Here is a 144179-nt window from a genome sequence, read left to right on the forward strand (position 1 = left end):
GACAGAAGGTAGGCAGGGGCCTGGGCTGGGTTGCCTCTAAGTCCCATGCAATCACATTCACATTACTGCCAGCGAGTGTCATTGCCTCACACAGAAGCCATTGGTAACCCCCCGACCCTCCTAGCTCTGTTTTCCTTACTTTACCTGCAGAGAACACCAGACAGTTCAGTATTCCCCTCACTTTGCATCATGGCCCTGGTGCATCTTTCTTACTTGAAAACTGAAGATTGCTTTCTTTATTCAGACACACCAGCCCCTTATCTTCCCCTGCCAGCTGGAGCCAGGTCCTTAGATGTCCTAGCACACCTTCAAACTCATTGTGTCTTAGCGCAAGCTCTTGGGTTCTTGCCCGACAACAGTCCATATCTCTATACATCCTTTCCCTAGAAACTTTGTGTTTTATTTGACTCCTTCTTTGCTCTTTATTCCCAAAGAAGTATTCACATCACCTTTCTTATTCAAAGAAAGTTCCCGCTGTCATAATGTCAGGAACATAATCACAGTGTCCTGCTTTCCTGTCCCTCCTCCAGCTTCTCTGTCCACCCTACCCACCCTAAACCTCTAGTTTATCTGATGCTTCCTGGAACCCTAACCATTCCCCCGCAACACACCCCAGTGAGTTCCTGCAACAAGTGTTGAATTGTTGAGACCCTTCTGAGTGTTAGGTCCAATGGATCTACAAAAGGAAGTCCAGTGAACTTAATCCGAGCTATAGGAGGATTTCCGGCAGTTAGATAAAAAGCCAGCACCCTTCAGGAACACGGAAAACTGCTACCCTCTACCGAAAGGAGCCATTTCCCTTACCTCTGGCAGGAGAGAAAAATGGGATGTCAGGCTCTGTCCTTTCACAGGTACTTGCTATACACTTCAAGGTCCATGCTAGCACCTTCTCTGGCCCTCTTCCCCTCCTCCCTTACACTAACCCTCCTTCAGCTCATGGGCTTCCCTTCCACTATGTACTCACTCTCCTTATAACCCTCCTATTCTCAATATGTTTCATCCCCTCCCCCTCCTCTCCCCCCTCTCCTTCTGCTTGTCTTGTTCTTTATTGTCTGTCTCTTGCTGTTCTCATATTTCTTATAGATAGCCCTAGCCAAATCCAGTCTGCTGGTCATAATTCAGTTTACTTCTTTGTCTCTCTGGTATAAAGTCTTCCACGTGCCTATGGCTATTGTCTCTGTCTGTGTCTCTCTGTCTGTGTCTCTCTCTATATATATCTCTTTCTATATCTCTCTCTGTCTCTCTCTGTGTGTCTCTGTGTCTGTGTTTGTGTCTGTCTCTGTCTCTCTGTCTGTCTCTGTCTCTCTCTCGTTCTCTCTGTCTCTCTCTCTCGATATATATATATATAATCCAGAATAAACACACCCTCCCCCTTAACCAAACTATGGATCAGTCATGCCATCAGTTTATACACAGAGAATGTCCACGTGATGGGTCTCTCTTCTTTTTACTCTAAAATGCAAACTTTTGATTTTGGTGAATGTCCAAACATCACAAAAAAATCTAAATGTTTCAACTCACATTTTTTCAGTATTTGACAGTTGCATAAATAGATGGCTTTTGGGGAAGGGTTTAGATCATGTTCACTGTTTGCTAACTGTGCCTTGTACAGTTTTAGACAAAATAGACAATCTTGCGACTGTTTAACAACTCACTGGCTAGTGAGGGGAGTGTCTTGCAGTATCAACAACCCACTGAAGCTGAGGCATCCCACTGTGAGAGGCTGGGAGGCAGCATGATGGGCTCTCTCCTCAGGCAGAAGCACAGAGCTGGGTAAGCCAGCAGTGCAGTCCGAAGGGACAAAGTTCAGCTCTCTCTGGGTGTTGTGTGATTATTCTGGTATAAAAGGAAATGTGATGTTTTCACCAGGAAAGGTTTTGGGACAACCATCAACCAACTTAATGGACACTTTATCTTTGCAAAATTAAAGTCTGCTCCAGAAGGAAAAAAGAAGAAAGAAAGAAAGAAAGAAAGAAAGAAAGAAAGAAAGAAAGAAAGAAAGAAAGAAATACACTCATCTCAATACTGGAAAAAAAATGAAACACAGCATTTAAGTTTGTTTCACATTAAACTTATTAAATGTTCCTGAGCTCTGGCTTGAAAACAAGGCCTTAATAGAAGAGAAAGTTGAGATACCCCAACAGCAGTCCCCCAATGCAGGCTGACCACTGGGATTGGCCATGGAAAGGGTTATATTTTAAAATACTGATATAAGCACTCCGGTTGCAGAGGGAGGGCACCCTGCACAACTTTTTCAAGTATTCAGGGAATTCTAGTGAGACACTGTATTAGCATATTTGCTTAAAATGCCATCATTTTGACCTCAGTATGTGGAGGATGGAAACCTATGTACATTTATCATGGTAAGGGTCTGATTTGAATGGGGATACCAAGTTTTATGGCAAAGAATGTGTTCCTGGGATAGTTATACATTGGATGAAGATCAGGGTCTGTAACCACTGTGATGGATTTTGAGTCCCTGACACAGAAGGCTACAGTACCATCATGTATTTAAGCTCTCATTGGCTTAGAATTCTGAGTGGTCACAATTTACAATAGCCATTGACCTCTCTTCTAAGAGCTAAGAAGTACCTTTAAGTCTAATTAAAAGCATTCTCAATCTTTTTAAGGGGATAAAGTTCAACACTAAATCAACAAGCAGGACAGTTCAAGTAGAAACTTTTCACCATGAACAAACTCAAGTGACAGCCACTTAGTGAAAATCAACACACTGAGAATGAAGAAAAGAGTAATGCATACTTTAACAAAATAGTTTTGAGGGGGAAGACTCTTAGTGTGCCTCTAACTTCTGAAAGGGCAGCCATTTTCCAGTGTGTGTGTGCCCTTCCTTCCTCCTGTCCAAAGAAGTTTGCATTCTCACAAGAACTGTCTGGTTGTGTGACTAGTCTACTCATGAGCTCATTGGGAGTACTTCATGTCTTCTTCCTCCTCCTCCTCCTCCTCCTCACTGTGTATTCAATATGAGACGTCATAGAATGAACACACGACATCATTCTTAAAAACAGGAGAAGGTTCTGGTTTCAGGTCTTCACTGCTTAACATTAGTACAGCATCAGTGCCGCTGGGGTATACTCTTTTTCTTTCCCTTCATTTTTTAAAATTATTACTTCCTTTGATATTATAATTACATCATTTCTTCCCTTGCTATACCTCTGTCCAAACCCTCACATAGGGCCCCTTGTTCTCTCTTTCAAACTCATGGCCTATATTTTAATAATTATTACATGCATATATGTATATTCTTAAATATAATCTGCTTAATCTGTATAATGCTACTTGTTTCTATATTTTCAGAGCTGTCTAGTTAGTATTGGATACCAAGTTGTGTGTGCACTTAGGGAAACTATTTTTCCCACTGTCGACATTTCTTAGGCACCAGTATTCCTTCCTGTAGGGTTGATGACTAGTGCTCTTTCCCTCCTTCAGTTCAGCATGTCCAATACTGTTGTCCTTCTCCCGCTTATGCTTAGGCAGTTGTGTTGATGAGACGCTAATGGATGCAGCTCCTAATATTACTAGGATACAGAATTTCACAGATAACTCCATGATCCCCTGGCTCTTCTAAACTTCTTTGTCCCCTCTTCCACAATGATCCTGAGAGTGTTTTCTAGATGTATCTATCCATTAAGACTGACCTTCACAACTCTTGTTATGTAATTGGTTGCATGATTTTTGTAATGATCTCCATCAGCTGCAAAGAGAAGTTTCCTCATTGAAGGATGAGGACGATGTTTATCTGTGGATACAGAACAAAGGTTTAGAATGTAGTTGGGGCTCTGCTGGTTTAGTAAAGTGGTTGTTGTAGCTTCTCCTCCAAGGTCCAGGCCTTCATTATTGTGGGGTAGGTGGATAGGCTTCCAGGACCAGACATGAATCCTCTCCTGTTGGGAAGGTCCTAGGTCTGAATGAAGAGCTTTTTTGTCACCACCAACATATGTGCAGCACTCCTGTTTTCTTGGGTTTATCATGTCATGGTAGTCATTGTTGTACTTAACAGACATTGTAGCTGGGTAGGGCTGTTGGTTGACTCCTCTTTTGAAAGTTTCCATGGTATTATGAAAGTTATTCTTCAGCAGGGAGGTATTTGGGTCAGTTAAGGCTGTGCATGCAAAGTGGATGTTTTCTTCAGCAATAGAGACTTACTTCTGTGGGACAAACAAAGGCAATAACAGTAGTCCATAGTTGGGGGGTCTTTTGGGCAACTTTGACCAACAACTCAAAGGAAGGTTTCTCATGCCTCGTGCTGGTAGTTTTTTCATATGGTCTTTGTCTCTTGGAGGGAGCATTGTTAGTCACGATGTGTGTGTGTGTGTGTGTGTGTGTGTGTGTGTGTATTTATACACATACTTATCTTTAGTAGATAGTTAGTCATAATTGCTTATGACTTTTTCAGACAACTCTTTTGTTATTTTACCCTCCTTCTTCATATTTATCTGCTTCTACCTCCCTAAACAGAGCTTCCCTTTTCCATTTTCTGGGTCATTTCCCTTATTATTCACTCTCATCCAATCAGTGGAGCTTTAGAGTCTCTTTGCCTGTCTATTTAGAATGCCCCCCAGGGAGGAAAAGATTTACACACACACACACACACACACACACACACACACACACACACACACACATTCAAATTAATTTCCTAAGATCTGAGACTCACAAGCTATTTCTGGCTTTAGTTAGATAATCTGTGCCTAGTCGTTTCACTTAAAAAAAAAAATAATAAGAGCTAGCTGTCTTTAGCAATGGGAACTTACCTCTGTGGGGCATCTAAGGCAATAACAATAGTGCATAAATTGAGGGGAGTCTCTTGGACAACCTTGACCAATAACTCAAAGGAAAGGTTCCCATGCCTGGTGTTGAGCCACCTGAGGCTAAGGAAATTGTTTTCCCAGGAATATTGAGAAATGATCTAAGACGCAGACATTTGCTTGGCCTATAAGGTTCTTACCTCACTTAAATACTAACTAAAAGCAAGGATGGCTGATCATTTCTGGACTCCACAGCCTCTTCCTGGGTTCCTGGAATTCTCTGGGTAAATTTTCAAAGTGTCATTTTTCTTGTGTTTGAGTTTCCTATAAAGAGTTTTCAACTGTGAAATATCATTAAGTATGGAGAATAGGGCATAAATCGGCTTTTCTTTAGTTAGCTTGCCATCTTTACAGCCTTCACAAGGACAAAGAATTCAACATGTGAACTCTTCCCCAAGTCTGACTTGTCACCTGGCCTATAACAACTTCTTTCCTGCTGATTCCTAGAAACCCAGTCTGCTTCCATAAATTCTCATCCACAACACAAGCAGTAAGATGCTCCAAAGGTGTAAACTTCCCTAAAACTTTTCAAAGATTTTCCTTGATCCCTAGTGCCAATCATCCGGTATTTTGTTCTTGTTGTTGTTCACCCAGATAGAAGTCACTGATGTGCAAGGAGAAGCTCTTCAAGTGTCTTACAACTTCGGTTTTGTTTAGTGTTTAACGACAGCTGCAGGTAGCCTCCTCTAATATTCATTCCTCATAAATACCTCGGCTATTGGCATGCTTCGGTCTACACATGGCCCAGCTCTTGTGTGGGCCTACATATAGAGATGCCCCACCTTCTAGCCACAGCCAGAGTCACAGCTCTTGTCCTGGGGTGTCTGGGATCCTTGGTTCTTCTGGCTTGGTAGCTCTTTCCCTCTTTCTGGTCACAGGGACTTGCATTCTCATCTCTGGGTCATTACTGTCTTTCAGCCTCAGCCCTCTGTCCTCTCCTGGTTTTCCTCTAATCTGCTGTCCTTCCTCCTGCCATAGACACCCAAGAACTCTTTGGCTGCTTTTTGGAGCTTTTAAGCAGCCAGTTGCCATGCTGCTTTCACAGTTTGGCCATTTGGCTACTCAGCGTAGCCACCACTGGTACTCCACTGCTAACACTGCGCACTGTCATCTGAGTTCTTTAGACCACACGACTGAAAAGAGTTGAAAAAAGACCATGTCCCTAAAGATCTTCACTGACACCAATCTTGTGATACCAAGGGAGGCAACACGGAGAACACCTGCCTGCCCATGTACCAAGGAAGCCAGCTAGCTGACTTATACAGCCAGACAAAGGAATGGTCAGAACATCTCCTGTGTAAATAAAGGTTCCTGTTTACCCTAATCATAGCCTTAACCACTTAGTACTCTATGTAGCAATCCCTCTTTTAGACCACCAGGCACTTCTCCTTTCTTGCCCTAGATGGAGCTGGTTGCTGGGTTGTCCATTTCTTGAATATTTCTGATAGAAAGATGACCAAGACAAAGTAACTAATCATGGCTGGGCATCCATTTTAGGAACTGGAATTCCTGAAGTCTTCTGGAGTTTTCTTATGGTAGTGTACATGGTGGCTGCTGCTGACACAGAGTGTTCTCTGGTTGTTTGACCAATAGTCATTTTGCTCATGACAGTGAGCCAGGAAAATAAGACCTATATCATAAGTCCAATTGCCCATTCCAAATTGCTTTGGCTTATTTATAGGCAAAAAAACCACCAAAATGAACGTTTACAATAGAGCCTTGAGAATCTTGCCATTAATGTTGAATAATTTTTAAAGGATTAACACCTGCCCAATGTCCCAGAGTGAGGTGCCCCCCACGTCTCAATTGCAAGAGAATCTTTCAAATGGTGGGACCCTCCCTGCTGGGAACCCCAAGGATGCTATGAGATGTTCACAGCCACTATGCCACTTCCTGTCATGCTACAACAGCTGCATGCTTCCAGATCTCTCTCCATTCTTCAAGGTAAAGAGCTCACAGTGGGCTTATTCAACACCACATCCCTGAAACCTAATCATTCCCACCATTAGCCAATGGCAGCTACCTCAGTTCAGAACCTGCAGCAGGCAAAATATCAAGTTAGAGTTTATTAAGGTGGTTTGTTTTTAGCCTATTTGTTTCATTATCTTACATTTATGCCAGATAATAAGAGTTATTTTTTACAATAGTAAGAATTCCTTATAAAGTAAGTTTATTGATTAAACAAATGGTGAGTCAATTCAAAGAAGACATTAAGATAGTGCAAGGAGGCGTGACAGCACATTGCTGCAATCTTTGCTACTAGGGAGACTGAAGTAGGAGTATTGCAAATTTGAGGCCAGCTTTGGTGACTAAGACAGTGTCTCAAAATTAATTAAGGAAGAGCTGGGGATGTCTCTCTAAGGTAGAGCATGTGTCAAGCATGTGAGTGGCATTGGATCCTCCCCAGCATCACATTATCCGCTTTGGCAAGAACTATGAAGCTGATTCTGCCAGAGTCCTGTTTGGAACCTCTGCCCTGAGGCAACAGTTCACATTATGCACATGGGACTTCAGGCTTCAAATGTGCCACCACCCACTCTCTTCTCTGGTGGCACTGATGAATGCTCTGGTCGCTCTGCAGCTTGTGTCTTTGCAGATATGCAGGACCCCAATCTTTTCTTTCTGACAATCAGTTCTGAATTCCTTGTATTTCCTCCTCCAGAAAGTTAGCCTGGCATTCCTGCTCCTTATATCAGTTGCCTGAGATCAGTGGCTAGCTTTTCTGTATTTATTTATTCTTTATCTGCCACAGCAGTGGTTCCCAACCTTCTCAATGCTGCAACACTTTAATATGGTTCCTCATGTTGTGGTGACCCCCAACCATAAACTATTTTAGTTGCTACTTCATAACTATACTTTTGTTAGTGTTATAAATCATAATATAAATACTTGGGTTTTTTCCCCCTGTGGTCTTAGGCAACTCCTGTGAAAGGGTTGTTCAGCACTGCCCAAGGGTCATAACCCACCATGTGAGAACTGCTGTCCTACCGTGAGGGGTATCTTATAAAAACACAACCTGAATGCATGAGGAACAGCCTTAAGGGTCCATGAGGCTCAAGAAAGAGAGGCAGATAGACCTGGGATTTCACAGAGGTCTGATGGGGTACTTGCAATTTGGGTCTAAAAAAGGCGCATGCTTACTGGTTGGAAGAAGAGTGATGTCATCCAGGCTGTTATGTGCCTAGCTCATCTTCAGCTGATATCATTGTCAACTATGTCCAAGAAGCCAGGCTTCACACACCACTGCAATGACTTATCTATTTATAGTTTGCTGGAAACCTACGTGGAAAAACTGGCAGGAGTTACTTTGGGGCAATCTTGGTGATGATGACTCAAGGCAGCTCTAGTCACATCAAGGTGAACTCTCACTCAGGTCATCTCCTCCCCTTTCTCTCTAGACTATTCAATCTAGTGGAGATGACCCCCATGTAAGAGAATGATTGCAATATGGCACAGCAATCGCAATGCCAAAGGCAGCGAGACTTTACTGAGCATCTACTATGCTCTTTCTTACATCTAATGTTGATGTTTTATCTTCATCGTAGCAATACTATTTGAGAGGCTTCAGTCAGGATCACGTCTTTGAGAATACCAAGTTATGGTGATTCTATCACTGTCTCAAGGCCACTGAACTAGCCATGAGTCACTAAAGAGGGGAACAGTAAAGATGGCTATTTTTATAGCCGTATATTGGTTCAAGGCATATTTAAATAGAAATGCACTGGAGAGTCACCATGTTGAATATTTGACAACACGCTGAGAGCAAGAGTGGTGGCCAGAGACCTTCCCTGAAACAACTCCCCAGCACCCAAGGTTTCTTTTTTCCACTGCCAGGCTGAGGCTGCAGTGTTGGAACCCTGGGGGTGGGGGGTGGTTCTTGCTCCATGAAGCAACTGTTGTACTTGTAGGGACTTGATAGCTTAGGATACAGACCAGTGCCTGGGAGCACCGTGCTGGTTGCCCTGGGCAGCGTGCTAGTAGACGCAAATTGCATTCCGCTCATATTAGAAAATGACTTTCATTATCTCTTCCACAGCCCAAATGCTCACTGCTGTGGAATAGCATTGAGTTTCATTCGCATTATCTCATTTCTGCATATATCCACCCTGGGAGGGCTGGCCTCTCCTTATAAAGTAAGGTATGTGTTCTTAGCCCTATTTTATAATTAAGGAAACTAGTGTTTGCAATGTCCGATGTCACACGACTGCCTTCGGCGTTGACTGGGGACTTGAATCTGAACATTTGGCTCCAGGGCCAATGCTTGTTTCCAGGAGGCTGTGCATCTTTAGTATTGCTTGGTATACGGTATCCTCCATGAGGAGACACCAGTGTTTGTTGTTCGTGGATCATATTATCTATGAAAATATAGCCAGCTGAGGAGGGCATGGGGGAAAGGTTAAGATCACTAACACCAGGTCCTAAATTGGGCTTCTTTGTGAAGCACCTTGTAGCCATACACTGGTCTCCAGGATGGTCATGTTGGGACTGTCTTTAGGGAGACATCTTTAGTGTTACGACAGAAGCAGGACTGATGCTGCTCCCCTAGCTGACTCTTTCTGCACCTGGTGACCCATCAGGCAGATGGCTAACAGCTGGCTCCTTCCTGGTATCTCCGTGCTGCTCGTTTTTACTCAATAGATCTAGGCTAAGCAGCTGGATGCTCAAAATCTCCAGTGTCCCAGAAATGTGGCTCAGTTGCGCTGTCCTCAGACACTGACGCAGAAACTGTCCAACAGAGGCACAAGCCAAAAAGATTACAATGCTGTCTTCCTGTGATGCACTGTGGTATTTGGCCCCACTCCCTAAAATGGGCCTATGCTCCTAGCTATAGAGGGGTCAGATGACCTTCCATGAATGTCCTTGAATTTATCTCTGTCCCTTTTGACACCTGTATGTTTTGACTTCCCACGTGTTCTTATATTTTCACCACTGTTGCAATGTCTTGGTCTCCAGGGTCCCGCTCATATTTGGTCTTTACCCTCTTTCTACACTTACCATTCAGCTCCCTTGCTGCTCTGGGAAGCCTTCCATTCCTTTAGCTCCTGAAGCAGGACACTGCCTAGTGCAGAAGCCCCACACTATGACAGAGGACATGCCTTAGAGTCAGCAGGTCCAGCCTCAAACTCTTATTTCTCTAGTTTTGATAACAACCTGGAGAGCTTTTCACTGCTCTGAACATCTCTGATGAGGCAGGATCCGATTAACATGGAATAGTGATGTGCACTCTACATCGTGCCACAGTGGAGGTGGGGTATTTCACATATTTTGCCATAAATGGAATTTACCTCTATAAACTTCAAGACAATCCCTTGAGTACCTGTCATGTGTTCAGTGCAGCTTCAGTTTCTCTGGTGAGTTCTGACTTTTGACCTCCCAAAGGGAGTGACTGGGAAATGGAAGGAGGAAGAAAGATGCAAAGACTGGAGCCAGTACAGACAGGTTTTCCTTACAATTTCCTTACAATTACAATTCCTTACAATTCCACCCTTGTTTCTTTCTCCTTATATTGACCTGGGTCCACTTCAGACTGGATTCTCACAGGTTGTGGGCCTTGGAAGACAGACCCTGCTTCTAGGAGCTGTTACCACAGCAGTATCTTACACAATGTGTGGGCATTTGGCGCATGCATGGATTAACTTGGAGACCATGTTGGTCTACTGAATCTGTGGGAAGCAAGGTATACTGTCACATTTCTGCAGAACATAGCCTGCACTCTGTGTAATTTTGTTTGTTTGTTTTTGTTTGTTTGTTTGTTTGTTTGTTTTTGTGTTTTTTTTTTGAGACAGGGTTTCTCTGTGTAGCCCTGGCTGTCCTGGACTCACTTTGTAGACCAGGCTGGCCTCGAATTCACAGAGATCCACCTGCCTCTGCCTCCCAAGTGCTGGGGTTACAGGCGTGCGCCACCATGGCCGGCTCACTCTGTATTTTTATAGCTCCTCCCAGATGCTAATGATAAAGGTTTTATATGTGCTACTTGGATAAATGAATGAATAAATGAGACTTTGCTGGAACTTCCGGAAAAGTGTCTGCTCTTTTCTTTTGTTGAGCCTCCATGGCTAGTGCTCCAGCCCCTAGATACCCCATCGGGATAGCTTATTCATGTTTGAAAATGAAGATGACACTTTTGTCTTAGAAATACTCCAGTCTCCCACTGATATTTTTAAAAGGGTCAAGTGCAATTGTGGGTACAGATCTATGTGAGGAACAGCAGGACTTTATTATTTGTTGTCCTGTGGAATGACTCCAATATCCATGGTTCATTACTTCCCCTCTCTTCATCAGGTTTTCTGTGCCCAAGCAACATAATGCCCCCCTCTCTCTCTCTTTCTCTCTTTCATCTATCTATCTTTCTTTCTTTCTTTCTTTCTTTCTTTCTTTCTCTCTGTTTCTCTATTGAGGAGTATATCCTGACCCTAATTATATCCATTCAAAATTGTGCAAAGTACTTGGAAGGATGCAAGCAGAATTAATTTTATGTAGTCCTCTTTTCCTTTCCATGGTTGCAGTGTTAGGAAAAGTAAAGGATAAGGAAAGGATCTGTCCTCTCTCTACATTCGGAATGCAAGTACGTCACAGTAGGAAGACCTTGGCCAGGGCAGCTGTGAGAATCCCTTTAAAGCAGTAGCTCTGGACTCCAGTCTGTAACTGTCTTGGCCTCTGTCTCTCTATCTCTCTCTGTCTATATCCCTCCCTCCCCACTTTCCCACTCCTACATTTCTCTCTCTTGTTCCTTTTCCTTATTCTCTCTACTGAAGCCACCTTTTTACTGTTAACAGGGGTAGCTGGTGTGAGGCAGAGCTTCCTGAAGTTCCACACATGGGCACTGGTCTTCTCCAGTGGTGCTCCATGCCATCTCCAGCTCCAACAACATGTTTGTACACCGTCAAGAGTCCCTGTTAGGACCACCCATCAGAATTATTCTGGTGGAGTTTCTGAGAGAGGTCGTCAGCACATCAATTTAATCTGTTAAGAGTTAGGACAACTTGTTATGCCACAGTAGTTAACTAACACGGTAAGTGCTTAGAGCAAGGCAGAAGCAAACAGACCAGAGGAATGGTCTTTTTTCAACCATGACCACAGCATACTGGACACATTCCTTACATTTCTGAGCCCCAAGTCCCTCCAAAAATACAAACTTCATCTCCCAATACTCATCAGAGAAAAAGACAATTAAATCGGGAGAAATGCACTCAAATTTCCTCAGCACCAGGGCTCGTTCATTCAAAAATAATCTACAGAATGTCCAAGATTAATCTAAGCATTAACAAACTGCCTTCTATCTGCATCTAGTGCACAGGTAGGACTTAGGAACCTAGTGAGGAAAAGAAAGTTGTCATTTTTGAGTTCGCCGAGGTTGAGAGTAAATAAAAGTTCTAAGAGGAATGCTGAAGAGCTAAGCTTCACTGTACAGAGAGCACTGGTGGTGCCACCTCCATGCTGGTCTTGGGTATCAAGGTTTCCAAATGATCACATTCCTAATCAGAACTCATGATTGGGAGATGGTTGCTGGCTTTGCGGACCAGTTCTCTCAAGCTGTCAGCTTCAATGCAAACATTTTGGGCTACTCTCCCTGGTTTCTCGAACTGGGACTCCAGACAGGAGAGTTTGCTTAATTCTTAAGGGTTTGTGGCAGTTATTGTGGGCCCAAGCAGCAGGCTGCTTATTCCAAAAGGCCTCAGCCATGGGATCCAGGGAGGCTCTACAAAGTTGCGTTAGACCCTAGAGAGGTGCTCCTAACTGTAGGCTCTGCACTTTGGGATTTTCTCTCATGATATGCTCTTTGGTCTCTTCATCTATTTTCTCAGATCAGGTGGAAGTATTCTTGACAACATTGCAAGTATTTGTCATGATGTTCAAACACAGGATTCCCTTGTGCAATGATTTCCTTAGTCACGCTAAGTGCCCTGTCCATCAGTTCCTGTCATTAGCTTTCAGGATGAGAATGCTTAAGACCTACTCACTGGACACATGTATAGCAGAGAGTTCATTGTTGTTAACAGTGTGTTGTGCCAGGGATCCAGAGAACTTAGAACTGACTGTGTGTCCCCTACACAACAGTGGAGAACGAGCTATCCACTTGCTATACCCGGGCAGAGGACCTAGGTTCTCTTCTGCATGCATTGTCCTTACTTGGTGCATCAGTTTGGGCAGGCCCACTAGTTCCAGATACACCAGCTTTGTGACTCCTGATTCCTCCAGGTCCTTACATCCCTGTACTCTTCCATACAATTACTACTTCACCTAGATAGAGTCTAGCTGCAAGACCTAGCACCTATTCCAACCCCCCTCTGGGTAGAACCTTTCAGAGGACAACTATGTTGGGCTAATATCCACTCCTAAGTGAGTAGACACAATGTGTGTCTTTCTGGGTCTGGGTTACCTCAGTCAGGTTGATCTTTTCTAGTTCTATCCATTTGCCTACAAATTTCAAGATTACTTTGTTTTTAATAGCTGAGTAGTATTCCATTGTGTAAATGTACCACAATTTCTGTATCCATTCTTCAGTGGAGGGACATCTAGGTTGTTTCCAGATTCTGGCTATTACATATAAGGTTGCTATGAACATAGTTGAGCAAATGTCCTTGCTGTAGGTGGAACATCTTTCATGTCTATGGCCAGGAGTGGTATGGATAGTTTTTGAAGTAGCACTATTCCCTCTTTTCTGAGAAAGCACCTGATTGATTTCCAAAGTGGTTGTCCAAGTTTGTTGTTCAAGATTGCACTCCCACCAGCAATGGAGGAGTGTTCCTCTTTCTTTACATATGCTGTTACTTGAGGTTTTTATCTTAGCCATTCTGATGGGTGTAAAATGGAACCTAAGAGTCATTTTAATTTCCATTTCCCTCATAACTAAGGATGTTGAGCATTCCTTTTAAGTGTTTCTAGGTCATTCAATATTCCTTAGTTGAAAATTCTCTGTTTAGATCTGAAACCCATTTTTTTCATTGCATAATTTGTTTTGTTGGTGTTTAATTTCTTGAGTTCTTTATATATTTTGAATATTAACCCTCTGTTAGATGTAGGATTCGGTGAAGATCTTTTCCTAGTCTGTAGGCTATCATTTTGTTCTGTTGACTGTATCCTTTGCCTTACAGAAGCGTTTCAGTTTCATGAGGTCTCATTGATTAATTGTTGATCCTGTAACTTGAAATTTAGGTGTTCTGTACCAACTGCTCTGCTCCCCCTTTTTGTGGTTCAGCCTTTGTAGAGCCATCAGTTCTGTGAGGAGAGTGATCAGGATTTGTTTTTCTATTCCTGGCCTATTTCACTTAACATCATTTCCTCTCAGCTCATCCATGCTCCAAGAGTCAGAGTAGCCCTTCTTAACAGGGTTGGATAGTTCATGACATGTGTCTGCTTGTGCATGCATGGTGTAGCCATGTGCACATGTACATGTGTGTGAATTTTTCAATACGCATGTGGGTCATTTCCTTGTTTCTTCTGTGATAAAAAGATCTGCCGTGAACAGAGCAGTGTAGATGTCTTTTAGACATATTGACTTCTCCTTTTCACTGGTGTATGCTCAACAGTTGTATTGCATGGTGCATCTTATTTTTTAGCTTTCTAAAGGTATTGGAATTACTTTTCATAATGGTGGCCCTGATTTACATCCTCCCCACAGTGTGCACTGCCTCCTTTTCTCTGCATTCTCCTTAGTATTTCTTAGGCTTTAGCTCTTCTATTTTAGTCACCCTAGCAGATATGGGATGATAGGTCACCACAGCTCCAATCTGCACCTCCTTGACAGTTGAGCATGCTAAACATCTCTTTGTGCATGCTGCTCTTTTACATTTTGAGAGATTTTATTTGAGCCCTTTGTCTTTTAATCATATTTTTATTTTTGCTACTGATTTATACATTAATTATATGATTTTGATTTTAGCAGTTGTCCAATAAATGGTCTGTGAGTCTTTCCTCATATTCCTAAGGCTGCCCCTGTGGGTTGCTGCTTCTCCTACCGCTGTAGTGGTGTCTGTCTCTTCTTGCCTCTGTTGTTTGTGCTTTTTCCATCTCTTTCCTAGTCGTACTAGAGTCATCACATAAGTAAGTATCAGTATATTAGTTACTCCACCTGGTGCCTACACTACATCTTCCAGTTTGATCATGTGCTGACTGAATGTAGATAATATGTACATTGTCATCTTCAGGCACCACAGAACATGGTACTTCCTAGAAACACAGGAAATACCTGCTGAGTAAGACAGTCTACTCACCACTGAACTATATAATATGCATTGCTTTAAAATATTTTGCAATAGTGTGTGAACACCTTACCAATACCACAGGGCAGAAGTCACACATAAAATTCTTTAAAGAATTTTAAATATATCTGTCAATGGACAGATCAATATCGAGTATCATGGATTTGTGCGCTAAATGATGTAAACAATGGATCCCAGGAAGCAGAGAGAACAGGGAGAACAGCTGCATGTGATGATGGACAGGCAAGACCCACATCATAAGGTAGGGACTGGATTTGGCTAAAACATTAGGAATGAGTGAGGTTTAATTATAAAGAACCCTGTGCTGGATAGTTTTATGTCAACGTGACACAAGCTAAACTCATCTGAGAGGAGGGAGTCTCAGTGGAGAAAATACTTCAATAAGATCAGCTTATAGGCAGGCCTGTAAGGCATTTTCTTAATTAGTGGTTGATGGAGGAGGAGGGCCCAGCCCTTTATGTGGGTGCCATTCCTAGGCTGGTGGTATTAGTGTCATAAGAAAGCAGGCTGAGAAAGCCTTGAGGAGCAAGCCAATAGCAGCACCCCTCCATGGCCACTGCATCATCTCTAGGTTTCTTCCTAGGTAGAGTTCCTGTCTTAGCTTCCCTTAATGGACTGCGACTCAGGATGTAAGCCAAGTAAACCCTTTCCTCCCCAAGTTGCTTCAGTCATGGTTTTCATCACAGCTATAGAAACCCTAAATAAGACAAACTCAATAAAGGAAAAAAAAACACATTAACTTCTAAAAGATTCATCATCCCAGAGCAAAGCCTGAACTCATTTCTCTGGTTGAGGGTCTTTCCTATCCAATTGTACAGCTTGCACCTTCCAAGCAGCACATCCCTGGAGCCAGCGCTGCTTGATGTGTCTCTCACAGGCCTCATCTTGTATGCTGTAGATGCAGCAATGATCCAGACTTACAGTGTAGGCAGATGGCAATGAAATGAGTCAACAGGAGGAGTGAAGTGCAAAGATTAACCAGGGTGGGATACAGCAGAGAGGGGACTTGAAGGATTTCTTTAAAGAGACATTGGTGTTCTGAATAACCACTTCTCATTTGATAAGAATATATTCATCCCAGAATGGAAGACCTATGGGAAATGATAAACAAGGGTGAACTTTGTCCTCTCATGGGATGCAAGTCAGCCATTGTGGCAGAGGTGAGGGGGCTGGTGAATGCAACCCTAGCATCCAAGATGGTGCCATACCCTGAATGCCTAAGATGGAGTTAAGGAAGGACATTTATGCTCATAACCCAACTTGATTTTTATTTTAGCCAATGTTTGGAAAATTTTTGAACTGGGATTAGAAGCAAAGTGGGACCAGAAAGAAACTCTGGGAAGCCTTTGTACCCAACAGTGGACTGTTCTGAGTCATCATGTATTAGTGACAATAAGGATAATAGATGGATTCAGAATAAACAAGACACCCCCATGCAAACCTAGAGCACTCGTAATACATGTTTTACCTCCCTCCCGTTTTGGGTACCCATCAGATCTAGAGTCTCCAAAGACCTTAAGTCCTCTCACATATCCATTTGTATGACCCTAAGGTCCTAGGCAATAGACTGTGCATGAGCCTTCGTGGCTCCAAGCTTCTGAAGGACAGTGAAGCATGATTAAATGAGGAGAGTAAAGCTTGCTTCATAGCTGTCCTGTGAGGCTAGAATGTATAAGGGGCTCAGCACAGCCTCCAAGCTCCGTATTTAATAAATGGTAGCTGGGATCAATATCACTGTGATCATCATCAGGCTAGAAGAGCTTCTCCAAGCTGAACAACTAGGGCTCTTTACTCTTTATCTCCGTTACTTTAATTCAGGGAAAGTGACTCTTAACTCAGTGCCTTCTGCATCTAAAATAATAGCAAGAGAGACCTCAGCTGCATCCAGCTCCAGCCTGAGAGACAAGTGCGCATCAATAACTCCACTTCAATGCCAATTGTCGCAGTGGATAGAAGTGTAGAACAGAGAGGACTGACAGGAATTGGAATAAATTTGAATGGATGCTTAGGATAACTGAACTTGGTCAAGCTATATATAGCAGTGAGATCTCTGATTCCTTTAGCTTCTCAACCCAGGACAGTTTAACTTCCAGTGCCTATTTGGTGCCCCTCCGGGGCACAGATCATCAGCATCTTCTGGGCAGAGGCCTGGGGTCCTGGCAAGTATGCTGCAATGCAGAGCACAGTCGAGAATGTTTTCAGCCTAAATGTGAATATGCTGAGGTTGGAAAATGCCGTGCAAGATCATGTTTCTTCAGAGACATAAATAAAAAATAAGTGAAAAAATATAAATGCAAATAAGGTTGCTGAGGGGCCTACTGAAATGGCTTCATTTAATTATTATTCAATGTAGGTAATAAAATGAACTCTTCTCATCTTTAGATCAGATGTTTTACCATCTTGCTTGAGCCCTCCACTGCTCCCTGAGACGTGTTAAAATGGCTCCTTGCGAAACACTCAGAGCATTTCAAGGAGAAGGTGCTATCAGGGATTGCCAAAGCTGCATACACATTGCTTTTCATTAGAAGAACTTCCTCAGAATGAACCCAGGATGCCAGCTATGATGCTGAAGGCCACTCCAGATAACCCGGTGCCAAGTAGCAACACTTTGAGAGAGTGCTTAGGGTATTAAAAAATGGCTACAACTATGATCCACAAGTCTTTGAGATTGGTACGCAGGAGAAAATACCATTTGTACCACACCCAAAACTCCCTCACCTGTGTGAGCACACCATCACCCCACTGCTTGTCAATAATGATAGCCACAGGCTCTGGTTATTGAAGAATTGTATGTAGACTAAGGGCTTATCACCTGTGAGGTCACGAGGCACTCACATCCTCCTCTGCTGAGCAGGCAAAAGCCAAGGCTGCCTCATTTCCCTTTAGAAGAACCATCTCGGCGCTACACCTCACATTCCAGATAAGACTGTATCTCTACTTGGATTCCTTCCCCTTCCTGATCTTGCTTCCTACATTTCCCCTTTGAGAGCCTCTCCGAACTAACCAGTTTCACAAAACTTCCCATGATGGACTCTGAGTCTATGGAAGATGATTAAAAAATGCATGGAGTCCATAGATACCAGTTGTGATATGTGTGTGTGTGTGTGTGTGTGTGTGTGTGTGTGTGTGTGTGTGTGTGTGCGCGTGCGTGCGTGCGTGTGTGTGTGTGTGTGTGTGTGCCCATTCAATGGTCCTTGCATCTAAGCTCCATCTCCAGGGTAGATGCAGAGAGTAAGAGGAAGAACAGGGATAATCAGAACTCAGGAAACTGTTGAAACAGGTGTCATCATGCTCTTCTTGATGACTGGAAGAAGTGTGGTGAGCCCTGATCTGTACATACTTCTCCCCAGGAAGAGAAATTTGTCTCATTGGCTTGAAGCCAGACCCTAGGCAAGTGCATTGCGGTCAGACTCCAAGCTTGCATCACAGCTAATGGGAAGCAATCCTCCCCCACCTCGTTTCACCATTCTTGTTCAGTTTACACATTTAATATCATAAGTACAAAATAGTCCATGAAATTGTTGTTCCTTAATTAGGCCATTAATTGTGTCATACACGAATAAAAATAATTGGAGATGCTTCCTTTTGTCCATGACTCAGAAAGCACCTGAGAAATATCTTGACTTATTGGTCATGCTCTCTCTACAAAGATAGATGTGAGTTCTTTTAGAGTATAATTTTGCAAACAGCCTTCAGTGAATTTAGGTTGTTTTCAGAAGCCAAGAAATTTTAAACGCATAGTCATCAAGTTAAAGGGAAAATTGGGTTTTCTCTGTGGTCTGAGAACACTGCACACTTCCAAACTTGAGACATTAAAGCTAGCCAATGTCTTCACCATGATGGGAACTGATCTTGGTACTAAATACAATGGAACAAATAAAAATCCTGTGCCCTCAACACTTCCATAAATATATTGTATCATGACATTAGGTATTCATATATAAGGGAGAAAAGCCAGCTTACTCCTGCCCCCTGATGAGGAGGACATAGTCACATTAAGACAGTGAATTGTTGCTGTTTCTTGGATGATATCTCTGAATGAGACTGAAATGAATGAGGGAGACTCAGATTTTCAGTGGAGAGTTTTCAAGCTTCAATCAACTAGCTCCATGTTCTAGAGTTGGAAACCAGTCCTTGCCACACAGGTCAGTGACTGGAACACAGAGAGCAAGCAGACTGGAAAGTACTTTCTGTGTCTTGACTCAAGGGATCAGAATAGCTTAGGCTAATCATCTTTACAATGTTTCAGCTGCAGACAAGTTGTCTTCCTGTCTCCTGATGCTCAGTGCCGGCAGCATCCTACTGCAAATCTGCCATCTGCCGCATACTTGTCCTTTGTGCATTGACATATGATATTAGTCCCACTGGACAACTAAGAAGGGACATAAGGTAACTGTGACTGCCGAGTGGGAAAGTAGACTGAAAGGGTGCTGAGGCGAAACAGAGAAGCCCAGAATGTAGCTTAGTTGGCGGTGTGCTCTCCTGTTAGGCACGAAGCCCTGACTTTGATCCCAAGCATCCCTTAAGCCAGAGATGTAGCACAAGATGCACAGTCCCCAAACTCAGGCTTGGAAGCAGGGGGATCAGAAGCCCAAGGTCACTGCCTGCTAGAGAGGGATGGTGGGACAAGCTTAAAATACAAAAGATCCTGAGAGAGGAATGGGAGTGGAGATGTTAGTGCAATGGTTTGCAGTAAGGAAGGACCAGGTTGTAAGAACTAAGTGGGCTACAAAGCAGCTTCTTTGGGGTCACAGGTTGAGGGTGCAGCTGTAAACACAATCTGATAGTGGAGATGAATTGTTGGGAGTGGAAATGAAAGGGAAAAGTAACAGAAAATTTCCAGACCTACTGTTGATATTACTGCTCTTGATTTTTTAAAAATAAAAAACATGTTAGATTGACATATGACCTATTTTATCTTTTCCTTGTGTACCTTGAGAGAGGGGTGTGTTGAGGAGAGAGACTGTGTGTATACGTGTGTAAGCTTTTGCACGTGAATGTGGCACTGCCAAGGTAGGTATCATTTTGTATATGGCGGACTTGATTGCACATGAGCTTCAACCTGACTGGTTCAGAGAGAGACCTCTCTTCACACTATAACAAGAAAAATGGCCTCTATTCATTATCTGGTGGTCTCTGGGAGGGTGGAGGGAGGACACTGTCATCAGTTGAGAATCATTGCTGTGAATCAAAGCAGTTACAGTGGAAATGTTGACTAGCTTTATGTCAACTTGACACAAGGTAAAGTCATCTGGGAAGAGGGACCTCAGTTAAGGACATGCCTCCATCCGATTTGCCTGCAGACAAGTTTGTAGTACATTTTCTTGATTAATGATTGATGTAGGAGGGCTCACCCACTGGGGACAGTGCCAACCCCTTGGCAGATGGTCCTGGGTGGTAGAAGAAAGCCTAAGTAAGCCATGGAGAACAAGCCAGTAAACAGCATTCCTCCATGGCTTCTTCTGTTCTGCTCTGGTAGTGCACTACTTGTGAGTTGTAAGATGAAATAAGCCTTTTCCTCCCCAAGGTAATATTGTGGAGTATTACCACAGCAAAAGAAGGCTCTGAAAAAAGAGTGGCCTTGGTGCTCCATGTAAGTATGTAAGCTTGGGGAAACTGCCAAACCTTTCAGGATTCCATGGTCCCTTGAGTGCTGGTCATGAGTATAAGATTCTGTTAACCCAAGCTGGAAAGTATAAATCAATTATCCAAGACTGTCATTATGGAAAATTCACTTCTACTAAGTTTAAAATGGCTAATGCTTAAAAAACCCTTATTGCTGGGCGTGGTGGTGCACACTTTTAATCCCAGCACTTGAGAGGCAGAGGCAGGCGGATCTTTATGAGTTCAAAGCCAGTCTGGTCTACACAGTGAGTCCAGGACAACCAAGGCTACACAAAGCAACCTTGTCTCGTAAAACCAATCCAGCAACCAACCAAACCCTTATTAATATGAAGTTAGTTTTTCTTCTGGGAATGAAACATAATAACTCTAAAGTTATAGGACTGATTTCTCCCAATCTTGACAATAATTTGAATAGATGCAATATGCTACCAGATTCTCGGAGCCTCCTGATGAGCTTTTGTGCTTTTCTGCTTTCAAAAGCATGTTGGGGTGCATGTTTTTTGATGTGGTACATGTCTGTTGTCCATGTCTGGTTCCTCTGAGGCAGAGTTAGGCCTTCATTTGATGTCATAAAGTTGTTAGCACTGCTGGGGATGGTGTTGCAGTGCCATGCCTGTTCCTCTTTACAATTAGAGCTGCACCCACATGGAGATCCACTTGCCACAACAGTGACTGGCATATCTGGCAGCCAGCTTCTCTAAATGTACTCACATAATATCCAAGAAGTCACTGAAGCCACTTCCTCTAGAAGCATACATGGTCTTCTTACTCACCCCTGACCTGAGGGTGAGGCTTTGTGGAGTCACATGCTCTGAGGCTGGCATGAGGTCGCCTCACACCTCCCAGCAGAATGGAGTCTGGCCTGAAGCCTGTGCTCTTCTCTAAGGTCAAGCATTAACACCACAGAAGTCTGGTCATCAGATATGGATGGTGTGTGCCAGTACACTATTACAGGCAAGTTATTATGCTGTATTTAGAAAATTGTGGAAAAAAATAGTGAGCCAAATGAAATTCCATATTTTGGTATATACCGTATAAGATAAATAAATTCTCTCTCTCTCTCTCTCTCTCTCTCTCTCTCTCTCTCTCTCTCTCTCTCTCTCTCTTTCTCTCTCTCTCTCTCTCTGTGTGTGTGTGTGTCTGTCTGTCTGTCTGTCTGCCTGCCTCTGTCTCTCTGTCTCTCTATTTTTCTGTGTCTATGTGTTGTGTGTCTTTTCTATTTAAATGACCTATATTGAATGCAGAGTTTCTACTTTAATAAATCTTTAGATGCTTTTTATTAAATAAAAAAGCAAAATCAATTTTCTATATTTATCTTTGCATTCTAGCTTCTGTAGGCTTGGCCCTGCCAGAGCCTTTTAAAGAAGGCAGAGTCAGCTAGAACAAGCCTTCCACTTTGGGGTTTTCCTGCATTCTATGAGACCGGGGATTTCCTTTCTGGTCTTATTCAGCAAACAGTGTTTGATACTAAATCCTGAATTGATTGGTGGCATTGATTGCTTTCAATTAAGCACTTAAATATACAGAACAGCCCCTAGGGGGCTGGGGCTGGTGGCTTTGACAGACACAACCTTGAAATGGCTTCCATTATTCCAGTGTCAACTAAGCAACTGAGCCTTAGGAGGAAAGCAGCGACGCGACATGGACCCCAAATTCATCAAGCATATTAGGCCAGGAAGAGCTCTCCCTGTAAAGAAGTTTCACAAGAAAATAGAATATTTGTGTTGTCTAAGGCATGCAAGGCACAGCACACTTCAGAATTCTTTGTACTTAGCTACTAAGAAGTTCGACATTTTTTATTGGCTAAAATAATAGCAAAATTTTTCATGTTTACTGTTTTAATCAACAAACATTTAAATGTTTAAGTTTTTAAGTTTTAAGTAATTTAAGTTTTATGGAGCTTAATGGTAGGTGAAAGGGGGGATGCAGATGTTAGACAGTCCATGCTGCCTTGAGAATTTCAGGCAGTTGTGAGGGCTAATGCCCTGGCTGGTTTCCACGGTGCCGTGTGTATACTGTATTATAAGAGACAACATTAAGTGTGGTTTGTGTTAGAGAGCATAGCCTGATACTGTGGAATAACAAAATAAAGTACAATTAATTTCACTTTAAAAGAGAGTAGTGCATCATAATAAGAGAGTGCTTCTGTTTGTAAGCAGTAGGACCTGCCAATTATAAATGGCATCAACTAGTGCTGGAGATCTGGTTAAAATGCATAACCTCATTTAGTGCTGTGGGATAACGCTCAAGATTCTAGGTTTAAGGGTTTCTAGGCCTTGACATACTTGCTCCACTGACTACATAGCAGGAATTTTAAAATGTCTCTGTATTATTTCACACACACACAAAGCCTGGCTGTAGGTCCTTTTCACACTGCTTGAATACCTCAAACAACACCCCAAAGGACTTTGGCTTTTTCTTTTCTTTTGGTGTTCTGTCCTTGACCTATTGACTTTTGTTTTCTGGATTTCACCTGCTGGTCTGCAAGTTGTTGCACTGGTTCCCGGCACCCAGAGATAGTCTTGGCAACACCATGACCAGAAAGTGTGCTGTTCCTTTACAATTCCTTTATGGGGAGAAAGACTTGTCTATAAACATCCTTATAAATGTCTGGGTGCACACTGACTGTTACCCTATCTGATGCTTGCTCTTCCAGTGCAAGGGCAAGGAGGAAAGTGGACTTTCAGCATACCTGAGATACAGGCTCTGTGCAAAGACTATCAGGGAAGGTGATGGCTACTGGATCTGCAACCAACATTGTCTGCTACAAGGAACTACGCTGACATGGGAGTCTTTCCCCCCCTGGAACAAGGTTTCTCTGTGTAGACTTGGCAGTTCTGGACTTGCTGTATAGACCAGTCTGGCCTAGAACTCACAGCTATCTGCCTCACTGGGTACTGGGATTACAGAGGTGTGCTACCACTCCAAGCCGACATGAGAATCTTAAAGGGTGAGAAATTACCCTTTTATTCAATACAAAGCCACATGGATAAAGTCAGACACCTTTCCTAACCTCAAAACCAGAGTACTTCCCAGCTTGCTTTTTCAATCTGGATAATATTTGTTATTACCCTATCTGCCAATTTTCTCATTGCTTTTATTATTCTTCCAGACTCATCTTGTAGACTATTCACTTTCATATCTTGTCATTTCTAATGTTAAAGCTTTAGTGAAAATTATAAGTACACAGACTAATACACTTTAGGTACTTCATAAATGTCCTTTTTATTTTCTTTTTTTAAAAAGGCATTTTTGAGCATCCATTATCTGGTTTTGTTATTGGGAGACGGAAATTCAACACTTGGTCATAGTATCAGGTATATTATGTTCAAGGTCACCATAAAATCTCTATCTAATCTCATGATTGCTATATTCAAGCGTGCAGCTGCAACATTGATTATATAGGCAATGCCATCTTTAGGATTGTGAAATTTAACTCAAGGTCAGGAACCTAACTCAAGAGGGTATTGGTTGGATGGCTAAAGAGTAAAGGAAAGGTGCCTTGTGTGAGGAGCCCCAACTGGGAAGGCATTCCACTGTGGGGGGAGGGGATGCACAGCTGTGAAGATCTGAATCTGGCTGGACCACCAGAGAAGGGAGAATGGCAGGGAATGAAGGCAGTGGAATAGGCAGGTCGCATTGTAATTCAACATGTTGGCTGTTTAATAAAGTTAAATTTTGATCATGAACCACTAAGCCATTTTGAGCAAGGCATGTCACAGTCACTTTGCATGCTTGAAGCACAGAGTGGGGGTGTGGCAGGCAAGAGAAGAGGGAGGGGAGGGGGAACCTCTCAGGGTGATGAAATAATGCTCATGTGAGAGATGATAATGGTCTCAATCAACATCAGTGTAGGAGAGGAGAAGAACAGTGTGATACGGTGCAAGAAAAAGTTCAACTAGGTTCTAGTTGAGGATTGAAGGGAAGGGTGTAAAATAGAAGCCGGCTCTGCTACTGCCCATCTCTTGAGAAGCCCCTTCTTTGCTACAGAGCTTCCTTAGCTCTGTGGGCCAGAGTGTGGGCCAGACCTGTTCACAGACGCCATGTCTCCCTCACTGAGTGAGCCCGGTGCTTCCTCCATTTAACCAGTGTGGAACCAAGGACTTGAACTTTATCAAACAACTGTCAGTAGACCATGCCACAGTACTAGCAAGACACTGCAAACAGAATGAGGGCAATTGCCTTGGAAATGATAAAACTGGACAGTAGGAATGCACTCACATAATACTCACCTTCCAAGTACTCAGACAGTCTTGGGGAGATCTCTCCATAGCCGTGTGGGTATCACATGGTATGGGTAGGTCCTGCTGGAGAGGGTGTTCTGTGGGAGTCTCCTGGAGAAGAGTAACACACAGGCCCATGTGGGAAGGGATGTCTGTGTTGGAGTCTTCAAATAGCATACTAGCAGGTCCACACTGGAGAGGTACCAGTGTGGGTGTCCTGACACAGCGCACCATTCAGGCCCTTGTTGGAGAGTTTGTCTGTGTAGGCGTCTTCTGACATAGCATACCATCCAAGCCTACACTGAGGTGGGCATCTGTGTGGGTACCCTGCCAGAACACCACTCAGGCCCACGCTGGAGGGAACGTCTGTGTGGGAGTGTCCTGGTAGAACATACCACCCAGGCAAGGATGGAGGTGGTATCTCTGTGGGTATCTGCAGCACATCATCAAGGTTCATGTTTTAGGTGGGGGGGGTCTCTCGCTGTAGCCCTCTGCTTATATGCTTGCTAACTCTCTTGGAGAAAGCTGAGCTCAGAGCACAAGGCTGCCTCAGGGCTGATATCCTAGCAAGAGGCTATGCAAAGGAGACTTCATTAGGCAACAAAACATCAGCACTCTGTTGTGTTTGTCAAATTCTGGTCTCCAAACCTGATGAAAGGATTGTTTGGGGGAACACCTACCCTAAAAGAAGCTTTGGAGACAATGAAAACTAATGCCTGCGAAGTTCCATGGCTTCCCTAGAGCTTTCTGTGTCCCTTAAGTGTAGAGGAAAGACTGCAACCTCAGCCCGTAATATGGGGAGGGCTTTTCCCTCATGCCCTTGGCTTCTTACAATGAAATGTGAGCGGCCAGAAAGCTTCCCTGTCAGATCCTTCAAACACCCCCAGTGGGTGGAGAAAACATTAGTACAAAAGAAGGAAATCAACCCCATAATTATATACTGAACCAACTCCAGACCAGCTAGCAGGAATATTGTGCTGGCTTCCCTAAGCATTTCAGAGGGAGGGAGGGGGAGCCTGCCTCAGCCAGTCAGGGCTCACACACAGGCTCAGAGCAGCAGTAGTATGTCTGCAATGCCTGATTGCAGATACAAACATCTTCGATGGGATGCAAAAGTAACAAGAATGAATAACTGCTGATGGAGGCCTCTGCAGCATCAGTTTTTTAAAAAATGTCACTGTGCTTTCTTTGTTGCTTTCCTTGAAAACCTCTGGCATTGAAATTGAGTTGGCACGCTCTGCTAAATGGTAAGAAGAAAGATATTAATTCATTGTTTAAACTCCCCAAAGACTTTGTAGGTCCAAATCTCCACCTGCGGAATAGCAAGGAGACATGCTAGATAAGGAAGACCTAAATGAGATGCTCATGACACTGAGGTGCTTCTAGCCTACACTTCTAGGTATCTATCTAGTTGGAGAGAGGGAAGACAAATAGAGAGAGACTATGAAGATAATTGAATCTAATGTTAGCTTTGCCATCACATGAGTGAAGCTGCCCACAGTAGCTTTGCTTAGATGGAACTTGTGTGCACATGTTTTTGTGACCTTTAACATGTGCACAGATCAGTTTTGCTGCTGCTTGAGGTGATCTTTAAAACACAGCCATCTCTTCAATGGGAATCTTACCCCAAATCCTGTCCCAAACATCCACAAATCTACTTGTGGCTATGAAGATCTCCGTATTGCAGTTCTTTTATATGATGGTGAAGTAGTTTCTTTCACAGACAGTAACGCAAGGTTTATCGATGGCTTCATCTTTTAAAAAATACATTTCTATTTTAATAGACACTTATATGTATTTTGGGGGTACGGTATGATAGAACACATCTACACAACAATCAGGGTAATCAGCACTCCTCTCAGCCTGGTGGTCATGTTTAATTTCTTGGTTTGGGATCATTGCTTTTGGCTGCCCCCAAATCTAAATGGTTAGATCCTATGGCAGAAGGCACTACACACCTTAGGTGTAGAATATAAAAAAGCCACATTGGAAGGGAACTGAAAGCTTCCTCCAGAGTTGGTATGCAGACAGGGGGTAAAGAAAAGGTTAGTGGTGCCCTTTCCCAGCTTTGGACTCCGCATGTGATGATAAAAACTTGCTAAGCAAGATGTGCCTCATGGTACAATAGTGACACAGCTGTTATGGGGGTAGCCAACTGATTTCTAATTGCATCTGAGACCTGATCTATGGGAGAAAGTTCATACAAGACATCATGGCTCTGGTCAAAAGCCCATAACTGGGAAGGTCAACAGCATTATGGGTAAGCCTACTACATAAATGTGTTAACAAAGTGCCTCTTAAGTATCTATGTTTATAACCATAGATTAGTCTTATCTGCAGCCTTAGTCATAGAAGCTTCTCTTTGTAGTGAATGAAGACTTGTGACTAGTCAAGGTGATGAGTACAGGTGAATAGTGGGTACTCAGACTAAAACACAGCACCAACATCACATTTCCAAAGTTCAGAGAACACCACAGAACAGTGGATAGAAAAAAATATAAGAACTGAGTGATAGAGAGGAAGATGGTGAAACACTGTGTTAAATGGATGTCATGACACTCATAAACTCACAATTGTTGGGTGAACATCTAATCATAGAGTGGATGGACTTATCAGGGTCCACCTCAGGCAGGATAGCTAATTGCAGTCGAAGGCTGTTGGGAGAAAGTTATCTGTAACCTCTTGAGAGCTACCACGCTACAGCAGATAGCATCACACTGATGCCCATGCAAGTAGCCCTGAAAAAGCCAGTGGGTCGCTAAGCAAAAACAAAACACAATGACATGGAGTAGATAAAGGCTTGTCAAAGACTTAGAGGCACACATAGATATAGATAGATAGATAGATACATAGATAGATACATAGATAGAAGATATAGGTAAAAAATCAGAGGCTTTAATTCATAGGAAACATGGCAAAAGGCAGAGGATGCTGGAAAAATAAAAGAGCCTAGATCACCCAGAGACTTATAAGTCAAAATGGAGCGGCCACTCTACAGTCAGATTCTAATTAAGTTGCCAGGGAATTAAGCAGCCAGGGGAAATCAGAGGCCTCTAAGCCTTTGTCTCCTCCTCTCCTGTTTAAGATTTTTATATGAATAGACCATTTACAAATATTTTATCTTTTAACTAATTAGCTATTTAACAATTTCTTACATGTATATAATACATTTCGATTACGCTCCCTCATAACACTATTATCCTCCTCTCACACCTACCAACCCTCCCCCAGCAGCTCACTATCTACTCCGTATATACAGTATATGGAGTATACACAAACGCTAATTAAAGTCTGGGGGAACTTTTTTTTTTTTTTTACCATGAATAAAATAGCAACACCTGCTTTTTCAAAAATCCTTTTTACAAGCCAATTTGAGATAGTAAATTAACTTCAGTTCCTCCTATGGCCAAGCAATATTCTACAGCACAGATATATTTGGTCTTTCTCACAGTTGGCCAATATTTGAGTGGTTCCCACATTTTTTCACAATTATAATTCACATGGACTAAATTTGGATAGAGATGAAAATATCTGTTCTGGTACAATTGAGCCTTATTAAAAAAACTGTGACCTGGGATCTTTGATGTAAGTTGGCTTGTCTGTTCAGTCACTATGAAATCCCCAGGAGGGAAGTCCAGCACATGGCGGAGGCTACTTGGAACCTTATATCCCATATACTAGCTATTTATTAAAGGGAGGAATCAAATTCGTGACCATTGGCCTCTGCTTTGAAAACACATGACAACCTGACCCTCTCCTTTGGGAATGGAGAGTAAGTAGGCCTGGGAGCTGCTCAGGTTATCCAAGAAACAGACTGTTGGGAGAAGGGCGGGGAATGAAGCAATTTGGTAAATGCTGAGAAGGTTAGAAAGACACGGAAAGGAAGAAAGCTAGTTAGTTTTGTGGATAATGAGGGCTTATTAGCCAGAACAGATTTCTGCCCTTTGGTGAAATACATTAAGGGGATTGTGGTACATAGAGAAAAAAAAACATTTGGAGACACTTAGGTTCAACTCATGATCACAGCCAGAAGAACAGGGGTGCCCGCGAGCAAATGATTCCATCTATGAGATCAAGTCCTCTCGGATTCATCGATGCCCTGCCCACACCCTAAGGGCTCCTAAGAAGCTGAGTGAAGCTTAGAGGAGCTTCAGTGCTAGAGCTGGTTTGTAGAATGAGTTAGCAAATTGTACCTTTCATTATTTCCAATGGGAATAAGGGGGAGGTACAAACAAACACATCCACTCACCAAATGAAAATGCATTAAACGTGCAAAATGCTCTTCCAGTCATCAGGGTATCGTGGTAAACCCAGGTCCCTGGCCTCAGGAAACCTCTGTTTACTCCAGTGCCTGTCCTGCTCTGGGATTTCACATTTGAGGTACAGTTCTTATCTCTAGAAGCTGAAGTTCCATTTCTATTGTTTGCTGAGCATTTGACTGGGAGAGAGAAAAGCCCCCCAACAGAGAGCTCATCAGTGCAGACACTCTCTTGAACCTTTAATCAACTTGCTCCGAGAGGCGTTTCATTTCTCAAGTTGTTCTTCAAGGCTGTATCATGGGGACTTTTTTGATCCTGGGTGACAGAATCCAAATTTGAACTACTTCAAGCACAAAGGTGAGTTAATTTAAACAAGAAGATGAATTTAAACAGCGGAGAGAAATGCAAAAAAAAAAAAAGTGGCTGTTAATGGCTGCAGACAGGGTGGAAGGCTACCCAGGGAGCCACTGTCTCTGACAGTATCCCAGTGTGACAACTTAGGACTCATCCTGCAAATGGTGGACAAACATGTATATGGCATGTAGGGTTCCCATGTGGTCGATTCAGCTGCCGTAGCTAATCCAATTCTCACAGTTAGCTCTTCAAATTTTTCCAGAAAATCCAGTCAGACAAGGATCTCTATCAGACTGTAGGTTGGTAGCAATGTGGCAGTTTGTGGCCAGAAAACATCTGTCACCCATAGGTGCACATACTGCCTAATAAGACAGAACCTCTGAAGTCTGATGTCATTTTCACCTTCCTGGCAAGAGATGCACATAAATGGAAGCTCTCAACACTAAAGAGGTGAACAAAAAACAGCCAGAAGAGATGACATCTTATTCAGTCCACACAAGGTGTCCCCAAGAGAAATGAGCCAACAATACATTAATGTGTATTGTGTAATGTGTTGAATATATTCAAAACAAACACATTAAAAGGGGATTACTCACCATTTCTATGTCAGGGAAGTAATAATACTGTCTTTATTGCACATATTAGTGTTCTTGAGTGCTTTTAAAGTACTATGGAACTTCAAAATATTTTCCAGTTTCAGAGAATTAATTAGCATCCCTGGGGAGTACCCCAGAAGTGATGTTGCTGTTTTGGAGATGGGAAAGGTAAAGGGGTTTGAATTATTCATCTTTTCAATAAGTTTGCAGCAAGCATATACTCTCTATGCATGGGCCTGATCTGCCAGTCATGGGTACATGAACTGATGGACTGAAAACAGGAGACATTTGTGGAGGCCACAGGTGCCAAGCTAAATCTCGGAAGCCCTTCAAACCATGGGAAGCAATTCAGCCTTTACTATATGAAATCATTATTAAATCAAGCGCTGTATTCTACTGTTAATATGTTTAACTTACTAGTTCTCCAATTCTCTACCTAATTGGAAAAGAAGTAGATTCACTTGTCAGTCATCCAAATCATTAGGCTGTTGTTCTTGTGCTGACACTTTCTGGATTAATATTTATGACTTTTTGTATACAGACTGGAGAAGCCTGTATCACGGGCATTCACGGACCATCAGGTGTTCATTACTAAGGGATGGCCTGATTGCATCTGGGCCTCCCTCTCCATGGGAATCAAACCATCAGCAATGAGAGACAAGAACTCCAGGAGAAACACATGTAGGGTGATCACCACCAGGCCCCAGCTCCCATGGAGCTCAAGGCTGCACACAGGCTAACCTTCCTTTGGTTGAGGATGAGCTCAGTGGTGAGTCGGCTCTGTATAGTGTCCTTGCCCAGATTCCAGCTTTAGGCTGCCTTGCCGTGGCTTACTATTACATGGAATACCTCTAGCAAAGGCTTTGTGGGAGCAACATCTTCATGCCTTGAGTTGTTTTTTTTTTTTTAAGTCTATAAATAACAGGGCTTCAGGCTCCCGTCTGAACTTAAGAAATTCACCCCACCCCCACCCCGAGAGGAAGGCATCGCACTTTTGTAGTGATGTTTCAGTTGGGAATGCAGTGCAGGATTGAAGGAATTTCTGCTCTATGCAAAGGTTTCTATAACATACTCACTGTGGAACAATGCACTCCACTCCTAAAGGAAGTTCACTAGAAAACATCACTAAATCCCATTTCCCTGCGTATGTTTGTAACATTTCTTGTGTGTGCAGACACCTTTTACAGATGACCCCCTCTGAAGTGGAAGACTCTTGAAGGTGAATCTGAAGGTCAGAGTCTCATGGCCCTGGCATGCTAAGTTCCTTCTCGGGTTCACTAATTAAGTTGTGGCCAGAGCTTCCCAGAAGCCTCCCTTCTCCTGTTACATTTTTTAATTGGATGTTGGCACAAGCAGAGGAAACAGCCAATGAGCTTCTCATATTAAAGGCCATATTTTGCTGAGCTGGATTTGATTCTTGGTTGCTACAAAACAAATCTGAGCTTATATCAGAGGTGACAAGCTCCGTGGCCTGTCATTTATCCTTTTTATGGCATGGGTGACACCAACAGTCAGCCAGTCATGTTGAGAACTTGATGAGGCAACTAAACCCAAAAGCCACATGAAGGTTATCCAAACCACAGTCAGAAATCTATCTATCTATCTATCTATCTATCTATCTTTCTTTCTTTCTTTCTTTCTTTCTTTTTCTTCTCTTCTCCTCTCTTCTTCTCTTCTCTTCTCTCTCTCTCTCTCTCTCTCTCTCTCTCTCTCTCTCTCTCTCTCTCTCATAGCTGGGGACCAAACCCAGGGCCTTGTGCTTTCTAGGTACACTATCACTGAACTAAATCCCTAACCCTGAAATTTTTATTTTTAAGGTTAACTAAATTACAGACATTAGTGAGTGCTCCCCAAATACCATTTTGTTTAAAACAGAGCATCAAGAAGATCACACATCAGAGAGACTGAGGATTCAGGCGTAAGATGGCACAGTCGAGAGTTGCGACGGCCTGGACATGAGCCAGCTCTGCGAGATCCGGATTCTGACCCCAGTTAGGTTCCTAGTCATCTTGTGCTTCTGAAACGCTTCAGCTGAAGTCGCACCCACTGCCCACAGCAATACTCACCTGTAACAGCTCAGCGTGCGACATGTTATCACAATTTCCTAGGAAACACTTCACTGTTCGTCGTGTAGCCTCTCTTAGCCTTCCCCTGCGTGTACAGCAGACTGGTGTTCACCTCTACGGATAGATTTTGTTGTATATTCTCAGTGAGAAATAGAATCCTTGGCACAGTATCACAAACAAATTTTATACTTCCAGTGAGAATGCCAAATTTCTCTGCAAATAATTACACCAAATTAAATACCTGCTATCCGTATCTATTTATTTCTACGTCCTGAAACTCAATTTAAAAGTGTTTAAAATTGATGATAATTCAAATCCAGATGAATCAAATCACATTGTAAAGTATTAGCAATAAAAGCCATAGAATATAAGGGTGTATAACATAAGGCATGCCTGCTCTGGGGTACCAGTAGTTTATATTTTTGCAGTGTGCCCCGACCCAGCATACTTTTTCACTGCTCAGCTTCTTCTAAATGCATCTGCTATAAGAAAGCATCATTGCAAATGGGAGGATGTTGCAGACATTCTGGTGGATCCCAATCTGGAATGGGTTTGCTCTTGGTGCTATCTGCGGGATGCCTGACTCTTGCCCTGTGCACGAGTTCAACAGCATGACTTTCTGGCCCATAGAAATTTAGCAGGGAAGTCAGATGGTCACTGGGAGCAGATGGACTAGAACAAGGAGAAAGGAAATAGCTGTGTACTCTCCGCAAAAGGGCTTGTGAAAATCACTGTGCGGGGTATTCCTCATAAACTAGAGGTTCCATCCCAAGGGTCTCCTTATTCTAGGGACTCTGGGCTTCACTGCTCTTGAAGGAGATTATCTTCTAATAGATATGTGTTCCTAGTATGCAACGGACTCGGTAGGAACAAGCACTGCTGAATGCTGCACCTGGGAGGGATCTCACCAGTGAATGAAAGGATAAAATTTATCTCCATGTCAGTCCTACAAGTGATGGGAGATTAAAGTCTGTGAGAGCATAGAGAAAAAGAAAAACTAATGTGACCTGGGGTAGAGGCAAGGAAGAAGGAGATTTGGAAAGATAGTGATGTTTGTTGAAACTGGAAAGGCAAGTTAATCAAGGTTTCTGGTGCTGTTCTTATAAATAAATGAATTAATGACGTAAGAATTTTACTGAAACAGGCAATTCTTTCTCTGTCTCTCTCTGTCTTTCTGTCTCTCTGTCTCTCCCTCCCTTCCTCTCTCTCTTACACACACACACACACACACACACACACACACACACACACACACACACAAACACACACTCCTCTTAAGGGACAATTTTTGCTGCACATTCGAAGGCATTTCCGGGAAGGACGGGGAATCCTGGGGAAGCAGGAGAAGCTGATGACCGAGGATTAAGGAGTACAAGTCTGTGCCTAAATGCTGGACATCCCGAATTCAGGGCATACTAATCTGGAAATCTGACATTGGAACCTTGGGTTGGAGGTATGAAGTTCTGTCTCCTGTCTCCCTCATCCTCCTTTAAAATACCCTAACAGAGTACTTGGCACCCAATAAGTCATTTGTTGAGTTAATTTTATTTCTTTATTATTTTAATTTTTGGTTTTTCAAGACAGGGTTAATCTGTGTAGCCTTGGCTATCCTGAGCTCCTGGTCTACAATGCGACTGACTTAATTTTGAATATTTGCTTTTTCCCTGTTGGCAATAATGGGCCTTTGCTAAACTGGTCTCAGTAGTCAGGAAACAGAAGGAAGAATGGGCCCCTAGCAACCTGTCCTGGAACTGTAGCAAAGGAGAAGGCTATGGTTTTCTATCTCAGCTTTGCTTCCTCTGCAAAGACTGAATGAAGCCCCTCCCCTCCCCATTCAAGACCTACAGCTACAAGGCAGAGAGAACAGTGCCAATGAGGTGATAGTCAGCTCTGCCCGTCACGTTCACTCGCTTCCAGCTCCTCAAGTCCTCAGAAGCCTTGCCCCTCCTCCTCCATCCACAGCCCAGGTTTGGAGCCCAGTCCCCTCTAGTGACCGAGCCTCCTGCTTGTTGGCGAGTGGCTTTCTGTCTCCTTCGCATCTTTGTCTCCTCCTCCAGCGAGGCTCCGGCGCCCCGCACAGGGTCTGCAGCGGCCGCAGCAGCAGCAAAAGCCAAGTCGTGCCCTAAACGGCAGCCCGGGGCCGCACCCTCACTCGGTGGCTGCGCGCAAAGACGCCAGCCGCGCCACGCACCGTCTGCGTCCTGCGCCCCGGCCACAGCGCATCCACGCCGCCAGGGCGGTCGCTCCGGAGCGGAGCCCGGCCGGCGGGCCGGGTCAGGGTGGGTAGCCCAGTTTGCAGCCTGCTGGAGGTTGCGGTCGCTGCAGCTCTGGCGGCGCGCACACCCCTAGGCTTACGCACCAAACGCCTCCTCCCTGCGCCACGAGGATGGAGCAGCCATCCCAACCCAGGACTGGCGCAAGGTAAGGTGCAGCCGCCTGTTGCTTTACGCAGAGCGCGGGATCGGCTCCCAGTCGGGGTGCCTAGGCCATCTCTCTGGGTAGCAAAGAGCCGGTCACCGCAGTTCTGAGCCGTGTCGGTCCAAACCTTCGGGTCCCTTTGACACAGATATTTGAAGAGACCCCGCCTGGCAAAGGGAAGTCGACCCTTTTCGGTTTCGTGCAGCCAGGTGCCTTGCAGCAGTCTGCAAACTTTTGTGACCCACCCTGCGTGGTTCTCACCTGGTGTGGTTCCTGTTCGGTTCTCTCTTGCGCCCTTCCCCCAGCCCCCCTTCCCTTAACGCATCTGCCCATTTCTCTCACTGTGTTCTTGCAGTTCGACTTTTTGCTCCCTGCAGCTCCGGTTCCAGAGGCGAGGGCTCGGGATCTAGTAGTGCCTCTCCTGCCTGTCGCAGTTGCGTAGGGGCAAAGAGGGCGAACCAGGATAGGTGGGACTTAAGAGAAGGCTGCTGCCACCCGAGGTCTTCATCCAGGGCGGTGGGTGTCAGACCGCTGGAGCCCGCCACCCTCAATTCGATAATAAAAATTACCCGAGTGGCTTTCGGTTATGGTTATGTGCCATGGGAAACACAAGTGTTGATCTGGGTGGGTGAAGTGGTTCTGGAAGGAAAAGATCCCCCTTGAGGATGCGGGAGGCAGTGGAGGATGAGCTCTGCCCAAGGGTGAGGGGAGCGGAAAGGCTCTGCTAATGTGGGCATCCCACCCTGGCTACTGAAGAGGATTTGGAAGAGAGATTCAAGTCCGGTCCGGGTGGAGGCCGCTGGCCCGGGTGTGTAAATACAGGGGGAGGGGCTAGGTACCTGGGAGGTCCGGAGGTGGGAGGCAGCCCTGGAATTCCTGCCTAAGGGTATTTAGGAAGGCTGGCTGCTTCTGCCTGGGGTAGATAGAGCTCCCTCCCCAGGAACAAACAAACCTCTGGGCTACAATCTGAATGCGTTGGCATCTTGGGCGGTGACTGAATGTTCAGATCATGGACCGCGGAAGCTGTCTCTGGCTTCAAGAGGACCGACCACAGCCCCTCTCCTCTCCGGCATCCGCTTTCTACACCTCTTCATCTCCGCAACCGGGTCGGTAGATCTACGCCCACCTCTGACAGCTCTGGGGCGTCAAGGATCTCTCCACGTCCCAGGATGGGAAGGGAACTCCTGGCCTGATCCTTAAGGTTATATGTATGAGAAAGAAGCGAAGGGAAGCCCCCAGCCAACTCTGTGCTGGGCTGGGGTCTCAACCCTCCAGAGGAGAGTGCAGGGTGGGAGCTGCTCTGGGAGCCACCTTCTCTGCGCCGCTTCAAGATTTGCACTTGGGCGGAGCAAAGAAGGGAGTGGGGGAGCCCTGAGCTGGCCTAGGAAAGATCTTTAGCTTAGAGCTCTGGTGTGCTATGGAGAGTCTCAGAGAAAGGGGGTGTGCGCAGCTCCTCCAGTGAAGGGAGACCCAGCTTCTTGACCTGATCTCGGGATCAGAGGTGGCTCTACCCACTTTGCAACCCCCAAATGTATCGCACTGCTTATTTCTGATGGTTTGGTGGATGCAGTGATCTTCCTTTGCACCCCAGCCACTTGGCCTTCAAGACCACTTGTGGGAAGGGGCCTAGGGGACCCATTGGAAAGAAAAAGTGCCCCTCCTCTCTTATCTCTAAGCCCCTCATCTCCACCCTGGTGAGGAACACATCACCATGTCTGGGAGAGGAGGTACATAGCTCGCTTCAACCCATCTCCAGGGACACTTTGGGTTAAGAGTCCTGCATGCCTCTGGTCCCTGCCAGGCTGGATGGGAAAGCTTATGGAGGCTGTACAGTGAGTGAGTGGACAGCTGCCAGGTGCTCCCTGCTTGAACTGCTCATATTCCGGCTTCTGGTAGAACAACCTTCCCTAGGTTGTCCTGTGATTGCCTCTCCCATCCTGTGCTAGCTGGGAAAAAGCATAATCGAAGTCAGTTTGCTTGGCTTTTCAGTCAGAGCCTTTCAGAAGAGGGGTGAACTATCAGGGCGCTAGGGCCATTTTGTGGATTCTATAGTGGTCCCTCCCATTCCCAGCAGCACTTGGTGCTACTAGCTGCCTGCTTCAAAACAGACAGTCCCAGAGCCCAGGACCAAGATGGGGATTCCCTCCAAAAAGCTTCGGATGTGTGGATGTGTTTCTGGGGCACAAAGACGGCCACACCCTCCCCAGTCAGACCTGGCTGGTGACAGCATGCAACTTCTGAATTACCTGGCTATCTGAGGTAGGACCACTCTGATAGGCTTCCTGATGCTTTTCACCTGGGTTTGTGCTCGCCCTCTGTTTGGAATGTCTCATCTCTTGGGAATTTGAGAGAAGGCTTCAAAGCCAACCTCTGAGGTGGCTTGGGCCAGAGGTTGAACTGTCTGAGGAGACTGGGGTGATCCATTGCAGTGCCTTTTAACATTTGTGGGGGTGGTTCTGCAGGGCCGGACACTTACCAGGATATTGTAGATGCCTGTGTTACTTTTAATTTACACAATAGCTAGGTGAAGTAATTTGATGTGATTATATAAGTGGGGAAATCAAGCCATAGAAAATCAGTTTCCTCTGTGTCACTGGTACATAGTAGGACTGGTTCACCTACTGGGCAAGCTGTGTTCCCCAAACACACAAGCAGACTTTGTAGTAAAAGCTGTCCCCAGGAGACGTGAATGACTGAGGCCCCTTCTGTTGTAGTCTAAGCCTAGGGGTATATGTGAGCACTTAGAATCTGGAGCATAAGGACTGACGTGCTATGTCTTTAGAGTCGAAGTCTCTTGAGGTGCACCAAAAGCCAGGCTAAGAAAGCGGCCATTGTTAAGTTTCTCCTAACATGTTAGTGGGTGTGAGAGGTGGAGCTGGAGACTTATGTGTAATGTACTTTGTACTCAAAAGTCAGAGGCAATTCAGGGTGGCAAAAATATTCCACAGGAGGGTGTCTTTCTGGGGCTTGAATGAGAATGTACTGTTGGGAACTTGGAGACCACTGTTCCAGAGGAGGAGGGCAGTGGTGCTGGCTAACATCCCTCTGTGAGTTTGCAGCATAAGTAATGTGGAAACCGTTGCCTTTAGACCCCTGGATCCTGTGAACCTTGTTTATTTCTGATGTTTTCTAGTATCTTAAAAGTACTTAGGGATGAAGCCGTTTCTCAGGCCCACCAGAATGGCGAGAATTACAAGTGAAAATGGAAACTTGGTGGCACTTATGTCACCCCCCAATTTGGTAACACACCAGCACAGAAGTCCTGGGTAGTGACAAGAGCAAAACTAAACAACTATGGGAGTAATCACAAGAAAAAAAAAAAGAAAGAAAGAAAACTTCTTTCAGAACACATTGACTGTATATGCCTTGCACAGTGTGATTATGCATTGTTTTCATTTTAGGTTAATATTTAAAAATAGATAACTAAAATACAGAGCATCCAACTTAGATTTTTAATAGCAAGAGAAGACAAAATAGATTCTAAAGCTGGGCAGTGGTGGTGTATTCCTTTAATCCCAGCACTCTGGAGCAGAAGCAGAGGCAGAGGATCTCTTGAGTTTAAGACCAGCCTGGTGAAAAAGGAAGTTCCAGGACAGCCAGGGCTACACGGAAATCTTGTGTTGAGCCCCCTACCCCCACCCCCGACCTGCCCCTGACCCGAAGAAAAGATTCTAAGGAAAGGGTTTGAGACAGTTCCATAAATGAAACAAACAAAACAAAATGAAAAGATCAAAATAGAACTAAAGAAACTTTATCCTCAGGAATTCTGCCTTAAACCATTATAATAATATCTTAGACCGCATCGGCATTTGAGTTTTCTACGTGACTTCAATTTGGCACTGTATTTTATCTGTATATTGTGACTCTGAACATTTTCTGACAATGCAGGATGGATCAGACTTTTAGATTAGAGATAGCCACCTACTTTTGTGTACTCTATACAAAATCATAGCTATTGATTTAGCTCAGCATATGACGTGGCCGTTTCCTGAGACAGTGAAGTCTGAAGTCTTTTCTTGAGCTATGGGACATGGTGAGTTCCTGTGACAGTGAAGTCTAGAGTCTTCTCTTGAGTCAGCGGTATTTCCCCAAAGTGGTAAAGTAATTGAAAGGCCCATACAATTCTTCATAAACGAATGAATAAGTCTGGAAAAGAGAACTAATGCCATAGGAATGAGTTTTGTCTCGAAGGGACATAAGCAGATTAGGAAAGGTTACAACATTTATCAATTCATTCTGTGCTTTATGTTGATACTTTCCCAGTGTAAATACCACCACACTCTTAGGCAGTTTGCTTTGTAAAATGTTTTAGTGCCTTTATGGAAAAATATTACTAAAATGTATTGCAAACTATTTCCAGTACAATGGAGAAAGCTTGCTAGTGCACTCTGTTTCCAAATACAGGCTAGTTTCCTGTTTTTCTTTCCTTCCCCTTTCATCTCTCTCTCTCTCCCTCCCTCCCTCCCTCTTTCCTGCCCAGCCATTCTTCCTTGGGTTATTGATAGTATTGGTAGTCTCTCCACTACCTTGCCAGGAGGAACTTTCCCAGGGAGTGTCTCTAGAGAAGGGCAGGGCTGCAGGAACAGTGTCCTGTGCTTACTTAAAGCTAAAGTGCTAGTTGGGAAGCTTTTTTCCAGCTCTCCCATGATCTTCAGTTCTACCCTCACTCTGACCTGGAGGAGCAGACATTCTCCAGGCCTGCCCTCCCCTGCTGCTCTTCTCCCTGCCCCACCTCCCCTGGTTCTGAGCTCACAGTGACTAAGCAATATGCTTGGCTAGGAACATGGGCAGGAGGAAGGTTCTGATCTGGCCTCTGGGATTCCCTACATGGGGGCCAATGAAACTCCCCACAGGATGCTTTCCACCCATCTCACAAGTCAAGCCTTCACCTTCCTGTGTCCAGTGTCCAGACACTTATTGGGATGGCCTGTCTGTTCTTCCATCTGTGTCTTAGAGATACCTCCCTTCAGTGCAATGGTTATTGTTCCTAATTGGGATGGTGGTCTGTCTTCAGCTGCAGACCCTCAGTAGGGGTGGAAGTGGGCAGCCAGCAGGTACTGGAGGGCCAGGTTAGAGGTTAGAGCAGCAGATAAGGCAGGTTGGAAAGGAAGACCACAAGGAACTGAACCAGGCAAAGAAAAGGAGTCTTAGCACAAGAGAGTGACGTCTAATATTATGCCCAGACCCAAGAGGAACAAAGACACCAAGGGAGTGTGAGGCATGTCACCTGAAATGGTGAGGAAAATTAAAGAAAAGGGAGCTAAGGAGCTCCTAATTCTCTGTATCTGCTCAGAAGTACACGTTTCTTTCTCACACACGAGAGTAACTCATTATTGTCTCTCCCATGTTCCTGGCCTCTTACTACCATTTGTGCCACAGTGCCCTTGGCAGATCAGGTGAAGCTGTGGGGCCCTGGAATAATACGTTTACATGTATTACACACATTCACTTCTAGCCACGGTTGCTCTCATCTCAGGCACCTATGGAATGCCAGTATTTACATAACCTCTGTGGATGACTTAGGTGCTACCATTTCAAAGTAGCAGTCAGTGGGAGGGCGGAGCTAAGCACACTACAGGATGAATGAACGCCTCACCTGTAGGGTGACAGATCCTTAGCTCTACTGCTTCCTATGAGGCCTGTGTTGGCATCAGGATGGAATGCTACATTGTGATGGAAAGTTAATGAATAAACGTTGTGACTTCTGTCCACTACGGTTCATGGCCTGGTGACTTGGGTTTTGTTCGTGGATGTCTTGCAAGTCCATGACCACCTAAGGACACTGGACCATGGTGACTACTGAACTGCCAGGGAGCCTTGGAAGATGAGAAGCATCAATCTTGCTTCTCCAAACTGCTGGGTGTACACTGATATGAATCTTGGTGGTGAGTTGTAAATACAGAAGGCTCATGGCTGCTTTTGCTGCCCAACCTTTCTCCTTAGGCAAATCTTCACTTCTCCACAGCAAGGAATTGCTTTTTCTTCCTTACTCATAGGCATTAGGACTGTTGAAAAATGAAGAAGATTGTTAGCTGAAAGAATATCCCATATCAGGACCACTGGCAGGCTATGGAACGCAGCTCTAAGGACTGGGCACAAGAGCTTCTGGGAGCAGCTGCCCCAGAAGCACCTGTGGTAATGCTGGGGTGAGCACTGGCTGCATTTCACCTTCCAGCAACAGCCCTTTTGGATAAGATTCCCCACAGCCTTGGCAGGTATGGCCTGCCATGAGACTATAGTGCCTCTCAGCAGTGTCCACTTCCTTGCCAGCACGTTTCCCTTTCAGCAGCACTGCCAGTGGTTTTGAGAATCTTACTTCCTTTCCCTGAGCACTCTTAAGGTAGGGAACGGACAGTGGACTGCAGTCATGATGTGTTCCTTAAACAGATGGCTCTCATCATCTTGCATTGGGGGCAATGACTGAGTGCCCCACTCCTGAGATAAACAGTTTGGTTTGTTATGATTAGTAAAACAGAACCTACTTTAGTAGAAAATCATGTTCTTCAAGGAAATCTCTGGCTTAGAGAGTAGAGACAACATCCCAGAAACCAAAATTGTCTTGATGCACTATCGGTTCATCCCTCTGATCATATGCTGGCATTGTGATGCATGAAATGTTCAGTGAGAGGACAAATGGGTACTCAGACCCCTCAAAAGCCCCAACAGCATGGACTGTAATGGCTAAGAGTATGTCTTTGGGATTATAATCCATGCACTAGCTTCCCCGTGTGAGCTGCTTCACACCCTCGTACGTGCTTAGGCACAAGTGCAACGATGAGAGGCAGACACCTTGTAATATTGAGGGCCAAGGATACCCGGGGCGTTTGCAACCCTAGAACTAACAGATGGGAGTGCATGCTGCAGACGTACACGATCTGGTTGGCAACGGAGCTGCGTGGATAAGAGAGTGATGGCGAGGGAGGGGATGACAGGCCAGCTTTCCTTGTACAGATCGTTAGGCGAGAGGTAGAGGGGATAGACAAGGATTTCCTGAAATTTCACTGTGGGAGGACACAATTTGTACCCAACTCTGTTACTCTCTATTAGAACATTAGGTTCAATCTGGTTGTTGTACACAGGAGGGTTTCATCTCTAGGACAGTGTCACGGTCCTTCACTGGCTCTTCTCTGTTTCTTTATCGTGTTCCTCGGCATCCTGTAAGCACGTCTGGGCTGGAGCTTGCTTGGTTTGTGGTCCTCGTACTGACAGTAGTTCCTGTTCTTCTCCCCAGTGCTCTATTGGCATTTTAAAGTCAGTCGGGTGAGTGTGTTTAGCCTACAAAGGAGGACACCTGCCAGGAAGTCTAGTTGTGAAATTTCCCTACAAACACCATAGCCCTGCTTTACTCTTACCATGCTGCTTGGAAAGAGTTGCTGCTCTTTCCGTTTCTCCATCCCTTCTTGTCACAACATGGAACTTTCATTAACTACACAAATCTATCCATCTAGAGCTAACAGACCAAGTCTCAATACCTTTTCTGCCATTTTCCAGCAAATTGAGAGACTGGGATATCTTCCTGTCTTTAGGATGCCTCAGTTTTTTTTTATGTGAAATGGATATAAAAAGGCAGTTGAGAGAATTATATGTATAGTGTGTTTTTTACAGTGTCTGGCACCTGCCAAATAACACTGAAAACATTGTTATTGACATCAAGCAAATCATAGTATTGGTAGCTGACTGTGTGCTTAGCACTGAACATGTACCTGTGAAAACAGACTGATGGGACTGGAGAGGTAGCTCCCTGGTTAGCAGCACTTGCTGCCCTTGACCTGAGTTCAGTTCTTAGCACTCACAACAAGGCAGCTCAAGCTATCCATAACTCCAGTCCTAGAGGATCCAAAATCTCTTGAGTCCCTATGGGTACTGCAGGCATGTAATACCCAGATAGAAATGCAGACTACATACCTGTACTCATCAAATAAAAATAAAGACAAAATAAACACATAAAAACAGCATGAGAAAATGTTCCAGAGCTCTGAACAAAGCTTGTTGTCTAGGCCAAGTTTATCAAAATTGACTTCCTGGAGCCTGAGGCAGTTAGACTGACTTCAAAAGATGATCATAGGTTCCCATCCAGCGGTGAAGACAGACAAGGAGGCAACACATTAGCAGAGGCAGAGATGGGGACCAAATGAAAGCCCATTAGGATTTTGTACTAGAGGAGGATGATTTTATTTGCTTGGGGCTTTGATGCTCCGGGAAGTAAGCTACTGTCTCTTGTTATCTGTTGACTGTACCTGAGCAGGCCCCAGCTTCCGCTCTCCCAGGCTGTGTGTGACACCCTCAATGCAGTGGTTGCACTCAATCAGTTAAAGTGGACATGAAAGCCTGCATGGCAATATGTGATTGTAATGTCAACACTTAGGAAGCTGAGACAGGAAGATTTTAAGAGTGGCTTGGGCTAAGCAGTGAGGCTTTTTATTAACACAGACAATAAAAAAGCAAGAGAGAGCACACAGTCAGGTTATATTTAGGTGCCCACCACAGAGGGGAGTCTAAGTTCCAAGCCTGTTTAAATGTGTTAAGATATGCAACTGAAATTCCTTCTGTTGGATGTGATTCTGCCTGTCAGTATCTGTGAGCATAGGTGAGTCCCATAAGCTCTGAGCATCACTTTTCTGCCAAACGCTTACTATATTTCTTGCCCTCCGTACGTTACTGCCAGAAGTCTTTGGATGATGGAAGTCAAGTTTGTGCAAATCAGACAAGCGTTGGTATAATCCACAGGTCCCTGTGTGCTGTGACAGAAGCAGACCCAGAACAGACTCAGAATAGCTCAGTCATTCGAGGATTCCCAAGTGCCTGCACATGCCTCCTAAATTCCAATGGTGGGTGGGGGAAGGGAGTCCATGGGCATGTTTCCTGCTTCCTTCTGTGCACAACACTCGGCAAAGTTGGACTTTGCACACTAGAAGTCTATGCCAGAGATCCAGCCAGGAGTCTCTGATTGTGCAGCAGGAGTGCAAGGTGACAGGTGCCACCTAGGCCCTTTGAGTGTTCACCTAGCTCCTTCCAGGAGATGAGGGAGGAACTTCTTTCTGTGCAGGCAGGGGCTCATTTACATCAACTGTCCATCAGGGAGATATCAGACTGAACTTGGCTTTGTCATTCTTCTCTCTTGATCCCTTTCTATCCCAGTCTAGTTTTGATCATGCAAGATTCCAATGAGATGATCAAACCTTCCGAGAGAGCCTGCTTATTTCTAGTTGAGGGAATTGTGCTCAGTGCAGACTGGTTTTGACATTGTCAGGAGACAGACACGCACTCCCAACACACACACACACATCACTTGACCCACATCAAATCACTGGATTAAAAGAAATCTGATGCTGTGGCTTTATGGAAACTTTGGGGTTTATTATCCATCACCCAAGCTGGTGTCTGATTGATGCTATCCTTATTTGTTCAAGTGTTGCCCAAGTCAACACGGTCACAGGCAGTTTCAAAAAGGCAGGCAAGCCTTGAAATGTAGATACCTGACTAATGGAGAGAGCTCAATTGTTGAATGTTTAAACCCGTTGCTTCAGGAGCAGACCTGAACTTGGGAGTTCTGCTCACCTGGAGACACCCAAAGCCTGACCCATCTGAGTCCTAAGGACTGACACATCTCTTGCCTTTGTAGTTCTTCCTCAGCTGTCCCTCTGATCTCTGTAAGTGCTGATCCCCAAAGGAGGTCTCCATCTCCTGAGTAGGTACATGCCATATGTGACATAGAACCTATTCTGTACTGGCAATGTTGAATGTTTTGGGCGCAGAGATGGAACAACCCACTTTGTATTAAGTAGGCATCCCAATTCAAGGTGCATTGCTATTTGGAGACAGAGCCTTGGCAACATGGTTTGGGTGAGAGGGGGGTTCTTTCAAATGGCCTTGCTTCTCCAGAAGAAGAGACACCAAAAACTTGCCTCCTCTCTCACATGCAAGGAAAACCATGCAAAGACACAATGAGAAGATATTTACTGCTATCCAAGTGAATACAATGCCACACTTGACCCTGCTGCACCTCCTCCAGAAAGGTAAGAGAACATTTCCTGTTGTGGAAGCCACCCTGCTCAATATCATCCTGAGAGGAAGTCACTGAGAGCCAACTTGGGTACTCAGCCTCTAGCTGAGTGAGAAAGAAGCTGTTCATCTGGGGTAAACCACAGTCTGATGGATACTAGGCCTTCAATAGCTATGTACTGATTGAATGTGTGAGCTCCAGCCAAGAGAATAACTTATGTTCCACCTGGATAGTTGGGAAACAGTTCATTCCATGTTAAAATATCCCTGTGATGCTAATTTGAAATAAGAGTAAATTAGATTTTCTTAGGGAAGTACACATACCACCACCATCACCACCACCAGCACCACACCCCAAGATGTTAATGAGTTCACCTTTCCTTACTGGCTCACCCCATGGAGACATAAGGATAGTAAAACAAATGCAGTCAGCATGCTTCCCTGTTTACCCAGCATGAAGCACGCAACTGCGTCTAGGCATTAGCGATTCCATCAAGGTCTCCTGGAACTAACTCTTCTCTATAGAGAGCTTTCAAGTTTGGATGCTGACTTGCTCAGATCCTCCTTTCCTTGAGATTACAGAAAGAGAATCAGCTGACCCTTCCTTTTTCAAAGGCTTAGAACCCTGGCATCAGCAGGGCCTGTCCAGATCCAGTGATCTGCCTGCCACAGCAAGCAGGATTTTCTGACAAAATGGTGCCTGTACGATTCTCTCTTGCTATAAGAAATGACTCAGAAACTATAAGGAATTCACTCCATGGGGCTTGCTCCTTGTCAGCAGAGCTGTGGTTTCCTCAAGGTACTCTTCCTCTTTAATCACATCGGGTGCAGCTGAGTTCAGAACCTGTGGGTGTGGGGTTTGAAATCTGAGGTGCTTAGGTAACAGCATTCCAATTGTATAATGGGGAAAACATTGACAATATTATATAGTAGGCTGAATCTCTCTCTGTCTCTCTGTCTCTCTGTCTCTCTGTCTCTCTCTCTCTCTCTCTCTCTCTCTCTCTCTCTCTCTCTCTCTCTCTCTCTCTCTCTCTCTGTCTCTCTCTCTCCCTCTCCCTCTCTCCCTCTCTCCCTCTCATGTTAAAACATGAAAAAAAAAATGCTAAGGTCAACAGTGCTAGTTTTAGCCAGGGCTGTTTCTATCTACTGGGCGATAGTGTCATGATATGCAGGCCTCCAACATGAGTTTCTTTCCTTGAATCCATATTTTCTGTGCAAGGCTCACTTTGCTGTCTGTGGGGAGGGCACTGCAGAGCTGGGTAGCTGAGGGAAGTCATTTAGGGATATAACAGGGAAGATGAATTCACTTTTCTTGCTGAAGGTGCAAATGGCAAATGCCACCGTTTTGCTGATTTATTGGGCTACTAGGAAATTGGTGCTAGTGTCCCACCCTTTAAGACATCCCCAACCCCCGGCCCCCCCAGTCCACATCAGCTCCAGGACTTCCTCTTGCGAGCCTTTCTTCTCTTCAAGGAAGGAAATCCAGTTTCTTCTTTCTCTTTCCTTGGTGCAGATCTTCAGGAGGGCCTTCTTCCCACAGGGAGCAGGCTACAAAGCATCAGAAGGACCCTGAAAGGACCAGGTGGTTGAGTGAACGGTACAGATGGCAGATGCTTCCAGGCACAAGTTGCCTACAGTACAGATCTTTCCTGTGTTTCTTGCAGAGGACTCCATTCACAGTCTCCTTGAACCTGTGCAAATCTCTTTCGTGCATATATGGAGATAAAGAGAGAGGGGGAGGAAAGAAGGAGAGGGGGAGGAAAGAAGGAGAGAGAGAGAGAGAGAGAGAGAGAGAGAGAGAGAGAGAGAGAGAGAGAGAGAGAGCGAGAGCGAGAGAGCCTAGTGTAGCCCAAACTGGTCTCTAACTCACAATCCTCCCACCTCAGCCTCGCAAGTGCCAAGACTCCAGACCCAAAGCACCCCAAGCAGACTATGCTATTGCCCAACGTGTTATCAATGATTAAACAATTATCTGCAGTACACCCCTCAGGAGTTATCTTAGACATTAGTTAGATGTGTTTGACCTGCCTGGGCTTGACTAGTTGCCCATGTGCATATCATATTTCAGAAGACAACTAATGAAGAATTTAAAAGTTCCCATTTGAATTTTTAAATTTTGTTTTAATGACCGCATCCTTCTTGTCTGTGAGGGCAGTGTCCATAGGAAGGACTGGCAGCATAGTACAGACAGACCCCTGCTGCTTCCATTTCATCCCTCTAGGTAGTATGAGTTCTGGGATCAACGTGGTTTTGAATCTGTACCATTTTAAGACTGCAAGGATCTATATTGTCCTATTAAAAGGAAACTGACTTTTACTGATGACTTCAAGTAAACAGGTGTTAGTGATGTAATCTGTGGCATGCCCTTAGCATGGAAGGAAATGCCCAATTCCATGTGGAGGTCAGTGGGAAAAAAATCAGCAAATATCCCAGACAATTGCTAGCCAGCATTGTCTCCATACAGGCGAGGCCTGTATATAGATTCTAAGGGAGCATCTGTGTTTGCTAATTTTAACAAAGTATACATAGCATAATTCAACTTTAAAAGGTGGTTAGCTCATAATCAGTCCTGTGGGGGAGAAACACCTTTTCATTCATTCAGAACAATGCTAGGTTATGTTTAACGACAATGGTGAAGTGTTGTAAATATCCTCATCACTGTTCCCTGCTCCTTTTTATTCTAATATTAGAGATTGAAGCTCGTGGCTTTGCACACACCGGGCCATTACTATGCTGAGAAGCTCCGGGCACCATTGTTTAGTGTTCAGCTTCTCTGAGTGAGGGTGGTGTTCGGAGTATGCCAACACTATCCATGATAAGGATGTTGAATGTGGAAGTGCTGGGGTGCTGGAGTGGGAACAGAAGCCCTTGGGTTGTTTTTCTTTTGCAAATGACTCATACACGGTTCCAGCCTTCTCTATAATAGCCAGGGCCAGGTGGATAAGGTTCAGCTCGGATTTCATCTGCAGAAGACGGTATCCTTGGAATCAGCTGGTAGCCCCCTGGAGTGTGGCTTACCTTAGAGAGGGTTGCTTGTTGTCCACTAGCACAGTGTTTTACTATTTCGTTGAAGTAGGTAATGACATTAAATAAGACGAGGTCTCTCTCTGTGTAGCCCAAGATGACCTTGAATTTATGATCATCTGATCTTAGCCTCCTCAGTGCTAGGTTTATAAATCTGTGCCATCGTGCCCAACCTTCAATAGCCACATTCCATATGGTCTTTCATAGTGTTCTATTGTTCAGCAGAAATTCATCATCACTAGATGTTTAGATAATTTAAACTTTTCATAGTTATGGCTTCTATGACTCTGAAAAACCCAGTAACCAAGAGTAACTTGGAGAAAATGATTTTTTTCAGCTTGCATGCCCTGATCACTATATGTTCTGAAGGGAAGTCAGGGGAGGAACTCAAGGCAGGAACCTAGAGACAGCAACGGAAGCAGAGGTCATGGAGGAGTGCTGCTTATGGGCTTGCTCCTCATGGCTTGCTCAGCCTGTTATCCTGTAAACTCAGTACAAGCCGCCCAGAGTTGGCCCTACTCAGAGTGCGCTGGACCCTCCTACATCCATCATTAGTCAAGAAAAACACTCACATATAGACATATGAGGGAGGCACCTTCTGAACTGAGAGACCCTTTTCCCAAATGGCTCTATCTTATGTGAAGTTGACAAAAACTAACCAGTACACCACACTAAGCATGCAAGAAAAATATATAATTAATCCCAATAATATGTTAATAAAAGAATAATATCTTAATGTATATAATATATCTTAATATATAATGTAACAATATCTTAATAAGATATTTTAACAAATAATGACATTAAACTTTATTTAGTTTTGTTCACATTAACCTTCCAAGAGGTAGCCTATATTTTTGAATTATACAACACCAAATGCTAAACTCTGAATTCTTACCAGAAATATTTGGCTTCCTTTTTAGATTTCACTAAATGTATGGTATATAGTCAGGTTTTTGCTACATATTAAAACATTTTCCAATATTGGAACATGTTTAAATGTTGATTTAATCACAGCTACATAAAATTAAGGGCTTCATCCTTCATTCTCTCCAGCCATGCCCTCCGTGCTCAGTAGCCCAGCATGGTTGCCAGACAACAGAGATCTAAGTTATATGTGGAAACCGTTGGGAAGGCACCTCGGCACAGTGTGAGTGGTAGTGTCCGAGAATCAGGGGCACAGTTCTCCTAGGTCTGTGCTCCACTCTCTGAATTTCTTTTTTTAATCTTCTTGTGAACCAAGTATTTTCCCGAAATCTTCCATCATCTCTGTTTTATATGGTCCCCAATGGGCCTTTCTTCATAAATATTCATTTTTCATATCCTGGGTACGCAGTGGTCTCTGCTTCATGGGCAGAAAGTTCAAGGTTGAATTTAGGTAGAGAGATCAAGAAAGGAAATTGATGCTTCGTCTCCTGATATGAAGGAAAAAAAAAAAACACCTCATTTTCCTTCTGTGAGTTGCCCTGAAAGGCTCATACTCTGGATGCCTTTGATTCTGAAGATATGTGCTCCAGATAAAATGTTCTCACTCCAGCCCCCAACCTCTCCCTGAAGTGATCCAGGATGGCCTCATTTAAGAAGCCTGCCTTTGAGCACCCCTCCTTGCAGGTCTTCTGGCAGTGGCTCTCATGGTGTGTTCTGAAAACCTTGTTCTTGACAACAGCTTGTGTTTGTTAAAGAGAAGGTCTGGGCCCTGCCCCAAACCAACTAGGTCAGAATACTGCAAGTGCCCTGTTTTTAGCAAACTCCCTTAGTAATTCTTATCCTTAACAACCTGAAAATCTATTGCTTTATCTAGATTCTCAACTTAGAAATGTGGGTCCCATTGCATTGACGTTGTTGTACAGTGGAAGGGTCCCATCGTTCCACACAGGCTACCTTCCAGTTAAAAATCATCCTGCCTCAACTTCCTGAGAGATGAGAGAGCTGGGATTACATATGCACACTACCATATCTGGCCTGGATTCACCAGCCCTACTTTCTTTTTCATCTTCTTTCTCTGTTCCTGAAATGTGAGTCATCCCAAAGGGCCCACGATATGGTGTTTACTATATTTCCTTTCTGTTCAGGTCATCTAACTATGGCACAGGGGTATCAACATATGGCTTGTGAGATGTCTTCAGGCACAGAAATCAGAGAAGCCTGTGGAAAACTAAGTCTAGAAAATTGTAGATGTAGGGCTACGTAGGCATGATGTGTTCTTGGGAATAGGAAGATGAGAGTACTGTCCAGTTGGGTTGGAAGTTGAGTGAAAAGGCACAAATGACTGAAAAGTATCTGGGTTGGTTCAGAGAAGATGCATTTGGTGTTCTGCCAAACCTGGATCTGAGAAAGAACACTGGAGACTTGAGATAAATTAAGGTCTGAGCAGGGAAGCAAAGCCCTGTGAATGATAGGGGGAAAAAATGTAATAATTGCTGAGTCAGATACTTCACAACTGTGGGAGATATACAGATTATAGAGGCCTAGCAGGGCATAGCTTGGGGAATCAAGGTCAACGTAGTGATCAGGGACCATACCTAAACAGCAAGAGGCCTGTGATGGGTGATGGGCCTAAAGTGATTGTAGAACAGCTGGGGTCAGAAAATAAGTCAAGGGATTCAGAGAGAGAAGCCAAGGCTGCCTGGAACCTGAGAATGAGAACAAGTCCAGTGTTTTAGCACCTTGGGTGGCAAGAAGAAATGTGAGATCTTGGCCTTGGAGTTGCAGACACTGCCTTAGACACTGAGGATACCAACTGAGGAGGAGCTGAGAGACCTGGAGGACCACTTTTGTTCTCACTAAACAGACGAGCTTTGACGCTGTGGCAACGTATGTCCCATAGACAGTGTCATCCTAGTGAGACACTCCCAAGACACAGGCAGACTTATCCTACCTGGAACCCCATGGTCCATGCACTCAAGTCAACAGAACACAGTTACCACTCTACATGCTCAGGTCAGTGCAGATCCACCTTCTATGCTCCCAGATTAACACAGAACACAACCACACATCTCATACTCAGATAAGTACAATATAGAGTCACTGTTTCCTGTATCCAGGTCAACACAATATAAAGTCAATGGTCCATGCACCTGCTTCAGTACAAGGCAGAGCTACCTCTTCTGTACTCTAGAGCCCTGGACTAGATGTAGCAGAAAAGAACATGGAAAAATGTTAGGAGGAGGAGTGAGATGGTAACCCAGGTGTTGTTGCCAGTAATGCATAGTGCTCAGGGCCTTGCCAAATACTGTGTCCACTGCCTTCAGCATCTGAATGGATTGGAATAGAGGATTAACTTGATTAAATAAGTGTTCTCTTTAGAGATTATTCATATACTTGTTGCAGTAGAGATTAAAAATGTTTTAATATATGAGAAACTTAGAGATTCAATTTTCACAGAGAACCCCAAAGAGTTTTGGTTTAATGTGGTTAATCATGGGAACCATAATAGAAAATAACACTAAGAAATGTTTATTAATATATGCCGGGCGGTGGTGGCGCACACTTTTAATCTCAGTACTTTCGAGGCAGAGACAGGCAGATCTCTTTGAGTTTGAGGCCAGGGTGGTCTACAAAGTGAGTCCACGAAAGTGAGAGTTACACACAGAGAAACTGTCTTGAAAAAAAAATAATGTTTATTACTTTTTAAAATGACAGTAAGAAAATGTTATTAAATTCATGTAAAAAGAATTATATATTTTCAAAAATCTAATGTGTTGAGGAGCTGGGCATGACTATGTTACGTTTTCCTGTTGCCTGGTATAACACAGGACAGCTGGATACACACATGCTTCTGTGTTCATTATGTACAAGATTTATGTACATGATGTGTCTGTGCATGGCTATGTGCACATATATGCAGGTGCCTGCACAGACCAGACGCAGAGGATTTCCTGGAGCTGGGCTATCAGGCAGTAGTTATAAGCCACCTGATACGGGTGGGAACTTTACTAGGGTCCTCTGCAAGGGCAGGGCCTGCTCTGAACCATGTAGCCACCTCTGCAGTCCCATGTGTTCATTATGTTGTCACGCCCAGGTGAGGGAGCTTTCGGAACTCTCCACTGAATACTTGTAAGAGAACAGACACAGAGAAAATGAAGGCATATAACACAGCATACTCACAAGGAAAGAGAAAAAGATGGATAGAAGTTAGTAACCCATAGGATACAGAATGGAGGACAGGGTAGAGTCTCTGAAATGTCCTGGCCAGTGAACAAGCTGTGGGTACAGAAATGGGGACATTGCTCCACCATCCCAACGCCAAGCAAGTGTCCTTCCCATGAGGCAGGCCTGAGGTGAGAAGGGTTAGGGTTAGTGAGTATTTTATAGCATGATCTTGCTCAAATTGGCATTGGAATGGGCAGTTACTAGGAGCATTCAAGTCACCCAGTAGCTGTGCATTCTTGGACAGCCCACCCGTGGTCTCTGGGCTCAGGACCCTGGACTGCTAAAGTACAGGAAGTATGGAATTGCAGGGTTCTGATACAGATCTGCAGAGTGATTTAGTAGATTTGGGGATTCCATTTCTCTCAGATTGCCTTAGGTGCATGCCCTCAGGGCTTCTTAACCTTAGCTTGACTAGGAAATGAATAAGAAAGCCATCAGTATGCTACCGGAGGGAATGTAGGCTTTAGCTGTGTGTCTTCAACATCGTGATCTTGTTTGTCGAGGTACAGTTCCCTTAGACTTGAAAACCTGGCCTAAGGTTTTTAAACTTCCTATTTTATTTTTTTACACTGATTTTAAAGGAGGAACCAGGGGAGGCATATATAACATGATGGCATGTGGAATACAGAGGGAAAGCCATGAGAATCTCTTTTTTCTTTCAACCGCATGAGTTCTGGGGAAGAGGTCAATCCACTGGGCCTGCCAGCAGGTGCCTCTCACTCACTGAGCCATCTCACTGGCTCTAGTCTCCGGACTTCTTGGACAGGAAAAAGTCGAGCTAAGTACACAGACACAGATTCACCCCCGTCGACACACGCCACCTAGGAAACGCCACCATCTTCCACTCAGGGTCCTCTAGCATAGCACTGTGGTGGCTGAAGGGGTTTTATGTGGGTATATTTTTGTGCATACTTGTAAGTACTTTCATAGACATAAGGAAAATACAGCAAGCTTCGCAAAATCATTTATATCAGTCTTAGTTTTGTGAATGATGTCGAAGATGGAGTTTTGGAAGGAGAGTTCAACAGTACCAGTGCAGGTGGAATGTGATGCGGTAAGGATCCTGTGCCTGTATCCAGTAGCTGACACGTGGGATGCTCTAACTTAATCAAGTTGATGAGGCTTTTGTCCTAACAAGTTCAGAAGAGACCACTTTGCCGGGTGACACGCTAACACCTGTCAGGAGTGTGTGTAATCTTCATTGGTTTGATAACTTATTCTAAACTGTCCTTTTGGGAACCTGAGTTATTTCACATTTTTCTTCTGATTGATTGTTTTGGGTACTTAGAGTGTTAGACTTTAACCTGGATATAATTAGACGAAACAAGCAGGCAAATTAAAATGAGAAGAAATTATGTAAAACAAGTGGCCCTGGATTCTATACAAATGTCAGCATCATAAAGCATGTAAGAAAACAAGGTGGAACAATTCAAATTAAAGGAGACTGCAGAGCCACTGAATCAACATGTGATCCTTCCTTCATAGTACCCACTTAAAAACGAAGGGCCATGGGGCACATTCACGAACTCTCAAGGAGGTCTGAGAAGTGAACTGCTTATTGGAGAACAGGATAGTTATAAATTTTAGTCTTCCTAAATGTAATAAATATCACTAGAGATCATATCTCAGCTTCAGTGTTTCATCCTTGAAGTATGAAGAGCATCCATGTGTCCAACTAATATTTCAATAACTCCATTAAGGTATATCTACTCATTAATTCTCACATATATTGTGCCCATCTATAAGTACATGTATAAATAATGCACACATGTAGATCTATAGTCACACATGTTTATAGGCCTAGATACAGTCATATATATATATATATATATATATATATATGCACACATAAAAACATATATGCACATATAGATCCACACAATTTATACACAGACATGCACGTTTAAGGATATATCCAGAGACATACATACACACATACACACATATGTACACACATGCATACATACATGCACACTTATACACTTAGAAGACAGTGAGTGCGATAGGCTATGAAGAGCCACTCTAGAACATTCTTTTTCCATTATTACAGTCTTTCTGCAGACATTTTTAAAAGTGAAAACTACTAGATCATTTTGAGTTTGGTATGTCTTAGACATAAATCCCAAAATCTAAAAATACTATTATATAGAGCAAGGGACAGGTGTTGAGATGAAAAAAAAAAAAAAAAAACACACACCAAAAAGAAAAGAAAAAAAAAAAAAAACCTTCCTTGAGCCTCCAGAGGAACATGTCTCTACCACTCAGAGAGCTACCAAGGCTTTTAGCTAGCTACTCCACAGACAAGAACTCACTACAAAGGCAGTATCTACCACCAAGGCAGGCTCTGGTCCCTGTTCCTGAGGACAGTTATAATGGCCTCAGTTTCAATGGATGCAGGCCTTGTATGTTACCTCTAATCAGAGGATGCCAACCTCCACAGCTCAGACCCTGCTGTTGTCTACCCGGCTTTGTGACTTTCCTCTTCCTCCAGAGAGTGTTTAGAATGATCACTGTGTATAAGTCTTATTCTCAGAGCTGGGGTAAAGCACTTCAAATTCAACATCTAATAGTCTGCATTTTGGGGTTTAGGGAAGAGACAGTAGCCAGCTAGACGTATCAGTAAATGGATAGGAGACTTCAAACACTGCTAAGTATTTTAAATAAAACAAAAACGACCAAGGATCAGAGCGCCTGTCTTCTGAGGAGACCTCCAGCCACTGTCATCAAGAACGTTTTGTTTTCATGCATTTTTTGAGTGGGGATTGAGTTTACGCTAATGCCACAGGCCAAGAGTCAGCTACATCTGCCGAATCAACACAGGTCGGTGTTTCGAGCCTGTGTCACATGAGCACAGGTTGGACCCAGCTGAAGAATACCCAGCTATTCTCTTCTTCCTCTGGCAGATGCACGTGTTGTTCATGCTCCTTAGTTCTGACAGCACAGGCCTGAGTGACCTCAAAGATGTCGATCCCCAACCCACCAGAAATCCCATTGCTGCTTGTACTGACAGGGAGAGGAGAACACCAGAGCCCCCGGAAGACGCTTCGGGAAGCCTCCTCACAACACTCCTCAGCGCTGCCACCCTGGCATGCCTCTGGATGACTGTCTGCTTTTGCTAATTCGATGTGACAGGTTTCTAAAGCAATTTCAGTTTATGTCCAAGCACGGTGGGGAAGAGCAGACACTCCACTCTCCTTGCAATGCTCCTCAAATCCATTTGGACTCCTGTCCTGGAGGCATTAAATATGTTTTATCTTTTCTCCAGTCACCTTTCCAGTTTGCTCCAGTAATTATATTCCATCTGCAGTGCTCGAGTTTCCCCCAGAGTGTGGAGCCCGTGATGGGACATCAGCCAGGAAGCCACCAAGGACAAAGAACAAAAACACTACCTCTTGGTGTTGAGGAGAATTCCAGCTTTGAAAGCCAGGCAATAAGCTTGGCCCTAGTGTGGAATCAGAAGAGACAGATTGTGTAGTGTTCACCGTATCTCTCCAATTCTGTGCCCCTTGTTTCTACATGGTGGAGTATGCCGGCTCTGGGAAGGCCGGGCTTGGGAAAGGCAACATGAAATATTGTAGGATGAGTTGGACGTGATCATCAGGCCCTAAACCTGGTTCTAGGCCTGACCCGTCGCAGCCCTTGGACACAGGCGAGTTGGTACCCTCATCCTCCATCAGGATTCTTTGTCCTCAGTCTTTCCTTCCCAGCATCCCGCCCTCCACTGCAGCAGTCTGTGCAGAGAACCTCTGCCATCTCTCTGGTCTGGAGTTCCAGAGATCATATCTCCTCCTGCTCGGCATGCCCCTGTCTCTGGTGGATCACCCCAACCTTGCTGTTCAGCTTCCTGGGTGTTTAGCTCAAAAGTCACTACAGAAACAGCGCCACTCCGCAGTTTATGCTTTAGCACTTTACCCTGATGGATTTTCTTCATAGACTCTCTCACGACCTCCATGGTTTGTGTTTTGTGCTTATTAGCTATTTTTCCCATCAGTGCAAAGGCCCTGTGCTCAATACACCCCAATATATCAGTACCTGCATATACTAAACACTCTGTGAGAAATAGAACTGCCCCGCATGCACATTCTTGGCATTAAATCAAAGATCTGCGAGAACTTTGTAAATTACAAACACCTGGAAAACCGCACTTTGTTAATCTCTGCCTCGTTGCCCATGAAGAGACTCCTTTACTCTGGCCTCAATATCCCTTCTGTATTCTTAGAGCATTGTGCATCACTGTTGAGATGTAATGTTCCTGGTGATGGAGATTTGAAACAGGAAAAGCTTAGAACCTGCTACTTACCCAGTAGCTCATGGACTCCGACTCCAGGCCCGTGGAGTACACGGCATTTAAACAATGTTCATACCCAGGTAGAGAGACTTTGTTTCGCTTAACTGTGCCAAGACTGGCCTCAGGAAAATGGCATCATGTCTCAGCATTGAGATGGATAGAGGCCTGCACAGTGACACCTCGGTGGCTTTGGTTTATTGTACCTCTGCAAGACAATAGTGCTGTAATGAACAACACTTGATGATGAACGCAGTTTGCCAGTGGATGGCATATGTAATTTTCTTCATCTACTTACCTTTGTGGGAAGTTTTCAACCTTTCCTATTTATAACCTTTTCAGTCTTCAATCAATATGTAGAGTATGTTGGCTCTGAAAGCGGCTTGATTTAAATTGTGGAGGAAGAGGAAGGGAGTTTCAGAAAGCTCAATCCATTATTCATCATGTTTAGAAAGAGGTGATTTTTTTTTTTTGAAGTGTGAAGCTATCCTGGTGGAAACTGAATCAGGCAGAGAGTGCTGATGGGAGGTGGTAGGAAGCCCTTGTTCCCTGACACCTTGGAGATAAGGTGCCAATGTTGCCACCCTACCCCCACTCCCTGAATTTTCATAAGAATTGAAAAGAGGTTCTTTTCATTTCAGAGGAAATGAACATACCCAGCTCAAGAAAATGAAAGCATGTTTTGAATCTGGGGAAATCACTTTACTTTGAGCTCTAAAACTGTTCTCCCCACTTCCTGAAACCAAGACTCTGTGCCTAGCTGCTTCTCTTCCCTTCCCTCTTGAGACAACCAGCACACACTGCCAACACGGCCTAGGATGTGGGGTCTCTTTGTCAGTCTCCCAGGAGTCCTCTCCTGCACTATGCCATGTGTGTACAGCACAAACACTCTTGACTCATTATATGCCCACTGAAGACTTTCACTATTAATTTGCCTGTCTTAAATGACCAGCAGTTGCAGCACCAAATTTGTCCTGTGAATTATGTCTTTGGATAGAGCAACCTACCCAGGACAGAGAGAATAAATAACCCGGCTGTCCAAGATTCCAAGAGCATGCCTTGTTCCATTTAAGCATCTCATGGATAATAATGGAAATGCTCTGTGGGGAGGGGGAGCAGGTTTCTTGAGAAGAGCACTGGTGGAGTCACAAGTGGAGCCAGAGAGCATCCTTCTCCCAGAGGATGGGTTAACACACAGTTTTCAGAAATGTCTCCAATGCGAGCCACCTATGTAATAAAAAAATAATAATAATCCTCATGGAGGCTGGAGTCCAGGTTGTCACAGGCACTGCTTTCATTCTGTATCGTCTGATTCAATACTGGGTTGTCTCAGAAGAAAAAACCATCTCACGGAATCTCGGAATGACGTGCGCAACCCTTTCCCTTGGGTGTAGGTTCGGGAAACTTCCATTCCTCTCCTGGAGGAACCAGCCTTTGTGCTCTGATGCTCACAGCAGTGCCCTGCCCCTCCTGATTTCTTCCCTGTGCTGTTTCCTGGGGAGGCTTTAACTTGGAATCCTTAACAAGAAAAGCTAGCAGAGTGTCGGTTTTACCAGACCCTTCTTGTTTTGTTCTTCAAAATAAAAACAGAAACATGATCCGAGTTTCAGTTTTGTGACAGGGGACCTCTTGGTAGACACTCCTTTCCATCACATGGGAAAATGAGGTTCCTCGCTTGGGTTCTAAATCATTCATTCCAGAACCCAAAAACTGCTCCTTCTTCGCTCCTCCTCTGGCTTCATCACCCTGGCCATTGTCACCAGGTCCATCTTCTGAAGGTGCCACTGAATTCCATTCCCTCTTTGTTTAAGCTGTTAAGTAACTCAACTATCTGTGATGCCACAAACCTGAGCCTGGTACATGCGGCTATCTCTCACTTCTGTGTTCATGACGACCATGATCAAGACTGACTTTAGTTCATGACTTTAGTTTTCTTCTGCTTCCGCCCACTTCCAGTGTGGTCTCTACTTGAAGCCTTCTCCTCTCTTTGCCCTCGTGTATCCCATATTACTCCATCTTTTTGTGGCCTAGCATAGAGACAAGTAGAGACGTTTCCACTAACCATGTCTGGGGACAGTAACCTCCTGCTTAATAAAGCCTTTTACATTCGCTTCATCTGTATTTTCTGCCTTATTAATTAAGTAGGCCACATATTTGTGGTTTATATTTGAAGGTTGATTTAAAAAATAAGCACTGATCTAAGATGATGTCTCACACTCCATGTGTCTTCCTCACCATCCAAGCTGATGGCTGGGTTCCTGAGCTCTGAGGGCCATGTCACATGCTATGTCTGTTCCACTCTTCCACATCCACAAAAGTGTCTGGCAGGAAGTCAGTGCTCCGTGTGACACGAGAGAAGCAACTGAGGGTTGAGAGAAGAGCCACTGGGTACTGAAGTGACCTGGGGCTAGACTGAGGTGGTGAGCAGCCAATGAGCTTCCTATGGGTTGCAGAATTACCTTGTACCTAAAAAGTGGAGGACCATTTATCTGTTGATAGATCAAGGATTTCATTGGACTGTGATGATTATGTTATGGGAAATCGGTCATATTAAGACAAATATCACATTGTCTTTCGTATAGGGAGTGGATATATTCATGTGTGCTGTGTTATGTAGGCCATGAAAATAAAAAAGGGGGGTGGGCTATCTTGGTTAGGTTTTTGTTACACAGATAAAGCCATAACCAAAGCAACCCAGGGAGGAAGGGGTTGTTTTAGCTCACAGGCTACAGTCCATCAGCAAAGGAAGCCGGGAAACAAGCTTAAGGTCGGCCTGGAAATAGGAGCCGAAGCAGAGCCAATGGGAAACACTGCTTACTGACTCACTCTCACTGGCTCACCAGCCTCTCCCCACCTCCCCCTCCCCTTTTTTTTTAAAAAAAAAATCTAATATCTGCCCATGGGAGCTATAATCTGTAGTAGGGTTGATGGCAAAGCCCACTTGTCTACAGGTCAGTCTGATGGAGGCAAATCCTTAATTAAGGTTTCCTCTTCTCGGTGACTCTAGTTTGTGACTAGTTGACAAATCTAGCCATCACTGGTGCCTTAAGAGGGTGTGCAAAAACTGTAACATGAGGCAGAGATAAACATGGGTAATGGGACACATGGGACATGAAAGCAAAAAGGGGGGGATGCTGTTTGGAGAGAAGAAGGGGCCCAGCATGAGAGGAACTACAAGGAAGGAGGAAGGCAGTGGGGGAAGGGGGCAAGCAAGAGCAAAGTATATATGTATACCCACTCCAGATGCGCGCATACACACACAGACACACACACACACATACACACACACACACACACACACACACACACACACACACACACACTGGCCTTAACGAAAGCCATTAGTTTGTATACTAACTGAAAGTGATTTTTAAAGGTGGGATTCCCTTGGAGAAGTTGGAAAATTTCTTCTTTCGGTGAATCCTATAAACCACTCCTCTAAGAATTAACTACAGTTAGAATGTTTGATTTGTTTTCTGTCAATGCCAAGTTACCATTCTAGAAGGTGCTCAGGTCTTATGGCAAACAAGTTCCAGAGGTTGGCGTTGAACCCAGGTCTGGCTGCAGAGCTACTTCCACCATCACAGATTCTTAGTGTCTGGCCTCCTGCCACACTGTGCTGGGTGTTGGCAAGCAGAGCCAGGGATACTGGGACAGTATGTGATCAGACAGCACCTTCTGGGCTAAGAAAAGAAAACAGCCAGCTTTGGAGGCATTTGGCTTCTGCAAAGCCCAAAGAAAGCTACATGTACCCATGGTACCCAGTAGTAGGACCAGCCGAGGCGCTGGCTCAGCTGAGGCTGGCAGGAGAGGCCCAGTCTTTGTGGGAGCCTCTCCTTTTCTCCTAGTCTCTGCTTAGGCACCTGTCCCTGGCATCATATGCTGCTAGGAAACGTTAGATGTCACCTCATAGCTGTGAAGTCGGGTGGAAGACAGAAGCCAAGGAATGGCACCCTGGAGCTGGGAAATAAAATGCAGGCAGAGAAGAGGTAGGAGAGCACACGCAGGCAGAGGGGAAGTGGGAGAGCACACGCAGGCAGAGGGGAAGTGGGAGAGCACACGCAGGCAGAGGGGAAGTGGGAGAGCACACGCAGGCAGAGGAGAGGTGGGAGAGCACACGCAGGCAGAGGGGAAGTGGGAGAGCACACGCAGGCAGAGGGGAGGTAGGAGAGCACACGCAGGCAGAGGGGAAGTGGGAGAGCACACGCAGGCAGAGGAGAGGTGGGAGAGCACACGCAGGCAGAGGGGAGGTAGGAGAGCACACGCAGGCAGAGGAGAAGTGGGAGAGCACACGCAGGCAGAGGAGAGGTGGGAGAGCACTGAGGAGAGGCTGGCAAGCAGAAGCAGCAGCTTCCATGTTCTATGATTACACCTAGAACACACTGGAACCCGTCAGCCCATGTACCCATCTTTCTATGTACAGGTTTAAATAAGCCCTGCCAAAAGTTCCTAGTGTTCGGATCCTGTCTTGCTCTTTAGATCACATGCACCCCTGAAACCGACTTTAACTTTTAAACCAAACAACCAAACAAAAGAACCACCGATTTTGGGAGACTAAAATTATTTTAAGTGCATGCCATCCCATTTAAAGGTCTACTAACAAAGCTGTGGCGGCAGTGAGCAGAATAAACACAGAGATTTCCTAAGAAGCACCCTGCTAAAGGCATGCTCACCTTTGGGGGGTGCTCTTCTCTGTGCCGTTCTTGAACATGCCCATATACATTTTTACTTGGGCAGAAGCCCAGAGCTCTGATGTGTTGAATTCTTTTTTTTTTTTTTCTGGAGGATATTTGCCAGTGTACAGCACTACCGGGGGCAAGGAGGAAGGATAGGAAAAAGGTGGCCCCCAAACCCAAAGTGGAGTGGGTTGGGTGAGAACACAATGAATGAGAAGCCAGGAAAAACATTCAGGAGTCAGAGGACAACCGTGCCCCCGCAAAATGACAATCACCAAGTAGACATAGCTGCTGAACCAGGAAAAAAGGGGGGAGAAAGATACTACGTGTGATAGTTAGTGAAAAGAGTGGCTTGATTCTCCCTGACCATCAGCCCAGATGCCTGGGGTAGCCAGGGCCAAATTCTGAGTAGTTTCTCCCACAATCTAGAATTCCCGTCATGTCCCCCAGACTGAAGCATGAAGGCAAAGGAAGGCTGGGTGGACAAAGGAGTTCAGAGGTGCAGACATCGGCCTGTCATTAGTAATGGTTTAGAAGTAGCTGGCATGTCAGTTCTCGATGACCTGCGCCTCGGGGAGACAGGTAGAGGACTAAAGCAGAAAAACATGTAAACTGTCAAAGGAAGAATTCACCCGGGAGAAATCCAAAGCTTTCCTCCAAACCACAGTAGATAACCCGAGGTTCGGAGAAGCCTCGGCTGTGATGTGTGTTTCAGGGTCTGAAGTGATTTCTGTGACACCAACTCCAAGCCAGGTCCTAGGTCATTATGAGATGCCTATTGCAACGAGCCAAGCCTACCATCGCGTGCTGAGATAAGTAAAGCTCCGAAGAGACGCCACACTGAAGACACTACATTTAGTTCCTAAAGAAATGAGTCATGTTATATGGATAGTGGAGAGAATGTTTATAGTGTCCATACCTGGTGGCACCAGATGGCTCCATTTTTTTCCATGACTAATTAACAACCTAAAATAGCCTTCATGATACATTTCCTAGATGGGAAAGCAGTCCAGAGCCTGGCAGAATTTCTGTGATGCTCCTCTGTTCCCAGTCTGTTTCTAATAACCTGCACAGTAATGAGATGGAATCATGGTTTAAAATCACTCAAAGACTGGGTGTCCTTGAACAATACCAGGATGGATTTGTAAAAATCCTCACGTGGATACTCATGTATTTCCCTGATGCCATGTCGTCTATAGCAGGTCAAACAAGGTGACCCCAATAGCAAAGGTTCGATGAAGCATCTGGCTGTGTGTAGCAATGGCACTCACACTTGACTGTACACTAGACGTCTCCTGAAAGACTTGATACATGTAAGTTCCAAGCCACAGTCGATGCAAAGTAAGTCAGAATTTCCAAGCAGGGACTATGTATGCCATTGGTGGTTTAAAGGTTTTCCAGGTGCTTTGGATGCTTGGCTGCAATAAGGTATGGTATAGCAAACCTTGATGAGAGCTGCCAATATGCCACAGAAACAGGTCATAGAAAAGATGACCAGCAAAGAGTGGCAGGGAATAATTTGGACTCTGTAGACAGAGAAAACAGTAAATGCAAAAGATGAGAAGGGAAAAGGTCTTTATACCTATGGCCCGGAGGCCTGGGGGAGAGCAGGCTGAGTATGGAAAGGCAGAAGGGTGCCTCCTAAGGGTCCCTGGGCATCCAGACACTCTACTCTCCGTGCTGGAGAGGAGAAATTGTTGTCTTAATGTGCATGGTAAACAATGCCAGGAGGAAAGCAGACAGTGTAAGCTTGTGTCACAAGAGGAGGCTGCCAGTGTTTTAGAATGGCATTTCCTAACTTGAGCCATTACATTGCCCTCTCCCGGGGTTTATGTAGCCTTTCCTGATATACTTCTTTAAATGGACATTTCCTAACTGGAGCCATTACATTGCCATCTCCAGTGGTTTGGATAGTGTTTCCTGGTATACTTCTTAAAATGGACTTGCTGATTTTTACTTAAATGTATCTAGAAAAGCTACGTCTGTATATCCACCTCTCTAGCTACTAAATATCTCCCTAGGTGAAAAGCTGTAGCCTTTTTCATATGTAGAAGTTCAACTTTTGAAGCAAATGCCACAAAAACAAATCAGAGTGGTTCCTTAGATACTTGCTGCTCATCCTGCCGTCTGAGGTGCTGTCCTTGTGTCGGAAGGGGAAGTCAGTAAATGGTGTTGAAACAAAACATTACCAATCAGGGTAGGCACCGAGGGTGAACAATTGGGGCTGGCCAAGGCAGTTCATAGGCTGGGCCAGGGCCTATCCAATCCCTGCATGGGGATGACAGACATTTTGTTGGAGCTGCCCTGAGAATGTGAGCAGAGCTGCCCTTTGCATCAATGTGAATGTTCCCATCAATGCTGGAGGCGTGGTTTCAGCACCAGACAAAAATCACAGCAGCCCATATCCAAGGTGCTTTCAGGCGGTGTCGTCTCTTCTTATCCTGCCTGCAGAAAAGGGCTTGATAATCCCGGAAATGATGTATTTGCTCAAAGTGTAAGTGAACCTAATTATGCACCTTACACATGAAGAGACCATGGCTTAGAGAGGCTGGGGGAAGAGCCAAGGTTTGCATAACTAATTGACAATGAAACTGGATCTCAAATTGAGCTTTGTTTGACTGCAAAGACCTCATCTCCTTCTATACTTGCCTCCAAAGGACTGTGCCTGGCTGTTCATTTCCCCCCAATGATTTTGGCTCAATGATTTATGAGTGCCCCGAAGAATCACTGCAGAGATAGAATTGATAGTCTCTGAAAAGCAAAGCACGAGGTATGCTGCTGCTGCTGCTGCTGCTGCTGGTTGTGGTGGTGGTGGTGGTGGTGCTGCCGCTGCTGCTGTCCTAAAGAGCTGGCATGCAGGGCTGGACAGGCATTGTAGCTAAGAGTTTAATGACAAGTGAGTCCAAACATGGAGTAACTCAATGCAGTTTATAAGCCTTGCTGATGTGATTACCCAGTGTGTTTGAGGCTGGTTGATGGAGTGGGCATTGAAGATGTCTTTGCTCTCTTCAGGACAGGAGGATTTGTTTTGGCTGATAGTTCTAGGAGATCTGGTCATGGGAGAGAAGAGATGATATAGGAGCAAGAGGTGATCACGCTGCTACCACAGTCTAGAAAGAGATGGATGACTGTCCCGTTTTTATGCAGTCTGGGACCCCGGATGTACAATGATACCAGCCATGCTCAATTAACCAAATCTAGCTATTCCTTCTTACACAGGCCCAGGGACTTGTTTCTCTGCTGATTCTAAATCCCTTCAAGGCAGCAAGCAAGATCCACTGTCTTTCAGGAACTCAGCTGACTGTGGTGTAGCTGTCATTAGTACATGGTCTTTAAGATTGCTATTGCTTCCAACCTAGCCATCCACTAGGCCCAAGGACCAGGCTAAGGAACTCCCAGGGACCAAGTCTCAGAAGGGACACCTGTCCTTGAACTCATTTATTGGACCAGAATTCAGTCACTTGGCAGACGGGGGTGGGGGTGGGGGAAAGAAAGAAAGAAAACTAGATTCTCAAAAGTATCCCTACCAGAGAAGCAGAAGAAAGTCCCCATGTATAGAAATCTGAAGATGGAATATCAGACTTTAGTTAGGAAAGCCACTTAGCAAGTTTGCCCATCTGAAATCACAATCAAGTGGCCCTGTTGCTTTCTACTCCACGGGGTAATATAAGATCAGAACTGAACTGAAATGTACACTTTTTGGCAAAGCAACTGAGGGCTTAGTATGCGAGACACATAGACTGAGACCTGGAGAGGGAAGCTCAGGTTAGACTTGGAGATGGAAGCTCAGGTTAGATCCTTCCTTCTGCCATTGTGCAGCTCTGTAAATCTGCTCATTCACGCAAGCCCTGTGAGCTGAGCAAAGGTGCTGATGGTGCCTTCTCATATGGTCCAGGGCGTAGAAACAGAGGGCTGTGAGAAAATGTATGAAAACTATGGGATGTCAAGTAGGCATCCAAGTCATTGCTCCATCTGTAGCACAATTGAGTTCAGCTTTCAAACCTGCATGCTGGCTGCTGGCAGGGTCCAGTGGCTGATGAGCAGGACTCACTGTCCTGGCAAGGAGCAATCTCTGGCCCCTTCCGCGTGTCTCTCCTTTGAGTAAGGTTTATCCTTAGCTGTCCCATTCCACCTCCATATTTGCTAAGTCACTCCTCAGAGTTGATGGTATTAGTCATTTGAACAGGCTTGCTCCTGCTTCACGCCTTGAGGAGCTCCAGAATTAGAGGCGATTCATTAAACTGTTTCCCTTTTGTTCTTTTTCCTTTTGCTAGAGCCCTTTGGAGCTTCTTGTTTCTAGCCACAGCACACGTTGCCTTTGAGGTTGCCTTCTGAGCTGCTTGTTAGAGGAGGCTCGCCTGGCCTTGCTTTCTGTACGTTGCCGGGCTGGTACAGCTATGAATTGACGGGCGTAGCCTGTCCTAATGGTGGAGCAGAATGACTCACTCATATCCTGGTCGTTGCAGATGAGGTTCCATCAGCCTTTTCAAGCTTTAATAAGTAAATACTAAGGTGGAGGAGAGAAACATCAGGAAGAGTCTTGATCATTTGATTATAAAATCTCCTGTGTTGTGCTTATGGCCTGTCAGGTCCTCATAATCTTGACTACCTCCTCATCAGCCAACTAACATAGTGGCATCGTCTGCAAGACTAACTCCACTGAGGTCAGCTCACAACCAGAGTACCTGCGCAGAGCTAGTGTGTGGTTTTCAAGTGCCCAGGACTTGCTTGAGATTTTAAAATGTATTGGTGACTCCACCCAGGTTCCTGGGGCTGATGCTAATCTGCCCCCCCCCCCGCCCAAATCATGAGTTTTGGGGAGCTGACAAGGCAGGTCCCAATGTTACCAGTCAGTTATCTTTATACAAAAACACTTTCAGATGATATATCTCTGTGAGGGATAACCAGGCAGCGCTTATAATAATAGGAAGAAACTACAACAGGAGAGAGCCGGCTTGTGTTTTTCCAGTCTACAGTGTTTTTTATAAAGTGCCTCCTCCAGGTCACTGCGAATAGGCGTGACGTAAGCAGTCTCACTCCCAAGACTGTATCTGCCCTGATCGTGGAAAGGAAATGGGCAGAAGCTCCCCCCTCTCAGTGGTATGGTGATGGGGCCGTGACTACAGCAGAATGACTGAGGGGAGGATGAGCAGCTGTGAGGGGGAGCGTGAGTGGCGACCCACAGACTGATGATCCGAGGTAGGCACAGGTACCAGCTTGCTTGACTGGACTTCTGTGGTAGTTGATAGAAATATTAGGAACATTATTTCAAATAGACTTTTTCTTCCTTTTTTTTCCCCCCCTCTCTTCTTTTCTTTTGAAGCGATAGGAAGCAGAGCTACAGGGCTTCTGTGCCTGCTGGGCAAGTGCTTCACCAAGGCGCTGCACCCTCAGCACCTTGCTTATTTATTGGGTTTATTTTGAGGTCGGGTCTTACAGAGTTGTTCAGCCTTGGCTTTGAACTCGCTGTGAAGCACAGGCTGATTTCGAATTCATGACCTCCGTGCTCCAGCTTCCCAAGAAGTTGGGATTGCAGGCCTTGGTCACACTGCACAAACACTTCAACTACTGCTGCATGTGCTGTGCTCGCTGGTTGCAAAGCTTGGTCGCAATACTAATGCCTTTAAATGCTCACAGCAATCATACAAAGCAGATACTCTCGCAGTGTCCTCTGCAGATGAGAAAGCGAGGTACACAGAGGCCAAGCACAATTCCCCAGATCAACAGCTCAGAGTTCAAGTCAGAGCAGGCTGCCTTCCTTCCCCTGCTGTGCTATGCATCTTCCCTGGTCTGACACAGCAAATGGCCATATTCACCTGCCTAACTTTAGGGCATCCTTCCACTAGCTTCTGCCTTTTGGTAAATCCTTCGGTCTTCATCTACCTACCGAGAAATGGGCTTTGCAGTGCTTTGAAAAACTCTCGAGATTGTTAAGAGGTTGAAATAACTTAATCCAATAGAAATTCTATAAATATCATACAAAAGTCTAGGACCAAGATAGAACTCCATGAGTAAATACGCCAGAGTAGTACTGAGGTAATTTGAATGGCAACATCTAAATATCTAATGCATGCTGTGCTAGTCTCTACTTCCACATTTTTGTGACTTCTTCAGGATTAATTGCTTTATCCTGGACTCTCACTTATATGACCAAACCTGTTTGAATTTGCTTTGTTTAGGTCTGAATATAGGATGTTTTGCAGAGGCTCAACTCCAACAAACGGTCCATCAACTGGTTTTATTCATTCATGTATTGTGAAGGAGGATTTCCTCCATTTTGCTCTGGAAAGTGTCGTCTCATCTGGGTTGGAATGATTCTCCACACTGTCTGTATTTAGATCTTAGGTGTTTTGTGATGATAGCGATTTCACCCTCGCATTTTCACGCTCAAATTTAGACCACGATTCTTGCTGTTTGCCTCATCCCCACAAGTGTTCCCTCTGCCAATGCTCTCATGTTTGTAAGAGTGTCAGGCCTGGAGCTTCACACACTCCCTCCACCCCCCCCCCTGAATTTTAGCAGGAGATGAGGTACAGATTTTCTCACCACTGTGTACTCTGTCCAGTGGAAGAACGGAGGAGCCTGTAGCGGGGTGTGGTGGCACCCACCCGTGATCACAGCCCTGCTCCTGACCCCAAACTCGTCAAGATTCCTCTTCTCCTAGCAGTTAATAATCACGAAAGTTTCCTCAATAATGGAGGAGGTGGTATGTAGGAATGTGGTTTCCTTCTATCCTGGTCAATTGTGCATGCTCAGCAGATGCTCCCACACCATACACACATGGGCATCTGCAACTGGATTTGAGTTTTATTTTTGTAAAAATAAATAATTGGTGGCATGATGTGGGGGGAAAGGCTAGTGGGAGGAAGTTAGTGGGAGTGGCAAGGAGAATAGAGAGTAAATATAATCGTGTTCCATTGTATACATGTATGATCTTAAGAATGAAGAACAATAATAACATAAAAATATAAAACTAAGAGCCGTACATGGTGTTGCACACTTTTAATCCCAGCACTTGGGAGGTAGAAGCAGGTGGATCACTGTGAGTTCGAGGCCAGCCTGGTTTACAAAGTGAGTCCAGGACAGCCAAGGCTACACAGAGAAACCCTGTCTCCAAAAAACAAAAACAAAAACAAAAACAAAAACAAAAATATAAGTTAATGAAATGCAAGATCTGAGTGTGGGGCAGGGGTCTGATGCTGCTTGAGGTGGTGGGGCCTCCAGACCACGGAATGATTTCTTTTCTCTGTCAGAAAGTCACTAGAGAAAAGCAAGAGACTTTTAAACTAGGCTTTTGTTCTGTCTCATTTCTTTTAAATGGATCACAATTTGTTTCCGTTGGGCCACAGATCATCATCATTCCTAAGTAGATTATCAAATTTAGTCTAGAAGAGGAACGGAAATAGTTTTGTGTGTGTAACTCAGTAACATTTAAAAACAATTTAGTGAGAGGAGAGTGGCCCTTGATAGCTCCATCCTTTCCTTGGCTTCCATAACAGTTGCTCATTAGCCTTTTGAAGTGGCCTCTGTGAGATGGGTGAAAAATGCATACTTGTGTCTTCCAAAGCATTGTGCTACTTGTCTGGAGTTGCTCTAGGGAAAAGCTAAGGTAGAATGGTCTGTAAGGTGTTGATTATGAGGTACTTCTGTGTAGAACAGGCAGGCAGTTATGAGAGGCACAGACACTAAGGCAGAGAGAGCACCCTGGGCAGAGCTGCCTGTGTCTGATGCCAGCTGGGTGAGAATAGGTGGGCTTCCTTTTTTTCCTGATCCTCCAGTGTAGATACAAACAGGATCTATTTCAGGAGCCTGTGACGGAGATGATAAAACATAAAGTATCACACAGAACATATCTTCACTCTGGGCACAGTAGTGCATGCTTGTAATATCAGCACTCGGGGAGGCAGAGACAGATAGATCTCCACGAGTTTGAGGCCAGCCTGCTCTACAAAGTGAGTCTAGGATAGCAAAGGCTACACAGAGAAACCCTTGTCTCAAAAAAATCAGAAAGAGAGAGAGAGAGAGAGAGAGAGAGAGAGAGAGAGAGAAAAGAAGAAGAAGAAGAAGAAGAAGAAGAAGAAGAAGAAGAAGAAGAAGAAGAAGAAGAAGAAGAAAGTAAATAAATATTCTTACAACAATAGAAACTGTCAATGTAACAACTGACTTTCAGAAAAAGTTTTGTCTTTGATCTACTACAAATCTACATGGTACTGCAAGTGCTCCAGAAATTTTCTTTAGGAAATAAAACAATTTGAAAAAAAAGATCTTTTGTGCCATTTTAACCAGGGAATGGAAACAATCCAAGAGGTGTGTGTCATAGACTCTCTTCAGTGTGCACAGACACACATGCACCAAGGAATGTGTAGGCTGGTCTGTGAGGTATTGGTTGGTTATGAGGTACTTTTGTGAAGAACACTAGGCAGCAATCAGAGGCACAGGCAATGCATCCCTCGATGTGGACCCACGTGATATATTCACACCAAGCTTGGTCCCTCAACCCTGTAATTGTAACACTCAGGAGGCAGAAGGAGGAGCCTGAGCTATATAATGAGATCCTGTGCCAAGGAAATAAATGAGTATTGTCTTTGTTATCTGTGGGACTCTACAGGTGGTGTAAGAACCCACACCTTCCCCAAAACTCACTGCTGTTTTCAGCTCCATTCTGTGGTTACAGCATGCTTACTTATAGTAGATAGGGAACATGCTAATAAGTAAAGGTGGGCATATACTCCAAGCTCTCATTGTTCACACCTGTGAGTTCCGTGCCTTCGGCTGTTCTGCCATCAGTCTTGATCACCATGCAGAGGTCTTCCTTTTCACATTTGAAGCATCGCTGCATCCCTGTAATGGTCACATTAGCTCACATGCAGTGCATCATGGCAGGCCGTCTAAGCAGCCTCAGTGAAAAGCATCTCTGTCTCCTGGGTCTCCTCTATCCTGGGTAATGCAGCCACGGGCGTCCTTGTGCACACCCAGTGTCAGGCACTTATGGTGATAGGCAACATGCTTCAAGAGACACCACGAATCTGTAATGTTACTTGAGCTACAGTGTTGTGAATACAACTGTCCTTGACTTCTGATGCATCTTTTATGGTCTTGTTTAAATCTTTCAGGTCAAGTCCAGTGACCAAGCTGGTGTCTCTTACCGGTTTTTAGGATCTGGAATTTCAGGAAACTAATAAGGGCTCAGATGGACATCAGTTTCTCATAAAACTTGAAAGATGGCTGAATTCTCAGAATCCCTTAGAAGCTTCTAGTAACTCCAAGGACAGAGGATCCTAAAACTTCTCCAATAATGTGGTTGTCCTTAACATATGCCCTTAGCATTCACTTATCTGTTCCAAAATTTAGTCCTATTAACCTCACCATTAAAGAAATGTGTATTTTAGACCTTTTAGTAAAAGTTGTCACCCTTCCCTAATTGGGTCATTTTTTTCTAGCTACTAATGCTAGCCTGCTCTGTCACTTACACCATTACAAGTACATTTCTTTCCTGTCCTCAGACTTAGCCATGCCCTACATGTGCTCCAAATTCAAAAATGTGACCACGTTTATACACAGTGACATTCTTGTTTTCTAACCTCATCCTGGTCTGTTATGTGTGGAAGTAAACAGTTGTTAGAATTAATAGTGACTAGTTCTTTCTACTACTTTATCCCATGAATGTACGCCCTCTCACCCATTAGACGCTTTGCACTCCTGACAGACTTGGTAGTTTCCAGGCCAAAGGCTGAAACCTCTACTAAACACATTTTTTTTGTTTGATTTAGGTTTTTGTTTTTGTTTGTTTGTTTGTTTTTGAGGCAGAGTCCTGGGATTACAGGTGTGTGCCACTGCTCCCAGCTTACCAAACAGATCTTAACTCTCCCTGCTTCCTTATTGCTTACCGTGATAACAGACAGACAATAGATGGTAGATGGGTACATAAATAATGTATGTATGTATGTATGTATGTATGTATGTATGCATGTATGCATGTATGCATGTTTGTATGTATAATATACATGGAGAGAGATATGGTGGATGGATGGATAGATAGATAGATAGATAGATAGATAGATAGATGATAGATAGATAGATAAAAAATAACAGATACTAGATAAATATAACTAAAAGATGTTTGGCTAGATAATAGAGATAAGTAGAAAAATAGGTAGATGATAGACCAAGGATCACACATGTTGGGTATGTGTTTATATGTCTATATTAACACTACCTGCATTTTTTTCTTCTTACTATTTGGCTAAGTTTCTTGGGAGCAAAGTGAATATTTTGGTCTTGGCATTCTCTTGATTCCAGTCAGAGCCTCTGCTTCTCACTGACCCAGCTGCTCCTTTGGCAGACGAAGCAGGCTTCACTTCAGGGTACTGAGTACATGGAAAGGCCAGGGCTCAGCTCCATGGCTTTTGTAAAAGCCTCACACTTGCTGACTCATCCCTCGTCATCACTTCTCTCATCTTGAGTTCTTAGATGTGAAAGTTAAATGGGGCAGGAGGAAGGGAACAGTGAAGGGTGCACATCTGTTGTGTTGGGTCACATCTTAAGGGGCTGCTGGGTAGCTGTGCTGGTTGGACCTTGCTGTCATCTATCCCAGGGTATCGAGCTCAGAGTCAGAGTTTACTGGGTTGTGCTTTCAGCCATCTGATGAGAAAACATTCTGCAAGCTATTCTCGTGGGACTGCTGATTTCCCACAGCTTTTGGCTTGACTGAGCTCTGCTTTTGAGAAATGTGCACATTTCATAGTAATGCTTCTGAGTTGGAGCTAAGTATCATGTTTGCTGTGATTGCACACTTGAGTTTGGACCACTTGCCTTGCCAATTCTGTTTTCACCATTCTGCCCCAACAGAAATACAGCTTAATTTTAATGTCTGCTCTCCTAGTAAGTATTTGCATCACTCTATATCTAGTTCTCTTAAGACTTAGAATTTGTTAATTGCTTAGTGTGTATTGAAAAATCATAAACATTTCATTTAAGATAAGTATACATGAGTTGTGATTAACTGAAAGGACTTGAGCATTAATTGTACCTGGGGGTTTGTTGATTGGGCATTCTGAGTTAATGCTAATTGGAGCTATGTGCATCTTACTACATGGATGAAGTTTTCCATAGATGTTTTAAATTTAGAATATTAGTGTCCAGGTTTCCAATTCTCAGCATGCTTGTTTTAGTCCTTGCCCTGAAATGGCAAAATGGCACCAATAACGATTCTGAACATTGTTAATGACTATGAGTATTGTTCATTATGGATGCAGGATGCGTCTTTGCCTCCTTCCTCCCTGTTACTCAGCACAATATTTAGTCAACATCTGAATACCATGCTTGAGTCTGTCATCCTGAAACTGAAATGAATAACAACTACGTTTCTTGGGAGGAAATCTGGGTGTCTCTTGATTCTTGTTGATTTCACTACTTTCCAGGGTTCCTGCTACTCCCAGTGGGATACTATGATGGCTAGTTTGGGCTGTTACCACACCTTCTGCCTGATCTCTCTGCCGGTAATCTCCACCTCCCCACCCCTTAATCAAAGTAAGAGGCCTCCTTTCTTCCTTTTCTCTCTTCCTTTCACTCTTCTCTGTGATGTTGGGGTTAAATTGGGGACTGCACTCTTCAGTTACTGCCCATCATCTCTAACCCTGGCCCTTGAGGGTGTTTTGTTCTGTTTTGCTTTTTGGTTTGGTTTTGTTTGAGGATCAGGTTTTCTTTGTGGAATTCAGTGTGGCCTCAATCTCTGCATCCTTCTACCTCCGTCATTCCTTAAGTGCTACATTTACAAGCATGCACCATTACATCCAGAGCTATGCCCAGATCTCAAGACCCCCAAAGACCACCAGTCTGAAGTCATATGCAAAAGCAAAGAGTCTTTATTCCAGCAGGCTGAGTTCAAACACTCAAACAAAATGGCAACAACTATGAGGGGAATGTGCAGGCCTCTCTTAAAGGCCAGAAGGGGGAGTTTCTACTGTGGCTACATCATCTCATTGAGATTGGCCAGTGCCCAAGGAGGCTACGTGACTCTGATCAGGAGGAGTTAGGGGCTCTTCACACTGGTGGCTAAGCAACCTTATCTTCCTCAGGCCTGGTGTCCTGCCCATTCCTGATTGGCTGTCCATTTTCTGTGGTATGTCCAGGAACTGCTGAACTAATTTTTGAGGAATGGAGGCTCAGGCCTGCTCCAAGCTAACAAGAAACGGAAGCCTGTCATGGAACCAGCTAGACTTATTTTACCAGGGCTCCTCATCAGCAGAGAGGGGTTTCCTAAGAGTACAGGCAGATAGGCTACTTTTATATTTAAAACTTCTCAGCCCATACCCACTGCCCAAGGGAGACAGCTGTCTGTCTGTCTGTACTGGAAACACAGAGATTTTCACACACTTTGGAACATCCTCAGATTTTCAACTTCTTCCCCTGCCTTTTTCTATTGGAATCCAATACCGCAGCACAACCAAACCTATCCTGTGTGTCCTCATTCTTTACTCCCAATGTGGGTCAGAAAAGAGTTTGCTTGCCCACAGGTTACAGCTTGGCATCAAAGGAAGCCAGTGTAAGAACTCAAGGCAGGAACCTGGAGGCAGGAAATGAAGTTGGAGGAAATGTTGCCCTCCAGCTGTCTTCCTGCTCTCTTGCTCAGCTTGCTTTTTTATATGGCCCCAAGCCTGCTATCTTGGTGTTGGGGTGGGGCGAGTAACAGTGACAATGGGCTGAGCTCTCCTTTATCAATTAGTGGCCAAGACAGTGCTCCATTGACATGCCTACAGATCTGTAGCATGGAGGAAATTCCTTGACTGTAATTTCCCCTTCTTGGAAATCAAGGTTTGTCTAGATTGTGTCAAGGTGACATACCCTAAGCCACACATTGTATTTGACATCCATTTCCTCCTGGCTTTCCTCTGTTTCTTATTCCTATATTTTAGTTCATGGTTTTTGCTGTTATATTTTCTATGCTTTTTGTTATGCTGACTAACCTCTACCCATACTTGGCACTTAGCTTGACCTGTGCATCTTCCTAGAACCTAGAACAAGTGTTGTTTTTTACCACTGTGGAGAATTTCAAACCCTTTTCCACTTCTTCACATCATGTGACTGCTACTGGCTGTGATTTCTCAGAGAACAGAGAGGATCCTCTCTACCTTTTTTGTACTCACCTCTTCTGTAGTGTTGGGTGTCTAGCAGCCATTGCTAATACAATAACAAGGTCCCCAGCATGTTTATAACAAAGGGTATATTTTTTAGCACGGTCTTCTGGAAGATAACCCTGAGAAGATGTGTATGGAGTGACATGAGTGGGAGTGGTGTAGGGGAATGAGACAAAGAGAAGGAAGCCCAACAAAGAAGTGGCAGTTGGAGAGTCTCACAGAAGATAATTCTGGCTTATCTTTTCAGAGAATATTGGAAATACTGTAGAGGCCACCTTTGGCATCCAACCTTGGGAGGCAGATGGGGTGTTGATAGTCCCAGATTCATCAGCACTGGCTAGGGGCTGCCTCACCCCTCAATATATACAACTCATTACTTAGCATTCATGTGTGTAGGACTGTGGGTCTCAAAGCCCAGCAGGTATTGGAGTGAAATAAAAGGCCCAAATAACACCAGGCTCTTGGGAACTCCTGTGTTCTATCCTGTGACAAACATCATGACCAAAAGCAACTTTGGAGAAGAATGCATTTAATTCACTTTACAGGTTACAAGTCCATCTCTGAGGCAAATCAGGACAAGAATTCAAAGGCAGAAATCATGAAGGAACACTACTTTCTGATGGCTTGCTTGCAGCCTCTTCTATAGCTAGCTTTCTTATATGGCCCAGGAGTATTCGCCTCGGGAATGGTGCCCGGCACAGTGAGGTAGGCACTCTGATCTCAAATAGCAATCAAGACAACCCCATATAGGCTTGATCTTGGGCTAGAATAATCAGAGAAATCCTTCAATTAAGACAACTTTCTTAGATGGCTTCGGGTCATATCCAGCTGCTAGTTAAAGGTGATTAAAACAGGCCTCATTCCCCAGAGAGTCTGTCAAAGAGATCCGTAATAGATCTCACAACTTTGCATTGTCAACAAATTCGCTAGTGATGTTAATATTGCTGTCTGTGGCTTATGGAGAAAGGTCATGGCTGCTGAGAGCCACTCTGTGATAAAGATATGGGCATGGGCAGCTAGGGATGAGATCACACCAGAATGCCCTGTATGTAGACACCCTCAAGGTGATGGGCACAGTGCAACAGCACCTGTCAGCCCCACCTTCTATTCCAGGGCTCCATCCTTATTTGAAGGACTGGCTTATCTCCAGATACAACTACTAAATCAAACTTCCCTTTCTTACGGTTGAAATCACACACACCAAATCATTTCTTCTTATCACTCTTGTTCTCTTCCAACCTTCCTCACTGGATTCTGCTAAAAAATACTACCTGGTTGCTTGTTGCTTTGTCCAGTGGGAGTTGTTTTGTTGCCACCTGACACCTCCAGTGCTTTCCTCTATTGTAATCTACTAAAACAAATCTCAACCTATCATTATCTTAGAAAGGAGCTGAGTCTAATACTGACAAGTATAGAGAGGAAGTTTGAGGCATAAAAGTATACAGTAAAAACAAATAACCAGACGCTAAAATGGACTGCATGAACAGAAAAGCATCTGAACTTTTTTAAAAAATTAATTTGTTGATTTACAAAGTGTTCTTTGCAAAAAAAGGAGAAGCACCTTGACAGTCACGGGGATGTAGTTGGTCTTGAGGTATTTTATGATAAATAAAAATTATTTAAATATAAATGAAAGAGGATATCTCTTATTTTTCTAAAAGACAGTTTCTTCCTGTGCTACTGGTTGCATGAAAGTGCTGCCAGCATCTCTAGGACAGCCGGTAGTCACCAAAGTTGCTCACATACTAGAAAATCTGTCTCACTTAGTGCTCTGACATAAATATGAGCAAGCTAAAGCTTAGTGTCATAACTAAGGCTGACATCACACTGGAGCAGTTCCAAATGTCGTAAGTCATTCGAAATTCATGAACTGGGCCTTTTACTTACTCCTTGTCCCTCCAGTGAAGCGAATCTGTGGCAAGCACAGGAAGGAGAATGTGGAGAAGGCGAGGCCTCTGCCCTTAGCCAGGCATGAGCTGCTTCTGGGGACAGAAACACCGTAGGGGTCCTGCAAGGGTTAAATTTAGAAGGAAACCTAGGTTAAGCTGTTCTGGGAAGAATGGAGAGCAACTGAGGAGCAGCTGAACACCAGCAAGGAGACAGTTGGTGGTGGAAGTGAAAGGGTCAGGAACAGCAATTCCAATTTATGAACATTTATTATAGAAGAACAGATCCCTTCTTGGTACGGACTGTCTCAGTTGGGGATCGGTCCTTGGGTCGGGAGTTTTTACAGTGTTGGTGGACAAAGATAGACAAGTGACACAAAAGAAACCACACACAAATGTGTTGTTTGATTCTGAGTGTATTTTGGAGACAGGCAAGCCAGGTTTATATACACATTTTTAAATGGGGGTATTTACATGTGGTTACATTATTTTTCCATATAAATCAAAATACAGCATGTAGTGTAATTATGTTGTCATCAGTCTTGAACAATCACTCATAAGTCATTAGATTGGTATCAATGCGTGTGTTCTCTTTATCAAAGGTCAATGTTCTCTCATTATGTCAAACATCTGTGAGGCAAGACAGTTTGTTTTCTTAGCTCATCTGCCAGTATCTGAAATCTTACTCAAAACTTTATTTGTAAGTCATAACATAAACTATTTATTGGTGACTAATTCTAGTCATGTTTACCTTAACAAGTGAAACAAAACTTAATGGTAGGTTTGACCAAATGACCCTCGGCTGTAGTTTTAAGTCAAGGATCGCTTAACAACAGTTAGGTCTAAAAAGTTCCTTGATAGAAAAATAAAAACAAAGGCGACAAAGAAAAACATTTTTAAAAACAGTCAAGATGTTCTCAAACAATGAGTGAAAAAAAAACTACAGTTAGTTTACTCCTAACAAGAACGTCAGACCCTTTACAAAAAGCTCTTCCTTGGGTAGGGGTCATCACCTCTGTTCTGTGGTAAAGTTTGCCACACAGACTCCACTGGAGGGGTCATAACACCTTTGTGCTGAGGCATAAGGACACATACATAAAAGGAATTCTCTAAAAGTTGGTGGGATGTGGAGAATTCCATGTGAAAGGATATTCCCATTTACTCGATTCCCACTATCAGATCAGGGATTGTCCCAGCAACCTCCCCTTTGATTCACAACCCACTTAGCTGTGCAGTGATGTTGTGAAGATGGAGCCCAGAGCCTCCTTTATCACATCCCCATCCCCATGGCCCATCGCACACTGTAGTCAGGTGTCTTGCCATACTTTAGACTACAGTACCAGCAGATTACCCTCAGCTGAACCCTAGATACTATTCAGCTGAGCCGCATCCCCGACCCATATGGCTTTCTTTTCCAGGATTTGTCACACATTTGGTGTTCACCCTTCCCCAACACTGTCTACACATCTTGTGGTATGTGACGCTTCCTCAGACTTTCTTTCTATTTTTCCCACTGGTATGATGATGTTGACAGGTTTTAGCAATACTATTTGGATAGTCTGCAGAACAGTAACTGCTGCTTAAAAAGTAGTATTTCAACCATAGCATTTTCACCAAAGATCAGAGTTGGGGCTGAAAACAATGATATCATATAATAACCAGTTCTGCTAACACTATTAAATATAACAAACAAGTCATTGTTATATAGTAATGCCTGACCTCTCTAAATTCTGGAAAATTGTCTCTCAATGGCCTTTTTTAGTTTTTCAGAAAACAACCCCTGCCTAGACTGGTCTGCCCAGTCCTATGGCCTTTCATCCATGATGAAAGATGATGTGTGAGGCAGGTGGAACCTTCTAGGTGGATTCCTAAGGCACACTAGTATTGATAGACATGTGACAGACTTAGCTCTGTGAGGGTTACCAAGCATTCTAATGAAGCATCCTGCTAAAATATCTGTCAGTTTCCAAAGTTCTACATAGCCCTTAAGATTGTTTGGCTGCAAGAAGAAAGCTGGAAGAAATCTCTCCTGCATATACAGACTCAAGGAAGGAACTATTAAGTTTGACCAAGTGAGATTGAGATCTCCAGGAATGACTGAAAGACCCAGGCCTCTTGCATCTCACTCTTCTAACATGCCGAAAATATGGCTCTCACTATCCTTATGACTGTGCCATTATCTCTGTATTCCATGAATCAGATACAGCAGCAGAAGAATGCACCTTTTCCTTTATGAGAAAATTTCCCTGCAAGAGCCACCTAATTTTTTCCTCTTTCATAGGCCAACCTTACTGTTCTAGGTCACTTCTAAGATGCAAGGGAGCTGGGGAACCTGATAGGCAAGGCTGGTGATGGTGTTCTTGGCAGCAATGGACTTCCTCTTATCAAACAGATGGAGATAGTGGACACCCTCGACAGTGTTGTTCAACAGCTCCTAAACGTACTGGCAGAGATAACTGGATTATCAAAAATTCTTCTTGATATGTCTGGAAACATCATCATTATGTTTTGCATAAGCTATGCTCTACAAATAACAATGAGAGCATGTCTGCATTACAGTTAAGTATTTTAAATAACAGTTTTGCTCTTTGTATAATCTATGTTACAAGTGCATTTAGTATCAAGCTGTTTTTCCTTGAAATAAATGAGCTATATGAGGAGATCCAGAGGACTTTTTTTTTTACAGGATGGGTTCTAAGGAATGGAGTCTTCCAAGAGGTCACAAGGGTAATCTCCATAAGGGCCACCGGCAGAGCAGAGCCAATTCCTAATGAAGTGGGTGGGTGTCTTAAGACCAGAGAGGCTGCTGGGCAGGAGTAGAAAGCTCTGAGTTTATGAAGTCAGCACATGGCTCAACAAGACAGCAAGCAAAGACATCAGGGACTGTGTCAGGTTTGCATTGGAAATGCCATTATCCTGGCCAGTGAAGACATGGGAGAATGTGTCAGGGACTTTTGCACTGGAAATCTGTTATCCTGGCCAGTGTAAAGGAATATTTCTGAAAAGAAGTAGCATCTCACACTGGACCCTCTTCATGGCTGACTAGAACTTCATGGTGACTGGGAGTGGCTGGAATGCTACAGGCCTAGAACCTAATAATAATTCACCACGGACTATATTTAGCCCACTAAGCTTTTCCTTACCCAGCTCTATGTCTGACCTAACTTCCTAATGACTATCATGTGGAACTTTGGAGGTGTATTATCAGACCACCAACTTCCACCTAACTAAGATCTAAGAACATAGTCAGACAGCATCTGAGGCCCATAACAAAGGTTTCTCTACTTTTCTCTACCCTACATAGCTGATGTTCCCACCAACATATTTGAAATTTCTTTTTAAAAACTTACTATAATTTATTCAGATTACATACCAAATGTTATGCGCTCATTTGTATCTCCCTATTTCTACCCTCCCTTCCTCTTCCACCCTATTCTCCTCCTCTGACAGAAGGGGACCTCCTCCCCCACCATATGAACACAGCCTATCAGATCTCATCTAGATAGCTTGCGTCCCCTTCCACTCTGTGCCCACAGGCCCTCCTCTCACCAAGGGGAAGTGATCAAATCAGTGGCACCAGAGTTCATGTCAGAGGCTGTCCCTGCTCCCTCCACAACTGTGAAGAATGAGCTGTCCATTGGCTGTATCTGAACAGGGAGTCTAGGTTCACTGCATGCATTGTCCTCAGTTGGTGCAACAGTTTGTGCAGGCCCCCTGGGTCCAGATCTGCTGACCTTGATGGTCTCCTTGTGGGGCTCCTGACTCTTCTGGGTCTTTCCTTCTTCCCACTCTTCCATACTACTCTCAGCCCTTTGCCCAGTGTCTGGCTACAAATCACAGGTTCTGTCCCATTCCCCCACTAGGTGGAGTCTCACAGAGGACATCTATGTTGGGTTAATATCCACTTATAAGTGAATATATACCATGCCTGTCTTTCTGGGTCTGGGTTACCTCACTCAGGATGATCATTTCTAGTTCCATCCATTTGCCTGCAAATTTCAAGATTTCCATGTTTTTAATAGCCAAGTAATATTCCATTGTGTAAGAATTCAAGAAATTAAACACTGCCAAGCCAAATTATCCAGTCAAAAAATTGGGTACAGAGCTAAAGAGAGAATTCTCAACAGAGGAACATCGAATGGCTAAGAAACACTTAAAAATGCCCATAGTCCTTAGTTATCAGGGAAATGCAAATTAAAATGACTCTGAGATTCTTTCTTACACCTACCAAAATGGCTAAGATCAAAACTTGAAGTGATAGCATATGGTGACCAAGATGTGGAGGATGTACAAACTTGTGCAACCACTTTGGAAACTAATCTGGTGATTCCTCAGAAAACTGGGAATAGTGCTACCACAAGACCTAGCTATACCACTACTGGACATAAACCCGAAATACGTTCCACCATACAGCAAGGACATTTGCTCAATACTCATAGAAGCTTTATTCATAATAGCCAGAATCTGGAAGCAACCTAGATATCTTTCAACTGGAGAAAATTCTTAATTTATGACTTTTTATGTTCTGTTATTATAAAAGCTTCATTGAATGGTTATCATGTTTGAACATGGGGTTTAGGCAACGTAAATATATTTCCAAGGCAGTGGTCACTCATACTCTGCTCTTGAATAAACTATCTCTTACTCCCTTGGATGTGAAAGCTGTGTTCTGTATCAACATCAGACACATCTTTTAAGTGGTATCATCATATGAATGTACATTAGGTCTTCATCACTCCACTGCCATTCTGTAGGAACAGGTCTCCAGGTACAAGTGGAAACATTTGACAAGAAACTAGAATTTTACAAAGGTTTACAGAAAACTAGGATTTCCTCCTAGTCCAGAGGTGTAAAGACTATCTGCTAAAAGTCTCTTGTGATTTGTTTTCTTTTTGAAAGTGCTAAGTTATCATCACAGAAAATTTGGGTAACCCAGAAAACAAATATTCATCCCAAAATGTTACAACCAGTGGCAAAGAGTTGCTGTCTCAAAGCATGATTCCTTTTATCTTTTCCATACAAGGACTGCAAACAATTTCAGGATGACATACTGAAACTTTATTTGTGGCAGGTTGTCTACTAGGAGAGTAAGGGTTAAACAGTTTCCTTCCAGCACTTGAATTATCCTAAAAAGTTATGGATCCCAACAGAGGTCCCCCAAAGCCACCTGTACACTAGACTTTATCTACCCAGTGATTGCACCAGCGTGTCCCACACATAGTCAACATTAGGTAGACATACAAAGCCGTTTTGTTGATATTTGTAAATGCAAATTCATTTATAAAGTTCTTCTGAATGTAGTGTAGCTTATACCATTGCTTGTTTTTCTCTCAGTCAATGAATACTGAATGGGTTCAAATCATTTATGTTATAAAGATCCACTGATGTACCAAAGATTCCTCCTGTTTGTAAAGGTAAAAACAGAAATATGATGGGAAAATGGGTGACTGGTGGAGTGTTTGCTATTTCTCTGTGTCTTTGTTACTGCTCTATTGCTGTGAAGAGGCACCACGACCAAGGCAGCTTCTAAAAGCACCCACTGAAATTGCTTACAGCTTCAGTGGGTTAGTCCATGGTCATCATGGTGGGCAGCAGAAAGGCGGCCATGGCACTGGGGCAATAGCTGAAAGCTTACATCCTGATCCATAGGCAGGAGGTAGGAAGTAAAAAGGTGAGGCAAGGCCTGGCTTGGACTTTTGAGACCTTCAAGTTTCCCTCAGTAACCCTCTGCCTCCAACAAGGCCATAGCTCCTCATCTTTCCCAGTGAGTTTAACCACTGGGGACCGAGTATTCAAACATGTGAGTGAATAAGGGGAATCATTCTCTTTCAAACCAGCATGCCAGGTCCTACTCAGAAGTGCCAGCTCCTTACAGAAGACCCAGCTTCCGTGGGCTTTCCTCTTTACTCCCGCCCCCTGCTAAGGGGCAGTGAGTTGCTCGCCTTGTGTGGTGGTCTTTCTTCCATGGTTGAGTTAACAGAACTGAACTGGCCTCATCGCATCAGGGAATGAGAGGAGATTCCCCAAGTTTATGAACGTTTCTAAGATAAGATAATGAGTAATTATTTTTAACCCCAGGATGGCACTGAGAGCCATGTAGCTGAATCCTAGCCTTCGTAATTCCTTCATTATTACTTTTTGAGATTTACTCTCTTGGAAAAAAAAATCTGTTGTGTTAAGAGAACAAACCAGCAACTTGGAAAATAAGGTATTTCCTATTTGCCATTAAAACAATAAAACTATTTCGCACTTCATTACTTCTTCCCCAAAAATGAATCTTTCTTGATAGTTATATGGTAAAAGATGACTTCTTGGGTTTTCCATAGTCTGCAGTGTAAAGGAAAGCTGTTCTGTCTTGACTATTTTAGGTTATTTTGATTTGATCTAGTTTAGCCTGGTTAAGTTTAAGTTTTAACCTGTGGATAGGACTATCCTTAGCCAGCCCATTGCTTTCCAATTGTAATCACATTTCCTGGAGCTTGATACAATATTCCTCCCATCTCTATCCTGCTTTATGAATTTTAAAGCTATGTTTTTATTTTAAGCGTATGGATGCTTTGTTTGTGTATGCGTGTGCGTACAGTGCTTGCAGAGGACAGAAGAGAGCATCTGACCTTCCAGAAGGAGTTACAGAGGGTTAGGAGGCACATTGTGGGTGCTGGGGGCCCATCCCAGGCGCTCTGAAAGGGCGCTTTATTTTTGTAAGTTATTTGAATTACTGTTTCTTGGGTTTTCTGTACCAGACTGAGTTTAGTGCCTCACGTTTGTCATTTCTCTCCTCTGGTCCATTCATTTCTATCCTGTGTGCTCTGCTAATGAATTTGGACTTTTATCATAGAACATGCTAGGGTCACTTAGAAAAAGGTGTACATTTCCCAGTGGGTGCCTAGATGTGAAGAAATACTGTTTGCTTTCTTTGTTCTTCAACCAGGAGGGGCAGCAGGCAACAGGGCCCTGAACAGTGCACTCAGCCTTTCATACCTGTGGTTTCAGTATACCCACAGTGTGCAAGGAGAGTGGGCCCTGCCACCGAAAATACAGTGTTGTGACCCCAAGGAATTAAGTTCTTTTTCATCATGCTTACATCCTACTTGCATCCTTGAGTTTTCTGTCTTTATCCAATGAAGCAAATGATATTCCCAGGTTGTTGGTAAGCCCATGATATGCAGCATATGTTGTAAAATTGTCAAGAATCATTGCCATGCTAAGGGTTTACTTAACCATCTAAAGGCAAAACCCATCTGTTCCCTTACTATATATAAAGTAAGTCAGAGGTGCATCTGGGTTTTGTTGTATGATGTCTTGTGTTTCCCTCCCAACAGAGTATAGAGACAATCTTAGGGCTGCATCTTCCGGTTGGGAGAGTGAGAGGCAGCAATGCTTCTTCCGGCTGGGAGAGTGAGAGGCAGCAATGCTCATGACAAGTTCTATGTGACAACACCACACAGTGAAAGTTCAGTGATCATTGATGGTTTTATTGCTATATGCAAAGGACATCGAGTGAGCATCTTGGCACCCGGTTATTTGAGTCTCTGTGCTGCCACATATGTGCTACTTATATAACACTGTTCTCAGCACTAGGAGAAGTGGACATACTTTGTTTTTTTATATGTCTTACAAAATTAATCTAGACTCATTTCCTAGATATAGAAGCTGAGGCTCACAGCTGAACCCTACTCTGAGTGTCCAGGAGATGGTCTTCCACAGAGCCTCACTCTACCCTCAGATCCATCCTAAAGTTCATCCTTTCACCTCTGACCCTGGCTTTGACCTCCCTACTCAGCATCAAGCTGCCAGAAAGGCTGAGAATAAAAATGCTGCATATTTGAATGTACCATCTATTTAGTGTGAAGAAATAAAAAAACCCAGAGAAGATAGCAAGAGCTCATTGCTAAGCTCATTTTAAATACATTTTAAAATACCTTCATGAACAGTGATCTGTGGGTCCTTCTCCCCTCCAGAGTCAAGCTTCAATTAGATGAAACACACTGTTGTCCACTGTGGACCTAACCAAATGCCTGTTGGTTCTGATGAAGCAAGCCAGTCATTCCTAGCTGGCTTTAAACTTTTTTTTTTTTAGACAGAACCTGAAGCTTACCATTTTGGTTAAGTTGGCTGGTTATCAATCCCTGAGACACACGTGTCCAGAGCCAGCTTTTACATAGGTGCTGGGGATCTGAACTCAGGCCCCCATGATTCCACAGAAATTATTTTGCCCACTGTGTTGTCTTCCCAGAACAAGAGGAGCTTTTTCAGAAGGTAAGGCACAAGTCAAAGAGGAGGGGTGGAGGGGGGGAACGCTTTTTAATGGTGAAAGGTGTAGCTCCCTGGGAGCCATAGGCAGAACCATCTTCTCTAGTAAGGTGGCAAGCTGTTCGAGATAGGCCGGCCTGAATTCTCCTTAATTTCATCTCAGGGGCTGCATCAATTCTTAACTATTTTTAAAGGGCCAAGATATGAACACTTCTAGTAATTTCAAGATAATTAATTGTAAGCTACCACAAGCTGATCCCTCAGTTGTCTGCCGGGGCAGTGTGAACCTCCAGATTCATAAAGGAACGTTTCTCTGTCACCTCCTTCCTGGCAAGTTGTATTCATACCTTGCTCCCTGCGGGTACCCTGGTAGTACCATTTTTGTTACAAGGCACAGAAATATTGAATTTATAATCAACAATTATAATCATGTCTCCAAATCTATTGCTACAACCAGAGTAGCTGTCCAAGTAATGGCTTAAGATTTGGCGATGTAATGTATTCGATTGTTTCCCCTGTCTTGAAAAGAATGTCTAGTAGAATGTATCTAGCTCTTTCATTCAGAAACAAGTCTATAGCTCCCGTTTGGAGCACATGGGAAATTTAGGGTGCAAGAGGATGCCGAGCAGCAGCTGTGTGTGATGGATTAAGGATGCCATGTGGCAGGCTAAGCTTACTTACTGCTTAAAACCTTCCCCTCACCCCTGGTTAGCCCATGCTCCCAGCATCTGGGACTCAGTGCCTGGCTTTGGCAAATGTCAGCACTGCTCTGTGAGATGACTCTCAGGGGTTACTCTCACACAGTCCAAATAAGAGGTCTGCTGTAGAGGCGAGCCATCGCGGTTTGCACAAATGCCAAATTGAAAAAAAAAAATCAAAGTTTTCAGAGTCTCTTCTTACTTTTCCCCTACAAATCATATTCTTTTCTTAGTTGAAAATAGATTCTTTTCATACAATATATTCTGATTATGGGTGCCTCTCCCTTAATTCTTTCCAGACCATTCTCATTTCCCCCGCCCACCCAAATCCACACCCTTTCTTTTTCTCTCATTAGAGTAAATGAATAATGTAATAATATAATAAATATGAAGTAAAAAACAAACAACGTGAAATAGGACAAAACTAACAAACAAGCAAGCAGAGGAAAAAGAGCCAAAAAGAAAAAAAGCACAAAATCACATACAGATGCTGAGACACATTTTCACACATAGAAAACCCATTAAAAACAAAATTGAAAACCATAATATATAAGCAAAAGACCTGTAAGGAAAAAGAAATGTCCAGACAAAACATTTTGAGACAAAGAACAACAACAACAAAAAAGACCCCCAAACATCCCATTAAGTTTATTTTTTGTTGGCCTTCTATCATGGGGCCTAACTTTAAATGTTGTTTGTATACCCAGTTAACTTTTGTTGGACAAACTAATTTTTCCTTTGCAGGAAGTTATTTCAAGAGGGTGAGGTGTGGGGGAGGGGCATCTACTTCCCTTCTCCGTGCTGGACCCTGTCTGGCTTAGACCTATGTAGACCCTGTAGACATTATCACAATGTCTTTTCTCTGCAGATCTCTGTGAGCCTTGAAGAGAGGGATTTGATGGAACGTGTTCCCATGTCTTTCACTCTCTGTACATTGTCCAGCAGAGGATCATTAAGATAAGGATCATTTTATTGCTACATTCCTTTAGCACAGTAGTGTTTTATTATCCTCTAGGTCCCTATCTTATCAAGTCCCAGGTTCTTTGCCACCGGGACTGTGTCAGGCATGTGTTCCATCTCATTGAAAGGCCTTAATTCCAAAAGCGGTTAGATACTGGCTGGTGACTCTCTCAACTTCTGTGCCACTATTGCACCAGCATATCTTGCAGGTGGGTCACCATTGTAAATTGAAGGGTTTTTAGCTGGGTTTACTTTGGTGGAGAGAGATGTAATAATAATAATAATAATAATAATAATAATAATAATAATGATGATGATGATGATGATGATGATGATGATAAATTAAAAACAAACTTAGGACAAAAACAAACAAGTTGGAGTTTTGTCTCCTCTGATATTTAGTGATGTATAATTTAGATTTCTTTCATATATGTACATATTTTAAGAAGCCTTTATTGTATTAGATACCCATATGACCCCCAAATGGCTCTTAGTTTTGCCTTGCCTTTCCCCTATTTCTTCCCTTACTTCCCTCTTCGCTCTTCCTCCACATTGTAATAGGAGGATTTAAATCATATTCTTATAGACCATTAAACCTGAGCTTATGAATTTTTATTTTTCTTGTCTTAAAGTCTTAATATCAAGCCACACTGATGGAGGGCAGTATCCTTAGCCACGGTGTTACTGTGTATGTGATGTAAACCCACTGACTCTGAAGAAGACCAGTCCCAGAGGTCCACAGGCAGGAAGAATCTACAGCGGCTCAGTGCTGAGCTACAGAGCAAGGCAATTTTTCTTTCGTTAGGTTTTCTCTGCTGGGAGGGACGGTTTGAAGGGCAGGACTAGAATCTGAGGTAGGTGGTACAAAGACAAGTACCCAACAGTGAGATTTCTTGCCCCAGGCCCATTCTTACCTGTAAAGCAGAAGAGAAAACGCCAGTGGCTTGACTGGAAGTGACTACAGAAGAGACAGCATTCTCTTTAGCCTTGCTCCTTGACTCAGGTCTTCCTGGGTGTTCTTTCTAGCAAGCCATGGAACATGAAGGGTCCAATGCCACCTCCCTAATAAACCCCATTGGCATAACATCCAGTGAACAGAGGCATCCTGGCTTCTGTCTAAATCTGTGAAAATCAGAAGCTTTCTCTGAAGTAACAAGGTGTAATTGTTGGACCTAGAAATTAGTACACACCTTCTGCACTTCACTCCTCTGAGTTTCTTGGACACGAAATTGAACCCTAGGCTGTGGACCACATTGGGAATGTAAGCAGGCTGTCTGAGGCCTTCTCCTAACCCCTATCTTAGTGTAGATTACAATTAATGAATTGATAAACAAGTAATGAACAGATTAACAAACCGCTTGTACTGTACGATAATGATAACGGTTTTGAGATGAGGCAGACTATAATCTGATTGAAGTCACTGGAGCCACGGGCATTCTCTGCTTTCCAGGAGAGACATGCAGACTAACCAGGGACTTAGAGATGCGCTCACATTACACCACCACCTAGAGTTAATCAGTTAATCCCTCTGTGGTCTGTGGGAGGTCACAGCATTCTCCAATCTGATAGATGAATTACATTATTTGATAAATGTTTCTGTCCTATTGACATGGGATAAAAGCAAAACATAGAAATACAAAAATGAAATTGAACACACTGAAGTAAAAATAAGGTTTTGACTAAAGTAGCTATACCCAAATAAAGTAAAAGATGGGCATTATGCAAATGGCTGAGCGCTGGCTCTGATTGAGTTTTCTTATAAAAATGAATGAAGGATGTTCTTTAAAATTTCCACACACGGTATTTCAGGACAACGTTATCGCAGGTGCTATTACTATTAAAATATAGGTTCTCCGTGGAAGAAGCCTCTTCCTTCTCCTTCACACTCAGCACAGTAAATATCTATGATGAATAATTTAGACCATTGTTTGGACTTACAAGTATCTACAAGATATCACAACCCATAAAAAATATCACACAGGTTCCTCTACCCTCTTAGAGTTTCTCAAGCATGGGTCTATTCTTGTCCCTTCCTTGTCTCACCTGAGTCATAAACCACTCGTCCAGGGTCCCCTTTCTCAGTCCGCAGCCTCCCTGATGCTCTCCTGGCCAAGGTCCCTCTTCTTGAGTGTTTTTCAAATGGAAGGTGCTTAAATACGCTTAAATACGATGAAAATCAGAGCGATCCTTTTCGCTGTGCTCTTCCTAGGTTGAGTCCTATATCTGACCCATCAAAATGGCCCCTGGCAACCCAGCCAGAAAGGACAACACATCTCCGGATGTTAACTGGCTTTGGACTTCATCTGTGCCCTCTAGTGGAGTTTCCCCATTTGGCCACTCTCATTTCATTTGTACTGCATTAAGACTAGATGTCTGTACTTCAGAGCATGCAGATTGTTGATCTTTCCCTGAAAGCAATAAACTCAAAACACTGAGAAACAGTGAGGCATGGCATGCACATAGTCTATGACTCTCAGTTTATAGGAATCTATACTTGATTTTTTAAATTGCATTTGTTTGTTTGTGTGTGTGTCTCTGTGTGTGTTTGTGTGTGTGCATGTCTGTTTGTGCATATGTACATGTATATAGCCCAGTGTGGAGGTCAGAGGCTAACAACCCAGGGTTGAGTCTCTCCTTCCACGTTTACATTGGGTTGTAAGGCTCAAACTGGTTGTTAGGCTCGATCTACAAGCACTCTTATCTACTGTGCAATTTCTCCTGCTTTATAGAATATATATATATCCTATATATATATATATATATGTGTGTGTGTGTGTGTGTGTGTGTGTGTGTGTGTGTGTGTGTGTGCGCGTGCGCGCCAAGGATTAACCTGGGTGTTCTACACTGACCCGCATCCCCTATGTCTGTGGTTCTAGAGCTGGGTCTGTATGTCAATGTCTGCATTCCCTTATGAGATGCCTCCAAATGGTGGAGTGGGTCAGGCCTGTGACGTCAGCCCTGGTCCTAGCCGTGACTTCCAGTGCCACATTACCCTGCCCAGAGCACTTGTTCCCTTCAGCTAGACACACAGTCTGCCAGCTACCCACGGTCTCCCTGGAGCTCCAGAAAGAGGGTGGGAAATCCGCTGGTGGCATGGAAACAATTAATTCTCAACTTCTTCAGTTTGCTCAGAATATTCCAAGCTGTGTGAAGAAGCCCCAGCAAGTGTTATTTCCATTTTTGCCAAATGGTGTGAAACTGGAGGCTTGACAATGTTATTGATAAAAAGGAGATTAATTAGAAAAAAACTGCTTTTCTTACATTGTTGAACATATAGACAATGGAATGAAAAAACATAGATAGATAGATAGATAGATAGATAGATAGATAGATAGATGATAGATAGATAGATAATAGATAGATAGATGTTAGGCCATGGAAGTTAAGTAATTGCATAGAAAAATCATAATTGCAGAACATCACTCCAGCCTTTTGTGTTTCAAATGTGAGATGATGATATACCATGCTTAAATGCTTGGTCTTCATGGGAAAACAGCTACTATTTTAAATGGCTTCCTTCCTCTTCTTTATGGTGAAACCTGTCCCCGATTTCAGGAAATAACAGTGGCCTTTGACAATATATACTGTGGCTGCCCTCTGTTCTTAGCTAATTTCATCTTAAACATTGTAAGCCCAGGACCAAGAGTCCAACAGTGTGCCTTAAAAGCTGATAATCCAAGGTTGACTGCAGGTACTCACTGGATGACAGTGGACCACGGAAGAGGTAACACTTCAAAGCCACAGTACCATGCAGAAGTCTGGTGAGGCTTCACTGCTAACAAGAAAAGGCACTAGACCAAAGGTCATATGCTCGCCCCAGGGTCAGAGAGCAAGCTTTCTTGATCTGGTTCCATCAGAACATTCACCGAGATGAGTCATCAGTGGCCTCCAGGCCATGGGGAGATGAAAACCATGCTGCTTTGCCCAGGGAATGCTGAACTGTCATGAGAAATAATGTGTATCAAGTAGGTGAAAACTGCAGTACTACACAACAGTACACAAGAGCATGCAGAGCACACTCTTGCCTCCTGGGGGATGGAGGGAGTAGGGTGGGTGGGTGGGGAGTGAGAGGTATTAAGGTGGGTGGGTACGTGGGTAGAAAATAGGTGATACGGAAAATACCTAACCCCTAGGGCTCTGAGCTATACAGACAGCACTACTGACCTCCAGAGAAACCCAGCCAGTGGCCGCTGTTCTGTGCAAGTATTTCCCTGTCATGGAATATGCATGGTGGCCAGGCTGCAGGCTCTTCCACCTCTTCTGGAACTCGATCTAGAGGGTGACTGTGAGAAGGAGAGGAGCTGTGTGGGTCACAGAAGCCTGACGATGGGCCAGTGGCTGGGGGATGCTGGGAGCCCCACTCCTATGCTACAAGAAGGAGACAAGAGATGATGCCCAAATTTCAGCGATACTTTACGAGTTGTCTTCTCATTCACAGCCGAAGAAACTGCACTGCTGATAGACTCTGTGGCCAAGCTAGGACTTTTACAACTGATCGTAGACTCATAGGAAACTCCAAGCCTCCTTCCTGGCAAATTCACAAACATTTAGCAGAAAGGGCATTCTTGGCCCCTGGGGAATCAGAGTCTGCTTCCTGAGGACCATCTCCATTTAAGGTTTACCCCAGAGAGCAGGGACTGCTGGAGCCACAGGAGAGGGTGCTTCTGGAGAAGGGCTGGCAGCACACCCCCAAGGGCCAGGAAATCAGAGGTGCATCAGACCAGACATCAAATAGCCTTTGAAGATTGCGCAGTTCCCGATTTATACTCCGCTGAAGGTCAGGACAAAAGCCCGCGAGATCAAAGAGAAAACAAAGGCTTTCTGCAAGAAACAGTTTGGGATTTTTTCCTGGCAGAAATAAAAAAAGAAAGAAAGAAACATTGGTGGGGAAAGTGAAAATTGGTATGGAGAAGGTCAGAGCATCAATTTTTGAGTGGACTCTTCGTACCAAGACTGCTGTCCTACACACACAGGCCTCACAGCGATGAAATAGCTCACCGATTGGCAGCAGAGGCTACTTTGCGTAGCCTTGGTCAAGATTGCTGAGCCCTATCTTTTACCTACTCAGCCTTCCGCATGTTGGAGCAGAGTGGTGTAGTGTCCTGGGGAGGGGCATGCGGTCAAAATCACTGTGGTTCTGCAGGGAAGGCACTGATGGGGACCACTTGGCACTGCCTGGCATCCAAAACAGATTTCTCAGTAAGAAAAGGGAAGAAAGTGAGTTACTTCGCCTTTGTAGGGCCCTTGACGTATACCGTACTCTCCACACCTCTCTCCACCGTTGCTCCTTGCACTGTGGCTGACCACAGATTTCTCGTGCATTCCTCAAAGAAGTAGAGGTGACTCAGAGCACCAGTGCTCTCCGTGGCTTTTGCCCTAAGCATTAGTCCCTTCATCCTTCAGAGCCTGTCACATCAACTCCCTGCCCCTGTTCTCGACCTTGGACACTGCCGTTAAAGTTCCTACTTGAAGCGGCGGTGTCACCAGTCCGTGTGTTATACCCTCACATCGAGGAATGTATGTGCAAATCTTCCTGAGGGCAGAGACATGGCCTGCCAGCTCCAGTGGGAACCGTGCCTGGCAAGTGAAGAGATCATAGGACAGTATTTGTTGAAGGAGCAAATGAGTGAGTGAGAGAAGAAGGATGCGTGGACTGGGCTCTAATCCCTAAGCCTCATATTCTTCTCTAGCAACCCAGGCCTGCAGGTCACTCACTTCCTTTCTCCTTACGTGCGACCCAAAAAGGCCTACTCTGATCCACTCCAGAGGATGGGGGTGGAGCCTGTGAGTCTGGGGTGCCAGCTGCCTGCAGGGCTGCTGAGAAGGCTGGGGAGGACAGGAGTTAGTAAACACACCAGCAGGGAGGAATAGGTCCCCACTTCTGGCTCTCCCGCCCCTGGCTGTCTCCTGTATCTTGCCGCCTCTTCAGAAAAAGGACAATAAGGAAAGTGCCTGATTAGCTTCAGGATGAGTCAGTTCAGCCTGGGGCAAACTTGCCCAGGATTACTTCTCATTCCGCATTAGCTTAATTTGAAACTTAAGTTGTTAAAGGTGACAGTGGCGAAAACCAAAATGTCAGTCAACTTCTAGATTGCCAGGGAATCTGGAATTTGCACTTCTTTGATTTTTATTGTTTTGGGTTGGTTGCTTGCTTGCTTTTTCTTGCTGTTGTTTGTTTTGTTTTGTTTTTCTCTTCAAGACAGCATTTCTCTGTGCTGTCCTGGCTGTCCTGGACTCACTTTGTAGACAAGGCTGGTCTGGAACTCACAGAGGTCCGCCTGTGCCTGCCTCCCAAGTGCTGGGATTACAGGCCTAGATCACCTTGCCAAGTGGGATTTGCATATTTTGACTACATTTATTAAAAAAAAAAAACAAATATTTTTCCAAGCTTTGTTTTACATTTCAAGAGGGGGAAAAGCCCTGTCCTGGACCCCTCTCCACACAGATAACCATCCCATTCCAACTTCCATGTGACTGTCGTTAATTATACTGACAAAAATGTACTGATGGTGTAACTCAGTAGCTACAAGCAGTTGTCACCAAGCTTAACAAAGTGAGTCTGATCCCAGTGACCCACATAAAGGAGAGCAACGGCTGCCCAAAACTATCCTCTGATGTCCATGTGTGCCATGGCAGTACACACACACACACACACACACACACACACACACACACACACACACTCAACCTTAAAAAAGCTAAAAGAACATAGGAACTTTTTATTCACATAACTTCCCAATGGAGTTTAATACCAGCCTACAACAGGAGTACTTCCTAGCCCATCTTCGCAAGGGAGAGCCACTGTCCTTGATGATCTGTTTATGAATTGGCATCTTGTTAGTTCACATGACGGAGAAATTCCCTAGACATTTGAAAGCTGCAGAGAGAAAGAGAGGCTCCTGTGTTAAGTAGCGGTAAGTCACTGGTTTCCTGTAGCCCTTATCAGTGTCTTTGTCAGAGCAAGAAAGTGTCTTTTCTGTGTTTCATTTATAAACAGCAGCAGATTGAGAAAGACATGAAAGAACAAGCAGTCTTGCTTTCATTTTATAGATCACTCACAAAATATTAGAGCCATTGGGGTCATCTGCCTAGAGCCACAGTACTCAGGCAAGACCGCACAGCACTGAGCTTGAGGCGCGCGCTTTCTCCATATGACCCCTTGTTATCAGGAGTATTTAGAAAAGGCAGTTGCCAAGTGGCCGGCAGGGGCCCCCTGTGTGACGTGTAGTCACTGCTCTTTCTGTTGTGCTTATCCCACAGCCTGTGCTCCTTAGTGTGTGGCACACAGTTGGCTCCAAATGTGAAGGAATGGAGTTGGTTAAATGAAGGGAGCCACTGATATTTGCTTAGGTGAACATTCTATCACTGGAGGCTATCTTTACTCTGTGGTATGGATAAGTGACGATGACATGCCCTGTCACTGTCGCAGTTGCCTCGGTCTTACTTTAGTCACATGGCATATCTTTCTGACCTCTAGGTGTCCGTTCACACGGTCTTGTCTCTCTCCCCAACCCCGATACTCAACTGGACAACATCATCCTTGGGGCCGTCATCTAAAATTCTTTATTTTTAAAAAAGGGAGGGGGCACAAAGTGCAGACTGACTGTCAGTATAGCTCCTCTGCCAGGTACCCAAAAAGGAGGCAAGCCCCAGCCCAGCAGCCATAGAATTCAGGGTCCAGATAGCAGCTGAGCATCCTTCTGTCACAGTCAGCATGCAAGCCTGAGTGTTATCACTTCCACTCTGAGTTACAGCTCACATGGGCAGCTTCATGCCATCATGTCCTGTGGTCTTCAGGAAAGAAGAGCATCCGTTAGCATCCATTGATCCTAACTGCTTTCTGTTCTCTGAGAGGGGTGGCCGCCTTTGCAAGAGTGTCAGAATTTCCCTGTGGCGTGGGGCCGCTCCTCTTATCTACCTGGCCTGGACCCCATGCCCTGAGTGCTTCACCTAGGGAAAACAGAACAGGATGTGGTTGTGCACCTCAAGGATTGGACAGCTATTGCCCTGTCTTCCAAAGCAAAAGAGAGAAAATAACTTACTGGAAATTGTACTGGTGTTAACAAACAGATGCAGACCCACAGGCAACTTTTGCTTTTATAGAAGAATTTCAAATATGATTGACAATGAAACCTATTTTATTGGGTTTTTTTTTTTAAATCTGAGACACGGAAGCACAAACCTTTACTGTTAACTGAAATTAATCTTCAGAAACTTTCACAAAGATATGAATTTCCTGGTTCCTGCCACAGCCAATATTTCACTATTTTTTTATGAACCCAAAGATATCAATAACTTTTGCTTATTTCCTCAAACCCTTCGGCATTCACTTCCCCACTGAAAATGTTCACTGAGGGAGGAGATGTGTGCTTTGGAGTCCTGCTGAGTTCCGCCTTTCAGCTGCATGTGTCTATGTGCTTGGGAAGCAGCCTGTACCTTTGCTTCACAAGTCCAGTGGGAAAGGATTCTACGGAGGACGCTATTGTGTGTGGTCTGTTCTACGTCAGGAACTGGGAAGTCCTCGATGGACACTGGAAGTGTGACTTTATGGCTCATCCGTTTGCCTAGCAGGAAAAAGCCGCTTGTGATCACTCAGTAATCCAGTAAGCCTCTCCTCTCTGTCGCACATGCCGGGCATGCAGTTTTCCCTCTAGAACATACAGCCAATGCACAGCTGGCCTCCACAGCTTCCCACACAGTGCAAAAGCCCCAAATAATGTGGGGGAACTGGATGGCTTGTTGCATTCATAGGAATACTACAACTGGTGCTTTCCTCTGGATTGTCAATGGCTATTTTTAAAATAAAAATTAAAGCATGTTATTGCCTACCTCACCGTAGTGAATCTGTTTTGACATACCCTCAAACACAGATTTACAAATATTTTTAAAGAAGCATCCTTGCCTAATTATGGCCTTCTTTCATATCTTGTTGTTATCCATTGGATTTTGCCTTTGAAACTAAAGACTAAAGGTGATACTGGACAGACCAGATGAAATACGATCTTTCGTTTGCTCAAATATTTAATTTTGTCACTTATATACTAAGAAAGACAGTTGTGCTGGCTAGTTTTATATCATCTTGACACACACTAGAGTCATCTGAAAGGAGAGAGCCTCAGTTGAGAAAATGCCTCCATACGATCCAGCTGTAAGGCATTTTCCTAACTGACGATTGACTGGGAAGGGTCCATCCTATTGTGGATGGTGCCAAACCTCCCTGGTGATCCTGAGTTCTATAGAAAATCAGGCCATGAGGACCAAGCCAGTAAACAGCAACCCTCCATAGTTTCTGTATCAGCTCCTGGCTCCAGGTCCCTGCCCTGTTTGAGTTCCTGTCCTGGCTTCCTTCAATGATAAACTAAGGTGTGAAAGCTTAAGCCAAATAAATCCTTTCCTCCCCACCTTTTGCTGGTCAAGGTATTTCGTCACATCAACAGGATCCCTGACCAGGACAACAGTTTAGTGGCCATGTTCTTTGGGGAGTGGGAAAGAAAGGAGAGAAGGGAGAAGGCGAGCCCACTCTTTTCACATGGATGTGTGCTTGCGTGTTCTATTAATCTTTTGTGTTTATGAAAGTCTTTTTAACTAATCATGATGCCAATTTTGTGGGAACACACTATATTCCTTGAACAAACAAATACAGGTATAGATTTTGTGAAGAAAATGTTGTATTGACTATGTACTTGTAACAGGGCCATTGATTTGGAAGCTAAGACTAAATTACACCTCTTGTAATAGCATTATAGCAGTAGCATAAGAAGTCACTCTTGCTCCTGGCCTCCTGGTGCATAACTGACTAAAACCCTTTGTCTCTCCTTTACAAGAGACAACAGTGCATAGTGTTTAGGAATCCTGGCTCTTCAGTTTTCCAATTGATCAAGACCAGGCTTTGCACCCAATATCAGAATGCTTTTTTGAGCCTTGATTTCCTCAGCTATTAAAAGGGCTAAGGTTAACGGTTTGGACTTTTATGATGGCTCTGAAGGGACAAGTGGATGTGTCAGCACTGGGCCCAAAGTCCTGAATAAGACCGCATCAACATCAGCCACAACAGTTACCATAGTTATACTTAATGCTGTGTTAGCGTTAGTGCCAACTGCAGTCTGGTAGGAGAATAACCACCACCAGATGGTTCACGGCCTTGGTATAAATAAAAGTGGTTTTTAAATGAATGAAGTTCTTGAATGCTTAAATAAAGGGGTCCATTTAATAAATGAGCATGTGCAATGTGGTTTCCAGATTTAATGGTTAGCAAGATCCACTCTACACTGTAACCAAGCAAAATCTCATGCAGACTCAGGCAGCAGCTCTATGCCAGCCCTTTTCCTGGCCTGACTTGTTTGTGTGGCGTTACTTTTGTTTTCTGACACTTTTCCTACAGCCTGTGCCTCATTGCCTCTACCTTGTCCTAGGAGATGCTCAGGTTCTCCTCATCCTCATCCCATCCAATGCACACCACAGTGTCTCCTTTGAAAAGGACTCCAGGACTTTCTAGTAAGTTTCCTGGTTACTTGAACAAGTACAAACTTGGAAGATATTCCTGAAGAGGGCTATCCTTCACCATGATTTGTGTTGTTTCACTTTCCCAGTGTATTTACATGAAACAGTGTGGGAACTGAGATTTCCTGATTGGTGTCCATGTCTCTATCCAGAAATTGTAGCATATGAGACTGGCAGGAAGAAGCAATCCCAGCATCGTTTATTTAGATCTTTAGCCATGGCTGCATCATTTGGAGACTGCTTTTGTCTTTGTCTTTTTCTTTTTCCCTGACAGGTTCTTCTTATATAGCTCAGTCTGTCCCAGCACTAATTGAGTCTGCAGGTATCACTTCATTAGAGTTTGAGAACCTTTGTTTTCTAGGCATAATTAAGACGTGTTAGGACTTCCAGGAAAGGGAGACAGGAGAAATCATAACAGAAAAGCAAAGCTAGGAAACTATATAGTGTTTCCTTTGTTCTTTGTTTTGAGCTATGTGTCTCTCTTCAGGAAGTAGCCAGCACCTTAACTTCAAAAGTCAAGTGAAAGGAAGGGAATATACAGTGAACACCGTCCTACTTCAAGACGGTGTCTCCACTTCACGGCTTCCGGTGTGTTGAGTACACTACAATGATAGCTCTCCTAATGCTGACAAAGCTTGAATCCTGCAACTGCACTCTGGTGGGTCAGGCCCATCAGTCAGGCCTAAGCCCTATCATGGTTTTAGGAGATATACATAGGGTCTTAAGGAATGCACATGCTAGAATCATAGCAGAGTGCCACCGAGACTCCTGAATACATAAGGGATATTCAGTGTTTCAGTCCAACACGGAATAGAAGGCTCGTGGATAAGTAAACTCAGTGCTTAAGGACTACATCCTTGTTGAGAAGTGAAACCAACCCAAGACTCCAATCCTAAAATCCTTCCTACTATAAACAAGGCCACCACACCATCCTGTCCAGCCATCTGTTTTTTCAGATGCAAGATAACAGCCTGATTTCTACTTCATGTTGTCCTTTTGTCTGCCTGGGCAGAGATGGTCTGCTGCATGCCAGCAGACTCTCTCAGGAATAAGCCTCTGGTCTCACTTCAGTGCATTTTGTCTGGCGAATCTTGGTGTGAGGCACAGTTCTGACCCTTACTCCACATATCACTGCTCTCAGTTTTCCTGGATCCTTCCAGCTGACTGGTCTGCTATGGAGTCATCCCATTTCTGTTGGTGAATCAGCCAATTTAGATGATTTGCTCAAGTTATTCACTCACGACCACGGCTGGCTGAACAATTTCTTGGATGCATCCCCTGCCTTGAAAACAAAGTTGAGAACATTTTAGGTCTGTCTGCAAAGACGCTTTAGTTGCTGAGAGTGGCCAAGCAGATTACACGGTGCTGCTGTGCCCAGCTGGTTCCCAGGAACTCAAGTCAATCTCAGTCTCTGTGGCATCAAAGGGCCACAAAGCATTGGGAATCTGGCAGGTTGGTGGACAGTGTTGTCATGGGATTGATTGTTCATGTGACGCTTGTCATCACTTCTCTTCTGTGTCTTGTTGGCAGGTCCTGGTCTGCCGTTTCCATATCTGGAAGTCTTGATGTAAAGTCCTTCTCTTGGTAGTCTGTTTTATGTTTCTGGATGGAACACCCAAATGGCTTACTGTGAACACAAATGTACTTCTCAAAATCCTGAGGACCGGGAAGTCCATGACTCTAGCCTCTGCTGAGGGCCTTTCTTGCTGCCATTAGATGGCAGGAAACAGAAGGACCAAGAGCAGAAGGGATTTCGTTGCCCTTTTACAATGGCATGGATCTTCTTTGCTTAAAAGTCCATAATCTTTATGTTGCTACGATGACACTTGTGCTTTAATGGTAATTTTTCAGACGGCAAACACTCAAGCCACAGCTCTCACCCCGAGAACATACAACTTCAGAATGAGCTCATTTCTCATGCTGCATTCCAGAAAGTTTCCCTGGCAGTGGCTTTGTTCTCTGTCCTCACACATGCATGGATCCTCTGAAAGTTCAGATCCACCTTCCTTAGCCATGACTTTCTTGTTTCCCGCATCGACTGCTCCACCCACATTGCTTTCCAAAGCGATATCCATCTCACTAACACGTGATGTGGACGGAGCATGGGATGGCTCAGAGCCTTCATCCCTTTATTTGCTGAAGGTTACAGGGCTGTCACAGTGAAGGTAGACTTCATAGTGCAGGAGCAATAACAAGCTCCAAGTCGCAGTTTCTCCAAAGAGGGAGGTTAGTTCTCACTCCTGTAATTGCTCAGCAGGGTACCCTCTGTTTCCCAGTGACACCCTGAGTTAAGGAGACTGAGGAGCTTGGATGTTAACTTGAGGGAGTGCTTAAAGCTCATACAAATGATGTTAGCCCAGGGGTTTGCATGACTATACCAAGAAGAACTGAGAGGGGTTATTGTCCCTTGTCCCAGCAGAATCAGTACTGAATGATGCTTTGACCTTCTTAAAGGAGTATGGTGATGCTAGGACACCATCCACATCAAAGATGGTGTCAGGATCCTTCTTTGCAAGAGCTGGAACTGAGACAGTGTGCCCCAAGCCATATATACCTGTGTCCATTGTCTTTAAAAGCAACTTGTACCATCTATACTATTTTACATCCATCCGTTGCTATTCTTAGGTATATCAGTTGATGGAAAATGTCTGCAGAATAATTCAGAAGGGTGTTGTGCTCACAAAACTTTTCTTCTTTCAGATCCAGAGTCTAAAGCTGATGCCACTCGAATGGCACACTTGAATAGTATGCTCGATGGGGCCACTCAACATCTCAGCTGCAATGTCTCTCTCTCTCTCTCTTTCTCTCTCTCTCTCTCGGCAAGTCTCTGCTAAATGTACACTGCCAGTAGCTCCCCTAAAACACCATATTCATAACTTAGCCGAAACGTTCAGTTTCCAGTGCACTGGCAGAATGGGGTCTTCCCAGATCATCCCCATCCACTTACCTTTCCTTTCTCCAGTACTCTGGCCTGGGATGGGTCCCATTTTAAATGAATGATGTACCTGTTGCTTCTTAGTGATTTAGCTTCTTGCAACAGTTTCCTTCTCTTAGTTCTAGGTGCTCAAAAATGTTTACTCCATCTATTTCTGCGTCGCTCATAGTCTTCCTCTGTCCCAAGTCCTTCCTTCCCCTTGTTACCTTGTGTGTCTCCTTTTGACGCATAGCAGAGTCTCTCTTTTTGTGTCAAATACCAACTTTATATAATATAATAAAGTATATCTTACACTAAGAAGAAGGTGGCGAACTGGACTCATTGCAGTATGGTGTACATTGCCTGTTTGGATTACAGAATGCCTGATGGCAGAGATTTTCATTTAGGAAGTTTGCTGGGGAGTACCCTGAGGACTGACACTTGAGGCCCATAGGACTGCACAGAGGGAGACGAAGGCTTTGATGCAGCCACCTGGCAGGCACAGCCCAACTCGCAACAGCTCAAGAGCTAGCATAGCCCATCAAGGTAGCACTAGCTGAGCTGAGCTGGACAGGCTGTGTTCCTTTTGATTGTCATTCATTGTCTCTGGCTGTTTCCAGAGGCTCTGTGGGTGTCTGTCATAGAGACAAGCCTCAATGAAGCCAACAGCACAGAATTACCTGCTCCCAGCCCATCCAATGTTGTCAAGCACTCATTACAGGGATACCCACGTACCTACGTGGTACTCCACATTGGCCACCGTGACAGAGCAAACAGGAGATTAGCGACCAATCTGTCTTTGCTCCATCCAACAATCCTGGAGTAAAGAGAGTAGCTTGTCTTGCCCAGGTTGTGTTCCCCGGCACCACCTGTATTAGTGCTAATCTTCTCTCATTTTCTAAACCTGTAATGATTTAGCATGCTCTTGCTTACTTCTGCCCGTGCTGTCCTTGGTCTGGTCATTGTGGACACTTCACTGTCTTCTTGCTTCTGTGACAATCAGGGTCTCACTGCAGTTCCCTTTCCTCTAGTGCCAGTGAGATTGTGTGCATCCAAAAACGGGCTCCTTTAATAAGATTGTGCCTGTTCTTTGTGACATGTTGCTCAGAGCATACCACCCCTCTCTCCCTCTTTGAAGAAGATTTTTGGGGGAGAGAGCTCTCTCTCTTTCTTCTTTCATCCTACAGATCATTTCCATACAGCCCACTCAAGATTGCTTGGCAGCACAGGGGACGGGTGGCAGTGACAGAGAACTGAAACCACAGAAGCACCAACTGCAGCCTCCTCCCATGTGTACTGAGAGCTGAGCAGCCTACAAGTGGCTGACTTGACTCATTTGAATTTCATCACTTTCCATTTCCTCTGCCTTTCCTCTGGTACTGGTGATAATGAGTGGTGAAAAACGACCAGGGATCACCAAGGAGACAGGTGGGAAAGGGTGAGATAATCTACAGTTGAAATAGTCAAACACCGGCCTGGCCACTCTCACCTCATGAAGCCTTATCTCATCCATCCCTGGTTGCTGACCGGAGGAGCAGCCACACAACCAGACAGCTTCCTTTCAGCCTCCAGAAAGATCCTTCGCAAATTGTTCCGTGCTTTGTTTGTAAAGCTTCTCGTTTGTAGAGATAGCTCATTGAAGCTCTCGTGGTGGCCATCTCAAAAGAGACTCGGGTGGTGCTGTCACCCTGTAAGGATGACATGAATGTTCTAAGATTGGGAGACAAGTTAGGGCAGTTGGGTGAGTACGATCAACATGCGTTATATGTTTGGATGAAGCTCCCAATTATGTACAGTTAATACATGCTAATGAAACATTTAACTGTTGCAAATGAATAGTAATGGGATGAATGTTCTAGTTAGCTTATGTATAGAGGGGGTCTCAGTTGGCGAAGTTGCCTGGGTCAGATTGGCTAGTGTTTGTATCTGTGAGAAGCTCTCTTGATAAATCCTACAGGAGGGCCCAGTCCACTGTGGGCAGTGTCACTCCTAGCAGGTGTCCCTGGACCTTATATAAGAAAGCCAGCTGAGCATGAGCTGGAGAACAGGCCAGTGAGCTAGAAAACGCATTCCTCGTGGTTCTTGTGTCCTGGTTCCCGCCCTGACTTCTCTCGGTAATGGAGTGTGAGTTGGCAGTGTAAACCAAATACGCCCTTTCCTCCTCTAAGATTGTGATGTTTGTCACAAAGATAGAATGAATCTAGGACAATGAATGTTCAAAAATATGCCCACATCTTCCCTTGTCTGGCCAATAAAGAAGGACCCACTGAAAAAGCGCCTGGACACATATTTTAAGTAGAAGACCACAGAAAGAATAATGCTGCTCCTTGTGCTGAGGAAAAGCTTATCCTGGGCAAGGATGACTTGCCAGCACCAGCAGAAGGCAATGGCTGTCCCCAGCTCACTCCCCTAATCACTGCCTGAAGTACGCTTTCCAGCCCTGCTGTGGTTCTGGCAGTGGCACTGCAGGGGTGGCTTCGGATGCCACTTATTGCTTTTCTTTTGTGAACTGACTCTTCTGCTTGGCGCACACCAGCTCTCCATGTGACCAGAGCCTCAGCTTTCCTGTGATAGGCAAGTGCCAGATATTTCCATTTGTAGAGAGATGCGGACCACACAGGACCCGGCTGCCGACCATGGGAACCCTATAGATGTAGCCCCGCCATCTCCCCAGGGTCTGCGATGACATCATAAAACAAAATGAAAAGGGAAACAGTTTTTTACAGCCCACTTCTCCTTGTCTTTCCCTCCCTCTGAGTATTTTGCCTTCACATTTCAAGTGCGTATTTCTGGAAATTGGACTGTGTCAAAAGATTGGGGACAGTGCATTTGGACACAGAATCAGTCCTGACATGTTCAACAGTGGCCACCCTGATGTCACCTGGCTTCCTGCTGACCAGGGGAATCTTGAGTGGCTTCTGATCTGTTTAGATGTCCACTTCAAAAACCTGGATGGGCCTCCATTTCTCAGTGACTTAGACTCCCTGTTTCTATTTTGAATCTAAGTTTGTGAAAAATAGCTCTCAATCAGTAGCCCTTTATTCCTCCTTTGTTTCTCTATAGACTATACACAGCTCAGAGGAGGCAAAGGTCAGCCTTCCCATGAGCACTTTCAGTTCATGAGGTGCTCTGCCCTGTTTTCAGGCATCTGATCCTTCATTGAGCAGCTTGCCTTGAGCATGTGCTGTACCATCAGCCCCCGGCCATCCTTCAGCTACCCACAGCTGTGATATGCAGATGGTCTGCTGTCTGGACCATGCACAGATGTCTTGCTCTACTCTGTCCAAACCTCCCATCTGTGACTTTAAGACTTGTTGAGCTCAAAACAATGACAGGGAAAGAGGTGCTCAGTGGGCTGAGCGCCTCAGCCCAATGTTTGTAAATGAGGGAATCTGGGCGAGCATGCCAGATGGATGCTTCCGGCTCTGTAAGCTGTGACTCGGGGTGAAAATAAGATAGCTGCACCTGTCCTAACCCATGTGTGAGCTGACTGTGTATAAAGATTGGCTTTGTAAGTAGCTGCTGGCATCCTGTGTCCTTATGAGCCAATCAACCTGTGAGACAAAGAATGGATATCAGCCTTCATGAGCAGGGCCCTGCCTTCCCCATTTCCTGGTGGAGTGGGCTCTCTGTGCTTACTTTGAAAATCATTGCATGAGGCATGAGGAGTGTCTCTCACTTAGTATCTCTCTCTTCTTCCCTTCCTCCATCATTCTTGTGAAACCACCCCACACAGTGACATTTAGAACAGGGTGTCAGCATGTCAGTGGTCTGCCTTTAGAGCTCACACAAGCATTCAGAGGGGACAGGACGGCGATTTACTGCCAGGTCTTCTTACTCTCTTCTCCTGGACTCTCAGCTTCCCCTGAATAGATTGCTGCCACCTTTGCCTCCTCTAACCTGCGGGTTGGGTTACAGAAGTAGAGACGCCAGGAAAATGCAGACTTGTTCTCTTAGGTCTGAGCAAGGAGACAGGAAACAACTCCCTGCTTCAGGAAGACAAAGGGACACGGAAAGTTTTATTGGGCGTGTTGTTGACAAAGCCCAGTCCCAGGGTGCCTGTTAATTTTTCCGGGTACTTCCCAGAGGAGAATCATACCAACTCAGAGCCGTGTGTTTCCCAGTACAGCTTTCATGCACTGTACAAAACACGGAAGATGGTAGTCTCAGATCACATTGCCTGTCTTGATTTGGGGGATTTCTTTCTAATGAATGATTGCTTTTGGTTGGAAAATAGTAAAAAAATAAAAGTGCAGCAGGGAGAAAAAAGAGTATTCTAAAAGGACTGCTTCGTGGGCCCACTACAATCATAGGTAAGCAGATACAGCCTGTGTTACCCTTCTGTCAGAAGCAACGGCCCACTGATGGCACCCCTGCCCTGTGAATGCCCTGACAGAGGTGATTAGTCATGGTTTACATACCCAGTCCTCCTTAAGGGCCTCAGCTTCTTTGAAAGTGTAGATCTCAGGATGGAACCTCTGAGACCAGCTTTGACCTCCCATGATCCTCCATGCAGAAGGTGGAGAAGGTAAAATGCCTATGCAGGCGCTTTAACAAAATGGAAATCTCAATCTGAAAACGAAGGGACATGACAGGGGTGTCAGTGCCAGTCTTGTGCCAGCTGCTTCTGCTAGTAGTGTAGAGGCTTTCAGTCCAATGTGATGAGCTCTGGCTTTGGAAAAAACAACTGTCCATCCTTAAGGGCTGTGTGAGATGACCGCAGACTCTTCTGGCTCTGGGGAAGGTGCATGGACAGGAAGTAACCAAAGTACAATTGGGAGGGCCCTCTATGGGTTTCCAGGGTGATGGGGACAGGGCTCTGCTTAGTGTGGATGGGACCTTATACCAGATATATACATGGTAGCAGTGTGTCCAGAACTGGTAAATTGGCCTTTATTGTACTTGTGTACCATAGGATACTGACATGATGTTTACATTCCTGCTGAATTTCTGTAACTTTTGCTTCCTGTGACATTTGCAGGGTGACTCTGAGAGCTGGACAGAAACTTAGGCTCTGTTTCCAAGATCACATGGGAAACAAAAGCAGTTCAACAAAGGCATAGAATTCAGATTCATTGTCCACAGACCAGAGCCAGGTTCTGTTCAGGTGTCTTACCTAAATAGTCTTGCTTTATCCTTATAAAATGTCAAAGCAGTAAGGGCTTCTGTGGCTCTCTGCTCACACACAGGGGAATCAAGGTAAGCACAGCAAAGGAGCTGCGGTTCAGGCTGAGGCTGACTTCCAAATCTCTGCTCTTAGCCAAAGGTCTACACGAGGTGCGTGTTTCCACATCACCCATTGTTCTTGACACCAGGGAAACAAGAGCAAACAGTATTTCAATTTGTTATTCAAGTCTGACCTTCAGATCGCATGAATATCTTTCATCTGTGTGTCAGGTTCTGTGGACTGCTCAGAGGTTACCATAACAACCCGGAATATCATTGACTGTGATGGTCAGCAAATAACATTAAGTAATTTGTTTTCTAATGACAGTGGAATGGAACTGCTGATGTCCTTCAGCATTGAGCAACGACAGCACTTGTGAATGAGGTCTCTGTTACACTTTCTTAAGGAGCAAATATTTATTAGTTGTTGATATTAAACAAGTACTAGCCAGGCCTGTGGTAAGGAACAAAAATGTTAAGCTACTGCATTGGGACGATGATCATGTTTTCTATCACCTACATAATAAAGTATCTGCAAGGCACTTGTCATTGGTCACAGGTATGGGTAGCTTGGTTCTCAGGCCCTCATTGGCTCACTCAGAGGGATTAACTAAAGATGAGATAATTGCCTCTGATAACTCAGGCTGGGCTTTCTCACATGTTTGAAGCAGGGCTGGCTCAGGCTTGAATTGCCTCAGGTGGAACAGTTGGCTTCTATAATGTGTGGCCTCCCATCTTCTAGCAGGTTCCATGGGGTATGCTAATGTGCATCTTGGCAAGAGTACAGAAGACCTTTCAGAGAGACTCAAAATCAGACCAGTTACCCTCCCACTTCTGCCTGCTGTTGTGTCCAAAGCAAGTCCAGTCAGGGAGATTGGTGACTCTATGTCTGGACAGGAGGAAACCTAAGATCACATTGCAAAGGTGCATGGGTGTTACAGTATGAAGAATACACTCTAGACATAAATATTTCTAAGCTCATTTTACGGATGGAAATGTTGAAATGAAATGTTAAATAGGACGCCCCAAAATCACAAAACTCTTAAGCAGCACAGTTCTCTAAGTCACTAATAATTGGCAGATGGTTGGATAACAGTTAGACACTAAGCCATGCCTAACTCCGGTGCTCATTTTCTCTTTAAATATTTTTGGCGGCTGATTAGTTGGTTGAATAATGAGTGATGCTGAGTGCTAGGCAAGCACTCTGAGCTATATCCACAGCTCTATTTTTACTTTTTAATTTGAGACAGTCTCTCTAAGTTATCCAGGCTGGCTGTGTACTCCTTCTGTAGCCTGGGGTGACCTTAAACAAGTGATGTTCCTGCCTCAGCAACCAGGAACCATTGTGATTGCTGGACTGCATTCATATATGCTTCATGACCAGCCAAAGCTTTGTGGTCATTGTTTTCTTTTGTTTGAATGAGGTTTGTAGCCCAGGGTGACTTCAAACTCAGACTGTAGACAAGGATGACCTTGAACTCCTCTTGTGCCCAAATGTTAGGATTTTAAGTACCCAATGAAAGTTGTGACCAAAGATGAGGAAATACCAAAGGATTAAAATTCAAAGAGCAATAACCTTTTCATTTTCATTACTAGAGGTATAGATTGTGTCAATCAAGGAACATTGCTTAATTAAACAAAAACCTGACCATGATGGTAGCCATCTTTCTCATCTCTGCCTGGGTCGTCCTTAGCTGCCTGAGTATTTCCACACTGTGGTACTATACAGACTGGTACTGATCAAAGGCAAATGGAATCCCTGGGCCAGCCCTTCACCTCATGCTCTCCCAGAGCATGTTGGTGAGGTAAGGGGCATCCCTGCAGAGCTGTAGTAGAGGGAGTGCTGATGCTGTTCAGTTTGATCTGAATTTAGGAGGTAGCACTGTGTAAGCACAATACTGCACAGGAACTCTCTGGCAGGGGCTCATGTGCTTGAGAAAATCTGGGCTACTCACTAATCTGCTGTTAATTCTCGGAAACACTAAGAGGCTGATGTCCACTGCTATTATCAAAACCACAAGGGTGACTCTAGGATGCTCATTTGGTGCAATGTGTAGACTGTTGGAATTCTAGGGAACTCATTGAAAATGGGAAATTGGTCTGATCTCTTTCCAAGTATATCAAGCAAGAATACAGGGCTCCACCAGGCCCCACAGGAATGAAGTAGGAATGCTGTCCTTTAAAGAGGAGGGACTGAGGCTGGAGCTTTGGCTTGCTCTGGGGCCTCAGCTGACATGGGATCTGAGGTGGGGAACATGGATTTGCATAGAATCAGGCCTGTACCATCTGTTGGGCACTTTTTTAAGATTCAGAAAGCATAAACTGTCCAAGGTGGCTGGCTGGTAAGGATAACTACATCTCCTGCTCATCTCCTGCTCATGCTTATCGCCTGTAAGTCCTAAAGGAGATTTAGGCCAGTACTCAGGGCTGACAGGACAGTCCTTCTTTTTATTGTCTGGGTTCTAATCCCAAGCACAATTATAAAAGTTTACAACATAAATCAGCTAAAAGAGTCTTTCCCTGGAGTTGTGTAAACAATTGTTAGTGTTTATCCATACTCTTTGAAAGCTCGTGTGTGTGTGTGTGTGTGTGTGTGTGTGTGTGTGTGTTTGCATGCTTGCAGGCATACATGTTTGCATACACATGTATATGCACATTATGTATTTTTGCAAGTGTGTATGCATACAGGTTTATAGCATGTGTATATATGTGCACATGTGATCGTATGTGGATATATGACTACTATGTGAATATGAGTGCATGTGAATGAGGCTATATATGAAGTGTGTCTGTTATGTGTATGTATGCATGTGTGCATTTACATGTGATCCCTTATGTTTTGTGCTCAGGTGATCATACATTCAGACTTTTCCTTTGTGATACATATATGATTCTTTTAAAATGATTGTTTCATTTTTATTGATATGCATATGTATTTACTGAATTTTGTTATGGTAGGTATTTAAATGAATTATAGTTTTTTGAATACTTTATAGTTCATTATCTATCATGTGTGTAAGCATGTCAGGTGACCATGTAGATGGCAGAGTGCAATGTTCAGGGTTGGTTTTTTTCTCTTTCCTATCATTTGAGTCCAGACTGGGACTCATGTCATCAGACTAGGGATGCAGAGCCTTTGCCAGCTGAGCCATCTTGTCAATCCCATTTCTAGTTTTTGAACTTTTTTTTTTTTTTGCTTTAGTCAAAAAGACAAAAACTTTCCATGGAAATCACCAATTAAAACCCTGTCTATTCTGCATATGATTTACAGAGCAATGTGCCAGAGTCCTGGGGTGGTAAAGCGCAATCACAAAGAGTCCCTTCTTACTTCTCCCTAGGATCACTGGGGCATTCCTACATATATATATATATATATATATATATATATATATATATATATATATATATATATATATATATATATAATCAGTAGCTTCCCTATACCAAATTTTCATTTGAAAAAAAAAAAACCTTTTAAACAAGTTAAAAAAATGTTACAATGACCTTTGCATATCCTGGCATTCCCTTACCTATTGTAACAACCTTTGTTTCCCTTGCCTTTCTAGTCACAGACGAAATATTCTGAGGATTCATTCCCAATCCTTCAGCATCATAAGAATAAGGGCCATTTCTGTCCTGCTCACATCACCAAGAAGCCCTAGGAATTTAAAGTCAACACTATAGCATCTGTGGTATTTTGAAAGAAAATAGCCCCTATAGGACCATAGGGATTGACACTATTAGGAGGTGGGTGTGGCCTTGTTGGAGTAGATGTGGCTTTGTTAGAGAAAGTGTGTCATTGGGGGTGGGCTTTGAGGTCTCAGAATCTCAAGCCACTGTCGCTTCTGCTGCCTGCTGAGGATTAAGATGTGAAACTCTCAGCTCCTTCTCCAGCATCATGTCTGCCTACATGTGACTATTTTCCTGCCATGGTGATAGGACTAAACCTATAAGCCTTAAGCCAGCCCCAATTAAGTGCTTTCCTTTATAAGAGCAGCCATGGCCATGGTGTCGGTGTCTCTTCACTGCCATAGAACACTAAGACAGCATCTAAGACTCCTTCCCCACTCAAGATTTCCCAGTTCTTCTAGAAATATCTATTTTTCAGCATTTTCTAAAAGGTGAAAGCCCATCCTTTCCAGTGTCTCTGTGACATAGCTTCCGCTTACATCTGAAGGTCACATGTCCTGTCTTCCTGTGGCTCTCGCTGTTATTTCATTTGTGTTGTTCTCTGTTTGTTCCCCTTCTGTAATCGTTCACTCTAAAGTGCCTCCATCTCTGTTGATCAGTATGATTCTTTCATCTCCTTTGGATCCAGGTTGTGGGTTTGTCCTGACATAGATCCCATGTAAGAATGATGTATAAGAAAATAACAGTAGAGTAGAGAGTGGGATATGACTTTCTCACATACTCTGGTGCCTCACCTTTGACCATGTCCCCTGGAGGGGGAGACCTGGTGGCACTCAGAGGAAGGACAGCAGGTTACCAAGAAGAGACTTGATACCCTATGAGCATATACAGGGGGAGGTAATCCCCCTCAGGAACAGTCATAGGGGAGGGGAATAAGGGGAAAATGGGAGGGAGGGAAGAATGGGAGGATACAAGGGATGGGATAACCATTGAGATGTAACAAGAATAAATTAATAAAGGGGAAAAAAAAAAGAAAAGAACTCCAGCAAAACTATTTGATATTTTTGGTCACAACCACTGAAATTTAAGACAGAGAATCTCCTTTACTGACTAAAGGCTTTTGGAAACATCTTTCTCTTGAATTTAGTTCAATATCCTGGAAACTATGAGAGCACTGAGGTGGATGTTGTTCATGCGCTGGCTTACCTTTGGTAGAGTGGGTTGATACCAAAGCCTTTGGAGTGTGGAATTTTGTGACTTGATACATTTCTGAACACTGCTCCTTGTGACTCTAAGATTGAATCCAATGTAGAGATTTTGGTTTGTCTCAATCCAATGCTTTCACTCCCAAGCCAGTGACTAGTATAAATTTATTATAAAATAGATAGTGGACTGGGTTTAAAAGGATAAAATATTTTTAAAAAGTTAACAGTCACTCATTGACACAGAGCTATATCTGAATCCACTGTAGGTTAGGTCCTTTAAAAGGGGCCCTACAAGCAATCTGCACTCTGGAGAGCTGAATTTATGGAAATTATATTTCCAAAAGTTTCCAAAGCTCTCACTGCTGTAAATGTATAAGCACATGCTGAGAAATAATAATAGAGAGGCAGAGAGAAGCCAAGGTGGATGGGTTCCTGCTAAATCTCATAAACGTATGGCATGCTGTATAATAATTATGGATATTAGTCAGGACGTGAAAATATCTTTACCCTGTGCTCTGAACCCACAGCAGGAAGAATTCTTGGCTGAAAAACAAGAGTCTTGGGCTCTTTATTTGTTTATTTTTTTCCAGTGGATTCATGGACAAGAAGCACTTTGAAATCTGCTCAGGTCAGTGTGATCATTAGATTATGTAGGAAGAAGACACAATGTTCAGAAGAGGCAGTTTTTGCCCAGTATCTCAAAAGTTCACTTAAAGATGCATCCTAGTTAGATGTTCTATTGGTGTGATGAAACCATGACCAATAGCAAGTTGGGGAGGGAAAGGTTTATTTGTCTTACACTTCCACAGTTTAGTCCATCATAGAAGGAAGTCAGGACAGGAATTCAAACAGGGCAGGGACCTGGAGACAGGAGCTGAGGCAGAGGCCATGGAAGGGGCCCTGCTTATTGGCTTGCTCATGATGGCTTGCTCATTCTACTTTATTATAGAACCCAAGACCACCAGCCCAGCATTGGCACTGCTCAAAATGGGCTGGGCCCTCCACCATCAATCACTAATTAAGAAAATGTCCTACAGCTGGCTCTAATGAAGGCATTTTTTTTTCAGTTGAGGATCAGTCCTCTATGATACCTTATATCAACTTGAGATAAAACCAGCCAGCACAAGATGTATTTTGTGATATGGGTTTTAAGCAGGAAAGAGCTGTACTACAGCTAACTTGAACAAGAACCAATGGGTCTCATGCCATTTTGATGTCAGGATGCAGTATGGGGCCTCACAAGAGAAGTTGAGGGTATGTAGTCTCAATTTACCAGACTCTATCAGAAGATTCACAGAGAGCTGATTTGACATTAAAATGTAGTACTTTTATTTAGACTCTCAGTATTGGACGTGAGAAGGAAAAGAAGGGCACAGACCAAATGCATAGTGGATGAGAACTATCTACGTGGCATCTCTAGAGTCCAGAATCTGTCCCGAAGATATCTGTGGTTGGATTTCTGTCCTGGAGGACATCTGGGCTCCAGTTTCTGTCCTGGGAACATATGGAGTCCAAATTCTTTCCTGGGAACACCTGGAGTTTCGGGTTTTATGTGGGGACAATCTCAGGGGTTCTGAGAGACATCTAAGAAGCAGATTCTACCAAGGGAATCTATGTTCCCAGCTTCTTCTCTCATGGCTTCTAGAGTTCAGGTTTGAACCCGGGGGAACCAGGGGTCTGAGTTCTGTGTGGAGTGGTGTCTGTGATCCAATTTCTGTCCTGGGGCATGTCTGAGGTCTGAGTTCTGGCATGAGAGCTTCCTTCTTCCATCCTCTTCTACCACCAGCACGTTTACAACACACAGCGCCTTGTTCTGAGACAAACTGCATCTAGGCTGGTATTTCCGTTTCAGCGGAGTTAGATGAGAAGGAAAGAGGAATTTGATTGACATTAGTACAGTGTGCCATGGTGTTGTGTTTGTACCATGGCTAAAAAGCTGGACTTAGAGCTCTGCTTCTGACACTGAGCAGGTGTACAGTGAACAGGATGTAACTATTGAAGCCTTTGTTTGCTCATCACACCAGGGTCTTAGCTGTTCCCTGAGTGTGGTGAGGTTGGTCCTACATCCCCGGGTGCAGTTCCACCTTCTTCTGCAGCATCCTCTTAACCTCTGTTTCTTTGATTATTCTCAGCTGCTGAGTGAGAACACCATGAATAGGCTGGAGCCCCATAGTTTCATGATTAGCCTAAGGTGAGATTACTATCTTACCATCATTTTAAGTAACAAAATTAATTTAAACCAAAGTACAAATTTATTCCAGAAGAAATTTAATCGTAACACTGAATCTGATAGGCAACTTTTCTCTGCATTCCTTTGTTTCAGGCTAAGAGAGAAAAGGGGGATTGTATCCCCCTCTCTTTCCTATCTACTCCATCCCCATCACCCCCATGTCAGATGAGATCTATCAACTGCCCTTGGAAGTCCAAATGGATGGGGAGATTTATGGCCACTTGACCTGATGAGAGTCCATGACACAGTCTCTTTCTATGGTTCCATGACTCTGAGACCACGTGCATTCCAGCTGTCCATATATCTAAACCTCAGCATAGACACACCTTGGTTAGCATTCAGCATCCTCCCATATTTTCCTGTTTCTGGGACACTTTCACACTGGAGACTATAAACTACCTATGCTGGTTTAGAGGACATCTTTGCCTTCAGTGACTATATGTGGCCCATGGGAAACAGTTTCTCATCCCTGTTTACACCCTGAGGAGCAGGCCCACCTAATCTCCAGATATCACTGAGATGATCTCCAAACAATACATTGACTGGCTGTGATTCTACCTCACTCTGCTCCACCAGACTCCAAGGGTCGGATAATAAATTCCCCTTGAAGATGATGAATCAAGTGCCTTTGGAACTTTTTCATTTTCAAAGTATGTTAGAGGAGGTTAGACTACAATAGCCTGTGCCAGTCAAACACCTTATAATAACTTAACTCTTATTTGGGAATTCTATATTCATTATCCCAGAACCCTGGTCCAAAGTTTAGTTTTACTACCCTGTTAGATGGGTACATCTCTAAACAAATGTCAAGCATTAGCTGTGTGTAACGAAAGGAGAACAGATCCAATTTTACTTCAGTATCTTTTTAAAAATTTTTTATTGATTTATTCATATTACATCTCAATGGTTATCCCATCCCTTGTATCCTCCCATTCCTCCCTCTCTCCCATTTTCCCCTTACTCTCCTCCCCTATGACTGTTCCTGAGGGGGCTACCTCCCCCTGTATATGCTTATAGGGTATCATCACTTCAGTATCTTTTTACTAGTATCACTGATGTGAAAAATGGGTAAGACCATGAATATTCTCCTGTAATCATGTAGTCTAATCGTTGTAATAGGTGAGAGTAGCCATTAAGGCAGAAAGTGATAACAAGTGGCAATTGGGGTGACAGAGGAGAGTTTGAGGCCTCAGGGAGAATTGAGGCCCTTTGTTGAATGATTACTCCCAGCTGACATTACTGATGGGCTCTTGGCTGGTCCTTACCCCACATCTTCATTGTTGGTTTTGAAATCAGGTAGGCAGCTCTACAATGGAGAGATCTGCAGTAGCTTCCCCTAGCTTCCTTTTCTGTGGCCAGTCACTATTACGCAAACGTGCTCTGACCTGTGATTGTGAAACTCAGGGTTTTGTCTGTGTAAAGAAGTGTCCTGAACACTGATGGGAAAACGAGGCTGTTTTGAGCAGTAGGCAATCATTAAGGATTTTTATCAGTGGAATGACATGGATTGGGGTCACTTTAGCCTGGCATGGGGAGAATAAGAGCAAGGCCACCGAGGAAGATGGCCTCTGCTGTCTTTCAGGCAAAGATACCCATTTGACCCAGGAAAAAGGCAGCAGCCATGCAGTGCAAGGGGTGAGGGATGTGAGGAGAAAGGGGCTGTCAGTAGAAAGAATAAGTAACTGATCTATGGCAGATCTGGGAGATCTCTGGGTGAAGCTAAAGGGTTTAGATTATGATTTTACTTTTAGATATTTCAGGTGAGGCCCAGATTGAACCTTCCTGTGCCTGTTGGTTGTAATCCATTCACCATCTAAATTTTTCTTGGCCAGAAATCAAAATCCAATCATATAAATTATTAGTATACAGGAAAAAAAAAACCTGAAAAGCAAGCCTCAAAAAAAAAAAAATCCAGATTATAAACTTTAGGTTTGGTAAATGAAAGCCATGCAAATAAGGATTATTTATTCAGATTTATTTTTTTTTAATATCAGGCAAGCCATCTACCAGGTCTGGCATTTGGCAGAGAGTAAGGGGAAAACTCTATATGAGCTCTCATGGAGGCCACTGAGTCTGATGGTGGGCTGAGCAAAGCTGGGCATCTGTGGTGCTGGGCAAGGTGCATGTGTAGCTTTCTGTGCTTACCTTGAATAGGCAGCAGGCACAGAAATGAGAGAAACTGCCTTTCTGGGTGAAGTCCTTCTGAACTGTCGGGCTCTCCCAAAGGCTGTGGTGTGGCCACAGGATAGCTGCTGCAGGGTGTGGCTCGCACTTCTATTTTTGCAGGTTATTCGTTTATGTTTCAGTCTCTCATCCTGAAAAAATGTGATCTGCCTTTGTTCCCTGGGCTGCCACTGTCCTGCCCTTGCATGGGGAGAACAGTTACTTCCTGAATAACCAAGCTGTGCTAATTTTCTAGCTCCTCCATGGTATCTTTGTATTATTATCTTTTCAGCGTTTATAGTAGTAGTTTTATGCCTTAAGAATTTCAGACTGTACAGAGGCAGGTGATGTTCTGTGTTTTCCTCTGGCAGTCTCTCTGCCCCACTATTTGCTTACAAAACTTCCCTGTGCCTATCTAAGCATTGTCAATGTGGGCTATTTATTTGCCTACTTATCCCTTTTAAAACCATTATACATACATGTTATTCTACTGTGAGAACCTCCTTTACAAGCTACTTTGGGGGTCACCCTTTGCTATCATTACATCAGAAAAGCTTGTCTCTACATTTAGGATGATATTACTTGTGAAAAATGAGTGCATTGCTCTCTGCACTTAGAAGGGGCTGGAAGCACTTTGTTCTTTGCACATTTGTTGGCACTAAATGTTCTTCCTGTTTTCAAAAACGTTCATTGATACTTCAGCTTCAATTTGTTTTACAGGTAGTAAGAGTTTATGTTTTAAATGACATGTCATATATATTCAAATATATATGAATGTGTGTATGTATATATTATATATACTATATTTTTCTGCTCATTCTCCTCTTAAGTAAATTTTTTATTCCTTTGAAGAGTTTTCTGTAAATTAAAAACAGACTCAAGCCATTTGTTTTCTCATCTTCCCCTTGACACATAAACATTATCAATGTGTGTGGTTATGAGCTATTTCCCCCAGTGTTTTGACTTCTAGGTTGTGAGTTTAGCAGCTTTCCTGTTTTGTGGGTTTTGCCTTTTAACTGAATCCTCCTGTCTCCAAGCCAAGTTGTTCAGAATGCAGTGAGTACATCTGTTTCTCTGCATTGGTATACTCGGTTACCCACGGGGTTCTTTATTCTTGCCTTAGCACCTCTCAATAGTCCTGACTGTCCCTTAATCACAGGAAGAAAGAGATAGAGAACCAGACAGGACAGTCAGTCAGCTGCTGAGTGAGCTATCTATCTGCTAAGGAGACTTAGCTTCTTTTATTCTGGCAAGAGCGATGGCCGTCACCCAACCAGCACTCAAAAGCTTATGTGGCTAGAAGATGTGAGCATGGCGTGAGTCGTGGTAGAAAATGATCCTCTTTCAGGGACAGGTCACACCTAGCCACCGCATTTGGCAATATCAGGGCCTTGCAGTTGACATAGGCAAGAGGATAAGAGAGGAGAGATGATGGAATCCAGTGAATTGGGACATGCAGAGGAGGAGTTTTGAGCTCAGAATGGAGCTTTGGGACTTGGCCAGTTCTATATCAGAGGGAGAGTCGGTGAATGGTGTCTCTGCCATCCTCTGTGACCCCAGCCCTTCTCTTATGAACTTACATTTTGATGGCAGGATGGTGCCCTCTTCTCCCAGCACCACAGCTTATTTTCTCTTTTGGTTTGTGTGCAAAGTTGATTCCAAACAATCCCTAGGAGGGTCATGTTTCCATGCTTCTGTTAACGTTGTTCTTTGTGGGTGATAACCAATGGGAATATCTACCTCTCTTGGAGCCTTGTCTGCTGACCAGCTGTTGTTTGTCTGTATAGTAAATTAAGGCCACACCACCCTGCCAATCGCTTTGAACTATTTAATCAGCATTACAGCCCTTCCTTCCTCCCTCATGAAGATGATGATTTGACCTTGATTGTATAGTTGAGTTGTGTTGTGTGTTACCAAGACACTATGTTGGTCTTCTTGTTAGGGTGGTGTGCTGACATTCACTTACCATGGTGCTGGCAAACCCAAGCTCAGGGTCTCAAAGGATTTTGTATGTAATGGAGGCTCATTTTCTTGTTCAAAGATGATGCTCTCCATGTGTCCTCACATAATGTAGAAGTGTTTTCATGGGTGCTAATGCTTCACATAAAGGTTCTGCTCCTCCACAAATGTATTTGCATTACCCTTGTGTTGGCATTGGTTTTCAACACAAGAGTTAGCAGAGTCTATAAGGGTTTTAGGTCAGAGCAGCTCTCCACATTCTATACCTCTTGTCACTGTATCCCAGATGGGGGTATGAACCAAGCCACAGCCGCTGAGTCACTAGTCAATCCCAAAAGACTTTATTCTCCATTTTTCAAATATCATGGTTAAAACAAGACAGTCATTTGAACCCAACATCTCTGAAAGAGAGAGATTCTCTGTATTAGTTTTCCCAACAAACATTCCATCCATGGATAGCTCATTTGGGGAAAAGGGATCCCATCTCAAGATGGGCTGCAATCTTGTGCTGAGAGCTTAGTGTGTTACAGTCATTTCTAATGTGTGATCATGGATTTCAAAACCATCACAAGTGTAGAGGAGTCTAGTGATCCATTTTTCCCTCTCCATAAGTGCTTATAATAACAGTGTTTCCGAGGTTCCCAGATTAGCATGTGGAACCAGTAGACATTTAATGAGCTGTTTTTTTTTTTTAAGTTAAAAATCACATTGCTTCATTCGCTGATAGTATTTATATCTTACCACATTCCCTTCACTATGTGGACGGTGGGTACACATCCAAGAAGGGTGATAGTAACTAGAGCTGACAAGTACTGAGCTCTAACTCCATATATATTACATCATATAATTCTCAGGTCAACTTCATAACAAAGTACCTTTGTAATATTGAATAAACTATAGAGGAATTATATTTAAAGAATTGAATAATGCTATCAAGGACTGACGCTGGACCACACAGTACTTGTACACTATTTACTGTTGTTTCCACATGAGACAGACACAAGTCCATATCCTCAAGGAACTTGAGGATACTTGGAACTAAGAAACACATCTACCTAGAAAACAATCAGCTTAGAACTCTCAGGGTGTAAAGACCCCAAAGAGTTTTGCCACCTTTCAGTTGATTGGTGGCAGAGGCCCACACTGGGTTGATGGCAGTCACTTGGTTGATGTGGACTCTATTTCCACCAACCAAACCCTCTCATCTTTTACATCTCCTGTCATCCTCCGGCTGCAGTTCTGCCCCCTTTCTCTTTTGTCTGCATGCTGCTCCCTTTCCTGTTCCCTTTGTCTCTCTCCCATGTAGATAATTTCCAGAGATTACCAAATGTAGTTTCAAAGGTGAGCATGTGAGGGAGGGACACCTGACCACAAATGAAACCAGATATTGACAGAGGGCTTGGTGCTTCTGGGCTCCTCCCTTTATGTGTTCTGGTGTTTGGTGCACAGGACCTCACTGGTTGCCCAGTATGCCTCGGCTCCTTCCTTTTTGCTTTCTGGCACTCCAGTCATGCAGGACTCCAAAAAGCACATCCACGCCTCTCTGCTGTTTGTTAATCGAATTTTCTTATGATTAACAACTCAGTTCATTATGTTTCCAGCTCACATTAATCATCTTTTCTGCAAGTTTGGTAACATTTGGAGTCATTTCCCTATGAATTTATCCATCTGGGATCTTTATAAAAGATATGCTCACACAAAGTCATTTAGTGCTCATGCAGGAAGTTGTTGGATGCTCACTGAGTGGAGGTACTTACTGTTCCCTGAATCCTGAAAGGAAACTTCTGAAGTCAGGTATGCTTCCTTCACCATTCAGGGGCCCCTCAGGTAAGAACCGTGAGGTTCACAACACAGAGCAAGACCCAAAGCATAGAAGTGCTGCTTGCGACACAATAGTGTTTTTTTTTTTAAATCCCTAAAAGCAGCACTGTGTGGAGCCAGCCTGCAGTCCTCTAGCAGATGGGAGTGGAGGGAGCTGTGGGGGCAGTGGAAAGAGAGGTGACATGGATGAGTCAGAGCCAAGGCCTGGCAGGGTTCCTGTCTTTACTCCTACAAGCTATTTGACCTTAGGGAAGTCACATACTCTCAGTGACATCCATTCACCCCTTCTGTGAGCACGATCATAGGGCAGTTATGATTTCTGGCTTTTGTTTCCTCCTCTGCTCTCTGCTCTTGAGGAAACTCTATAATATTGTTAATGCCACTTAACTTTGTAATTCCCACACCGTGTGTGTGTGTGTGTGTGTGTGTGTGTGTGTGTGTGTGTGTAAAACATATAAGAAAGATCATCTATTAGGGAATTTCTATAGCTGTGTCTAACAGTAACATGTATATTTATGTACATACACACTACACATATACATAATAGTATATATAAACATATATGGTACACACCTACATGCTGTGTGTATGTATATGCATGTGTGTGCATACACTGGAGGGGGATCTGTGGAAAAATAAATAGCCTATTGTGGATGCCCTAGAAGCCAGTATTTCTTAATTGTCTTCTTTTATATAAAAAGTCTTACAGCAATGTGCTCTGTTTCAGTTGGGCTGAGGGTGAGTTGTTTAGGAAACAGACAGAGAATCCTTTGGGATGCATATGTGAGCATCCTCCCAGGTACAGTATAGTCTTGGGAGCTCAGAAAGAAAGTGATTCCTGTTGAGGCTTCTGTTGGTTTGCTCCCAGCAATACTGTGCAGTGAAGGTCAGAAGCACCGTCCACTTCTTCAATAGATGCTTCTTTAGAGACAATATTCTACAGTGAGTTTCTTCTCAGAGCCCATGGCAGCCACTTCTGTCTATGGTCATTAGCCTTGAAGTTACAGGGATAACTTCCCATTGCTGCCCACGTGCAGGACTGAATTGCATAATGCCTCTGTTACTGTAGGAAGCTTGAAAAGCACACTTAACTTTTATTCCCATAGAAGGATCCAGAAGAGGAGAAGAAACAGGCAAAGTTTGTCCTAATTCTGCCCTGGCTGAAAAGAAGGTGACAGGATATGGAAATGTTGAGCCCTGTCCCCAGCGCTGGAGCTTTCAGCAGGAGATTCCCATTACAGAGGAAAGCCCCAGTGGCCTGGATGGAAATTACTCGCCTAACTCACCTTCCTGTGTTAGGCAGACACCTGAGCGCCTTGTTAATTGCCATGTTCCTCCCCTTGCAAATGAGCTAATTGCATCTGCTTCCCTCTCCTTTAGGTTCCCAGGCAAGGACAGGAGTGATGAAGAAGGCCCTGCACTAGCTGCCTCCTTTTGAACCACCAGGGAAATCCAGAGTGGGTGGAGCCAGAACCATCGCGACACTTGGTGTGAATGAGGAATGGACTCGTGATTATGCTGAGGTTCCAGAATGAATCTGGTCGACCTGTGGCTGTCCCGTTCCCTTTCCATGTGTCTCCTCCTCCAGAGCTTTGTCCTGATGATACTGTGCTTTCATTCTGCCAGTATGTGTCCCAAGGGCTGCCTTTGTTCTTCCTCTGGGGGTTTAAACGTCACCTGTAGCAATGCAAATCTCAAGGAAATACCCAGAGATCTCCCTCCTGAAACTGTTTTGCTGTATCTGGACTCCAATCAGATCACATCCATCCCCAATGAGATTTTTAAGGACCTCCATCAACTGAGAGTTCTCAACCTCTCCAAAAACGGCATCGAGTTTATTGACGAACACGCATTCAAAGGGGTAGCAGAAACCCTGCAGACCCTGGACTTGTCTGACAACAGGATTCAAAGCGTGCACAAAAATGCCTTCAATAATCTGAAGGCCAGGGCTAGGATTGCCAACAACCCGTGGCATTGTGACTGCACCCTCCAGCAGGTTTTGAGGAGCATGGCATCCAATCATGAGACGGCACACAATGTCATTTGCAAGACCTCGGTGTTGGATGAGCATGCTGGGAGACCGTTCCTCAATGCCGCCAATGATGCTGACCTTTGTAACCTCCCTAAAAAGACTACTGACTACGCCATGCTTGTCACCATGTTTGGCTGGTTCACCATGGTGATCTCTTACGTGGTATATTATGTGAGGCAGAATCAGGAGGATGCCCGGAGACACCTTGAATACTTGAAATCCCTGCCAAGCAGGCAAAAAAAGGCAGATGAGCCTGATGACATTAGCACTGTGGTATAACGGACCACACTGCCTGGCGCTGGGAAGGTGGCTTCTGGTTGTAGTAGAATAAGTGGTTTATCTTCTTCCACCATTGTACACGTTTAAAACTTTGTATTTTAGTTTCTTTTGAACCACACCACTGTTGAACTTTTCACAGACAACTACAACACTAATAATTTTAGTTTAGGTGATCTTCCCTCATTAATTGTCTCGCCTCACCACCACCACCCTCCCTAGTTCCTGAGTAACAAATTCTCTGAGCATCAGTTTAGACCCATCTCACTATTTAATAATGAAATTTATTTTTTTAATTTAAAACTGAATAAAAGCTTAACTTTGAACCATGGAAAACAGTGTGACTTATTGGTTAAGGAACAGTAGTCGGTCCACTTGCTTTAAAGGGAAAAAAACAAAAACAAAAACAAAAACAAAAACTCAGTCCTGTGGCTCTGAAAGGCTACCATTTGGGAAGGTGTCTCTTTAAGCCCTGTGGCACTCTGGAGATTCAGAGCTGAATTGTTAACTATTTAAGTGTCTGCCAGACTTTAGCTAGCCAAGATGGTTAAACAAATGTGTTTCACTCAGACTGGGCGTGTTAGCATGCCTGCTGACGAGCATCTGATTTTCAAAATGGTTAGGTCTAGCAATATAAACAAAAAAAAACAAAGAACCTTGCTTCTACTCTGTGCTGGAAGCAATGGGAAAGTAAAACATAACACATATCTTATTTCAGACTGCCTGGGTGGGCAGGAATGTGTGGCGAAGATGGAAATAGTTATGCCAGGAACGGAGGAGAGCACCAGCACTGTGGAAGCAGTGGGTGTGGATGGTGACATCACTAATGTCCCCAACCTCTCAGCACCAGAGAAGAAAGTGACGATTGGCCCAGGTATATAAAACAGAGGCCAGATGGAGAGCATTAGAGCTTGAATTTGAACCAGGTCTCTTCTGAATAGAGGTCTTCTCTCTGATACTCCTTCCAAGCTGGCTGACAACAAGCACAGACCCAACCTGGTAAAGTTGAATGAGTTTTGTTATCATATACCGCTGTGTGTCTGCCACACAAGGGAGATACCAGATTCTGCATCCCAACTCTAGTCAGAGACAAGGAAGCCCATTTGCCTTCTGGAGTGGGGCATGATGGGCTCGCTTTTATGCTCTAGGGTGAACGTGATCAAGAAGAAAGAACTAACGCTGGAAGACCATAGGAAAGAAGGTGGCAGCCATTCCCTGAAGGAATCTGTGTGGAGAGGGAGATAGAGATCCAAACCCTAAGGTGACTTTAGACTACAGAATGCCCTAATCCGTTATCACAATTCACTTTATAGAACACTTACTTTGCCCCCAAATACTCTTCTAAGTTGTCTTAATTAATGCTTGCAAGACCCCATGGGATAATTTTTTGAGGTACTAATATACCCCAGCATATGTAGGAAACATGACATATGTACCAACATTAAGTTTTGAGAGTTTGGAATATTGTATACCTCTGTGCATGCATGACACATATACTGGCACTCCTAGCCTCTGAACCACTCCTGTCCTGCCATTCTGTCATAGGCTCTGCTGAACAAGGTGGCTGGTTCCTGTGACAATTCCATTTAAAAACATGGGAAATTGCTCTTTAGAAAGCCCATGTAGTCCAGACAGCCAAGGCTACCCAGACAAACCCTGTCTCGAAAAACCAAAACCAAAACCAAACCAAAACAAAACAAAAAAACAACAAACAAACAAACAAACAAACAAAAAGGCCCATATAGGAACGAGAGTTAGTATGCCCTTTTGAGGCCCCTGGCCTTGTCTAAGCCACATGAGATTATCTTCAGGGTGTCCAGACTCTCAGCTCCACCCTCAGTAAGCCCTGGAGTTCCGACTGTAAGCAGTCTGCTGAAAGGCTTGCTGAAGAAATCACCAAGACTCAGAGCAGCGAGCCTTTGCACTCACACCCACTTTAACCTATTTAAGTATTAGTCTAGACAAAAAACCAAGAGACAACTCTCAGATGTTAATTTGGATTAAGGGCCTTACAACTTCTGTATCCAGGGAGACTAAATCAGGTGGGCTGCCTTTGTTTGATCTGGATGGAAGAACCAGCCAGCCAGAGGAGTCCCTGCAGTGCTGAAGATACAGCGCCGCCTGGAGGACAGTGCTGTAATACGCTGTAAGTTTAGCTGTAACAGTCTTCTGAAAATTAAGCAAAGTGCGTTTATTTGCATGTGTGAGTCACATTCATTTTGAAAATCTCCCGTGGATGGGATTAGATAATCCACTCCAGGTCATTCCATTCAAAATCTTCTTCATCCCCTTAGTAATGAAAGCTGCTTTTCCTCATGGCCTATCCGTTAGTCCAGTGAATGTTCTCATGAAGGGGAGGTCTCTGAGGACTTAGTGAGAACAGTCATATCCTGGATCCGATGAAGAAAAGTTGAAAACCCACCTGCTTGGTCTGTAATTCTTTATGCAGCGCTGAGAGATGTACAATGGCTTAGCAGGAACTTTCCTCCCTGAATTCTGTAGGTAGATGATCAGATTACGGGGTCTTCAGTGCTCCAAAAGGGCAAACACTAACTTAGGTTGCCATGAATTGAATAGAAGATTATTAGATAATAAAAATCAAATAAAATAATTAAAGTAACAGATTAGCATGTCTATTCATGACAGAACTGAAGGAAAATGATCTAATTTCCAGTGTGTAAGAATGTCTACCCACTAGGCCAACAACGTACCAAGGTGATGAGTAAAAAAATTGTGAGGTGAGAGCCTGCAGTGTTGACCCTAGGTTGATGCCTCACTTCCCACCCCTCTGTGGGAGGTTCTGTTCACAGTGAGCCACCGGAAGACTTTGGAATTAGCGTCCATCTTATTGTTCTAAGCACAGGGCATCTCAAGTCCTAATACTTTAAATAGTAGTATTTAAAGTACCTTTTACCAGACTGTGTCTTCTCTCAACCTCCACCTTTTAAATTAAAAAAAAAAAAACTCCTGGAATTTTAATCTAATCTTTGACAATGTGCTTATCTCTGAAGCAAGGCAAATCATAAAACATGCCAACTCAACCAGAACACATTTAAAGGTGATAAAAAAAAAAAACTTACATAGTAGAAGACAGAACTTCCAATAACACTTGGACAAATTGTAATCACTGCTGTACAGTCCACTGGGAGAGCACTGTTCTTTTTTCATGTCTGTCTCTGATTCCCCACAGTCATTCTTGCTCTGATATCACCAGGCATACAGCAATCTGGGGTGTCGTGAGCTTTTCTTATTGACTCAGACAGTTATTCTCTTGGCTTTGCTGGCAGAGGGATGCAATGGAAACTTCTGTTTATTGCTGCTCGGTTTCTGAAGGCAGATGATTCCTTACAGTGTCAGTGTTGAGAGTCCTTGGGACGGTCTTATCTGCCCACTTCACGGGCACAGAAATTGAAGTGTTTGAAGCTTTGTGGACTCACATCTGTCTCTAAGTTTCCTGCAGGCCACTAACTGCCTTCCTGATAAGTTCTATCCCCGTCATCAAAAACAAGTAATGAACATAACATAACAACAAGCCTAGGGAAAATATCACCAGCTACTAGCAAATTTCTGTGAGGTTTCCTACTTTGATGCAAACCAAAGATTACCCACAGTTCTAAGAGTTCATTTGTTCCTTCAAGATCAGATACCAGGATCTGTTTGCTGCTACAAGTAGCCACTGGATAACATGTTTAAAAGTGTGCATGACCACACAGGAAAAATGATGCTGGTATGATGTCCGAGAAACAAAGAAGTCATATTTGTTTCCTTGAGCCAAGCCACAAGTGATCAAGTGCAGCCAAGCTGGCAAGATAAGGCTGTCCTTTAGTTGTACCCTTTTCCATCTCCAGTGCTGTCTTCTGCCTGGCTTCCTGAAGTGGTGTCCCTGACTCATTTAGTTGGCTAGTTCTGAGCCAGAAAATGGAAACAAAAAGTGTGCAGGCTAGTTTCAGTTTTGTTTGTTGTTTGCTTTGTGTTTGTTTGTTTGTTTGTCAGCTTGACATAAGCTGGGATCATCTCAGAGGAGAGAACCTCAATTGAGAAAATACCCATGGTTTCCTGAGTGTTGACAGAAAAGAGATAAAATAATTAATATGTGTTAGGGGAACTTCTTCAGCATCAAAGAAATCAGCAATGGTTCTGAATCTCTCTCTCTCTCTGTCTCTCTCTCTCTCTCTGTCTCTCTCTCTCTCTCTGTCTCTCTCTCTCTCTCTCTCTCTCTCTCTCTCTCTCTCTGTGTGTGTGTGTGTGTGTGGTGTGTGTGTGTGTGTGTGTGTGTGTGTGTGTGTGTGTGTGTGTTTCTGTCTGTGTCTGTCTGTCTGTCTCTCCTGTCTCTCTGTCTCTCCCTGTGTGTCTCTCTCTCTGTCTCCCCCTCCCTCTCTCATGTCTCTGTCTGTCTGTCTCTCTCTCTGGTTTCTTCTCCCCTTCCCCTTTCTCCCTCTCCCCCTTCCTCTCTTCCTTTCTGTCTCCATATTTGTATTACACAACTGAATTTCAAAAACCAAGAAGAGAGTTTGTGCGACGCTAGAGAGTAAGCAAATCTAGCAGTAATCCTACCATGGTGTGGTCTAAGTTTGAGACTGGGATTTCTGAGAAAACTCATGAACATATTTGTAAAGCTGTCCCCAAGCTCAAAGCAAACAGTGAGTTAATCAACTTCATGATCTGTGTTCCTTCCAAGTCTGGCAAATATTCTGCAGCTTGCTATTTTTAAAATAAGTCAGGGCATTTGTTTTCATCTTTTAAGTCTGCAGACATCTGAATGGCAGAGTGTTATTGCATCTTACCAAAGAAGCTGCCTTGAATAGCCCCCAGCAGTTTTTTCTGGTGTTTAGACCAAATCCTTATGCTTTCTTAAGCATATTTCTTGAACACCTATAAAATAAAGGACAATCTGAATGCAGCTGCTGGCTAGTTATTGCTAAGCTGTCTTGAGCTAATGTTATCAGTTGTTTGAGACACAGTGGTTCATGGAGGTCAGATGGGTTAACTCACACAGAATCCTTGAGATCATCTGAATTTCCCCTGTGGGAAAACAGGAAAGATGCTGGTCTTCTTTCACAGCCTTTCATGCTAGAGACAGCCTTGGCTGTTACCAAACTCTTGGAGGTGACAGATATGATCACTAGGCAAAATGCAGAGTAGAAAGAAATGAGCTCTCACAAAGTGCTACCTGCAGGAAGGTTCTAGGGAGACAAACCAGCCTGATATTTCCAACACTTTATTGTCAACAAGACTGGTGCCTTCAGGCTTAAGTATGGACAGAAGAATCCATGAATAAGTAAAAAAAAATAGAGACAGCGGATTCAAATATTTTTTAAAAGGCAATTACTTTGCCTAGTGCAAACTTTTGTTTCTCTTGTCTTTAGTTCCTACAACAATTACTACCAAGTGTACTGGGAGGTCTCTGTAAATACTGCAGCCTGCAGAGTAATGATATATGTGGGGCAAGAAAGAAATCCAGTTCAGTAGAACTCAGTAGCCTGTGTTGGTTCAAACTTCAGGGCTGACCCCAGGCAGTTTATTTAATGTGTTTTTAAGCATAGTACACTTTGAGAGAAGTTTTCTGGTAATAATTAACTCAGTCCTGTGTGCACAACAAAATTTTAGGTACGGCTAAAGTGAAACTCTTTGCAAATTGTGACTTCTTTCATAAAGATGAGTTCTATAGGTTGACTACACATGACATTTAAGGACCTGTGGGAGAAGCTAGTGTGGTCCCAGTCATACAGATAGTAAAAAAATCACCAGGATATTAACTACTTCTTCTCCCAAACTGCTGGGTGGAAAACAGGTGTACATCTCTTACTTCGAACAGACAACAATGCTGACTTACTATTCTTGGTTGTTTTTTTTTCCAGTGCTTATCTCTGAGCACAAGAGCCTCTCTGCCCGCTATAGTACATAGAACTCCTTGGCCCATTTTATAGATGAGTAAAATAAGAAGAACCAGAAAATGTCCCACCAAGATCAGCATGGAGCATTCAGTGTTCCAGTCTGACCAGCTGCGTGCAAACAGCTTTACTCTATGGATGTCATATCACCTACTTAGAGGCATCTCGTTTCATTAATTCTCACATTTTAACCAATAATTAAAAAGAATAGTAGATGTTAAAAGAAGAGAGAATGATAACGCTTGATTCTCAGGTTGCTCCTAGGATATCAGTAAAGGTAGAATCAATTCTTTGCTTGGCAGCAGCCAGGCCAATGCCCCCTGAGGACATTTCCATGTGTGGAGGACAAATGCCAATGACACCTCCTACATACATTTTCCTAAGTGTTTTTCCAGCTATGTTCGCACATGTTGCCTCTTGCAGAGCAGGTTAAAGATGCCAGGGCACACTTACCATCTAATAAAAGTCCCCCTGATAAGAACTGAGAACTTGGTGTATATATTCTAGCTCTCCTGGGTCTGAATCATGGATTCTGTAGTCTGTGGTCAGTTTCCATGACAGGAAGGACCTGGCCATGATGGGGAGAGGTGTGCGGAGGCACACATTTCTCTATTTCTTCCCCCACTTCCTTCTCCATATCTTTTTCTGGTACTTCCTTCACCTTGAAATAAATTCTGTTTACAAACCACTAATTTGGTGTCTAACTGTGGGAGGAATCCAAACTGAGTTTTCTGACCAGCTTACCAGACACTTTTGCTTAACTCCCTATGTAGTGATGACAATATGCTGAGATGGCTTCAGGAACACATAGCTATCTATGCTGCACCCACAGCTTCTGAACTGGACTCTTCATGAGCTAGATCCACCTCATGTCTCCTGCTGGCCTAGTGCAGGGAGACTGCAACCGACCATGGTAGGAATCCTGGGATGCAGCGATTTCTATTTGTTTGTTTCTTTGTTGTTTTCAATATTGTGCTTGGAAGAGCTTTGTTGACCACATAAAAGCATGAACTTTGTCCTCTCATGGAGTAGCTTGTGGATCTATAATAACCCCTTTGCCTCATATGATGGTACTCTCAGAGGAGAAAAAAAAATCTGTGCTCCAAATTTAGTGACTACAGATGGAGTCCTAGGCCACAAAGCTGCAGCCTGACCTCTTATTACCCACCCTATATAAGTCATCAGTCGTTCTAATTGTATCTAATTTACTGCATGTACACTACTACTCTAAGTAGATAAGCCCCTCACACTTGTTGCATAACTTAAAAAGGGAAAATGTATATTTATTCTCCATCATTTAGAATTTCCTCAGGTTTGTGCCTTGCCCCAGATCCCTTTCAACATTTTACATTGCTGTAGATCTGATTTCCTTCCAGTTGTTTGCAACACTTGTTTTCAGGTCCTAAATATGTTTGAGAGCCAATCCAGAACCCGGTGCAGAGTCACCTCAACTCAAGGTCAAGTGCAAGTTCAACTCTCCCAACAAAACACCTAGGCATCATGCCTCCTCTGTCTCACGTGCCTCGGTCTGTCTACCTCGGTAGGAGGCAAGTCGTAGATGGAGACTAAGAACTGCACAGAGAACCCAAGGTAATGACCAAGAAAACTTCCCTGACACCATAGCACAAGCCATGTCCTCCATGCATGCAAGTGGGAAACTGAAGAGGCCCAAGGCAAGAAGAGCAGCAATCTGCCCTTGGGGTATGATGGAAGCTCAGATTTTTCATATTCAGCACTGGCAGTGGGTATGGCCACTGTTTCTAATATTCTAATAGACAACACTGTGTATGTTGCTTTATTGTTTGCCTTTGCAGATCACTCTGCAACTGCTGCCATACATGTGGGGTGGATTTTGACTCTCAAGAGTTATAGATGGCAGCCTGAGCCTCAGAATGTGACTGTATTGAGAAATGAGGCTCTGAGCCAAGAAGTGGCCTGTAAGAGTGGAGACCTTGGGAGCTGGAGCTGTCAGCACCTTGCTCCTGGACCCCTGGACCCCAGAGCCTTGAGAAGGGAAAAACTATTATTTCCCACAGACTGTGTTACTCAATAAGGCAGACCCAGTAAGCTGTGTACCTGATCACTAACCAAGGGACATTTTGGAAGTTTACACTGGGGCAATCAAGGAAAGCTGTAAAAAATATAACCAACCCTTTTGTGTCTTTAACACCACATCTGGGTATGTCTGTGTGGTTGTCAGCTTTCAGGGGCATCTTTGCTTTTGAAATGAATTTACTTCTGTCTTCTGAACAGGATTCATACTTGAGAAGTGAGTATGGGATATCCATGCAGATATGTTGACAGACGAAGAGGTAAAATGATAAATGATCAGTCCTGCTGGCTTCATGTCTACATAACTATTTTAAAGGGGAGAATGGCCACTGGTGATGAGGCATGATGGCCTGAAGAATGCTGTAATTACCTGTGTGTCCCACATTTCATCACACCCAACTCTCACTCTAGCCTCTGTCCTGGATTCATTGAGAATGTCCCTCAGAGCTCAACGTTCCCAGGAAGCCACCAGCTTCTGAGATCAGCACATTCGCAATAAAGAAAGGGAGTTCTCGGTTCTGTTGTAGCCATTCCCACCACAGACAGGCTCAGTCTGTAGCTCCAAGATCTTTCCTTTGATAATGGGCTCTAAAAATCATCACCAGGATTGCACTTGAGGATTGTAAGACTGAGACCTCCGGAGAGATCTCTAGTCTATTCCTGGTGCCCCCAGTGAGGGACAGAGTCTGATGTCAATGCAAAACACATAGGAATGTATTGAGCTGATGTGTCCGGGTCTGTCAAGCTCTTTCAAGCTGCAGACCTTGAGGAGCAGAAGCATGGGCTTTTTATGCTCTTTGCAGAAGCAGAACTTAGCACAGAAAATTGATTGGTTAATAGACTAGCATTGGGATTTTCTTGGTTGGGGAGGGGTGATGGAAATTTTTAAACACAAGCTGTAACACAAACTGGCTGTCCTTGAGTGAAGCTGGACTCTTCAAGGTTTTTCCTGTCTGTGCCACACACACACACAGTGATCTGATATTGCTGTCTGTCCTTGGTTCAAGCTGGACCCTACATAGGCTGCCTGTCATTCAGTCAAGCTGGACCCTCTAGAAATTTACATGCTTTGGCCTTAATGGGGATCCTTAATGAGGGGGGCCTGGCTCCAGTGGAATCTTGCCTGTATATTCACTGTGCAAAATGGATTTTATAATGACATTTTTACTTAAGTATCTCATGCAAATGACCATAGTCATGATCCATTACCCTCCTCTTTCCCCTTTGTCTGCTGTTAGGAGACAGTTGTCTGAGCCCAGCAATCTCAGGAACAACCTCCATCTTGCTGGCAGGGTCCAAATTGAGTCCATGTTCCCAGACCCCAGAACCAACTCCCATTCCATCCTGCTTTTTCAGGTGTTTCGTGTCTGTCTGTTAACCAGTAAAGCATGTGAAGAGGGAAGGTGCCAATTATCTAAACTAAGGTATGCAGTCATAAATGTACTGCCTGTCCTGACTTAATTGACCACGAGCTGCTTGCCCACTTCTCTCTTCCTTTATTATTCTCAATTCTGGGCCACAAGCCCAAGAGGGACCTGAATGCAAAAGCTTAGTCCAGGACCCTGAAACCAGGTGACCCAGATAGGGTGCAGTCAGCAACACTTACTTTTTTTGCTCAACACCTTGTATAAAACTATGACTGTACAATGCTACAGCCCTCTCCCCCTCACTTTGTGATTCCATCTTTTAAAAAATGCTGTGCAATTTCTCTTTGGTGTCTCAGTTCAGCTCCTGAGTCCGTTCTGTGGCCCTGCTTGATCAGTAACAGCCTGAGTACAATATGATTTTCTTATCTGTTTAAGCACTTACTAAGATGAACATTCAAAGATATATCTGGCTCCTGAGTATGTGCTATTGTCCCTGACTGGTCAGTTTTTGCTGCCTAACTCAAATAAAGATCTTGCTTTGCTGGACTCTTGTGCCTGCTTGGGTTGTTTTGGTCTTTTGGGACCCAACACTGCTATCTCCCTTACCATTCCCAAATAAGGTCATTTCTACTTTCCTGTGTGCACATGCATATGTGTAATCTATGTACCACACATGTGAAAAGGCTTCATGGGTCTGAGTTATTCCACTCCCCACTAACATTGTTATGCTTAGCATCCCTATCTTGAGTTCTTAGACACATCTTTCCTGGCTGTTTGAGATCCTTTGAAGAATTCCTATCAGGCATGAGTGAATAGCCAGCTTCTTTCTAAAAACTCCATGACAACAACACTAGGTGTCAAGAACTTGGCTGAGAGAGGCAGGGTCTTGCTGTTCTACACCTAAGAAAGAAAAGCCAGTGAGTGGCCTATGTTGGAGGTAAACTTGAGCGATGTTTGAATGCTGCCCTAAGGCCCTGTGAGTCAGCAGTCAACTTCCTCCTCATTGTTATTGTTGTCATTTTAGCGGCTATTATTTTGTTATGTTCTGCCCCTTAAATTTAATGGTTATGAATCTGATGATGAAAATACATGGAATCAATGATGCCTCATGAACCCAGCATAATTATTCTGCTGAGCTCAACCTGACATAATCAAAATTAGATTTGATGCAAACTGAACCATAGATTAAATGGTCTGAAGCCTCTAGTGACTATCTGAAATTGATGGGGCTAGTTTTAGCTGAAGACTTTGTTTAATGATAGGCTTAATTGTAACGGCTTGTCACCTCACAGAAAACTGAATGAGCCCATGTTATGTACTTGATTAAATTTCTTGATCAATCCTTGACCAACAGATGCCACCATCTACAGTCTCTATCTTTCTAGCTTTTTCCGTATGCCCACACATTCAAGGGTATATTGCCTGGCACCCCTAAGTTACTTCATGCTTCTTGTTCAGGAAGAAGGATTGGACCACTGTACCTAGAATTCAAACCAGAGATGTCTCTTAGGGATGAATGGAAACAAGTAAATATTCTTTCTAAAGCAACTTGGGTATTTTCATTAGGAATAATGAAATAGTAAAAGCATTGCAGTGTAAAGGACTAATGCCTTGTTTTCTTTTCCTTTTCTTTTCTTTTTTAAAAATTATTTTATTTTTGTACATATACATTTATATTATTACACATATATACAATATATTACCTATGTAATACCATGTTTTCAAAGTGAGATGGAGTACATTGTTTTTAGGACTCAATATGATAGGATGCACTTAAAGACCTCATTGTATTATATAAATCAACATATAATGCAAAACAATAAAAAGAGTCATTCCTGTGTCAGGCAACAAGCTGTCCCTCAACACATCAACCATCTGACATTCATGATATGCTAATCTGACTCCTGAAGGATGAGTAAGCCCAAGGAGGAGATTACACTCACCTAAATTCCTACCTTTTTCAGGTGGAAGAGCACTGGCCTAGACTCATCTGGATGAAGAAGCCCCACCAAGAAGTCCCATGACCGTGCCTGAAGAACACAGGGCACATGGGACACACTATAACTATTAGACTGGGATTAATTTACTGAAGCCTAAAACAGTCATGTATACATGTATTGATCTCTATACCTTATATGTTTAGTGTCTCTCCAGGTTCTCCAGGTGCTCCATGTTCATGCAACACCAGGAACCATCACTGCAGCCACCTGTTGCATGTACAACCTGATCCTTCTTGGTCAATGTCACAAAATCTCATGTCTGTCCTGACTGCATCCACCTGCTGCCATGGGGGAAAGAGGCCAGTGGGTATTTAATGGATTAAGAGATATTAGTCAGCAACAGATTTAGTGATGGAAGTTTACAAATTCTTGTTCATTAAATAATAGGCTGAATATTTAGACAATTGCATGCCTTTCTGATATTTACCCCTAATTTGGTATGCTGCCAGTTCAGTAGCTGCCAAACACTTTAAAAGTTGGTAGTTTAGCTGGGCAGAGTAGTATACACTTTTAATTCCAGCACTGGGAGGGAAAGGCAAGCTGATCTGTCTGAGTTTGAAGCTAGCCTGTTCTACATGGAGAGTTCCAGGATAGCCAAAGCTACATAGAGGAACCCTGTCTCAAAACCAAACCAAACCAAACCAAAAAGCTGATAGTTCTAGTCAAGGAAAAAGTGTTACTCAACATAATGAATCAAAATGTATCACATTATGACCTGTGCCCCTATGTTTTTATTTGAAATATATGTGTAATTAAGTTACAAAAGTGATGGATTTTACCACTATATGTCATATTTGTACATAATGCACTTTCTTTTCAATGACTAAATTACTGCTAGAATATTTTAGGCCTATTTCTATTTATAGGACTTTGAATTTGCAATCTTTTCTAAATTAAATTATGGAATAATTTGAGATTTACAATTTCCTAATGTGGTCCTCTGAAGGGGGTCTCTGCAGATGTCAAGGCAGACAGTGATCTATGAAGACATGAGAATAAAACCTTGATTCAGATAGACTTTGTCAACCTGTATCAAATTTATGGAGTCTGATGTCAGGTGGTTTGTTGTATTTGAACAGAATATAATCTGGAGCAAGGTTTCCTGGTGCAATACAATCGTGGGTGCACAAGGAAGCACAAGTGATTACATCAGAACACAAGTTAAGGTACATGTCATTTCTTCCAAGCAGATTGGTTCTCAAGATAGGCTACCTCCATTGCCTTAAGGGTCTAAGGAATGGTCTGGCCTGATCTCATCATACAGAGTGTGTAGAGGTCATTTGGGATATTGGCTATGTCTCGTGCTGCCTGTCAGAGCTTGGGGGAGCGCCTGGCTGTACAGGTAATGTAAAGGCCACTTAGATTATTTAGTCACCTCAGGTCCTGACTGTAGAAACTTGATATAGCCTGGCCCATCCGGTGATGCAGGTCACCAGGCTATTACATCCAGTTCCCAGCTTTCTAGGAAAGCATGTTACACACCTTTCCTTTTGAAAGAACAACCCTGGTGCTTAACATTCCTGGTTTCCTTGCAGATCCATGGGCATAGGCACCTTCTTGCTCCCCACAGTCCCCCTTCATTTTCCTTCCTCTAGTAGTTTCTTTTTACTATACATAGATCCAACCCAAATGTTATCTTGCAGTCAATAATCATATCTCATTAATCTGCTCTAATCTTGGACGTACTATTCATTTCTTTTTTCTATTTATTTCTTGTTGCTGTTGTTGCTGCTGCTGCTGTTATTTTTATCACCTTGACTTGTGAAGAGCACTAAGTCCTTCAATTTGGCTTTTCATAAGAATTTTCTATGATTAATTTGTAAGTGTGTAATTGTTGATAAAGAACACATAGAGACATAACGCCTTTATTATCAAACTCTGGGAATGAGGGCACTTCTACATGGCAAACCACTTAAGATAATTCACAATGTTGATGTTAACTCTGATCATTTAGTTCAGAGCATCTGGCCAATTTCTCACCAGTAGGGTTATGATTTCCCCCTTTCCATAAGTCACCAACTTCAGTCCACACCTAAAGAGAATGAAACTGTGGAAGAGAGGGTATCTGCACAGTGTTTGGAATTCAACAGAGATTGACATAGTCTCCCTGATTTATGTGTTTATCCCAGCATTTATGTATGCTGTTCTGGGCTCCTGGACATTTGTCATCGATCTTTAGTACACTACACTCATTATTACTTTGTTCTTTTAATTGCTTGACTCGACCATAATGGATTTCATCATAAGGTTTTCATATGCACATATCATTTTACTTCCCTTAGTTCATTCCCTTTGGTTCACTTCCCACATCATTCTTCTCCTTATTTATATTTCATGTAAGAGATAAAACTTGTCTTTATTTCCACCACATTACTCCTTCTTATTCCCACCTTTTTGTTACTCCAAAGAGTACCCTTTGTACTTTAGGGGACACATGCACAAGCATGAGTGCACACACACACACACATACACACACACACACACACACACACACACACACACACACACACAATCACATACTTCCAGATTTCCAGACACCTGGCTTATTTTGTTTTACATGATGATCCATCTTCCTGCAAATGACATTTCATTCTTTACTGTGGCAGTCACAGGTCCATTACATGTATCTGTCATGTGTTTATATGCTCAGCTATTGGAGGTCCTCTAAGATGGTTTTGAGAGACTGAGAGTTACAAAGGAATGGTTGGCAAACAGCGACAGTGGGCACAGCTTAGTAATAAGAATGGTGAAAATTTAAGACGGCGAGTTTCTTGAGACAAAAGCCTGGCAGCTTAAAACAAAGGCTTTGGTGACATTGATCTCCTACTAGCTGGGCTCCTGCTGATGGACTGCCTCAACAAGTCCAAGGCCTGCTCAGAATGGCACAAGAGTTCTGGACCACTCAACCATCTTGTCTGTCTTCAAACTGACCAACCCTAAGTTAGGAGAGGAAGATTCTTCAGAGGCTTGAGATTAGATTTTTTTCCAAGTCCCCTTTCTGCTTCTCAGAGGCTCTTTTTCTCTGTGTGCCTGCTGCACACACATGCTCACATGCTCACATGCTTCCTCACCCCCAGTAAACACCTCTTTAACTGATGATTCTGTTTGCAGTGCATGGATTTATCTGTTGCTGCCTGTTGAGGTTTGGTTTGCTTTTTTTTTCCTGATTCTTAATTCTGTAGCCAGCAGAGGAAATTAATTAGATCAAGACACCCTCCCCCCAACTGTATCAGTTTAACTACTTGACTATTATGAATAGTGCAGCAAAAACCATGGATCCACAGGCATCACTTTAGTGCTGTGCTCTTTAACTGTATGCTCATGGGAGTTATAGCAAGATAATATGGAGGTTTCAGTTTTGTGAGAAGCCTCCTTGCTTATTTAAGGATGAGATAAAATACTTCACATTCCCATATTTCCTGTGTTTAGGGATTGTATTACTCTCACATCCCTACCAGAATGGTTGTTCTTCGATATATTTGGTGACAACCATTCTGAATGAGGTGAGATGAAATCTCAGTGTGGCTTTAATTCAGATTTCCTCAATGGTTAATGATGCTGAGCATTGTTTATTTATTTATTGGATTTTCTTTTCTTCCTTGAAAACTGTTTATCTAGTTTATCTGATTTGAGGATTTTGTTTGGGTGTTTAATTCTATAAGTTCCTTATTTATTGTAGATAGTAATCTCCTATCAGATGACTAGCTAGGAAAGATCTGCCCCCACTCTGTTTTCTATCTCTCCACTCTGCTAATTGTTTTCTTGCTGTATCTAAGCTGCTTAATGTCATGGAATACCACTTGTCAATCCATGATAGTACTTTCTATGTTACTGAAATGCTCCTCAGGAGTGACTTGCCTTTACCTGTAGCTCAAAGTGTGCTATCTAAGCTTTTCTAGAAACTTCAAAATTACAGGTCTAGCATTGCAGTATTCAATCTCTTTTAAAAAATTTTCATGAAACATAAGAGATATGTTTCATCCTTTTACATGTAGAAAACCCCTATTCCTAGCACCATCTGTCAGACAAGCTGCATTCATACCAGAATATATATTTGGTATCTTATTACAATTAGATGTCTATAAGTTCATGGTTTTATTTCTGGATCACTAGTGTCTGTAACATGTCATTTTCTACATTTGGGTTGATCAATACACCTTGAAATCAGGTACTGTGATGACACACCTCCAGCAATGCTCTCTCTGCTCAGGGTTGCTTTGGTATTCAGAGTCCTTAATATTTTATATCAGTGGCTCTCAACCTTCCTAATGCTGCAACCCTTTAATACAATTCCTCATGCCGTGGTGATGCCTAACCATAAAATTATTTTGTTGCTACTTCATAACTGTAATTTTGGTACTATTATGAATTCTAATTCGATGGTCTTAGGCAATTCCTGTGAAAAGGTCAGTTGATCCACAGGCTGAGAACTGCTGCTTTATATGAATTCTGAATTGTCTTTGTTTTATTCTGAAGACTGAGTTGGAGATTAGGTGGTGATCACACTGATGTTGTAGAGTGGTTTTGATAATAAAGTCATATTCTCAGTAATGCTTCTGCCAATCGATCACATAGAAGGTCTCCTATTTATCTTCCTGTATCTTCTTTGATTACCCATTTTGTAAAATTCTATGCTTTTGTTTTTGTTATAGAGGTCTTTTCTCTCCCTAGTATATTTATTCCTAGACATTATCTTGTAGCTGTTGTGGATGTATTTTTTCCTGGTTCTGTCCTAAGCCTGAATTTTTTTGTTTTAAAAAGAGCTACTAGAATATTCTTTCTAGTTTTCCTAGATAGGTATAAGTTTGGTTAGAGATTGATTGTGTATATCCTTCATTATTATGTGGTATGTTCTGTCAAGAAGGTATGCTGGACTTCGTTAGAAGCCTTTTCTACATCTACTGAGTTGGTCATGTGACTTCTGTTCTTGAGTCTATTCATAGGCATTATTACATTTATGGATCTGAATTGTTGAACCATTCTTGCATCCTTGGAATCAAGCCAACTTTATTTCGATGTTTGATTTTTTTTAATATATTTTTAAATTTAGTTTGCAAGAGTCTGTATTGAGGATTTTGTTTGTATGTTTTAAAATTTTGTTTATGGTTTTCTTTTCTGGTGCTTTTGTTTCTTTATCTGGTTTTGGCACCAGAGTAATTTGGCTTCAAAGAATAAGCTTGGTAGTGCTCCTTCTCCTCTGTTGTAGAACAGTTGGAAGAACATTGCTTGCTTTCTTCTTTAAAGGCATGGCAGGATGTGACTGAGTCTGTCCGATCCTAGTCTTTCGTGTTGTGAAACCTCATTACTGCTTCAGTCTTATTGCTTGTCATAGGTCTCTTTACATCACCAACATCCTCTCAAAGTACTCTTGGTGGGTCTGTCCTATTAGTCTCTTAATTTGTATATTCCTTCTAGATTTTCTAAGTTTTTGGAATATAGGTCCTCAAATTATTACCCGATTTTCCTCTAAATTCCACTGGTATATGTTATGATGTACCCTTTCTTATCCCTAATTTTATTAACTTGGGTCTTCAGTTTTTCACCCTAGACTCATGTTGCTCTTTTCTATCCTTTCCAAGAACCAACCCACTGTTCCGTTCTCCTCTGCATCAATTCTCTTAGTCTCCATTTTTAATTTCTACCATTTTGCTTATTATTTCTATCTATTGATATGGATTTTCTTACTCTAGTTTTTCTAAGACATTGAAAGTACATCTTTAAGGTATTTATCTGAGATCTCTGTTTTGGTTTGCTCATTTTTTTAAATTGAGGATTCACAGCATTAGCATTTCCTCATAGAGCTGACTTCTCTGGGCTCCAGAGATCCTGATAAGGCATGCCTTCATTTCCATGGTATTCTAAGTAATTCCTGTGTGGTTTCCTCAATGCTCCACTATTTGTTCAAGGGTATATTTTTTTCTGTCTCCAGGCAATTCTGTATTTTTTGATAATATTGATTTGTAGTTTTACTCCACTATTCCATGATAAAAAATTATTTTAAATTTTATGCATTAATATCTTTATAGCCTAAAATATCATCTAGTTTAGAGAAAGCTCCATGAGCTTCTCACAAGAATGTGCAATCTGCAGATTTTGGATGGACTATTTATAAATGTCTGTTAAATCCCTTTGATCAGTGGTACAGTTACCTCTGAAGTTTCTTTGCTGATCCATTTTTACCACATGACCTTTCTTTTGATAAGAGTTGGTTATTAAAATTATCAGCTGTTACTGTTCTTGGACCCATCTCCCTGTTACGGCCATTAGTATTTCTTTTATGAAATTATGTTCACCAATGTTCAGTCCAGATGTTCTTAGAACATATCTTCTTTTGTATTTCTCTTTATTAATATAAAAATCATGTTTACATTCTCTGACTAGTTTTGGCTTTCAGTATATATTACATGATATATGGATAACTAACCTTGCTTGTTTGAGAGTTTTATTTGCTTGAGGTATTTATTTCCATTATTTTACCCTCATTCTGTTTCTTTGCTGGAGAAGTATGTTCCTTGTACTCAATGTAGCTATTTCTTTCTTTAAAATCCAATTAGCTAGTCAGTGTCTTTTAGTTTTGGTAATAAGACCAATTGTATTTAGGATTATTATTAAGAAGGCTCTACTCATTCTTGTAATTTTGTTACTTATCTTTTTATCTGATTTGACTATTGCTTGTTCTTTTTTTTTTTTCCTCTCCCTCTATTCATATGCGAGGCTTGCTTGTCTCTTGGGTTAGGTGTGGCTGACTTCTTCTGTAGTAATATATTGCTCTCATGAAATTTACCTTCTTGCACCCTCAAGACTGAGATGCCTTTCCTCTCTTTCTGTGTAATTATTTTCAGTATATACTACAATGTTAAGTTGGTCAGCCTTAGTCTATGATGATACAAAAATATCATCTTCTTTCCTTACATGTATGCACATATTAATCATGGGTGGCAGTTATTTACTTTTAAGGCTTAAAACATCATTCCATGCTTTGTTGGATATTAGGATTTCTGCTAATATATCTGACATTTCTGTTTGGTTTGTCTTTTGGGGTTGGACTTTTTCTCTTATGATTTTAATAACATTTAATTGATTTCTAGTTTTAAAATCTAAACTTCTTTTGATCCATCACTTGATGTTTTCAGGAGTCTGTTTTGCTTTAACATTCATTTATTTCCTTAGACTTGGGATGTTTTCTCCTATAATTTCATTTAATAGATTTTTAATGCTTCTAGCTTTTATTTCATTTGCTTTTTTGCCTTATTGATTCATAGCTTTGATCTCTTTGATCTGCTTTAGCATTCTAATATAATATGGTTATACTTAGCTTTTAAATTTATTGGTGTCTTAAGTTGTAGTATTTTGTTAACTGTCTTTTAGCTCTGAGGTCATTTCTTCTTTGCTATTCATTGGTAAACACTTTCTGTATCAGTGACACTCTACAGGTTTTTATATGGTAAACTGAGCCTTCTTTGTAAAGTATAGTTTCCTTAAGATGCCAAATTTCCTTACTGCACTGCCTCAATACTGCTGAACTTGCCTGGCATTTTAACTATTTCATTACTTAGGAATTTGGTGTTTCAAGAGTTCTGGTCTGTTGGAAGTGTCCTGTGTCTCCTTACATTTGTATGTTTCTATTTATAATAGGTATCTTGCATTCTTCTGGTTTTACATGTTGTTGTTGTTGGTGATGGTGGTGATGGTGGTGGTGGTGGTGGTGGTGTGTGGTGTGTGTGTGTGTGTGTGTGTGTGTGTGTGTGTGTGTGTGTGTTTGTTAGGGTTTACTACATAGGTCTGGCTGGCCTTGAACTAACAGTGCTCTGCCTGCCTTAGCCTCCTAACTGCTGGGATTAAAGGCGCTCACCACCACATCCAGCTTGTGCGTCTTCTTAACAAGTAGCCTAAACTTGAGAGCTCAATCTGCAGCATCACTAAGATGGAGAAACTAGACCATGTGGATAAAGTGCCTGGCCATGCCTTGCCCTGCAGCACCTGCAGGAGCTGTGGCTGCTTCCTGCTTTGTGCTCCAGACCTTCTCAGACCTCCTGCTCTCTGCAGCTTTGGCTGTCTTATGTTCCATGTCTTCTCATCCAGTAGAAAGAACTGTAACCCATTGTCTGACCTCAGAAGCTCCTGAATCCCACACAGTTCTTGGATCCTCATATTGGTTTCTCTGTGATAAGTGAGTTCCTCAGTCACAACATACAGGCTTTTTCTTGCAGAAAGTATGAGATAAATTGAACTTCCAATTTTTCCTAAGTAAGGCAGATATCTCAAAACATGACATTTTGATTCATCCTGAAAATATAATAAAAAGAAAACCAGAAGCCAGAAGCTTTGGAGGATAAAGCCATCCTTGTGTAATTTTAATCTTTTATTTCCTAGTGTTTAGACTTTCCTAAATTAGAAGGTGATTTAAACTCATTTCCCTGAAGCTCTTTGCTCTGATTTTATATAGACAAAATTTAAGGAGCTAAGAGAAGGAGATCAAGTGCCCCTATAGTGAACTTTCTACTACACCTTATCACAAGCCAGATGGCTTTCAGTGCCCTTTGAGGCAGGAGCAATGTATTGTGTGCCAACTCACAGGTATGACACAAGTGGTGTCAACTTCCCCTTCCTGCCCCAAGAAGTATGCTTTTCAATATGAGAAGAACATGTCTCAGGAATTCTGATTAAAGGAGGGTGGAAGTCCCCTAAAGCAGATCCCTAAACGCCTGAAGATGAAGCACTTGGTACCAAGCCCTTGAGCTGATGTTCACAATGCTCAAGACAGTGAACAACACAAGTAACTGCTCCTTGCTCAGGGCATGAAGGCATTTGGTGGTTCATTAAAGTGCTATGGTTACAATACTTGGTGATGGCAACCCATAAAGTAACTCTGAAATACAGTTCCAGGTCCAGAGGTGAAGGACTGAGTGCTTTCAAGGATTCCTCCTGCTGCTGTGCGTGGATGGCCCCGATTTTAAGGAGAAAGTGGTCAGTGCTGCTCACCTCTGGGCTGGAGGACACAGCTGTTTCCTTTTAAACAGAACTAAGTTATATGTACTGTTTGCAGAAACAGCCATCCTCTTCCTTTGTCAAATTCTATGGGGGGAAAAGCCCTTACCAATATCTTGTATGTTCATTTTGTCTCTGACAAATGACATGAGTGACAGTCCACATGGATGTCCATTACTATTTTTCATCCACTCCTGAGAATACCCTTAGAATAGTTGGATTCCAACAATACTAGTTCCTATGTCTAAAGCCCCACTGATTCCTATGTCTAAATACCTACCTGATATTGAATGGGAAGCAGCATAGCATTTGGCATAATTACAAACTATGGGAAGTGTCATATGTATCCCTCTGTGTGTGTCCATGTGTTTATGCATGTGTCCATTTGTAGATATGTCCGTATGTGTGTGTTTATGTGTATGTGTGTGTGTCCATGTGTGTTTCCATGTGTGTGCATTCATGTGTTGTGTGTCTCTGTATGTAAGCCCATGTGTATTCATGTGTCTGTATGTCCATGTGCTATGTATGTCCATGTGTCTGTGTCTTTGTGTCTATGTGTGTCACTGTTGCTTATTTGTCCATGTATCCATCTGTGATGTGTGTGTGTGTGTGTGTGTGTGTGTGTGTGTGTGTGTGTGTGTGTGACTATTGTTTATTTGTCCATCAAGGCTCAGGTGCTGATTGTCTGGCATCCACACCCAATGCTAAAAAGACCACTTTCCTCACAGCAATGCTTTGAGTTGGGAGATCCAAGCAAACTTCTGACACACTGGCACAATAAATGCAGATGATGCCACAGCTTCAGAGACACAAACCCTCTTCAGCCCAAAACACTCTGGAGTTGTTTTCCTCCAAAGGAGAGTCCTTCCCAGCCACTGTCTGGTCACACAGATCTGATGGGGGAGAATGGGGCACAGGAAACTAAACAGGGAATACACTGGAGATCCAGGGAACGTCAGCCTATGATTCCCTTCAGGCGTGACTCATGGAGTTAAATGATAAAAAGCCTAGTGCAAGAACAGCCATAATCACGCTACTGTCTCCAGAGTCTCATCTGTTATGGTTTAGTGGGACAAGCCCTGAGTTCTAGCCAGGTTACTGTTCTTGTGATAAACACCAAGACCAAAAACAATGTCGAGAGAGGAAAGAAATTACTTGGATCATCCATCATTGAGGGAAGTCATGGCAGGAACTCAAGCCGGAGCCTAAAGGCAAGAATTGAAGCAGAGAGCATGGAAGCATGTTGCTTACTGGCTTGTTTTCTATGGCCTGCTCAGTCTGCTTTCTTATCTATCCCAAGGTCACAGGTAACAAGCCCAGGGATGTTACCATCCATAGTGGACTCACCAATCCACATCAACCATCAATCAAAATGATACCCATTTGCCTCCAGAGCAATTGGGTAGAGGCAATTCCCCAATTTCCTCTTCCCAAGTGATTCTAGTTTGTGTCAAGTTGATTTTAAAAAAAGAGACAAAAACAAAACAAAAGAAGAAAACAAAACTAACCAGCACACACAGAGATATGTCAGTTTCTGGCTGGGTCTGTGAAGCCTGAAAGCCTGGAAGGCTGTGAGCTGGATATATGTTCCTGAGCTAACAAAGAGAAGAACAAGTTCAAAGAAGACTCTGAGAATTTTTATGAGGCTCAGTGTGTATGGCACTTCCTCAGTTGCTGCTTCTGTGTTCACTGAGAACTACAGCTTCCTAAGGCTTCCACCCTGAGAATAAACAGGAGTGGTTGCTTTACTCCCCCCGCCCCCCCCCTGCTTTTATAGCCAGAGACTTCATAATGAGGTATCTAACCAAATGGATCTCACATTGAGACTAAGTGAAAAACAATAAGTAAAAGAAAAATGTGGAGCTGACGCTGGCCTGGGAACTCACTGACTAGCCCAGACCATGCTCAAAACTCATGCTGTATGTAGCCTAGGTTGGCCTCATATTGGTGACCCTCTGACTTACCTTCATAATGCTGGGGCTCTCACCGTGTACTCTCTTGCCCAGCTCCAAAGACAAATGGCAATTCTCTATAGTTTAATCAAAGGAGAAAGGTAGCTGATCTGCCTTCCCACCTTACAGAAGTTCTGCTGTTCAAAGGGACAGGCCATCTGAGCGTTTCAAAGCAAAGAAATGTGCCTCTGTAGACTAGGCTTAGCTGAGAACAGGAAGTGTATGAGCTTAACTGTAGTCAGAACTGTGAGCTCTGGCCCCCTAGAGGGCTGTTAGCAGATTTACATCCAAAAGGGTTGCCAGAAGGAGGTGAAGTGAAGAAGAGGCTTAGCTTAGCAGGACAATGGCTAACACAAATGGCAGTGTGAAGCTGATGACTAATGGCGCATGCCTATAATTGCTGCACTGGGGAGGTTGAGGCAGGCACATCACAACCTTGAAAACAGCCTGAGCTGCATAGCAAAATCCTGACTAAAAACAGACCGACAAAAAAAAAAAAAAAAAAAAAAAAGGTGTCTTTAAATGCCTAGTATTTCAAAAGCTTTTTCAAGATTTAATTTTATTTTTATTCATGGGTATGTGTGCATGTGTCTGTATGAGGGTCTGTTATGTGGTGGCTATGTGTGTGGCTAGGGTAGGGAAGAGGAGGACGTCTGGTATCCTGGAGCTGAAGTTGCAGGGGTTAACATGAAGTTGATGCTCAGAACTGGACTTAGCCCTCTGGGGAGCAGTTCATGCTTTTCATCTCTGAGCCATCTCTCCAGCCCCAAGGCTTATTTTCTATGGTGTGTGTGTGTGTGTGTGTGTGTGTGTGTGTGTGTGTGTGTGTGTGTGTGTTTTGATTCTAATGGCAAGAGAAGTCCTATTAATTGAAGAGAAAAATGGTTCCCATGAGTCGATGGCACCTAGCTGGATGTCATCTTATCGTGGGGTTTCTGGAATCAAAGGTGGACGCAGGTTTAGGAGACTGACTGTAGATTTTCAGGTGCACTTTTGAGAGTTTGGGAGAGGATACGGTAAAGGAAACACTACTATGCCTACAATATTGCACATCTTCAGCCCTGAAACAGGAAGAAAAGGGTTAGGGATGGGATTGTTAATGTTTAGATGGGCAGTCTTTGGTTTCGTTATTTGGTTTTGTTGAGTTTTTGAGACAGAGTCTCACTATATAGCACTGGCTGGCATCACACTTGTTATGCAGCCTAGCATAGCTTAGAACACATCAGCAGCCTCCCTACCGCTGGGGTTATACATGGTCTTCCCACACCCATGGTTTTAAGATAAGAGAGGTTTGTACTAAATGCAAGTGGAGATGCCAGACTTGTATCACACTTTCAGTGTGCAGGCCCTAGTGGAGTGTCAGCACCTTTTAGTAAAAGTGGCTGCAGCTCTGGAGATGGTGTGAACTCATGTAGACATTAGTGTGGTAGGTCTCAATCTTGAAAACACTGTGTAGTTGTCTGGAGGACTTTAGAAGTCCTACTACTCAGGCCCAGCATACACAGTGTCTGTTTTGTTTTTTTAATTTATTCACTTTACATGCCAATTGTAACCTCCTCCCTCATCTCCTCCCAGTTCCACCCTCCATTCCTCTTCCCCCCATGCCCCTCCCGTAGTCCTCAGAGACAGGGAGCCCTTCTCTCCTACCAACTGACACAGCTTATCTAGTCTCATCAGGACTGCCTGCCTCCTCTTCCTCTGTGGCATGAGAGGCACTCCATGAGGGGGAAGTGATCAAAGTCCAGGCAACAGAGTCCATGGCACAGACAGCCCTTGCTCCCCTTACTAGAGGACCCTTATGGAGAGTGAGCTGCTTATAGGCTACATTGAGCAGGGGCATGGGCCCTTGTTTGGTGCATCAGTCGCTGCCAGCCCTCCTGGGTTCAGATTTGTTGGCTCTGTTAGTTTTCTTGTGGAGCTCCTGTCCCCTCCTGGTCCCTCTGTATCCCCACTCCCTGCCTTCTGCCCAACGCTAGCCTGTGAGACTCAGCTTCTGCATCGATTCCTGCTGGGTGGAGTATTTCATAGGACAACTATGGTAGCTTCCTGTCCTGTTCCCTCTCTTCAGCAGCTTCCAATGTCCATTATATTTCCCATTCTGAATAGGAATTAAGCAACCTCTTTAGGGTCCTCCTTGTCACTTAGCTTCTTTAGGACTGTGGATTGTAATATAGTTATCCTGTATTATATGGCTAATATCTGCTCATAAATGAGAATACATGATGCATGTTCTTCAGGATCTGGGTTACAACAGCCTACAGACAGGGAAAAGATCTCCACCAACCCTAAGTCCTACAGAGGGCTAATACCCAACATATATAAAGAACTCAAGAAATTAATCACCAACAAACCAACTAATCCAATTTAAAAA

The 144179-nt window shown here is 43.5% G+C and overlaps 1 protein-coding gene across 10 annotated transcripts; it reads left to right on the plus strand.

The window, feature by feature from the left end:
- Positions 1-33700: 33700 nt before the first annotated feature.
- Positions 33701-119894, plus strand: LRRC3B (leucine rich repeat containing 3B). 10 transcript variants are annotated; one of them, XR_014782145.1, is made up of 3 exons: positions 35407-35696; positions 36665-36849; positions 44515-44984. XR_014782145.1 is itself a non-coding variant. In XM_084796889.1 (3 exons), exon 3 carries the CDS (start codon positions 118782-118784, stop codon positions 119559-119561), a length of 780 nt encoding a protein of 259 aa, XP_084653015.1. In that variant the 5' UTR covers positions 35439-35696; positions 36665-36849; positions 118631-118781; the 3' UTR covers positions 119562-119894. The 10 variants fall into 10 exon arrangements, 6 of the variants coding, with proteins under 6 accessions (XP_084653013.1, XP_084653018.1, XP_084653016.1 ...); XM_084796889.1 differs by lacking the exon at positions 44515-44984 and adding an exon at positions 118631-119894 and having other exon boundaries at positions 35439-35696; XR_014782147.1 differs by lacking the exons at positions 35407-35696; positions 36665-36849; positions 44515-44984 and adding exons at positions 83854-84010; positions 85571-85871; positions 86295-86615.
- Positions 119895-144179: the final 24285 nt, after the last annotated feature.

This window comes from Acomys minous, assembly GCF_964271855.1.
Source record: "Acomys minous genome assembly, chromosome: 9".
Lineage (NCBI taxonomy): Eukaryota > Metazoa > Chordata > Mammalia > Rodentia > Muridae > Acomys > Acomys minous.

Coding starts and splice junctions, on each gene's coding strand:
- LRRC3B (XM_084796887.1), top strand. CDS start 118,782: ATGAATCTGGTCGACCTGTGGCTGTCCCGTTCCCTTTCCATGTGTCTC.